The following is a 144,179-nucleotide window of genomic DNA, read 5'->3' as shown; positions in this document are numbered from 1 at the left end:
GAGAGCCAGGGGGACGGTAAATGACAGCTACTCTGAGGTTTACTGGTTGGAAGAGTCGTATAGCATGAACCTCAAATGTGGGGAATGTAAGGGATGGTTCAGAGGGTATTAGCTGGTATGAGTAACTGGTGGATAGAAGGACCCCAACTCCACCACCATGGCGACCCCCAGGCCGGGGGGTGTGGGAGAAGGCAAAGCCCCCAGAGGATAGAGCAGCAGGAGAAGTGGTGTCAGAGGGTGAAATCCAAGTTTCAGTGATGGCTAGGAGATTCAGAGAGTTGGAGATAAAAAGGTCATGGGTGGGGACCAGTTTATTACAGACTGACCTGGCGTTCCAGAGGGCACAGGATAGAGAGATAGCATTTGTGGGGGAGATGTGAATGAGATTGTCCGGGTTGCTGTAACGTGGAGGTGAGATTAATTTGGGGGACCGATATGAATAGAGTTTAGTGATGGTGCGGGCACCTGAGCTGGAAAGGGAATCAATAGGAGGTGGGCAGGGAGGGAGATGTGGATGGCAGTGGGGTGAAGTGACAGGGAGAGGAGTGTAGGAGGAGGGTTTGGTGGTGGGGTAGTAGGACAGAGGGGGGGTAGAACAGGAAGAAAGTGGAGTAATGGGTGAGGAGTGAAGAGTAGGCAGACAGAGGAGGGGGGAGAAGGGGAGGAGGAGGTGGAAGAGATAAGGGGGAAAGGATAAAGGTGGAAGCAGGGGGCAGAACAGAGGATTAGGTAGAGACAGAGGGAAGGAGGGAGTTGACGAAAACCTTGTCATGGTGTTTATAAGTAAACAAGAGGAAAGAAATTTGGAAATTTAAATGAGATATGAGTGCAAGAGATTTGTAGGAATGCAAGTAAGAAAACAGTGACGTATCAAAGAACAGTGTATCAATATGTATGCAGATTAACAAGATTGTTATAGGGAGAAATAAAAGTGGGGTTCTAAAGTGTGCAGAATGTGAAAAATAACGCAGATTGTAAGCAGACAGAGGATGTGAGGCTAGGCAAGAGAGCTGAGATAAAGGACAGTGTTTCAAAGTTGATAGATATAAACTGACATGGGGAAAACTACGATAAGCATTGAATTGTATGCTAGAATCAGTAGGCCAGCATTATGAATAGCATTAGAAGTGTTCTTGCCGTAATTGTACAGGGAGTCCAGTTGTAGTCTGAGTCTTTAGATTGTTGGGGTTTGTTGCGTGATATTAGTGGGAAGCATTTAATATTTTACGATGTGGGTAACATTTATAAAGCCAAAAAGTACATACTTTCCCAATAATAATAATAATAATAATAATAATAATAATAATAATAATAATAATAAAAAAAAGGTTAAACACCAATTAACAATTAATTCATATTGCCCCTGTAATATAATTAAAAAATAATGTTGCTCTTAATGAAATTAAAAAATGTTTTCCCAACTAATATATTAATAAATTAGTATTTTCCTCATAAGAGAATTATCAATGTTACAGTATCTGCCGCGGCCGCTGTCTTTTTGCTAATGCCACATCCGATTTTTAAACTGAGACGCCCAATCGCAGAGAGCATTTCCATCAATGTGCATATTTAGACATACCATCGGCGTGCTATCGGTCGCATTATCAAATAATGCTAATTCACAACGCCAAGGGAGGGCAGCGTCAACTCCGCATTAACAGAGCACTGCACATCACATAGATATAAATCACATTGGTTTTCTCATACCGGCTACTGAGCTCTATATATCCAAAAACATCCAAAAACATACAGGTAGGTTAATTGGCTTCTAACAAAAAAAAAAGATGACTCTAGTGTATATGTGTGTAGGGAATATAGATTGTAAGCTCCACCGGGGCAGGGACTGATGTTAATGACTAAAATATTCTGTAAAGCGCTGCATAATATATGTGCGCCCCATAAATAACTGTTAATAAATAAGGGCCTGATTCAGCACGGATCGCTATTCTGCTTATAGGCACACAACGCAGTTGCTAATATCAGCGGTGATATGTAAATGTTTGCATTCGCATTGCGATCGCAGCCTAACATAAGGACGCCCACTTCCTCTTACTCACATCCGTATTATTTGGCAACATAGCAAAATATTCCGTAACATCAAGTAACATCGGACCCATGCGCACAGTTAAGACAGATCAGACCTCATTCAGGAATTGCTTACTTCAACACAGTGGCTAATTTATGCACGCCCATGCAACGCCGTTGAAATGCACTGGCGTTCGCCCGCCCCCCCCGCCCCCGTTACCACCCACAAATGGCACTTCTGTCAATCACTCTGCAATGGGTCTGCGTGGTCACTGTGATTGTAGTCTCGATCGCAGCGTCTGGTTCGCGCACGTGCACTGCGCAACAATCGGCCGATTGTATACGTATAAGCAACTGCGATCTTTGCTGAATCTGGCCCTAAATAGATTTTTAAGGTACAAGGGCCAAATCATACGTAGTGTATGAGGCAAGGTTACATATGGAATTCAAGACATCAAATTCCAGTTAGAGTCTTTAGCATAGCTGGAAGGCACAATGTAAGCTGAACACAGTGTACAGTATGTCTGCTCTAAGGGTCATTAGTTTATAACAATAGAGGTTTAAGTACAGATTATCTTAAATAAACAATAGATTTACTAGTTTGTGGAACCTGACCAATATTATCTCTAGCTTAATAGTATAACAAATATATAGACAAACCAGTGGAGCAACTATTGAATACCCATCTTGGGACAGAGAAGGACTAAAGAACCTAATTTACACATGAAAAAGCAAACAGCACAGTATTAAATCGGTCTCCCGTCTGTATATATATGTACATGCATGTATACATTTTCAACTTGCAACTTGATAGTTTTGACAGAGTACAGAATTTATTTATTATGGCTGGAAAAGTATTATTTTTTTCCCCACCACGTGTGAGGAGCAAACAGGGTCGTCTTAAAATATGTAGGTTGTTTTTTATTAAATATCAACATTTAGAAATTAATTTACATCAAACCGACATGGAATTACTTACATTATCTTGCTATATATAAACTATTCACATATATTTTGTCTCTATTCAACCTGCTTAAAAAGCATATTTTTCTTTTATTCCTACCAATATTGATGCTCAGAGAAAGCACACTATAAGAGTACCTACTGTATAATTAAAAAAATAAGGCAATAATTTCCATACAGAAATATTGAAAACAATAAGCCAATAATATTTTCCATAGGGAAACTACTGTCATTTAAATCAATAAAACAATGACTTCCTATAGGGGACACTACTATAATCTTAGTCACATGGAGAAATAGACAGGACAAAAAAAAACAGTTCATTGAGTTGTTTAAAGTTTAAGGGGGGAATTCAATTACCCGTGGTAAAAATACTGTGGATAATAAATGGGAGTAGCCTTGGGCTTAAACGCTGGGGCTATTCAACATTCGCCCGATAACCTTGTTGACTCACGTTAAACATGTGCATTAACATGGGTTATCGATCGGGCGTAAACATAGAGGATCCATGAAAAGTTCACCAACCGGTGCGTTAACTGGCATTTATCCTCTGATAACTGCACAGTTAATGGGGATTTATTTTCCGGTTGCATTAGACACAAAAAGAAATCCCGAATAAGCGCGGCTAATTGTATACGGGCAGGGAGTTAATTAGCACCTGTTCGGTTAACGGGGCTATTTGAATCCCGCCCTAAATATCTTGTTCAATATTTTATTTTAATACGTTTTTTTTTTCAGTCACGCAGTATATTCCCATAAAAAATTTTTTTTTAAAGAATTTATTTTGTGCTATCCATTGATTCAGCGCTTGGCTCTATCTACTGAAAACTGTCTGTAAACCACCACAGAGGTTGCAAAGTCTGTTTATGCAGAACAACGCTGAGGAATGATTTCCACCGTTCACAAGTTGACGCTTTGAGCTGAGCATCGATCAGCACCAGCGGCGCTCCTCCTCCTTGATTCTTTTGCTCTAGTCGCGGACGTCATGTAACATTTGACAGCGACCCTGAGCTTGCTCGACTGAGGAGCCGGGAGACAGTGCGGTCGGGTGTACACACTGAGGACCTCATTCAGAGTCGGTCGTTGTGGCTGCACGGTCGTACGCCACCGATGTTCGCTATACTGTGCATGCGTAAAGTTCGCAATGCGCGTGCGCAAACTAGCCGCTACAATCAGAAATTTCTCTCTCCTTGAACACAGCCAGGTCGGTAGTTTGAGTGACAGATTGAGGCGTTTGTGGGTGGTAACAGGGGAAGGTGCTTGAAAACGGGGGAGTGGAGATCCGAACGCAGGCGTGCCTCATTTATGGGAGTGCATACGGATTATGGGAGTGCATAATTAACAAAGTAGCGTCATGGCACATGTGACATGGGAGGTTTTTACACTGACATGATCGTAGAGCTTAAGAGAGGGTATGGTCAACCTTAAGCTCTACGACCAGTGCCGATGGTTCCCGATGGTCTCGATTAATCCTTATATGCCCGGAGATGACGTGCAATGCGTACGAGAAGGGGGCGTATTTTTTTGTCTTCCGACCGCTTCCTTCCTTTGGTCGGCCAACTACCGATCCGAACTTAGGGGACGCAACTTGCGAGGGAATCATTTGAATATCTGGCCCCTTTTTCCGTACGACCGTGCGGCCGCTTCGACCGACTCTGAATGAGGTCCAGAGGACGGTAACAGCTAGATCCCCTTCCGTAGATTGATCATGACGTCTTCAGCAGTGTCCAACGTCATTCCCTACAATCCAAGTGGGCATAGAGGGGGAATATAACCATATGGCGAGTGTAGCGAGCCACCGTGCCCGAAGCGTGGCGAGCGAAGCGGGCCCGCGAGGGGTTAACTTTCTTTTTTTGGTGCACTGTGTGGGCAGGAAACTACACTTCCGCCCTCAGTGCACGTCACTTCCAGATACAATAACTGAAGTGGAACTAGTCTTTACCCACTGAGTACTGCCCGGCAGCTGTCACTGTAGGGAGTGGACTGGAGTCAGCGTAGCGGCTGTCACTGTGGGCAGTGGAACGGAGTCGGGAGAGCAGCAAACAGATAAGCAGTGGCTGAAAAACATTATAGTAAGTGCAAGCCCTATGGGGGTGGGGTAGGTGCTGGGGAGAGGGGGGACATTCCATATTCACATTTGAAGAAAGTGATATAGTTAAAGAGCATATTTGTTTATCACTCTATCATAGTGGCGTCTCAAGGGGGGTGCGGGCCGCACCCGGGTGTCACCCGCCAAGGGGTGACACCAAGGTGCAGACTGACACTCCACCACAGTGACTGGAACTGGGTGCTGCACTGTAGTATTAAGTGCAGCACTCGGCTCCTGACACTGTGAAGGAGTCGGCACTGCAACACAAGGCAGTCAGCACCCCCTGCACCCCTTCCCAGTGATATTAAAAAACGGGACAAGAGGGACCGGACCGCGAGGCCACGCCTCTGTCCCGTGAGGCCATGCCCCTTTGCACGAGGCCACACCCCGCTCACAACATCCCTCCCCGCAGCGGGTGACACCGCAGGGAGGGACGCCACTGCTCTGTCATGATAAATTCATGATAAATGTAAACAGCAAGATAGTGTAGAAATAGTGTAATAATAACATAGATCAGATACACCTGCAGTGCTACACATTATATATATACTGTATATATATAGATATATATATATATATATATATTTTTTTACCCGGTAGCACTTTTATATTTATGTGTGGGGGGAAAACCAACATTTATCTTGCCTCCAGGCAGCTGGGATGAAATTACGCCACTACCTCTACTTGTTGATTGCAATTATAGAAAGGGACCAAGAAATGCCATATGCTTGAAACATTGAGTAAAATAAGCAACAAAGTATCAATACATTTCCACAAATACTGCGAGTGTGTTACAATCCTCGGGTCAACGAATACACATCAGCAGTAATTACTCTTTCCAATTATAAAGCCCTTTATTAGACCTAACATTAAAAACACATTGTTGCTTCCTTTAATAGGGTACATAGTTTCCCCTAATTCAGGCATCAGGGTTACACTTCAGATGTAATTGTAACTGACAATTAGGTGGTAAATGAGAGGACGTGACCATGTGTGAAATGAAATGACTGACAATTACACTTTCCTGAGCCAACATTAACCTTTCAATCGGTGTATTTGGCACACGGACAAAAGTGCAGTGTTTCAGCTGGCAAAGCCGCCGATTGATGCTTTTCTATTGATAAAACCAAGAAATAATAGAACATTGATGAAAAGCTTTGGGATTGATACTGTAAACGTTTGGCTTACAGTATCACCCCCCTCTCATAGCTGGGGGCACATTTGACACTGGGTCTGATTCACGTTTGTACGCAAATGCTGATGTTTACGCAGGTTGAGCGATTGTTTGCCATTGCGCATGTGTATAATTCGAACACACGCGGCGATTGTATTGCGATTACATTCGTGCAGAGGACTCATTTGCAAAGTGAGTGACAGGTAGTCAGCGTTTGGGGGAGGTAACGGGGGCTGGCTAGAGAAACGCAGGATGTCTGACCATTTAAACACTGTTTTCTGGGTGTGTATAAATTAGCCACTGTGTCCTTGCCCGCAGCAGGAGAGCCCTCTGCCTGTCTGAAGACCCGCTGTGTCTGCGGCAGCTGAGACTTACCTAGTAGGCTGGTGGCCGCCTGATCTGTGTTCTATGTTTCCAGTTTTGTGCGGTTATGAGTCAGAATAGCTGTAGAACAGCAAAAAGTTCAGCAGGAGTCACATGACTACTGAGTATTGTATTTAATCACGATACAACTGTGACGTAGGCACCTGAAGATAACCCTAAAATATATTTGTCGAAATCATGTCGGCATTCATAACAATTATGTCAACATGCTTGGCACGTCGTCATTGACCACCAACATGTCGACACTGATAAAATCACTACACGATAAGAATGTTGACAAAATGTCCCGGGCTCAGCGGTCAGCTGATGAGGACTTCCGACTCCTGCGCAGCTTCCAGCGGTAACTATGACTAGCCCTAACCCTCCCCCTAGTTCTTAGCACTAACCTCCCCTCCCATAGCCTAGCCCTAACCCTCCCCCTAGTGCCTAGCCCTAACCTCCCCTCCCATAGCCAAATTACCGTAGGTGCAGGAGGTGCGGCTGCTATGGGGCCCGGACCGACCTGGGGCCCAGCCCTCCCACTGACTTACCTGCTCCGTGGACGTGGCCCCCCCTCCATGGTCACGTCCTCCCCCTCCCTGACTGATACTAGGAGGAGGCCTGCCCTGTAAGCAGGTAAGTCGAGGAGAGGGGAGTGAGGAGGGTGTGGGGTGGAAAGTGCAGAGGGGGGAACGCGGACCAAGTGGGGGCCGGAGACCTAGGGGAGTCTGTGAAAATGTTGCTATTGGGCCCCCCTAGGTCTAATTATGCCCCTGCTAACCTCCACTCCCGTAACCTAGCCCTAACCCTCCCCCTAGTGCCTAATCCTAACCTCCCCTCCAGTAGCATAGCCCTAATGCTCCCCCAGTGAATAGTCCTAACTGCCTCTCCCATAGCCTAGCCCTAACCCTCCCCTAGAGCCTAGCCCTAACCTCCCCTCCCATAGCCATAAGCACACGCAGGGGGGAGGTTCCGTCTGCCTGGAAACCCCCCTCCCCAGCCCACACCATGAATAGTAATAGAATGGAATTTTACTAGCGTTGCATGTTCTTCTCAGTATCATAAATGAAATAAATAACTCCACCTATGGATCTCTGAACATGTATCAGCCAGGAATAAATACACTTGTGCACCAATTAGGGGATTTGGAAAACATGCACCGTTAGGGATGCACTGCTATAGAGTCCAATATTTACATTTATGTCCAGGACAGTGCTAGGTTCTTCTGCTGCTCCCCCAGACTCCCGGACTTGCTCCCATGCCCTGGAATGGCGCCCACATCTAAAATAAAAACATTCAGCTCAGGATGGCCCTATTGCCGCATTTAATGGCTTACTGTGATCTCTGGTCCTGTATATGCTGGAATTATGACACACAATACACTTTGTATGATGAGTATTAAAGCTGGATAAGTGGTAATTATGCCCTCTTCATTCACTGGCCACACTCACTCTAAAATCAAGTATTTGGAAACCCCCATCTAGAATTCCTGCATTTGCCACTGATAGCCTAACCCTCCCCCTAGTACCTAGCCTTAACCTCCCCTCCATAGCCTAGCCCTAATCCTCCCCCTAGTATCTAGTACTATCCTCCCCCCATAGCCTAACCCTAACCCTCCCCCTAGTAACCTCTCCCCCTGTAGCCTAGTCCTAACCCTCCCCCTAGGGCCTAGCCTTAACCACTCCTCTCGTAGCCTAGTCCTAACCCTCCTCCCTAGTACCTAGCCCTAACCTCCCCCCCATAGCCTATCCCTAACCCTCCCCCTAGTACCTAGCCCTAACCTCTCGCCCTGTAGCCTAGTCCTAACCCTCCCCCTAGTGCCTAACCCTAACCTCCCCTCCAGTAGACTATCCCTAACCCCCCTAGTTCCTAGCCCTAACCTCCCCTTCCATAGCCTAGCCCTAACCCTCCCCCTAGTGCCTAACCCTAACCTCCCATCCCATAGCCTAACCCTCCTCCTTAGTACCTAGCCCTAACCTCCCCTTCCATAGCCTAGCCCTAACCCTCCCCCTAGTGCCTAACCCTAACCTCCCATCCCATAGCCTAACCCTCCTCCTTAGTACCTAGCCCTAACCTCCCCCATAGCCTAAACCTAACCCTCCCCTAGTGCCTAGCCCTAACCTCTCCCCCTGTAGGCTAGTCCTAACCCTTCCCCTAGGGCCTATACCTAACCACTCCTCCCGTAGACTAGTCCTAAACCCCCCCAGTCCCTAGCCCTAACCTCCCCTTCCGTAGCCTAGCCCTAACCCTCCCCCTAGTGTCTAGTCCTAACCACCCCCACTGAAACCTAGTCCTCACCCTCTCCCTAGTGCCAAACCCCTCCCCCTAGTGCCTAACCCTAACCTCCCCTCCTGTAGCCTAGCCCTAACCCCCCTAGTACCTAGCCCTAAACTCCCCTCCCAAAGTCTAGCCCTGACACCACTAGTGCCTAGCCCTAACCTCCCCTCCCATAGCCTAGCCCTAACCCCCCCTAGTGCCTAGCCCTAACCTCCCCCCTAGTGCTTAACCCTAAACCTTCCCCCTAGTGCCTAACCCTAACCTCCCCTCCCGTAACCTAGCCCTAACCCCCCCTAGTGCCTAGCCCTAACCCCCCCTAGTGCTTAAACGTAAACCTTCCCCCTAGTGCCTAACCCTAACCTCCCCTCCCGTAGCTTAACTCTGACCCTACATGCAGAATATCAACATTTCACATGTCGACATTGTGAACATGTTGACATTCTGCATATGTACAATGTCACCATTTCAACAATATTAACATCATAACTGCCGACACTGCAGAGCACTCCCTCTACCAGTCTGATGAATGATGCCAACTGCTCATGCTTCTAAGAAGTTAAAAAGTTGCACAGCGCTCGTATCCTACGGTATGTGAGCACAGAGTCGCAGTAGCAGCTGAGACGCACGATCTCAGAAATGTATTGGAAATGGTTGTGTCCGGGAGGTGGCAATTCAGACGCAGGGAGGTGCTCCGTCACATGGGCATGCTAAGGGAATGTCGCGGGCGTGTCACATGACTGTTTGCAAACTCAGATGCCCAATCACTCACATTACAGGCCATACTCTGACAGAGAATCTGCACCTTGCAGGGGGCAGGTGCAAGTTTTCATGGTACGACCGATGATTGCGTCTAAATAAGCACAAAGTGGGCGTCTCAGTCCTGGCACATTCAGACGCACTCTTGTACACCGGGGGGGGGGCTTATACTAGTATCAGCATAAAGTCTCAGGCATGACTGCAGCAAAAGATGCTAAAACTGTCGCAGCAGCATGCAACACAGAGTCAGCCTCCATGAGAGTCTTATCTTATTGGAACAATGAAACACACCTCCTTCGCTTGATTGGAGCTCTCTCACAGGGCCTGATTCAGAGAGTGGCGTAGTACGCACAGTAGATCCGTCTTTGTACACAGCGGCTGTGCAACAATATGCTAATGCTGCAGGAGGCGTCTCATGTAAATAGCTGCCTCCTGCCAGCTTCTGTGATTCGCAGCTGCTTCCGAGGACGCAGCAACGGATCATCTGCAAAAACATCTGCCATCTGACACTAATCATCCCTGCAGTGATCGGGCACACTATTCATCCCTGCAGTGATCGGGCACACTATTCATCCCTGCAGTGAGCTGGCTGCGGGCACACTATTCATCCTTGCAGTGATCGGGCACACTATTCATCCCTGCAGTGAGTGGGCTGTGGGCACACTATTCATCCCTGCAGTGATCGGCACACTATTCATCCCTACAGTGAGCAGGCTGCGGGCACACTTTTCATCCCTGCAGTGAGCCGGCACACTATTCATCCCTGCAGTGAGCGGGCACACTATTCATCCCTGTAGTGATCGGGCACACTATTGATCCCTGCAGTGAGCGGGCACACTATTCATCCTGGCAGTGAGTGGGCACACTATTCATCCCTCCAGTGAGCGGGCATACTATTCATCCCTGCAGTGAGCAGGCTGCGGGCACACTATTGATCCCTGCAGTGAGCGGGCACACTATTCGTCCCGGCAGTGAGCGGGCACACTATTGATCTCTGCAGGGAGCAGGCTGTGGGCACACTATTGATCCCTGCAGTGAGCGGGCACACTATTCATCCCAGCAGTGAGCGGGCACACTATTCATCCCTGCAGTGAGTGGACACACTATTCATCCCTGCAGTGAGCGGGCACACTATTCATCCCTGCAGTAAGCGGGCACACTATTCATCCCGGCAGTGAGCGGGCACACTATTCATCCCTGCAGTGAGTGGACACACTATTCATCCCTGCAGTGAGCGGACACACTATTCATCCCTGCAGTGAGCGGGCACACTATTCATTCCTGCAGTGAGCGGGCACACTATTCATCCCTGCAGTGAGTGGGCACACTATTCATCCTGGCAGTGAGCGGGCACACTACTCATCCCTGCAGTGATCAGGCACACTACTCATCCCTGCAGTGAGCGGGCACACTAATCATCCCTGCAGTGAGAGGGCACACTACTCATCCCTGTAGTGAGCGGGCACACTACTCATCCCTGTAGTGAGCGGGCACACTACTCATCCCTGCAGTGAGAGGGCACACTACTCATCCCTGCAGTGAGCGGGCACACTACTCATCCCTGCAGTGAGCGGGCACACTACTCATCCCTGGAGTGAGCGGGCACACTACTCATCCCTGTAGTGAGAGGGCACACTACTCATCCCTGTAGTGAGCGGGCACACTACTCATCCCGGCAGTGAGCGGGCACACTATTCATCCTGGCAGTGAGCGGGCACACAACTCATCCCTGCAGTGATCGGGTACACTACTCATTCCTGTAGTGAGCGGGCACACTACTCATCCCTGTAGTGAGCGGGCACACTACTCATCCCTGTAGTGAGCGGGCACACTACTCATCCCTGTAGTGAGCGGGCACACTACTCATCCCTGTAGTGAGAGGGCACACTAATCATCCTTGCAGTGAGCGGGCACACTATTCATCCCTGTAGTGAGCGGGCACACTACTCATCCCTGTAGTGAGCGGGCACACTACTCATCCCTGTAGTGAGAGGGCACACTACTCATCCCTGCAGTGAGCAGGCACACTAATCATCCCTGCAGTGAGCGGGCACACTACTTATCCCTGTAGTGAGCGGGCACACTACTCATCCCTGTAGTGAGAGGGCACACTACTCATCCCTGCAGTGAGCTGGCACACTAATCATCCCTGCAGTGAGCGGGCACACTACTTATCCCTGTAGTGAGCAGGCACACTACTCATCCCTGTAGTGAGAGGACACACTACTCATCCCTGCAGTGAGCGGGCACACTACTCATCCCTGTAGTGAGCGGGCACACTACTCATCCCTGCAGTGAGCGGGCACACTAATCATCCTTGCAGTGAGCGGGCACACTATTCATCCCTGTAGTGAGCGGGCACACTATTCATCCCTGCAGTGAGCGGGCACACTAATCATCCCTGCAGTGGACTCCCATTTACGGGTTTGGTACGTGAGTTCGATATTTAAAATGTTGACAATAAGAACAGGCACTGTGAGGTCACACCCGCCTTGGCGGCATGTGAATAATATAATTTAAACATTTTAATAGTGTAGACTTTAAACATGATGGTAAAGACCCAGAGGTTCCCAAACTTTTTTAAATCAAGGCGCCCTAGAGTATCAGCATTGTTTTCACGGCCCTAAGCCATAAGTTTGTTATTGAGACATTCAGAAAAAAATGTAGTAAAGTAGTAAAGTGAAGTAAATTGTGCTGACCTGTCAGCCTTAGGCTCAGTTATGTGGTGGTGACAGGTTTGTGCTTCTGTTTGTCCTCATATTTACATTACATTGACCATAGATAATTTGATTTGGTGCTGGACCACCAGTCCGAGGCACCCGTGCAAGTGTCCCGAGGCATCCCAGGGTACCACGGCACAAGGTTTGGGAACCACTGGGTAAAGCAGTAGAGTAATAGAATTGTATGGGATCCGGTCAATATCTCGGCATGCGGGATGCCGGTGCTTAGAAAACCGGCGCCAGAATCCCGACACCTGTCAGAATCCCGGCGCTGGCATCACGACCGCCAGCATCCCGAAGGTAAGTAGTGGGGTTAGGTGGAGCGTTAGCATTAGGGTTAGGCACTAGGGGGAGGATTAGGGTTAGGGACTAGGGGGAGGATTAGGGTTAGGCACTAGGGGGAGGGTTAGGGTTAGGCACTAGGGGTAGGATTAGGGTTAGGCACTAGTGGGAGGGTTAGGGTTAGGCACTAGGGGGAGGATTAGGGTTAGGCACTAGGGGGAGGGTTAGGGTTAGGCACTAGGGGGAGGGTTAGGGATAGGCACTAGGGGGAGGGTTAGGGTTAGGCACTAGGGGGAGGGTTAGGGTTAGGCACTAGGGGGAGGATTAGGGTTAGGCACTAGGGGGTGGGTTAGGGTTAGGCACTAGGGGGAAGGTTACGGTTAGGCACTAGGGGGAGGGTTAGGGTTAGGCACTTGGGGGAGGATTAGGGTTAGGCACTAGGGGGAGGATTAGGGCTAGGCACTAGGGGGAGGATTAGGGTTAGGCACTAGGGGGAGGGTTAGGGATAGGCACTAGGGGGAGGGTTAGGCACTAAGGGGGGGAGGGATAGCTTAGGGAGGGAGGGTTAGGGGTAGGGAGAGGGGGAGGGTTAGGATACCGGCCAACAAGAGTCGGTACCCTAATCCTGCCATGTTACAGGCTGTGGGCCTGATTCAGAGCCGCTCGTAAGCGGCCGCTCGTTCGCTCTGAGCGATGTTCGCACAACTGTGCATGCGTATGGGTTGTAATACGCATGCGCGAACCAGTCATTGCGGTCTAAAATTGTGTGCTCGCAAAATAGCGAATGCCTGCTAATTTGAGTGACAGAATGAGGCGTTTGTGGGTGGTAACAGGGGAAGGTGCTTGAAAACGGGGAGTGGAGATCCGAACGCAGGCGTGCCAAACGGTCAGAACGGGCGTTTTAAGGGTGTGCATAATTAACAAAGCAGCGTCATCGACCACGTCACTTGGTTGTCTTTTAGCCTGAACTGCTCGCATGATTGCGGTAGGAAAATGCTACCACAAGCACTGCGAGCAGTTCAGACGCCTTTTGATGTACTCGATTAATCTAATAAATAGCGGAGATGACGTAGGATGCGAGAGGCCAGGGGGCGTTTTTAAAAAAATAGCGAGCATATGTTTCGTTCGCTCATTCAGACATAGAGGCGTCAACAGACCGCAAAGAGCGAGCGCTCTATTTATATATCCGGCCCCTTTTTCTGAATGAGCGAGCGCAAATAGCGTCCGGCTCTGAATCAGGCCCAGTGTTTGAAAAATTTCAGTTAGGAGCTGATTGGTTGGTAGTTTGGGGCAGATGTACTAATCCTTGGAGAGTGATAAAGTGGAGAGAGATAAACTACCAACCAATCAGCTCCTGTCATTTTTCAAACACAGCCTGTGATATGGCAGTTGGGATCTGATTTGCTGGTACTTTATCTCTCTCCGAGGTTTAGTACATCTTCCTCTTAATCTCCATCCACTTTATCTCCCAGCAAAGGTTTAGTACATAGACCCCTTGGGGGTCTATTTATTAAGCAGTGTTAGGAGACAGAGTGAAAAGTGATAAGGTGCCAGCCAATCAGCTCTTAACTGTCATTCTTAAAACAGCCTGTGAGATGACAGTTGGGAGCTGATTGGATGGCACCTTATCACTTTTCACTCTGTCTCCTAACACTGCTTAGTAAATAGACCCCTGAGTGTCTTATGTCTGTATGGAGAAATATACAGTGGTGGCCAAAATTGTGGACACTTTTTGAAATTTGAATGTTTTTCAACTTCGAATGCTTATAAAAACTGTTACACTTCATGCAGTGCATATATCAAATTAAAGGAAATGTAATGCTGAATTCAACACAATAAACAAAAGTCAAATATTTGCATTACAAGGGAAGTTATGCAGTGAAAACAACACTTAGGGTGAAAATCCCTGTGTACTTATGATGTTACTGTCCTATCAGTATTTCGTTGGGTATCCTCTATTTTTCAAGACATCAGCACAGCGACGTGGCATTGAGCCAACCAATGTTTGGAGCTCTTCCTTCTTTTTTATGTGGTGCCATGAGACAATTATAGCCTCAATTTATTGTCTTTTATTGGATGGATGCCTCAGATGTACCAGTTTTTTCAAACTGAACCACAAATGTTCTTTGGGGTTCAGGTCTGGGCTGTTTCCTGGCCATCCCAGCACCTGTATGTCATTCTCCGTGAACCACTGTTTGCATATCTGTGCAGTGTGGCAGGGAGCTGAATCCTGCTGGAAAGAAAATGGGGCATTATCTGGGAAAAGATCCCTGATAGAAGGTAGAAGTTTTGGTTGTAGGATGATGTCAATGTACTTTCTGATGTTCAGTGTGCCATCTATGACATAACGGCGGCCTACAGCATCTGCTGTCATACATGCCCAGATCATAACACTTGTAGGATTCTTTGTTGTCGCTTGAATGCAATTTGGATGCACCTCTTCCCCGATGTGACGTCTCCGATATTCTCTCCCATCACTGCCTAATATCGATATCTTAGTTTCGTCACTCCATATCACTTGTTTCCACTGACCTTCTGTCCATGCAATGTGTTCTTTTGCCCACTGTATTCGTTTCTGCCGCTGCTTTTTTTTCAGCAATGGCTTTTTTCGGGGAATCCTACCTTTTAGGCCAAGCTCCGTTAGTCATCCATCTGTCCCTGATGCAAATCGTTTAATTCTCCTATCATCAATAGCTGTGCACTTTTTCTGACCATTTCCTTCTTTGTTTTGTATAGATTTTGTTTCCTGATGGCGTAAACAAAACTTTCGTACTCCCGATGTCACATTCCCACCAATTGCTGCATATGAAAGACCATTTTCACGTAACATCACAATCCTGGATCTCTTCCTGGGTGACCAGTCACCACTTTGCCTGGACGACATTGTTGTATTTATTTTTTACACCGTTGTTAGCACTAAACAATACACACAAACATCCAACCATAATTGCACTTCAGTAACCAACTTTATTCTGCAAAATGAAACAGCCAAACTGACCTTTCCCACCTTTGTACATGACCTTGCACCTGCTCATAAATGACAGCTGATTGGTCCTCAGAACGACGATTCCGATTGGCTGGTAGTAGCTGTTACTACAATCCGCTTCTTGAATCTAATGCATCTGTGCTTCTTTCTCTGACTGAAAGTAGCATAACTTCCCTCGTAATGCAAATATTTGATCTCTGTTTATTGTGTTGAATTCAGCATTAAATTTCCTTTCATTTGATATATGAATCATTGCACTGCGTGAAGTGAAACAGTTTTTATAAGCATTCGAAGTTGAAGAACATTCAAATATCAAAATGTGTCCGCAATTTTGGCCACCAGTGTAATTGTCCAGTGCACAGGTCATGTTGGGGGTGTAGCGTCCTATGTCTGTACATAGGGCCTGATTCAGAGATGTACGCTAACCCTATGGTTAGCGCACATCTCCGATGTATTGGGGTCTGCGCATGCAAAGGACCTGTTCTACACATGTGCAGAATGGACGCAGATTTCCTGGCCTCACAAGTGACCGGGTCCTGGCCAGGCCGCAGTAAGCTTCAGCTTCTGCAGCCTAGCAGAAGGAGCAACCATCGCGGCCGATCGCAGCGCTGGGATCGCAGATACAGCAAGATTGTATCTGTTTTCCTACAGACACCTCCTGCTGTATCAGCAGTTGAGATAGACGGAATTGCACAAGTCTCCTGGCTGACAGCCTACGTCCGCACCCCACCCCCCCGCACATTCCACCGATATCCCCTGCAGTGGTGGGGAGGCGTCATCGTGGACCCACCCTCTGCTTTACAATTCCAGTAATGTAATTATGTAGTGGGGGTGGGGCCACGATGATGCAAGTGCGCGGTCACACCCCCTCTGCCCCCAATGCCGTGTCAAGTCCCCTTACGCTGCGCCATGAACCCCCACTGTGCCAACCTGGAGGGGGCAGCCAGGATGTCGGCAAGTATGCCTATATCTGTATGAAAGTTTAATTTAGTTCTGTCATTTTAAAGAAAGATATTTAAGGACTGGAATATACTTATTTCCTCATTATGTTTAGTAAAGTAGTCGCTTCTGGTTGAAGGCTCAGTTGGAATCTAAATCCATATAAAGGACTTCAATGTCTCACGTTATCGACTTCTAAATACGATGCCACATAATGGTAGTCTACTGAGTTGGTTATAAATACCTTAACTTCAAAGTCCCTATGTACCTGTCTCTCTTATGTCTGCCTGCAAACCGCCATTTACAGTAACGGCTCCAGTATCGATTTTCACAATAATTATTCAAAATGAAATCTTTACACTCGGCGACATGGCTGATCAAAGGCATTCAGGGTAGATTGAGTGACGGGAGTGATGCGACACACAATATTGTGCCGTACAGAGGAAATACTGTATTTTATTAAACCCTTCAAATGAACACAGGCCCTTTGTAGAATATTTACAGTCCATGAACAAGTACTATAGAGTTAAAATACTTCCTCCAAAATTGGCGAGGGACATTGCGTCAGATCTCACAGGACGTTCTGAAAGGGAAGAAAATGACAAGAGATTAAAGGCTACATGAAACCTTTTGCGTAAAATGAACAGAAGTTGCAAATACAAAGTATTGGCCCCCATGGGGGTGTCCCGAAAGTCATCAGTATAATACGTGCACTGGGCAGACTGGTACAGATTTCATTATAGAATTTGCCCTTTTTTCTCCAAGTTCACCAACTAAAGGGGCCTATTTATCATGGTGGCAGCGGGCCCTGAAAAGTATCATTCCGTATCGCCGCAATAAGCACAGTTAGGCCCCCATTTATCAATGAAGGGTAACCCCTTTAGTAGCGCTCACTAACAAAATAGGCCCCCCGGGTATTAGGCAGAGTTGGGCAGAGAGGTGGATTATGCGGGTAGAACTACAGCAGGGGTTTTGCATCAATTGGTGGAAAAACCAGGGATGGCTAGGCATGGGGGAGGGGGTGGGAGATGGCACAGGGCAGGGAACACTGGACAAGGGGGGGCACTGGGCTGGGAAGGGTGGACTGGGGTGGCAAAGGGCAGGGAAGGCTGGTTGGTCTAGGTGTGCAAAGGGCAGTAGAGGAGGGCCAGAGAAGACAGGCAGGCTGGCTTTACATGGGGAGGGGGCGCAGGGAAGACAGGCTGACTGGCTGGACTAGGAGGGGGTACAGGGAAGGCTGGCTGGACTGGGGGAGGGGCAAGGCAGGCTGGCTGGTCTGGGGGGGTAGGGAAGGCTGGCTGGCTGGACTTAACAGACTGGCTGGATTGGGGAGGAGAGGGGCAAGACAAGGCAGGCTGGCTGAACTGGGGGGGCGCAGAAAATGCTGGGGGGACATGGGTAGGGGGCACAGGGAAGACAAGCTGGTTGGCTGGACTAGGAGGGGGGAACAAGGGAAGACTGACGGAACTGGGGGAGGGGCAATGCAGGGAAGGCAGGCTGGCTGGACGGGAGGGGCAAGTCAGGCAGGCTGGCTGAACATGGGGAGGGGGCACAGGTAAGACAGGCTGGTTGGCTGGACTAGAAGGGGGGTGCAGGGAAGACTAGCTGGACTGGGGGAGGAGCAAGGCAGGGAAGGGTGGCTGGCTGAACGGGGGGCTGGGCGCAGTAAAGACTGGCTGGATTGGACTGGGGGGAACAGCGTTGGCTGGCCAAGTGAATGGGGGGGCACAGGGCAGGGTCAACATACCTGCGTTCTCCTGTCCTGAGAGAGATTGGGCCCAGCTAGCTGTGGCGAGGAATGTACCGGGCGGCAGGCAGGGAGAAAGAAAGAGCATCAGCGCTGTGGAATTCAACTATGGAGTCAGACTGGAACCGTCTGCCAGCATTCGCGCCGCTGCAGCATTTGAACAACGCAGCCGGCCGCGAACCAATCACAGCTCGCGCAACGGCAGCCAATCAGGAATGGCCGCTCCTGATTGGCTGATAAGGAGCTGCTGCTCCTGATTGGCTGCCGTTCCGCGAGCCAATCACAGCTCACAGCTGGCTCCATTACGTACTACATAGTTGAAATGCCACAGCGCTGATGCTTTCTCCCTGGCCCCTGCCACCCGCTCGGTGCATTTTTTACCACTGTCAGTCGGGCCCCCTCTGTCTCTGGGCCCGGTACTACAGTCCCGGCAGTCGCCCCCTGATGACGGCCCTGGTGCCAGGAGAGCTGCAGGGGCTGCTACACATGCACAGCCGCCATTGCCAGAGAGGGTTCCGGAGGTACCCTCCGCTGGTTAATCCTGCGCAGTGTAGCCCATAGGCTACAGAGGCTAACGCCATCTTCAGATGGCATTCGCTGTGGGGGCCAATATCTGGAACGCATCGCATTCTGGATGTTGGTAAATTTGGCAGCATCACATCCCCCATAGAAACCTCTGCTGGCGGGAATGGATGGGGCACAGCAGATATCGGATCTGCGGTCCCTCCTTCATACATCTGGGGGAACTTAATATTTGTGGTTAAATCCCCGAAAAAGGCTGTTTTCTGGGATTATACCTCAAGTATACAATGAAAAATGGGCCCCTCAGAGTTATTGACATCACTGAGGCACTTTGTGCCTCGGGCCTCAATCACTGGTCCATGTTAAATGAAATATAAAATCCATTACTAAGCAGGTATAATTTAACTTTAATCAATGTATATTTAGCAAACCGACATTCATGAGCCCGTTCAGCTCTTCCTTTCCTAAACAATTGCTGTAGAGGCCCTAATTGAGAGCTTTTAGCGTGTTTTGTTGCAGGACAGTTACTATTTGAATAACTTTTTATCCCCCCAGAGAGTCGTTCATTTCTGCCATAATAAACATTTCCTCAACTTTCCATTTCTTTATCTCCAACAGGTTTCGGAGTCACTGACCATTCCCAGTTCATTAACTGATTGACCTCGGCGTTAACACTCCTCATCCAGGGTTGTCTTGGAAACAAAGCTTCCTGTGCGTAATCCAAGATTATCCAGGCCTTTATCCCGCATGTGACCCTTAATTACTTGCTAAATTAGAATGGTTTTCTGAAAATCACAAGAGGAGGTTAATGTGCTCTTCCAGATCTGGTCAAGCTAAGATGACACTGAATTTGCAGGGAATTCAAATGAACTGATCCCTGAAGGCGTCTGTTTTCAGCAAGAGGAAAGACCGCGCCAGTAGGAGCCAGTAGACCCTCACAAAGGGATTGCCGCTTACTCTCCGGTGGTCATTATCCATCTATTACCTAATCTCATCTACACCATTTGCTGTTGTGAATAGAGTTGGTCAATAATGAAGGGTTAGTTAGGATTGATTGCATAAATGAGGGAGGTGTATTGTGTGTATTGTGGGCGCTGTGCAAATACACAAACAAGACTGATGCCTCACACCTCTGTTAAAGTAATGTGTATATATATATATATATATATATATATATATATATATATATTAGGGATGTGCAGGCTCGGATAGGTTCGAGTTTGCACGTTGAGTTCGGATTTTTCCCTCCAAAAAAACGGAACTCAGAAAGAGGCAAAACGTCATCTTACATGGACGAACATCATCATTCCTGGACTTTTGTCCAGGAATGATGATGTTCGTCCATGTAAGATGACGTTTTGCCTCTTTCTGAGTTCCGTTTTTTTGGAGGGAAAAATCCGAACTCAACGTGCAAACTCGAACCTATCCGAGCCTGCACATCCCTAATATATATACATATACACAGGTTGAGTCTCCCAATATCCAAATATTCCGAAATAAGGAATATTCCCAAATACGGAATATTTTTAGCATGACTGAGAAAGTAAAACCTTTGCTTTCTGATGGCTCAATGTACACAAACTTTGTTTAAGGCACAAATTATTAAAAATATAGTATAAAATGACCTTTAGGCTATGTGTATAAGGTGTATAAAACACATACATTTATTTATTTATTAACAGTGTCTTATAAATGCATTCTATGTTTAGATTTGGGTCCCATTCCCAAGATATTTCATTATTTTATGCAAATATTCCAAAATACGGAATATTCCGATATCCAAAATACCCCTGGTCCCAAACATTTTGGATATGGGAGGCTCAACCTGTATATATATAATATATATCTATAAAAATTTCCAACAAATATTAGCCCTAACTTTAAGATGTTTTTTCTTTAACGCCTGTTTACGGGACACATATTGTGTGATGCTGTACTGCGCCTGCTCTAGAGCTGTCCGTGTGCAAGTACAGGGGATCCATCCAGAGTCGTAAAGACTTTGAACGCAAAAAAAAAAATACAGATGATGGTGCGTTTGAACTACATTTCATTTCATATTGAAAATGCGAGTTTTACATTTATTAATAACCGCCAAGGTGTTTTTTCATTCTGCGGAATTTCAGAACGCCATTAAATCACGCTCTAGATGAGCTCTAAGGCGAGCAGAAGCAGCACTTACAGCTGGAGAAATGATGCAAGCTAATTGCAATGTGAGTTTTTGCTGAAACAAGGCCCTTTAAATAAAGCTAGCTGTATTTGGGAAAGAAATATCAATGCAGCCACAGCAAAGGAATCTAAAAATCATAAAAATCCACGCCGCATAGATATTCAGAAAAAGTTTTAAACATACCCGAAACAGCGGCTCATAAAGGGGCTGAGAGTCATATTTTTGGAGCAGATTGTACACAAAAAAAATTCTTAAACATCCATCCATATGTAGGGGTACATTTACTAATGTTCGATTTTGATTTTACTGTGATTTCATATTCGATTTTCATTCGATTTTGCATTTGTAGATTCACTAAAGGCAAAATCGATTGTCAAATCGAACATAAAACCGAATTTCACTCAAATCCCACTCAAAATCGAACATTGGAATAACATCTGTACTTCTACAAAGACCAACACACAAACCCTTATTTACTAATATTCGATTTGAAATTAAACACAAAATTGAACTTCAAATCCCCAAATGAATAGACCTGCTTCATGCTTTCGATTTTAGCATGAGCAGGTCTGATTGACACAGATACATGCACAGATCATTGAGATCTGTGCATGCATTTGTGTGTAAAAAGCTTCAAAAATGCTAATTAAAAAAAAAATTACTTGGGGTCCCCCCCTAAAAGCACAACCATGCCCCTGACTTTTCAGATCCAGTCCTAGTTGTGTAAATACGGGGGTAAGAAGTTGTAGAGGTCCCTGGTATTTACCACAACCAGCACTGGGCTAAGCGAATCGATCCTGGTTTTGGAAATACAGGGGACAAAATGAGTAGTGGTTACCTGTAGTTACCATAACCAGCACCAGACTCTTTCTAGTGGAGGTGTAATGCCACAGCCAAGGGATCCCTCTCACTGGGTACCCGGCCAAAGCATTACACCTGACTGAGGAAAATGGATTTCAGCTGTCGGTAACACCTAAGCTACTAAAACCTGGCGCTAGACAACCACTGGCTATATACTTATATTTAGTGTAATATAGCTGTGTACAATAAACAGTCAATAGATTATATAATCATTACCGTGTGCTGCTTCTAATTTGGCCGTACATAGTAATTACTATAAAGAAAGGAAGAAAAAAAAACAACTGTGCTGCAATAGTGGGAAAAATATATATTAAGTAATGGTGCTAATGATATCAATAATATATTCCCAATGCTGCTGCCAATAATGGATAATAAGTTAGTAACAAATTCACAAACCTATGTAAATACAATGTATCCTATTAGGTGTATGGCTTATGCACTCATAGTGAACACTGGGCCTCATTCAGAGCCGGACGCGGCTTCACTATAGGGGGCATTACTACTGGGGCACTACTCAGGGGGCACTACTACTGGGGACATTACCCAGGGGGCACTACTACTAGGGGCATTACTCAGGGGACATTACTTTTGGGGGCATTACTCAGGGGGCACTACTACTGGGGGCATTACTCAGGGGGCACTATTACTGGGGGCATTACTATAGGGGGCATTATTTAGGGGACACAACTATTGGGGGCATTATTCAAGGTGCACTACTACTGGGGGCATTACTCAGGGGGCACTGCTACTGGGGGCATTACTCAGGGGCACTACTACTGGGGGCATTAATATTGGGGCATTACTCAGGTGGCACTACTACTGGGGGCATTAATATTGGGGCATTACTCAGGTGGCACTACTATTGGGGGCATTACTATTGGGAGCACTACTACATGGGGCATTACTACTAGGGGCACTACTATTGGGGGCACTATTACAGGAGGATTACTAATGGGGGCATTGCACAGGGGGCACTGCATAAGCGGCACCACTCCTGGGGGCTCTGCATAAGGGGCACCACTATTGTGGGCTCTGCATAAAGGGCACTACCACTACTGGGAGCACTGCATAAGGGGCACTACCACTACTGGGGGCACTGCATAAGGGGCAACACTACAGTGGGCATTATGTGTAAGGGGCACTACTGCTGTGGGCATTGTATAAGGGACACTACTACTGTAGGCATTGTGTATAAGGGGCACAAATGTGGGCATTGTGTAAAAGAGGCACTGCTGTGTGTCATACATGAATAAGGGACACTACTATGTGAATTGGAAATACTATTGTGTGACCCCACTTCTTTCTTTTGAGACCACACCCCTTTTTCCTGCGCGCGCCTGTGGCACGCGCTGTCCCTTTATTGAAAAAGCACAAAGGTGGGGCAGTGAGTTCCACCACTTCTCTAGGTCCACTTTAAGTACTGTTGTACATTATAACACAGATGCTTCCCCGTGACTGAGCAATACTATCCACATCGGAATCAGGCCGTCCGCCCGCATGTGTATGCCTGGTCTGGTGCATGCGCAGTTTTTAGATATCCGCGAGATCTGTCCGCATTTGAGTCCATCCTGTTGTCTACCGATTGTGCACTGAGGATCCTATTGCTGACACTGTCGTGACATATCTCCTGGTGGAAACGTTCTCTCCTTCTGTAAACCTGGCACATACGCTCTGGATGCCGTGCAGGTCACATCCTCAGAGGCATCCGCAGCAGCAGCTTCACAATTGTTTTCTTTTCTGCACCTGCGTTTTTTTTACTTAAAGTGCATTTAAGGGCCGTATTCAATTAAAAGCAAAAAGCCGAGATCCGCGAAAAGTATTGCCGATTGTGACTTTTCGGCTGTTGGAAAATGATCGGCGTATTCAATTCCATCCGCTTTTCGCATACGCGGAAAGTCAATGCAATGTAATAGGCGAAAAAGATTTGCCTCTGAATAGCAGGAGAAAAGAAGTGCAACATTTTTATTTTGGGGTGCAAAGGTGGGAAAACCAAAGCAAAGACGCTAATTAGAGGCAATTGTACCAACTTAAGTTCCCCAAACAGTTTTATTAGGACTAATCGGGCACTACTACATTGATCCTCAATGTTTCTGCATCTTTTTGTAGGGTTCAGGCTGATTTCCCCAATTCTAACACCACTTTCCGCCTGTTCTGACTTAGCGTGTCGCTGTTTTAGCGTCTTTTGGAATTGAATAGGGCGAATAGCGGGGCCATGCAAGTACGTTTCCGTGGCCAAAAGACACAATGTAGGTGAAACGTCCGGCAGGCGGAACTTCATCGCGGGTGCAAAACTAATTGAATACCGCCCTAAGGGCCTGATTCAGACCCGCTCACTAGTTGCGGCTGCTCTCTCCCAGCGTATGGCAGGTGATCGCACAGCAAGGCAAAAGCATGCCCACTATGTCTGGGCGAGCGATCACCTTTTGTTTCTAGACACCCGCCAGCCTGTCTTTAGCCGCCCACTTGCGCACATCATCTCCAGGAAGTATATACAACCATCGGTACATCGGGATCCATCAAATCTGACTGCAGCGCTTGCGGTTGTCTGTACCCTACCGCAAGCAATGGGAGCAGTTCAGTGTAAAAATCAACCGGGTGACATGAACTATGATGCTGCCTGTTAATTATGCACGCCCCAGAAACAGCGTAAAAACACTCTGGCACGCCTGCATTCGCAACTCCACTCCCCCGTTACTACTGGCCACCCACAAACGGCCTCTCCTGTCTCTCATTCCACTGGGCTGTCTTTGCTGGGCGAGCGAGAAATTTGTGATCGCTCGTACTAGTTTGCGCACGCGCACTGTGCACTACACGCATGCGCATATTAGTGAACATCGTCTGCAACGAGCGGCCGCTTGCTAGCGAGCGGCTCTGAATGAGCTCCTAAGTCTTACAGGTTTGCTGTTCCCTGCAGCTGCCCAGAAGACAGCAAAATACTCTGGCACAGTTTCACGATCTTTTCTATCTTCTACACAGCTCTATACTTCTAAAGGGAATGGGTATGAAATACCGGCAGTCGAGATGTCTTCTGTCAAAATGCCGACAGCTGCATCCGGATGCTCGGTATCCCGAAGGGGCCGGGTAGGAACGTTAACCCTCCCCCCTTCTACCCCTAACCCTCCCTTTTTGCACCGTAATCCTACCGTAACCATCCCCACCCCACACCCTAACCCACCCTGTTAGTGCCTAAACCTAACCCTCCTCCCTTCGTGCCTAAACCTAACCCTCCCCCCTTGGTGCCTAAATCTAACCGTCCCCCTTGGTGCCTAAACCTAACTCCCCCTCCCCCGTGGCTAACAGCTAAGGCTCTAGGCTATATTTACGATCGGGATTTCGGCTGTTGGGATTCCGGCGTCGGTTTCTAAACTGGCGTTGGCATTTCGACGCCTATGTTTAGTCCCGGGTCGGAATTTCGAAGTCAGGATTTCAAAAGCCGGCATCCCGTCTGCCGGCAAACTGACTGTATCCCCGGAAATATGGTTCCTGCAGCTGTAGGGTCAGACCCTGCTGCAGCTATAAACTGACTCCAGGGCCCATGTGCACCATACACCCTGTGCCCATTGTAGATGTTACTGTTTGATTGTGGATGTCACATGGGGATGTTGAGCCTGATTCAGGGATGGATGGATTAGCAGAGCCTCACACAAGCGTCATTGCAAATCCATCCATCTCTGATGCAGATGCAGAAGGAGGTGTCAGACAACTCCTTGCTGCATTTGTGATCCCAGCGCTGCAACTAGCGTCGGAGGCTGGGATTACAATCGCAACCATCGCTCCATTGGTCAGGCTACGGAAGCGTAAGCTTCCCGCAGCCTGGCCGGTGCCTGGCCACCAACACAGATCCTGGACTAGTCCCTCCCCAAAAATGGAGGCGACATGCCCCCATTTCCAGAAACGGCGCCCAGGTATGCCCCCCGCCCCGCCTCCCAAACGCTGCAGCAAACATGCTGCGGCTTGGGAGGTCTGCAAGAGAGACTGCAGGACCCGTTCTGTGCAGGCGCAGACCCCTAACCATCAGAGATACGCGCTCATTCTCAGATGAATGTACATCTCTGAATCAGGCCCTCAGTCAGGTTCCCAGTGGTCAGAACTCCAGCTTCAGAATCCTGACGGATGACACTGTCAGCACTGAATGTGACAAGAGAGGTGCAATCAATCTGTCTTATAATATCCAGCATCAGGCACAGTCCAAGCTCATTGACATCACACATCACTTTATCCGTACACCTGTGGAGAGTGGATCTGTCGCTGTGATCCACGTAGCATGTGATAAGAACCCTGTGATGTGCTCACTGCTCACTAAAGGGAATATGTCACAATCTCTAGTGTTGCTCCTGAAGGATTGTAGACTAGACTATACCTGAAAATCAGAGCCGTAACTAGACATTCTATTTTTAAAATAGGGACAAAACATGCGTTCCTAGAGAAAGGGGCGTGCCTCACGGGTAAGGGCCACGACAAATCTGGTGTTTCCCGTACGATGATGAAGGGGTTATCCTGGTGTCACTGCCAAATAAGGTGTGAATCCAATGACTGCAGAGAGGAAGGTGCCGGGATGATGGCACTTGGGAACCCAGTGGTCAAAATCCTGACAACGGCATCCCGACAGGGTTAGGAATTAGGATACTGACACCTGTCGGTAGGCATCCTAACCCTCCCCCTCTCCATACCCTAACCCTCCATCCCCGGTGCCTAAACCTAACCTCCCAGCACCCTAAACCTAACCCTCCCTCCCCTGTACCTAAACCTAACCTCTCTGCACCCTAAATCTAACCCTCCCTCCCCGGTGCCTAAACCGAACCTCCTCCTCTAGTGCCTAAACCTAACCCTCCCACCCCAGTGCCTAAACCTAACCCTCCCTCCCCGGTGCCTAAACCTAACCTCCCTTCACCCTAAACCTAACCCTCCCTCCCCTGTACCTAAACCTAACCTCCCTGCACGCTAAACCTAACCCTCCCTCCCCGGTGGCTAAACCTAACCTCCCCGTCTAGTGCGTAAACCTAACCTCCCCCTCCCTGCACCCTACCCTTCCCCCTAGTGCCTAACCCTAACACTCCCCCTAGTACCTAAGCCTAACCCTCCCGCCAACCCTGCTACTTACCTTCAGTTTCCGGGATTGAATGTATCCCCTTCAGTAATGATACACAATAATTATGCAGTATAACTAACCAGCTGTAGATGTAGGAGAGCACTGATAAAGCTGCAACTGCAGCAGGATTTGTCCATCAGAACAGCCGTGCACAGGCCTGGAACCGGCAGGGTAGTTCACTGACTGAAGGTACAGTAATAGCGCTACTTGTAGTGTATATGCAGCAAATATCAGTGCGGTGAGTGTATGTATCCTGCACCGGCAGTTGAACTCACCGGCAAGAGTACCTGAGGTGTGCTGGTAACATGGTGCCATCAGAAATTGTGGGGCAGAAAGCTCCATGTGTACTGCCATGACTGCCATTGTGAGATGTTATAGGTTCAAATCCTGGCAGGGGCATATCTATAATGGGTGCAGGCTGTGCGAGGAACACGGGCCCGGCACCACTGCCTGGAGCAAAACACGCCGACCAGCTCTAACATCAGTTCCGGTGGCCACCCTGCCTCTGGTTCCACATACTGCGGAGAGCTTCCAGCTACCTTCCCTGGGACACGGTTGTCTCAACAGTGTCATTTGGATTCCATCCACTTACCTGCTCCCGTGTCCATTTGGAGATAGCTGGCCAACACACTGTTGTACATCTCCAAGTTTTTTTGGCTACACTTGCGGTGTCCACCCACACTCAATTGGGGAAAGTGAGGCAACAAAAGCCGTCAGCAATATCCCCCCACCCCCGGCGGTCAAGTCCGGATACCCCCCGGTTGTAAGGTACCTTACTTAGTACACCACATGACAATTACCCGTGTTTATTCCTCATTGAGACTATTACAGTGAGAGGAACCCGGTCCACTTATTGAAGGTCCTGGGAGCTGCTACATTGCCAGTTAGTCAGTGCTGACTGCTATACACTATCCATCTCTCACAGACAGTGCCTGGGACTACATTTTGATTCACTGTAACATTCAGTGGTTATCTATTTCAAGTTTTATCTGTCAGACTGCAAGTTACATACCGTATATACTCGAGTATAAGCCGAGTTTTTCAGCACATTTTTTGTGCTGAAAAAGTACCCCCTCGGCTTATACTTGAGTGAAGTGTAGTGAAGTGTAGGGACCAGAAGCGGGAGTTTCAGGTAAATGATTTTTTTATTTTATTCTTATCACATCTCTTTCTACTGGGGGGGGGGGACTACAGGGGGCACTACCAGGGGGCGATTACTACAGGGGACACTACCAGGGGGCGATTACTACAGGGGGCACTACCAGGGGGGGATTACTACAGGGGGCACTAAAAGGGGGGATTACCAGGGGGGGATTACTACTGGAGGCACTGAAAGGGGGGATTACCACTGGGGGTACTACCAGGGGGGGATTACTACTGGAGGCACTGAAAGGGGGGATTACCACTGGGGGTACTACCAGGGGGGGATTACCACTGGAGGCACTGAAAGGGGGGATTACCACTGGGTGCACTACCAGGAGGGATTACTACTGGGGGCACAACCAGGGGGAATTACTACTGGGGGCACTACCAGCTGCTGCCATTTCCCACACTAGGCTTATACTCGAGTCAATAAGTTTTCCCAGTTTTTTGGGGTAAAAGTAGGTACCTCGGCTTATATTCGGTAGTATCTATATTACTCATACTGCATTTCCACAGTCTTCACAGTTATACTGTTATTTCCAATATTATTGTTTGTGTAGGGTTTTGACCCTTGGTTATTTCAGCTGTGTATGTTCATCTACCTATCTATTTTTTTCCTGAGTTGTTACCATATTATTATTATTTATTTTTAATAATTTTTTAATATTGTTGATAGGTGTCTGAACCTGACTCCATATGATCACCTATTTAATTTATATTATGAAGTATAAGTTACGGCTCTGCTGAAGATGTTGATATGTTCTTACTATAATCCTCATTTCTTTTCAGGTTGCTGCTATGTGATACTAAGATGCAGTTGTGTTATCTATATTGTTTTATTGCTGTGCTCGATTGTGATAAGATAGTAAATGCTAAGATAATGTTCCTAACATGATAATAGGATGGAATCCGAGATACGCACAAGCGCACAATTTATGTGAACATTAAAGATTATGCAATTAAAGATATTTTGCAACATTAATGTATAAGTCAGCGGTTCCCAAACTGTGTGATGTAGCACCCTGGGTTGCCACGAGGAACTTGCAGGGGTGCCATGTTGACCGTTTGTACCTGCCGACCTTCCTACATGTCATCATTTAGTGTGTCAACATTTTGTCCCTGTCGACCTTTTGTCCTTGTCGACCAATTGACTGTCTAACATTTGGTGTCTATCTAGACATTGTCTACCTTTGTACTGTAGATCTTTAGACCAGATCCCGCTGGGCTAGCCCCCAGCATGACGAAAACGGAGGCGTGACTTGCGGGTGTGGCCTTTCCCGTGAAGACACGCCCCTTGCTGATAGGCCACGTCCCCTATTTTCGACCATAACTGTCCCTCCTACCTGGAATGAAATGTTGAGAGGTATGCATACATACATACACACAACACATATATACACACAACACATACATACACACTAACACATGCTTGCCAACTCTCCCTCATTGTCAGGGAGACTCCCTGAAATAGTAGCAAATAGCAATCTCCCTGACACCCTGAAGAGTCCAGCAATCTCCCTGATTCCACCTTCTCTCCATTGTGAAGCTGTTATATTTAAAAAAACAGATATATACATTCAAATGGGAACATTAGTATAAATTCCCTCCATTGGTTATAAATTAATGCACAATGCAATGGCTACATGCATTTTCTGAAAAGTTATCATTGTATTTTCATCTACAAATAGATCTTACTGACTGCTTTTGGGCTCGTTTACATGTGGATGTAAGTCAGTTTTTAATGGCACACCTCTCAGATGTAGCAGTACTTTACCGCACGCTCATAGGTGTTGTTTTCACAATCTCCCTGAAATGCTTTTTCAAAAGTAGGTAAGTATGTACTAACACATACATACAGACAACACATACATATACATACTTATACACTAACATATACATACTGTGATAGGATCACTGGTAAAGTGGTCTGTGGCAGGTACATTTGTCCCAGATTCCTGTCTTTTGTGTTTTAAACCCCCAGGAGAAAGTCTGCAGTGTAGCAGGCTTGAGTTTCGGCTTTTTGAAAAGCCGGTTTGGGACCTGGGGGTTGTGGGTGAGAGGAGAGGGAGGGCTCCACCCATGACCACTCCAGGTTTTGGTTCTCGCAGCCTGGTAACAGGCTTGTTAGTTTTCCCCCTGAGAGTGGCCAATATGAGCCTAGTTTGTTTAGGGCTGATTGTCTCACCTGGGAGAGCAGACAGGGAGTTTGCTCAGAGACACTTGAAAACCTAACTGTAAGTGTTGTGCTGTGCCCTTGTTGCTGGTGAGGGCATTAGGCCCTGCCAGGTTCTGGTAGTGAGGGAACTACCTGTGAAGTTAGTGCCCCGACAGGGCTAGGATTTACGTTTATGTTTTCTTTGTGTTATTTCTGACATTGCACAATAAAGACTGGCGCCGACCAGCTTGTACTTGCATCCAGTCTGGCGTACTGTTTCCCAGCTGCTGTGTGTGAAAGGAAGGAGTCCTCTACCCAGAAGAGGGACCCCCTAACCTAACTGTGTCACAATATGGTGGAGAATGCGGGCAACCACACACACTAAAGTTGCAGCAAGAGGAAAACTTTCCATTTAAAAATTAAAGGGACAGACACCCAATTCGTGAGTGTGGAAATAACACTGTGTCCTTGGAGTCCCATAGAGGAGGCGTCAGCCAATGCTCAGAGAGGCAAGGTTCAGCTTCCAACCTACACCCCAGGACAAAATGGAGGACATTATTAAGGCCTTGCTCCAAGCTACAGCAGCTCAGCAGGAGACTAACAGACTTCAACAGGTCTCCATTGAGGAAACCCACCAGGCCTTAGCGGAAAACAGCCAGGCCATAAGAGAGGTGGTACAGCACCTGGTCGCCCGGCCCAGAGATGTTGCTACTGGTCCTCCCACCCCCACTCACTCCGTACGAGCCAGTCACTTCCTTCAAAAGATGACTTCGGGCGATGATGTGGAGGCCTATCTCGCCGCATTTGAAAGAACGGCCGAAAGGGAGAATTGTCTGGGGAGCCACAAAAAGCATATTTCGACTTATGCCTGGCTGATGCCAAGGACTATAAAAAACTAAAACAGGAGATCCTAACTCGCTTGGGAGTCACCACCTTTGTTCGTGCCCAATGGGTCCACCGCTGGGAGTTCCATAGGGACAAGCCTCCACGTTCACAGATGCATGACCTTGTCCATCTGTCCTCAAAATGGCTACAGCCCGAGACGCTGACGGGACCACAGATCGTGGAAAGGGTCGTGATGGACCGATACCTGCGATCATTACCTGTGACTCTGCGCAAGTGGGTGAGCCATGCAGACCCTAAGTCCGCAGACCAGTTGGTCGAGCTGGTGGAGAGGTACGTGGCGGCTGAAGAGCTGATGAGTATGCCCCACCGAGCCCCGATGGCGCACCGGCGACCTCCCACAGACACTGGTAAGATTGTTCCAGGGGAGAAGGGTGCTGGGCGGTGGAATGTACCTAAGACTGAGGGTGTAGAACCTGGAGACAGGCCTGCCAGGCCAGGAAGGTTCTTGCCCCGTAAATGACTAGACATTAATATGACTCAGTGTTTCCGATGTGGTGGCTTCGGCCATATTGCCGCTAATTGTTCACTTACAACTGAACCTAGGCAATGTGATACTGTTCATGTCTACCGCAGGGGGCCTTTCTTTGCACAGACAGCCTGTACGGCTGACCGGCAGGCTGAGACTGATAAGCACATGTGTGTACTCACTGTAGATGGCAACCGAGTAGAGGCACTGTTAGACTCTGGTAGCTTGGTGACACTTATAAAAGCTGAGCTGGTGAACCCCTTGAGGCATACAGGGAAAACTGTGGGTGTGACCTGCATACATGGGGATACTCGATATTATGTTATGGCCGAGGTGAACATCGAGACACCATGTGGCTCTGCTATAGTTTCTGTGGGTTTGGTGCATGGTCTGGTGTACGATGCAATATTGGGGAGAGACTTTGCTCACTTCTGGAAGTTGTGGGAAAGCCGTTTTGTTCCAGAGGTGAACAACCCCGATCCATTTGAGAAGGTTGTCGATGTAGTGGAGGAGGGAGGTTCTTCTGAGTCAGAGTTATTCCCTTTTTCTACTATGGTTGGTGAACTAGAGAATGCGGAACGTGACGGTGGCCCGCCAACTGATGTGCCTCCCATTGAGGTGGGAAGTGTTGTTGGGCCAAGTGATCGTCTGCCTGATTTAGAGGTCAGAAGAGAGGTCTTTGCCGTGGAGCAGTTGAATGACCCTACTTTGGTAAAAGCCAGGGAGAATGTAAAAGTAGTTGATGGTAAACCCGTAGACCCTCATAGTACTTTGTCCTATCCCCACATGGCAATGTGTCAGGATTTGTTATATCAGGTGACTAAGAAGGGGGAAGATATTGTGGAACAACTAATAGTTCCCAAAGCCTACAGAAGAACAGTGTTGGATCTGGCCCATGGTCATATAACGGCAGGCCATCTAGGGGTAGAGAAAACCACTGAGCGAATAATGCAGAGGTTTTTCTGGCCCGGGCTTCATAAAGAGGTGTCTGACTTTTGCACATCCTGCCCTGAGTGTCAGTATCATGCTCCCAGGCCACATTTTAAGGGTCCACTAGTTCCATTGCCTATTATAGAGGTGCCGTTTGAAAGAATAGCGATGGATTTGGTTGGACCCTTAATGAAGTCTGCCAGGGGACACCAGTATATTCTGGTCATAATGGATTACGCTACCAGGTACCCGGAAGCGATCCCGTTGCGCAATACGTCAACCAAGACCATTGCCAGAGAGCTAGTTCATGTCTTTAGCAGGCTGGGTATACCTAAGGAGATACTAACTGACCAGGGTACACCGTTTATGTCCAAAGTCATGAAAGTTTTATGCCGCCTGTTCAAAATCGAACAGTTAAGAACTTCGGTTTATCACCCCCAACCGATGGGCTGGTCGAGAGGTTTAACAAGACGTTAAAACACATGCTTAGGAAAGTGGTCGACAAGGATGGTAGGGATTGGGACTACTTATTGCCGTATTTATTGTTGGCCATAAGAGAAGTTCCCCAGTCCTCCACCGGGTTTTCACCCTTCGACTTGTTGTATGGGAGACACCCAAGGGGGTTACTAGACATTGCCAAAGAGACATGGGAGGGGCAGTCTAGTCCTTACAAAATGGTGATTGAGTATGTTTCTCAAATGCAGGAGAGAATTGCTGCGGTAGTGCCGATAGTGAGAGAGCACCTGGAACAGGCTCAACAGGCACAGCAGAGGGTATACAACCGCAATGCTCGGTTACGCAGCTTTGCTCCTGGGGACAGAGTGTTAGTATTGGTTCCCACTGTGGAAAATAAACTTTTGGCTAAATGACAAGGGCCCTTTGAAATCTTAGAAAGAGTGGGGCAGGTCAATTACAAAGTTTACCAGCCGGGGAAAAGCAAGCCGGAACAGATATACCATATAAATCTGTTAAAGCCCTGGAAAGATAGAACGGTACTGTCGGCTGTCCGAGACCCTCCAGTAAGTCCAGGGCCCTTAGTTCCCGAAGTGACAGTGGCAAAAATCCTGTCGGCAATTCAACAACAAGAGGTCAAGGAGTTTCTGATTAGAAATAGGGTGCTGTTCTCTGACGTACCTGGGAAAACCTCGGTCATTAAACATGACATCATCACTGACCCAGGGGTTAAAGTTAATCTAAAGCCCTATAGGTTACCAGAAGCACAAAGAGAATCGGTGTCGAAAGAAATTAAAAATATGCTAGAGTTAGGGGTTATTGAAGAATCACATAGTGAATGGTCAAGTCCCATTGTGTTGATTCCAAAGCCCGACGGGAGTGTGCGTTTCTGCAATGACTTCCGAAAGTTGAACAGTGTTTCAAAATTCGATGCCTACCCGATGCCAAGAGTGGATGAACTGATTGAGAGACTAGGGACGGCAAGGTATTTAACCACTCTTGACCTAACCAAAGGGTATTGGCAAGTACCGTTAACCGAGAGCGCCAAACAAAAGACAGCTTTTTCAGCGCCAGAGGGCTTGTTTCAGTACAAGATGTTGCCCTTCGGGCTACATGGGGCACCTGCTACCTTCCAAAGAATGATGGACAGGATTCTAAGGCCCCATAGACGGTATGCGGCTGCTCATCTGGATGACGTGGTCGTTCATAGTCCTGATTGGCAGACTCACTTACCCAGGGTACAAGCAGTGTTGGACTCCATCTATAAGGCAGGTTTGACAGCCAACCCAAAAAAGTGGCATGGAGGAAGTAAAATATCTGGGATACACCATTGGCAGAGGCCTGATAAAGCCTCAGCTCAATAAAGTTGATGCCATACAAAACTGGCCACGGCCTCTGAATAAGAAGCATGTGAGAGCCTTCTTGGGAATTACGGGGTACTTCAGGAGGTTTATATCCAACTTTGCCACCATGGCAGTCCCACTGACTGACCTGACCAAAGGCAAACAAAAAGTCATGGTAGAATGGAGTCCTGAGGCAGAGAAAGCTTTTCAGGAGTTGAAAGTAGCGTTGTGTTCCCAACCAGTCCTGATGACTCCTAATTTTGAAAGGGAATTCATAGTACAAACCGATGCATCAGAAGTAGGTATAGGAGCGGTTCTGTCCCAGAACAAGGAGGGTGAGGAACACCCTATTTTCTATCTTAGCAGAAAGTTGAATGTACATGAGAGAAACTATGCCACAGTGGAGAAGGAGACGTTGGCCATAAAGTGGGCGTTAGAGGCTCTCAGGTACTACTTGGTCGGAAGAAAGTTCAAATTGATCACTGACCATGCCCCTCTGAAGTGGATGTCTGAAAATAAGGACAGTAATGCGAGAATTACAAGATGGTTCTTGGCGTTTCAAACTTTTAAATTTTCAGTGGAACACAGGCCAGGAAGCCCGCTGGCCAATGCTGACGCGTTGTCACGCGTTCATTGTTTGGGGGCTTCAGTTGTTCCGCCCCACAGGTCGAAACAAAGGGGGGGGATATATGATAGGATCACTGGTAAAGTGGTCTGTGGCAGGTACATTTGTCCCAGATTCCTGTCTTTTGTGTTTTAAACCCCCAGGAGAAAGTCTGCAGTGTAGCAGGCTTGAGTTTCGGCTTTTTGAAAAGCCGGTTTGGGACCTGGGGGTTGTGGGTGAGAGGAGAGGGAGGGCTCCACCCATGACCACTCCAGGTTTTGGTTCTCGCAGCCTGGTAACAGGCTTGTTAGTTTTCCCCCTGAGAGTGGCCAATATAAGCCTAGTTTGTTTAGGGCTGATTGTCTCACCTGGGAGAGCAGACAGGGAGTTTGCTCAGAGACACTTGAAAACCTAACTGTAAGTGTTGTGCTGTGCACTTGTTGCTGGTGAGGGCATTAGGCCCTGCCAGGTTCTGGTAGTGAGGGAACTACCTGTGAAGTTAGTGCCCCGACAGGGCTAGGATTTACGTTTATGTTTTCTTTGTGTTATTTCTTACATTGCACAATAAAGACTGGCGCCGACCAGCTTGTACTTGCATCCAGTCTGGCGTACTGTTTCCCAGCTGCTGTGTGTGAAAGGAAGGAGTCCTCTACCCAGGAGAGGGACCCCCTAACCTAACTGTGTCACAATACTTATACACTAACACATACATACACACAACCAGGGGCGTATCTACCCATTGGCCAGGATGGCACTCGCCAGGGGCGCCGACCAAAGGGGGGGCGTCGCCCGGCAGTGCCACCAGTAGCCAAGGGGTGGACAAGTCCCCCGGCCCCACAAGTGTAGGGCAGACCCCAATGATAGCGGTCTGCCCTACACAGTTTACAAACACACATCTGCCAGCGGCAGCTGTGTGTTTGTAATAGCAGCCAGCTAATGAGAGTCAGACAGACTCTCATTTGCTGCTGCGTCATCCGCGGAGGGAGCCGGCTGGAGCTCACTAATGAGCTCCGTGTGCCGGCTCCCCCCGAGGCATGTGATGGGAGAGACGTCATACGTCATGACCTCTCTCCCATCCAGGAGCAGAGTGGGCCGGGACTCAGAGCGGACAGCGGCGGTCGCGTCAGGAGCGGGGATCAGGTAAGTTGAATTTTTTTTTGTTCCTTGTGTGTGTGCTTGTGTGTGTAAGCTTGGCACTACAAGGGGGGCCACTGAAATAGGAGGTGGCCGCTACTGGGGGCACTTTATGGGGGGGTGCCCGCTACTGTGGGGCACTGTATAGGAGTGGCCACTACTGGAGGCAATTTATGGGGGTGGCCACTACTGGGAGCACTGTATAGGGGTGGCCACTACTGTGGGCAAGTTAGGGGGTGAGTGGCCACTACTGGGGGCACTGTATAGGGAGGGACTACTACTGGGGGGCACTGTATGGGGGGACTAGAACTGGGGGCACTGTATAGGGGGGCTACTACTGGGGGCACTGTATTGGGGGGGCTATTACTAGGGGCGATGCAGCATAGGGGGGATTACTATTGGGGCACTACATGGGGGGGACACCAGTCCATTATATTGCCAGGGGCGCTTGGATCACTAGATACACCCCTGCACACAACACATACATATACATACTTATACACTAACACATACATACACACAATTCACAGTGATATGGGGAGGGGACAGGGCTGATATTGGCCCTGCCCCCTCTATGCAGCCAGTGGGAGGGGATACTGGTTTTTTTTTAGGTACTCAGAAACCCCCCCTAACCTTCCCCTCAAGCAACCTAACCTAAGCTTCTGCTCCTCAGCCTAAAGGCCCCACGCACGGTATGATTTGCAAACGATCCAATCTCGTTTGCGATTTCCCTTGAACTCCTAAACACTCACGGACAAACAATGTTGTGCCTACACATGGTACGACTGTACAAACGAGCAAACAATATAGGTGGATCGTTAACGACTGCAAATCGTTAATGATATATCATTTGCAGCAAACAACCTCACAATGCATCTGCTGGAACATTTAAAAGTAGTGGTGGGGAGTGGCCAGGATCAGTGACGACAAATCGTCCATCGTACGCACACACGGAATGATGTGTGCCAAATCGTGAAAGATAGGTCGATACCTTACTGCAGGTTCAACTGATCAGCGACCACGATCAGCGACATCAGGAGCGCTTCGGCAATCGTTTAAACGATTTGTCATTCCAATCGGTCAAAATTGTCCAAATTGTTTAATAAGCCATACCGTGTGTGGGGGCCTTAACCCTGATACTGGCATTCTGCATTGTGAACATGTCGTCATTGTGCAGATTTCGACATGTTTCATGTCGACATTGGGGTGTCAACATTATGGGGTAAATTTACTAAAGTGAGAGTTTTTAGAAATTAGTTTTAAAAGTGATGTTGCCCATAGCAACCAATCAGATTCTACTTAACATTTAACTAGCACCTTCTAGAAGATAATAGCTAGAATCTGATTGGTTGCTATTGGCAACATCACTTTTAAAACTCACTTCGAAAAACTCTCACTTTAGTAAATTTGCCCCTATGACTGTTGACAGGGTGATTGCATCCCCCTGCCTGCATCTACTTCTTTCCCATTTATAAATATGTTGTTTTTGTTTTTTTCCCCAAACCCCTTATGCCCTTATTGTGTATCATGGATGAGACAGGTTGGGGTTTAACCAGTTTTATTTGTGCAGAGCTGGAGCTTGGTTAGAAGTGGTTGCAGCAGTGTGAAGCAGGGTTTCCTCAGACAGCCTGGAGCTAAGAGTTTATCCTAGATAGGGAGTTATGTTACTGGAACCAGTCCAGAGCTGAAAGATATGAAGCACTGCCAACGCTAATCAGCTGTCTCTAATTTCCAGGGACATACTCAAATGTATCACTCAGAGTGCCCCCATTTTTTCTGCCCCCCTCCTAATTACCCAGTACAATTACTCTTATTTTGGATATTAAACCATACTTGCTGACTTTTAGCTCCCTCCTTCTGGGAGGAAACTGACAGGCTTCCACGGCGGGGGGCGTGTCACGGCAAAAGGTGGTGTGAGACGGCGATGACGCATCACTGGGGAAGGAGCATGGGCGTGACAGCGTGATCGCATCATCCGCATCGTGGTCCTGCCCCCGCTTCACAATTTCACAATGCCGGGGAGGGGGGGGGGGGGTAGTTTCGGACAGCTCGCCAGGAGGCTTGCCTGCCTTTCCAGCAGCCGGGAGCGGCACCCGATTTTCGGAAGGCTCCCGGCCGAATCGGGAGGGTAGGCAAGTATGTATTCAATGTATTTCTCAATTGCAATCATTATACAATTGGGGGCTAATACTAATGGTACATACACACGGTCAGATACTCAGGACGATATAAACGATAACTATATCGTTTATCATTCGATCGTTTACATTGTCCATTTTTTTAGCCCCTTTCAAAGACCAAACGATGGTCGATGCGCAGCGTACGGATGGTCGATATCGAACAGGTTAGCCTGGTTACTATAGGGACCCGCGATCGTTGGCCGTTATAGTAGTTTGGGGGTTGGTGCATGTGCTGGATGTTCGATAACGATCATCCAGCACATGCAGGACGCTCAGACGATATCTGGTCGTTGTCTGATCTGACCTCATGTATGCACCTTAAGTCGGACACAAAATGGCTGTGCTAACGTGATGCTGCAGAAGCCTCGTACTACCTTATGCTAACACAAAGATCCATGGCCCTAATTCAGAGCCGGACGCTCTGACCAGAGCGCTCGCTCTGAATCAGGGCCCACCTCCATAAATATGGAGCGTCCTCCTGGACGCTCGTATAGCTGTGGGTCACCACCCACAGCATATACGAGCGTGCAGGATGATGGTCGCGATGGTCTTGACCATCGCGACCATCGCCACTGCGAGCAGAAGCCTGCGGTTGAGTTTCTCAACCGCAAGGCCCGGAGTGATATTGGCTCTATCAGAGCCAAAATCACTCCCACTGACATCACTAGTGATGTCAGTGGGGCCGGCTTCTGACGGTAGGCGTTCCCTTGGGAACGCCTCCGTCTGGGAGGCACGCCCCGGCACGCCCACCAAAGAGGGCGTGCTGTCAATCAACATCGACAGCACGCCCCCTTTGATCAGACACTACGAGTGAAGGAAAGTCCTTCGCTCGTCGCGTCTCGCGCATGCGCACGACGGAGCTCCCTCCGTCGTGCACATGCGCAGTGCAGACCATCGACCCACTTGCGAGCGGACAGCCGCTCGCGAGTGGGTCTGAATCAGGCCCCATGTGGCTTCAATCTGAATCTGCTCTGTCCTATTTTTCAGACGCGGTTGCAACTGTTATGTAATCCCCATTTCACGGGCAGACCAAGCAAAATTCCATCTGACTCAGAACAGAACGGAGACAGAGACCTATCTATAATGGGTAGGATGGCCCACACGGCACACCCTGAACCCATATAGTGTTATACACATCTGTCCGTAGTAAATGGCGGGAAAATAGCGAAAATTACCATTTTCCTGGTGGCTTGTGCATGCGCAGCACTGATGGCCCCGGGAATAAGGCGCATGCGCCATTCTCCCGGAGACCTGCGCATGCGCAGTAGATTCTGGCACCAAGCCAGAATCTACTGTGCCGCAAGGGAGGAGGGGGGCCTGCACACGGGCCCTCTCTTCTCTTAAAACGCCCTTGAACGGAGATATGCACAAATTTGTAAATTCGCACCTGCGCATGTGCCATAAGCTGAGACTCGCCATTTGCGTCCGTACACAGAGATCCATCGAACGCAGAATCAGCCCCTGGGTGGTCTTTATAAATCATTAATTATGTAGTGGAAAATTACGTCATCCATTCTCCGCTGCTCAGGGGTGTGAGAGTGTTCTCCCCAACTTCACCTCACCCGCGAGACATCGCGGCCCACAGGTGGAACAGCGGGACAGTGCCTGTAAAACGGGACTGTCCCGCTGAAATCGGGACACTTGGTAGGTATGATGCCCGAATAACTGCGGGAGTATGGGAGTGGTCGGTGTTATTATAACACGATTCTATGAGAATGGTTCTGTTCCCACCACCATCCGCGGAGAGCAGTAAGTAAATATAGGTACCTCCTTTATGGATGGCTGCTGGCCATCCATCAAGTGTTAAAAGCTGACACCATCTTCAGATATCGTAAGACTCCGCAGTTGGAGTCCCTTTCCTTTGTAATGGTAGCATCTAGATGCCCTTCACCGAAAGGACCCTGACGTCATCAGTTACTATGCACGTGGACACAGACGGGGACTAGTAACCTGGGACGAGCGAAGCGAGCCTGCAAGGGTACAAATTTCCACTATCTGTGGCCAGATACTCCAGCCCAGACAAGATAACAGCGCTGTGAGGTCACGCAACCACACTTCCACCCTCACGTCACGGTCACACCCGCGTCCTTACAATGAAGGGGAAATATAATCGGGTAGGAGGCCCGGACCACAAAGTGTGATCCATTCGTATCCCTCCTCCTCTGCCCATTGGACAAGTTAGATATTTAATCAAGGGGTGGGGGTATCAGGGGCTTAATAATGAACAGGCTCCTTGATGATCTCATAGGTTGTTTTCTCATACATTACTATGTTGTTTTAAAACACAGATTCTGATTTTATATTCACACCAATAAGATTCCAGCTCTCATTTCTCTAGTACATAGTATAAAATGACAAAACAATCTGATTGGTTGCTATGAGCAACGCCACTTCCGCTTGCCCTCATTATGAGGCTGGTAAGTAGTACTGGCAAAAAGGACCTTGAAGGAAGTGGAAGACATAGTAAATACGAGCGCTGTCCACAGCGACCCCTGCGGCCGGAGGACCGCACTGCTACACGCAGCATGGAACTGACTCAGCAGCGCGGCTGGCCCCGCCCACCGTACCCATCGACCACCAATCAGCGAGCGCCCTGTTGGCTCTGCAGGATCTCCCCGCCTCCAGCTACATCAGCATCGTCCAAGATGGCGGCGTCCATTCACCGGGAGCATCTGCGGGCGCTGTGTTCGGTTCTGCTCATTTGTTCGCTGCGCGGTGCCCGGGCGGAGGAGGAGCAGAAGCCGGCTCACCGCAGGTTCGAGTATAAATACAGCTTCAAGGGCCCTTACCTGGTGCAGAGCGACGGCTCAGTACCGTTCTGGACTCACACGGGCAGTAAGTATGGGTCGCGGTGGCGGTAAACCCCCCCCCAGGGTGTATCACAGATATGGGTCAGCAGCCTGTGTGTCACATTGCTATACCCTATCCCCCTCACACACACAGCTGTCAGTGTGACACATGCTGCTGCCCTGACAGGACTGTTGGTACTTGTAGTTCCTTAACAGCAGGTGAGGGTTAAGGGGGAGGGGCGCAGTATGTCCCTACACCTGTCTCATGGACATCAATATGGTCCCAGCACCTGTACACGACCAAATCCCCCCCCCCCTTCCCCCTGATCAAGTTGCTTCTGCTTTTCCCACTTCTTATCTTCAACTGGAATGTGGGTCTGAGATATAAGTTTAAAATGCTCCTTTGATACATTGGTCCCTGATCTGGTTGGAAAAGCAGATGGGGAATGTGATCACACTACATCTAAGCTCTCTGTTAAGGCTGCTTCTGCTTTTCCAACTTGTTGCCCGTGTGCAGTGTCCTTGCTGAGCTAGTTATTTACCTATTAACAAAATCGCCTTTTAAACTATGCAGTCGTGTTCAGGTTGGAAAAGCCTCTGTGGGCTGCGATCGTACTGTGCCAAAGAGTCAGGTTGGCAGCTATGTGGCTCGGCACAGTTCTGTACACTGAATACCGGGAAAGTGCTGCTGGGGTGATAACTTGTCATAGTCTGTATTGACTTTATCTTTGCAGAACCTTCACTATAATAACTTGTGGACTGTGAAGTCTTATTTATGGGACAGGTTACTGTCTGCTCTTAGCCGAGCTGTATGCAGCCGGTGTTTACACAGTAGCCCTTTGTTTCAGGCAATAAGTAAATGGCTTACTGCGTGCTGGCTTCATCTAGTATTGTGCAACTAATCTGGCTCTTGTAAATTTGTGAACAGTTCCTTTCCTGCTATTTAATTATTGGTGGCATTTCCCTGCCCTGTCATTCTGTCACTAAGTACTGCTAGTGAGTTATTGGCACGCAGCCAGGCTACTTGGGTGGTTATTAGCGCAGAATTGCGTGCCATGAATTGCATAATACCGTGACCCATAATTGGGAGTCCATATGGAACTAGCTACGGTATAGCTGTTCCATAGACATCCGTGTGTCTGATTGCACGATTGTTATTAATTAACAATTATTTATATATCCTATAGATTGTAAGCTTGCGAGCAGGGCCTTCCTACCTATATATCTGTCTGTTATTACCCTGTTTTGTTCTATAAATGTTTCCAATTGTAAAGCGCAACGGAATATGCAGCGCTATATAAGAAACTGTTAATAAATAAGAAATAAATATAGCGCACACATCTTAAATGGTGCAGTACAGAGAGAATTTCAGTCTTTCACATCAGCCTCTATCCCAGTGGAGCTTACAGTCTGTATACCCTTATGGTGCATACACACGGGACTATCGTCAACGACATTGTTGAACGATCTCCCGGGTGTGCCGGATGATCGATATTTATCATCCAGCACACCACCAATGATCGCAGGTCCCTATAGTAACCTGGTCGATATCGACCAGGTTGGCCTGCATGCACGGGCGATGGACGATATCGTTATTGTCCATAGGTGCCCGCGCATCACAGGTCATTGGTGGGTTAGAGGCACAGAAAAATGTGCAATATGAATGATAGCTATATGATTGTTATCGTTCATATCGTGCATTTTAATCATACCGTGTGTACACCATTAGTGTTCATTCTAGCACCCTGCACCAGTTCTTCTTTCCTGCTTGGAGTGTCACTCTCTGGTTTGGTGTTCTAGTACACAAACTGCTGTATTTCAGGAGCTTATTGCATCAGCTGAGTGTGCTAGAAGCACCAGAGCAGAAAGCAACACCCCAGGCAGGATAGTGGAACTGCACGGGTTGTGACAGGTGCAGGGTGCTAGAATGAAGACTATAATCACATGGACACACACTGACTAGGGTTAATCTTTGGTCAGAAGCCAATTAACCCATCAGTATGTCTTTGGATTGTGGGGCTGGAAACACACGCAAACGATAATTTAATCCAGAAACTAACTTAAATTAACATCCTCTTTCCACCAAGTGGAACTTTGGTGGATCCATGCCAGTTACCCCTAGTCTGTACTTTACACGAACTCTCTCCCGCTGGCGGTGTGGCTGCTGTTTGTTCCCCTGTTCGCTGCAGTTCTGTTCAATCAGTGCTTGTTTGAGTTCTCCCAATTTACCAGTTCTGGTGGGGTCAGTTCTTCGTAACATGGCCGCTGAGACCGTGGGTGGGCCTGGGTAATAGGGGTGCATGACCACAGGTGGGGATGCAGCTAAACCTTGTCATGGAGCATTTTAATATTATTGATTAACAGTTACTTGTATAGTGTCAGCATATTCCGTTGTGCTTCACAAATGCATTTCGCTATGGCTTGCTATTGTTTGCCATTGTCGGTGGCCTTAGGGTTCCTAGGCTGGGACCCTTTAGTTTTGCTTAGGTCAGAGGTTCCCAAACTCTGCTCTGAAGGCACCCTAATGGAGGGTACACACGGTCAGACCCTCAGACAGCGATTGTTATCTGATCGTCCTGTATGTGCTGGATCGAACATCCAGCACGTGCAGCAACCCCCCAACTACTATAACTGGTCCCTATAGTAAACAGGCTCGATATCGACCATGTGGCCTGCATGCACGGACGATGGTCGATGCCCGCGCCTCGACCATCGTTTGGTCGTTAAAAGAGGTAATATTCCGGTCGATATGAACGATCAAACGATATCGTTTATACGCACCATTACTGTCCAGGTTTTAAGGATATCTATGCTTGTCTACAGGTGTCCTAATTAGTACCTCAGTCAATTTGATTTTTCCATCTGTGCTCAACCATGGATATCTCTAAAATCTTAAATGTTGGGGTTTCTTGAGGACCGTGTTTGGGAACCTCTGGCTTCGGGAATAACAGTTGAACGTTTTTTTGTGACATTATCCTTTTAATAATAATTAATGAGATTTAAAATAAATTCCGTAATTGTATTTTTACAATTTTCATGTGTGGAATCGGATTTCTCAAATCGTACATCGCAAAACCAACTTGTGTTGTCAAGCGCTATGCATCAAATCTGTTATGTCTTCCTGCCTAGCCTATTTGGTGTTTGTTTAAAATGCGTTAAGCTGTGTACACACTGGAGCGATGTCAGGCCGGCACGCTGTTTCGTAACGACATATCGCCTACATCGCTCTGTACGCTTGTTTGCGTGCTCCGGCAAAATCGCTAGCGGCCAGTGCATTGTTAACGAATGCCATAACTGATCGTTACGTCATTCATTAAAGTCGTCCAGTGTGGAAGCACAATCACTGCCGATGGGCATTTTCTTTCCCATGTCAGAACAAATGCCTGTCGCTCCAGTGTGTACCTAGCTTTAGTGTCAACTAATATTTTTGATTATGCATGTATATGTGGTTGGCTTGGGGAAAAAAAAAAATATATATATATATATTATTTAACACAATCATTGCCTGCATGTGTGTAAGAGTAGCCTTAGGTAGCGTAACCCAGTGACAGCACAGCTATTTGACACGTAGTAATTTCAGTTCCCCCTCCCATGACTGACAAACCAGCTAATGCTGATGTGTCCCTGCAGGTAATGCCCGGTGGCTTTGTCTAATATTTGCACTGTCTCTGAACTCTGAAAAACAGAAACTAGGAGCTACATTTAGCCTCTATGATTGTAACCTGTACATCTACATACATGTTACGTAAAATAAATATTTTCTTTTTGTTTTTTTTCTTTTTATACTTGTAATTCCAAAAGCAGAAAATTATTAGGACAAAAATTTTACCAATATGGAAAAAAAACAAATGTCAGTAAAATTTGATATACAGTAATGTATAATGGGTATAATTGATGAAGAATAAAAAACAAATGTCAGTAAATTTGATGTACAGTAATGTAGAATGGGTATAATTGATGAAGAGTAACGTGATCCCGAATATACATTTATTTTTATGAGCAAACAATTATGTTTCAATATTTAGTTTTTATGAAGCATTTTCAAATACTTGGATATGGGTAAGCAACTACAGACGTGATATGCGCACATTATGTTCCGATTGGTTTAATCACAAAACTAAAAAGAAGTAATTGCTTTAAAATTTTCATCTGATAATGTAAAAATACATATTTGGTGTATGTGCGATGTGGGACGGCTGTAAGGTTGTTGGCCTTCCAATCAACTTCATTGTGATCCTTTATGATGTAAAAGTCCTGTTGTGTGGGAAAACAAACCCTACAGATAAACAGAACAAGGACATGGGAGAGCAGGCAAGAGACAGACGGTAGAAAGTGCTCTGCGAGGAAGACCTTGACCACGACTAAATTCAAACAGGCAACTATTCAGGCCTAAGAAATGGCTGCAAATGCAGGGGCTTCTCTTATTGGCTGAATGTTCCTTTTGGTTTGTGACAATCTGTGCATTTTCCATCACTTAGTATCTGCGTGCATTCACTATGTTGCCGTTTAACAAGTTGACATTCACAATGTCAACATTGATGTCAACATTGGCAGAAAGTAGACATGGACAATGTCAACATCGTCATAATGTCGACATTTAGTGTTCATTCTAAGTGCGGGGTAAGTATAAAGAGCACTCACCTGTCCAAAAGGAGGTGAGACCACGAGAAAAGGGGCGTGTCTTTAAGACGCGCCACCTTTTCATCGCTCTTGAGGGCATGCCCAGCGCACAGACATGGCGGGCTGCCCCCCAGCTCTTACCTCACTGTGAATAGATGCCACATCTATTCACCAACGGTGAGCGGTGCACCTCAATCTTTCCCACCCGCAGGACACTGCTGTCTGCAGGGTAGGATGGCATCCGGCAGGTTGTTTAGGAGGATGCCGCCAATAGGCAGGGTGCATTCTGTCCTTTTGAAATCTGGCTGCGTGCGGCGCCCCGCTAAAACAGCCTAGTGGGAACGTTAATATTTCCAGGAGACATAGGGTTGCCGTTTGGGTCAGAATCAGTAGAAAAACAGAATGTTGACGATGTTCTGTGTCGACGTTACAACCATGTTGACATTCTGAATGTAGGGTTTATATGAACCCATAGTATCATATTAGCTAGTGTTCCTGCTAGGCTGCAGGAAGGTCAGAGCGCTGGGGGTGGGGTCCGGTAGGGAGCTTCTGCGAACGCCTTAGGTTTGCTGGCTGGGGAGGGGGTGTGACACGCCTCCAATTTGTCACACTTGAGGGCATGCCCAGCACTTATGGAGGATTCACCCGGCAGTGTTCGTGACCGCGGGTGTGGAAAGCCCAGGGCAGGCTGTTTTAGCGGGCCGCCCACGTAAGGGCAGGGCGCGTTTTGCCCTTTTAAAATGGGGTAGGGCATGACACCCCACTAAAACAGCCTAACGGGAACATTAATAATTGCACTAATACCTCTTTTGTTAACTCTATGCGTGTAATGGAAATTGCATGTAGATTTTGTGCATGTTTTTGGTTCTCAGCACATAGTGCAGTGGCAGCTATTTGTAGGCTGACCAAAAAAAACATTTAAATCTTTTTTTTTTTTTTTCACTAGAAACCAGTTTCTTCTGTAATGTCTGATTATTAGTGATACTCTTCATCCTCTTGTAGGTGCTATTCCCAGTGCCGATCAAATCCGGATAACCACATCCTTGAAGAGCCAGAGAGGGTCCGTCTGGACAAAATCAGCCCCAAGCTTTGAGAACTGGGAAGTGGAAGTGACGTTTCGGGTAACGGGCCGTGGCAGAATTGGTGCTGATGGGTTGGTATGTATCCTGGTTCACTTATTTTCCTCTGACTGCAAATCGTCTCCTCTAAAACCTAAACATTTTTGCAAGGTGTCTTTTTGTCATTGCATTGTGTAATTTTTCCAAAAAGGAATCTCAAACATTCATCAGTGTGTTTTTTTTTTTTTTTTATTTTAAATTTATTTTTTATTGTTTGTCCTTTTTATAGCGGCTAGTGCATATATAATTTGCTTTATTTTACACACAGGCTATATGGTACACGTCAGCCCAAGGCATGGACGGCGAGGTGTATGGAGCCGCAGACATGTGGAACGGTGTGGGGATTTTCTTCGACTCATTTGACAACGATGGGAAGGTTTGTTTGCTTTACTCTTGCACTTTGTTTGGCTTTTATCTTTTCATGTTCCAAGGTACACACAGAGATGGATTTGTTTAATCAGCTATTACTGGGTGCATTAGACCAGTTAATGGCAAATATTCTCATTACAGCGAAATCACCAACGCTTGGTATTGCCTGGAATATGGTGATAAGTTTACTTAACCGATAATTACTGAGTCTGTAGGGGAAGATGTATCAAATCTTTCAGAGAGTTAAAGTGGTGAATATACCCATAGCAGCCTATCCGCTTCTAATTGTCATTTATCTAGCCCAGTGTATGAAATGACCGTTAGAAGCTGGTTGCTATGGGCAACTTTTCCACTTTCTCTCTCAAAAGTTTGATACATATCCTCCTATAACAGATGACCCTTAAATTGTGACGTCCTGAATGCAGAGCCATATTGGGTGTCCAGACTAATAGACCCCAACAGGGCAAAAAGGTGTAGCTCTTCTCTATCTGCTACAAGAAAACAGTCTGAAAGGCTTCCATTGGATACATACAGTGCTCCCAGCCTGAGTGTGTCCCCAGATGCTGCAATAGTGCAATTTGGTTATGCAGGGGCCATTGATAGAGCAGGAATGAAATTGACAGCTCACTCTCGTGGGTTGTCTCTGAACTCTGTGATGTCTGAGCAATAGGAGAGAAGTTTAGTGACCCAATGATATCCGTGTTCCTCCCCTCCACCGTCTGTGGCTATCCTGATTTCATCCCTCCCGGACCTGTAGATCTTATCATCCGGTAAATACAAAATGCCGTACCACAACCCAAATACTAAATAGCCATACAAACTTTCCCCATAGCAAGTACAATTATTGCTTTAACACACCTAGATTGTAAACTCATTTAGGCAGGGGCATCTTCCCCTTTCGTTTCATGTATTTAATTTATTTATGTCCAGATTATTCGTCTCTTGATAACTATAAAACCCAATGAGGATATTAATTTAGTGTTCTACATTATTATTTTAACAATAAGTTTTATTACAGCTCAATAATTGTACATGTATTAAATTAGGGGCATACATAATTGTTCGCACGGCTTTGACCACAATAAACTATGCGGATCACGAAAACAAATTTGGACTAACGCGTGTATGCCCGCTCCCAATACCTGTGGTATCCAAAAAAAAAAAAGTCTGTCTTAAGTTGTTGTAAAAAAAAAAAAAAAAATCTATATATATACCCACTTGAAATTTGGAAAAAATGGGGAAATCGGCCTGTTCCCACTAAAAAATAAATAAAAAATAATAGATGTTAACAAAAACCAAACTTTTTTTTTTTTTTTTTTTTCATTTCGTACAAAAAAAGAAAAACCTAGAAAAAAAAGTTCATTTATTAGTAGCTTTAATAATAAAAAAATAAAATATTTCATTTTATAAAATAAACTTTCGTTTAGACTCAAATGCAAAAGAAAGTAGAAAAAAGTGAATAACTCCAATCCCCCCTCCCCCATCCCCATGAAGCAATTATTTTTTGTTTCAATTCGGGTGCATTAATTAATGAAAAGGTTAATTTTTGGGGTAATTATTGGTTTTGACAGCCAATAATGACATGTAGTAATAGAGCAAATTAAGCAATTGGAAACTTTTAATTGCATAATTAGTCAATAGGGGTTGTGTCTTAGGGGTTCTGAGGCAAGTCCCTACAATCTTTTATATATCTTGTATATAAAATTCATTAGTCTGTTTTGTTTTTCCGGTTATGCATTCGGACACCCCTGCACCGATTGGATGAAACCACTGCAAGATGGTCCAGTTGGATCCTGGCCAGGTTTTAGGGGGGTTAGGGTCCCAGGTGGGACCTCCTGTTGGTGTACACTGGGCAGAACTTTGACTCGGGGAGCCTGTTGTGGGCCTTCCCCTGTATGGATTTGGATTTCATCACATAATAAAACTTAATAACCTGAAGCTTTAAACCTTGTAGGAAAAACTAGACTGAAGGGGCGCAAAAAAAATAAATTGCAGGTACCCCAAAAAATTAATATCTCACGCTCAGTTGAAAATCCCCACGGCACAATGTTTTTGGAAAATTCGCTACCAATTGGATATGCTCTTCCTCTTCTGTTTTTTTCTTTTAGAAAAACAATCCTACCATTATGATTGTGGGCAATAATGGCAAGCTGCATTATGATCATCAAAGGTAAGTGTTTTTTATTTTATTTTTTAATTTCCTTCTGATTAAATGCTTTGTTCTAATTGAAGTGCTTTTTTTTTTTTTTTTTTTTTTGTTATTGGACGAAGCATAGCTCTATAACAGTCATCCTATCATGCGCAGTCACAGGGCTGATTATGCATCTTGTTTGGCTTGCTGTTAAACTGTGCCCCTGCTATAGCCCTATCCATAGTGTAGTATTGCTGCCCTTTAGTGACCTGAAGGAGAGACGTTCAGTAATGTCTGTCTGTGACACTGATACTAAGCACCAGCGTTTATCTAGGTTTCCTCCTGATTTTTGTTTTTCTGTATACTGACCATCTGGATAATGAGCACCTTACCCCAAACATGAATACAATTTGGCTGGTGTTTAAATAAAATTTAACTGGTCCTTCTTTTAGCTTAAATTGTATGAGAACGACCTCACTGCAGAGAACAGTCCAGTAAGATTGACAGGAGAGTAATGGGGAAGTGAAGTGAAGCCGTGGCCTCTTTTATGGTATGGCGAGCCGGGCAATATTTATGTGCATTCCACAGTTAACAGACATTTAGAGGTTAAATTAAAATAGTGTTATAGTCCCTTTAACTATAGCCCTAAAATGTATTTAATTTTTTTTTTTATGTGGGTTTGCGGTAACATAACTGTTTTTAATCCTTCTTTTCTTCAGTGATGGTTCAACACTAGCGCTGTCGTCCTGCCAGAGAGATTTCCGTAACAAGCCGTACCCCGTACGGGCAAAGATTACGTACTATCAGAAGATTCTAACCGTAAGTGTGTCACGCTGTTAATGGAAGCGACGTGCTGTTGGTATAGTTAGCACATCTCTGTATTGTCCTGCTTTCTGTGTTTCTAGGTGATGATTAACAATGGCTTCACGCCTGACAGGGATGACTACGAGTTCTGCGCCAAAGTGAATAACATGATTCTGCCCCAGCAAGGTTTCTTCGGGGTATCTGCTGCCACTGGAGGACTCGCAGGTTAAAGCCTCCTCTGTATTACGCTTTGTCTGTAGCCTCTGGTTGGGGCCTGGGGACCAACCAGTTTCCTTTATTTGTCTGCCTTATAACCCCTGACAGGTTTTACTAGTTTCTGTTCATGGGTTGCATCCCCAGCTTAGACCTTGTTGTGCCAGGAGCAATCTGTAGATAATTAGATTTACAGCAGTGTCCGGTATTTCAGGATTTAATAGAGCTTAATGTTTGGTGTCGCTGACTTGTACGTTCCTGTGATTGTTAGTGAGGACAGGGCTGCATGTGGCACGGATTGCGTCATGTTGTGAGGGTGGGCTGCATGTGATGGGGCAGTGACATGATGTGAGGAGGGGAATGGAGGCAGCAGGAAGTCACAGACTGAGCGTTATATAGTGGGAGGTGCAGGGTCCCCAGCAGCACAGAGTATATCAGGAGATGAGTGATGTGTTAGTGAGGGCAGGGCTGCATGTGACAGGGGCAGTGACATGATGTGAGGAGGGGAATGGAGGCAGCAGGAAGTTACACAGACAGAGTTATATAGTGGTGGAGCAGGTTGATCTGTTAGTGAGGATTGGGCACAGATAGCCCCATGTGAGGAGGGAAGGAGCAGAGTACCATTCTATCATTGAGATGACAGGAAATGTGCATATATAAGTATATTTGAAATGTTTTATTTCTGTTACAGATGACCACGATGTACTGTCTTTTCTTACTTTCCAACTGACTGAGCCTGGCAAAGATGAAGTGAGTAATTGGTAACAATCATGAATATACTCCTCAATATAAATGCACATCGAGCTCCTCGTCTGACCGCTGAACCCCCACAGATGTATGAGGACACATCTGTAGATACATCTAGCCTTAATACACCTTGCAGCGCGGCTTGCCTGGTGTGAGTGAGCCGCAAGGTACCATGTTACTAAGTGTGTGGTATCGTGTGGTTTTTTTTTTTTATATTTTCCCACAAAATCCTCTAAATCGCGATGCGACTAGGACGCACCAGCACACTGTGCTGAGTAATGTGATGTGTGACACCTGTATATCTGTGTGCTCCTGAGTGTCTATATGGGAGACTGTGCTGATTAATGTGATAGGTGACACCTGTATATCTGTGTGCTCCTGAGTCTGTATATAGGAGACGACTGCGCTGAGTAATGTGATATGTGACACCTGTGTATATGGAGACTGAACTGAGTAATGTGATATGTGACACCTGTATACCTGTGTGCTCCTGAGTCTGTATATGGGAGACTGCGCTGAGTAATGTGATATGTGACACCTGTATATCTGTGTATATGGAGACTGAACTGAGTAATGTGATAGGTGACACCTGTATATCTGTGTGCTCCTGAGTCTGTATATAGGAGACGACTGCGCTGAGTAATGTGATATGTGACACCTGTGTATATGGAGACTGAACTGAGTAATGTGATATGTGACACCTGTATATCTGTGTGCTCCTGAGTCTGTATATGGGAGACTGTGCTGATTAATGTGATATGTGACACCTGTATATCTGTGTGCTCCTGAGTCTGTATATAGGAGACGACTGAACTGAGTAATGTGATATGTGACACCTGTGTATATGGAGACTGAACTGAGTAATGTGATATGTGACACCTGTATATCTGTGTGCTCCTGAGTCTGTATATGGGAGACTGTGCTGATTAATGTGATATGTGACACCTGTATATCTGTGTGCTCCTGAGTCTGTATATAGGAGACGACTGAACTGAGTAATGTGATATGTGACACCTGTATACCTGTGTGCTCCTGAGTCTGTATATGGGAGACTGTGCTGATTAATGTGATGCGTGACACCTGTATATCTGTGTGCACCTCAGTCTGTATATGAAGCACAACGAAACTGGGAACAAAAAAAGCTGCGGCAGCTACAATGTAGCACCCCGTATACAGATTCAGGGACTCAGTCGCACACAGATATACAAGTGTTGCATTTCAAATGAATCATCGCAGTCTACTGGTGCATCCTAGTCGCATTGCAACTAAGGACACATCTGTAATAGTATAGCAAAAACCTGTAAAAAAAAAAATCATCTTTTTTTTATTCCTTGCCCTATGTAGAATAATTATCTTCCAAATGTTCAGCTGTTACAGATTTCTTTCAGTTGTTGCATACATGATGTATTAATTGGATAATGTCCCGTTCCTTTGTGTAAGTGCGATTCAGCGACCCTACAACTTACTTTTGTAGGTGTAATCAGCCGCGCACAGTAAGGAAAGTTACCCGCTGACCGGTATTGGTGATGTCAGAGACATCTGCTGAATACAGCCTATAAAGGGGTAGCTGTTACAGCCCACAGTAGATGAGAAATTCCCCATAAATGTGTGTTTTCGGCGCCTTGTAATCCATTTTGGTATCTTGCACGTTGCAGCAGAAGAGATTAGATTTTACGTTCTCCCAGTCGCTGGCTTCTTTCCCAGCTAAACTACTCACATTGCGCAAAAGCAGGGGCCTGATGTCACTGAGTGGCATTTGCACTGAAAACTAACTTCAATACAAGCCATTCTTTACATGACAGTTTAAAGCATATGTTATAACCTTAACGGATAGGCTAGCACATCTACCATCCATCTTATCCTCCCACCTTACGGGCTAGGAAGCATAAAGAGAGCTTTGAACATACGTTTTAACCTAAATTATCTGCATGAGAATGGCCTAGACTGTCGGAGCACTAATCCACTGGTAGCTACTCGTGTGTACACACTACGTGCATTGTATGGGGATGTAACACTGATGTCATTCAGCCCGCAGTAGATGGAGAGATTCCCAAGGAAGAAAAAGACAAGTACCAGGAGGAGTTTGACAACTTCCAACAAGAACTCGATAAGAGGAAAGACGATTACAATAAAGACCACCCAGAGCTGAAGGAACACCCAGGCATGTACATATAACAAGCAACGCTGCTATGCTTCAGTACCATTAATATATCAATGTTTGCTGGTACTCTACTGTAGTGCTTTATATCCTGACTGTAGTGTGTAACCGCTTTATAGACTTTCAAATGTTTTGGGATATTATGATCTCGTTTAAGTTACTTTTTGAATGTTCGAAGAATTTTGGGGGAAGGGGGGGGTCAACAGTATAGATGCCTTGTTCAATTCGGTGGTCGTGATGTTTTAATTTTTTTCCTTTTTTTATTTTGATCTCTTAATCTGTATACAGAAAGGGGGGTGGGTTACACAGACCAATGACTGTTATTCCTTTTAAAGTTCTCAATGTGTGCGTGTTTCAACAGACCCCTCCAAACTGTAATGGTGCAGGCAGGAGATAGGGTCTGCTGCAGGCCGCGCTTTGATGCGATCCATTACCAGACGTGACGCTGGTTCCTGCATGAAAGAGACCCGTGGGACGTCCAGTCCATATCTGACCTACACTTCTAGAAGTGCATTGGGACCGGGAGATTTCCGAGCTCCTCTTTCTGATAGTCCCTCCTGTCTCATGCAGATACCCGATACAGTATAGGTTGGGCACAGGTGTAAACTGTGCGGGTTCCACTGAAGTAATAGTCTGGGAGAATTTTGTGTGTGTTAAGTAATCAAACCCACAACCCTGTATGTATAAATCCCATTAATCATTCTCCAAGGCCTATTTGGTCGCCGATAGGTATATGTTGTAGCCATGAGCACTAGAAGAGGTAATCGCACCAAATTAATTACTGGTGTATTGGCAGAACAGGAATTTATCTCAGCATTCAGCTTCATCCTCTTTAGCGGGTGCTGAGATTACAGTTAAACGACAAGGTTTATGTCTGTAATGAATGCTGTAATCGCACATGGACCCTTAAAATCACACTTTATGGGATTGCAGCCGGAACACATGTAGGGTTCTATTTCCACATCTCTTGCACCTGTGTATGGTGTAGACCTGACACATTATGGAGGCTGTAGGAAGTCTCGCCCATACGTTCTGGCCATGTCCCATGTTCCAGGCTTTGAGCTCCCCGATTGATGAGTCCAGTAACGCCGCTTACCTGTAACTCTCTTCCTTGTTGCCTTAGTGGATGACCTATATGAGTCTGTAAATGAACGGGAGCTCAGGCAGATCTTTGAGGGTCAGAACCGCATCCACCTGGAGATCAAGCAGCTGAACAGGCAGCTGGACATGATCCTGGACGAGCAGCGGAGATACGTGAATGCAGTGACTGACGAGATGGCCAAGAGGGGAGGTGGCAACCAGGGGAACGAGGTACAGGCGTCTTTCCCGTGTCTTCCCGGTGACAGGGAATTCTGCATTTCACCTATTTGTCTGTATGAAGCTCTGTACTAGTAAACTGGGTCACGGCAAGCTCCTTTCCATATACACACTCATCATGGTTCCCAGTCTCCACGGTCTGTAGCATTTCTGCGCTAATTGCGGATCCTAAAAATGCAGCTGATCCGCTTCGGTCCAGAAACACACACTCAAACCTTTTCATTGTGGTGGCAGATATTTAAAGAAATCATTTGCTCGTGTTTTGCATTAATAGGTTATTGTTGGGATCGTCCAATGTTTCTTTTTACAATTTTTGCTTTTTAATGGCTGCATCAGCCGGAGGTTTATTCCCAGCATCTACTAATCTTTCAGCAGAATAATGTCTAACCTCTTCAGCCCCCTTCACCTCCATCTCCGGGATCTTTTATCTTTTTAAAGACTTCCATGGCGAAGCCCTTAATGTCCCTGTTTTCTCATGTTTCTCTTTCCGCTAATCTTTTTTATATGGCTGATGTGTGTAGACATCTTGGTGCTCTAGGCTCCAGCTTTCTATCCCCTCTGTCACTCATCCTCCTTTAGCACCGGTAGGCTTGCTCTCTCTTCCGGTCGTTGAGAGTCTGTGACAGTCTCCAAGACCTGGGTTCCTGTAGACCAGTCTGGTGCAGAGTATTTGCTCTGGTCTAACATCAGTTTCTTTCCTCCTCAGCCTTCCGCGCAGGAACTGGAAAAACTGTACAGTGGTCAGAGGGAAGTTTTCAAGTATGTTAGTGAAATGAGGTAAGTACGTTCCCTTCCTACTTCTGGTGTATCCAGTTCCCTGCACAGAAACCGCTTTTTACAATATTAATGACCATTCTGTCTTGGGTAATGCTGGGTACACACTGGGCGATATATCCTGGATGAGCCGGCGTTTGTGTACCACGATATGTCTTTGAACAACGTCATTCACTGACATATTGTGTCGGCTGTGCACTCGTTGCAGAGGCCGCCAGTAATCGACATCTGAACTGGGCAGGCACAAGTAAATGCCCACCCAGTTCTGGCATCAACCACGACGCATCGGGCCGGCGATTGGTAAGTGTGTATGCACTTACCAATCGTCAGATAGGGCGACTGATTGGCCGGATGGCCGATCAGTCGTTCTAATGTGTACCCAGCTTAAGAGCAATCACTGTGGCATGAGGAACAATTAAAACCATAAATCCTGTACGGTGGGGTTTCCCAAACTGTCCTCAATTCACCCTAGTAGTCCAGGTTTTAAATATATTCATGCTTGTGCATAGATGGTAAAATCAAACTGACTGACCTGTGTTTTAAGCATGGATAGCCTTTAAAACCTGGACTGTTGTGGAACGAGTTTGAGAACCTCTACTGTACAGGAAGTCCTGCTCCCCATATGGTATAAAAAACATTTCTAGTATCCAATGTATTATAATATACCAACAATGAGTATATGATAAGATCTAAATTTTATCGGGGAAACTATTAAAAATAAAGAAAATTTCCAAATGACATTTCAGTAAAATCATTAAACAAAAGACTTGGGGGTATATTTACTAAAGTGAGCGTTTTTAGAAGTGGAGATGTTGCCCATAGCAACCAATCAGATTCTAGATATTCACTTCTAGAAGGTGCTAGTTAAATATTAAGTAGAATCTGGTTGCTATGGGCAACATCTTCATTTCTAAAAACTCTCACTTTAGTAAATATACCCCCAAAAGCTGCATACACACACAACGATTTTGTTACCAACGATTTTATGAAAGATAATCTGACAGAAAATCGATCAGATTTTTGAAAGTGTAATGAACGATTTTTGTAACTTCCCTTAATGAAAATCGTTCAGTTGGTCAGTCAGAATAAACTACAAACTGGAACGCGCATGAACGATAATCGTTCATCGTTATAACTCAGAGACCGAACGATTTTTTTTTTTCAACGATAACGACGTCGTTGTAGCTAAATCGTTCAAAAAATCGTTACGTGTGTAATGTGTATGCACCTTGAGTGTTTAAAGAAAAAGACAAATGGGGCCGTATAAAGCTACACAGCAGTGTTAAAATAACAGGGTGCACATGGCAATGAGGTTCCTGATGATCCGACGCCGCCATTTCCCCCTTACATTGAATCTTTTAGTTCTGGCAAAATGGGAGACCAAACTATCCAGGGTCCTCTGCTAATAAGCCCCACAGAGGTTTATGACCAACTGGGCGGCTGCGATATCGATTGTAAACGGGTAAAATGCCTGATTCCAAGTCGCATGTAGATTCGTCTGCAGCCGCATCTAGCAAATATTAGCTAGCCGTAGTGATCATACAAATCTTTGCATGTTTCGGGTTGGACTACTCTCTGTTGTATCTCTGGAATGGGAGTTTGTGTGTCAGTTGTGCGCTACTTTGTGAATGCACGCAAGAGAACTGTCGTTGGTGTGTAGCCATAGTTCTGAGGCGTGCGTATGGCGAGGGGAAGCCAGTTTTAATGATTATCTTTTATCATTTCAAAATAGATCAATAGATGTTTTAGTTGTATATTTATGTCACATTGCCTAATATATTAGATTTGTAAAGTGCCACATGCTCTGCAGCGCTGGACGGTATCTGGTCAGAATTCTGAAACCAGAATGTCGACAGTACATTATTCTGTTATGTTTTTTTTTTTTTTTTTGCATATTTTAGCCTATGTCGACATGTTAAATGTTTGCTTGTCAACCTAATGCCTACGTCGACATTCTAAATGTCGACTTTTCATACTACACCCGCACTGGACAAGTATGTGGCAGGTGTTTTCTAGAATGCGGGTGGTTGCGGCAGGTGGATTTTTGAAGAATTTTTTTAAAAAGCATTTTAGGGACTAGTTATTTTTCCAAAACAATAAAGCTAAATGCTATTTTTCACCACTTCTTCAAATCAGGGGTACCCATAGTGATTACCCCCTTCATGTTAGACCATCTTTTTGGGGGGTGTAACAGGCTGATTTCCCCAAAAATGACTGGACTTTTCGATACTTAACTTTCCGCCGGGTCCCGTTTTTTCCGATTCCTAATTGAGTACGGGGATAAGCGGGCACGTGCCCAATACTTTATCGCTACAAAAACTGCGATGATGTCGAGAAGTCCGACCTTGGACTTTTCGCCTCTAAATGAGTATGGGCCTTAGGCTTTGCTGCAAGCAAATCTGGAATGGAAAAGGGTAATAGGGGAAGTTTGCCTTAAATTGGTAAATACCTGCGGCCTGTCTCCTTCACTACACACCTCATCCACAGTGCAATGTAACCTATAATACTCCCAGTCTGACCATTGGACAGTGCTGTATCTAAGTAGGTCATCTGTGCTCGGAAAAGATTATCATACTTTTTTTTGTTTGTTTTTCAGTCCAGCTTTTGCTTTAATATTCTTTCCAAATCTTGATTCCAAGTAAGCAAATTAGATTTACCAGTTAAAGTCTCAAGCGTTGGTTTTATTTAATATTTACTTAAACTCTGCTTAATGTGCCCTGGGCCAGATTAGAGCAGTGTTTCTGGGTGGTCTTAGAGAAATGAGCAGCTTCTTTCGTGCTATTTGTTGCTCATGTTCATCTTCCTGTAGAGAATTAAGTCATTTCCTTGCGCGGATTTGTGGATTTCTTCTGGAATCATCTGATTAGGAACTGCCTGTTTCTGATGTGTTGCTTAAGATTTAATAATAGCGGTTAATATCTAATATGCTTCTCTGAGGATTTGTGTCGTATGATTAAATCCTAGCATGAAGCCTATTGTTAGTTTCAGAGTGGAAATATTGTCTAAACCTTTTCTGGTTCCTTGTTTGTTTTTTACAATATGCTCTTTTTTTTTTATTTTGATGCTTATATAGACATTTATTATTTGAGAACCAGGCCACATTCTTGTAAATTAATAAAGCACGTTCTCAAATGAACTTCTGGAGACAAATCAATTAGGAGGGAATTGGATCGCGCAGATCAGAACCGCATCCATTTTTTATAATTTAATTAGAAACCCGTCATCACTTAACAAGGAAAAATGGCAATTTAAAAATAAAAAAATAAAAAAATTTGTGCACACCCTCCTGAGTGGGTGAAAAGTTAGGAAAAGTTCTTAGCTACCCAACTGGTGTGGTCACAGCCAGCAGTGCTTCAGCCACCATGATCTCATCCCATGCATCTGCGCCACCCCGTTGCGTCTCCAGGCTTATAAGGAGGACATCTGCTATTGGGCAGAATGGATTTTCTCCTCCTCGTCCATCCCCACTGCAGGGATGCAGCAGTCTACGTCCGCTGACATCACTGCTGGAATCGCGCCCCAGAATGCCAACTGCACGGCATTCTGGAGTGCATGCGGGACAAAAAATTGTGCAGCTGGGAACTTTGTGCCATTTCCCCCTCCTGAGCATCATGTGGCTGATCTATACAGAGATCAGCTGTTGCAGAGGTGGTGACTGACTACCCACAGCTCTAACGACCGCTAAGGGAGATGGTCAAGACCATCTGGGTTTACGACGAGACCCTAGGGTAGGGTCTCGTCAACCTTAAGCCCCAGGGAGCTTCCTGCTGTGTTTCAGCAGGAAGTTCCCCACTGACATTGCTGGTGATGTCAGTGGGGCCGCCCACAAAACGGTAGGCGTTCGTAAAGGAACACCTCCATTTTGGGAACCACCCCCCTGGCCCGCCTACCAAACGGGGGCAGCTGTCGATCAACATCGACAGCCGCCCCTTTGGTAGCGAGCTCCGGAGCGACAGAGTTACTCTGTCGCTCCGGGGCTTGCGCATGCGCAGTGCGGCTGCTGCGCGTGCGCAGGCCTAACCATCGAGTTGGTTACGAGCGCATTGGCGCTCGCGACCGACTCTGAATACGGTCCTTAGTGCAGTACCTCTGGTATATTCCTCTCTAATAATAATAATTAATAATGCACTTGGAGGTGTTTTTAAATAGTAAAATTTGGCCAATAAAGACGTCGTTTATCATGAGATTTTTTTTTTTTCTAAAAAGCTAAAAAAAAAATGGGTTGCGGATTGGAGTTGCAAGTGTTTTTTTCCAATATTTTATAAAATTGTATTTAAACACTTACAATCACCATTAGACATGTTAATGTACCCCAAATTACTGTAAACCAGTGGTTTTCAACCTCAACCCCCTAGGTCATGCTTTTAGGATTTCTGTCTGTGGAAGCAGGTGGGATAATTACTGACCCAGCAACATAGATTATCTCACATGACCTCTTGGTGGGACTTAAGGACTGGAGTTGAATTGCTGAAAACCATTTGCTGGCTATCATTTTTCCAAATTAAAAATCACCCATTTGGTACCTTCAGCAGCCTCCAATACATTACCCATGGCAATTACAGCCTTCTATACTGTTTTGCTCTCTTATTTACTTTTTTATTTTTTGAGGGTGGGGTTTCAGGCCGACTTCCCCACCTTTCATGCACTTCATCCAGGTTGCACAAAGTAGAAATAATGCACAACATTGCCGCAATGTCTGACTTGCTGTTTACTAATAAATTATTAAATTGGCATGAGTGCCCTTCAAGGGATTAAGCCCCCTATGTTAGTAAGCTGCAATTTTACATTTTGGTTAGGTTTTCTTGAGGTCATCTGCATAAAACCTAACTGGAATTTCCAAAGACCATGGGGTGGTGTTATCCCTATGACAGCTGTAAGACAGTCTGCTCCTGTTTGTAGTGTTCACTGTATGCTCTTGATCGGACAGGGCGCCAATCATGAGAGGGCAGTTCTGTGCACATGCGTGCCCGATAAGGGGGCATGGATTTGTGTCACTCTAGGGCGCATGCCCAACACTCATGGAAATGCTGATCTGCCCCCAAGCTTTCCCCGCACTGTGAGTAGATGCTGTGCAAGGCATCTATTCACCCTCCTACACAATGAGGCGGCATGATGAGAGGCTGGGTGCCCCAGGCCTGCCGACGTCCGGCCCAGGTCAGCGGAGGGCACGCTTCCCAATTTTTTTAAATTGGGCAGGGCACTGCGCCCCTCTGAAACGGCCTAGCAGGAACGCTCTTTGTTGTATATTACAGAGTGCAGCAAACTTGTGTTGTATTTTTGTGGGGGGGGTTTTACCTGGTGTCATTGGTATCAGTAGATTTTCCAGCCACCTACATTTAAAAAGATTTACACATAGCCGTCAAAATGAATATGACCAAATGGCTCTATTTTTATTTCAGACCCTCCCCGTAGCTGCTCCTGCTTTCTTCCTCAGTAATATTCAAAAAGCCCTTTATCCTCTTTATTTGGGACCACAAAACCCTGGGAAGGTCGGTTCCAGGGGTTGGTAGAGTTCTTCCTGACGTTAAACTCTCTACTATCTAGCCTTCCCGTTTCTCCCATATTATTGCTTCCTACTGTCCTCTGGGTTCTACCTCCCTGGCTTGACATCGAATTGTCTTCTGTTAAACGCCCAGATTTTACCCTCTTATGAGGTCTACCCTCCACACACCGACCCCCTGCATCCAAACTGCTCCCACTATAAAATTTAATACCAAACTGAGATTTCTACAGAAGATGAATCTTACCTCCTCAGCATCTCCCTTGACCCCTATTTGGCACAATCCTGTTACCTCGTGGATTCTCTACCACAAGGTTCCGTATATGGTCTCAGGTAGGTTCCGTAATTGGTCCCAGGGTCAGTGATTATCCCTGTCTGAACTACAACAAAAATCCCCATCCCAAATACTTAACCCCTTTAAAATCCCTCAAATTCGCCATTTTTTACACTACTTATCCTCACTCTCTGTTCTCTGAGCCCTTACCCCTTTTGAGAATCTGCGTAAACACTTCTCCTTGTCAATGGCTTTATTTCCCAGCTTTATACCCCCTTCCTAGACCTCACTCTTCCCTCTTTGAGGCCCCATAAAATTGCTTGGTTGCGGGACCTTGGAATTCCTCCTTATGATGAGGCCTGGGACGACATGAGACTGGGGATAGATAAAAGCTCTATCGCAACCAAAATAAGAGACTGCATACAAAGGGGGTGATTCAATTCAGTGCGCTGCTAGGCCAGTTAAAAGGATGTCTTTTCAGACACTCCTGAGGGTGTGAGCTGAAGTGCGACTAAAGTGCCGGCCGCGAGGCTGTCTTTCCATCTTAGCGCAGCGTTAACAGCCTCCCGGCCGGCACTTTATTCGGAGAATGGTGGCTTTAGGCGTGCTAACCGGCATTCTCAGACTTAAGTCGGACTTAATAGAGCGCTGAATTGGATAGCTTCGGGGATATTCACAGCAAGCTGAATTGAATCTCCCTCAATCTACTTTCGCTGGTATTCTTCTCCTGAGAGACTTAATAAAATGTTCCCGTCCTCCTCGCCTGATTGTTGGCGGGGTTGTGGCTGCACGGGTACTATGATCCATATTTGGTTGACTTAGCCGAAAATTGTCCTCTTCTGGGACTTGGTTCATGGTCTCCTAAATTCCCTCCTGGAGGCTCTGATACAGAAGAATCCTTGGATGTTTTTGTTGTGCTTCCGCCCCTTCCCCGGACATTGGCAAATTTTCCAGAAAATTGGCTGCACATGTTTTGGCGACGGCAAAATCCCTGATTGCTCTAAATTGGATAAGACCCAGATTTGGCAAGTTGCTGCCATTGAAGAGATAACTTATTACCTTCACAATCGAGGACATGGTTTTTACCCAAGTTTGGGCTCCAGGTTACTTGCTAAGCGTAGACCCACGTCTCCTTCCCTTTTGAGTTCTATAATCACACGTGGATTCATGGGCAGAGAATGACCTTTCCTCTTCACTGCTTTGTTTCCACCCTCTATGCTGTGTTTCTATGCTTATTTTTGGATGCTTGCTTGTATTTAACCTTTATCATACTGTTTTATGCCCCTCCCGTCCTCTTTCTCTTCCTTTTGCCCTAACCCACCGTACTTCCCTCTCCCCTCCATTACTCACCTGACTTTTTTTTTTTTTTTTTTCATCTTATCACTGTATTTCAAACTTGGTCTGTATTGGGCTGCTATTGCCTTCTTTTTTTTTTTTTTCCTGTATTTCTAGTTTGACTCTCCATTCAAAATAAAGAATTCATAAGAGATTTGCACATGGCCATTCATAGTAAGCCACTTTTGCATGTACAGATAAAGTTTGATCGGTAGACAGTAAAGGTTGACATTCTGAGTTTTGACAGTAAATAGGTCGACCATCATTCTTTAGACATGTATTTAGGTTGACACATTTTTTTTTTGGTCGGTGATGAAAAAGTTAAAATAAGAGTGTCAAAGGTTTAGTGTTGACATGTTAAATGTTGACCTTTTTTGACTGTTGACCTAATTACATGCCTACAGAATGATGATGAATGACCATGTCGAACTTTTTTCCATTCAGTAAGAGCAATGAAGATGGGGGGGGGGGGGGGGGCAGGGCATATTTCACACACCCACATTAAATTGGGTGGGGGGGGGGGGGGGGGGGGAGAGAGAGGGGAGAGGGGAGAGACTGCATTCCAGATGCAGGTACACATGCGTGGGGGAAAGTGTATTTCAGAGGAAGGCACGCATGGGGAGGTGGGGGGGGGGGGTGTTATAGCCAGATGAAGGCACACCAGGGGGAGGGGTTAGTATTTCAGATAAAGACACACTAGTGCCCTGCTGCTAAACACTTCATTAGCTACTGGGTTTGGATGTTCTGAAGATTCCATTCAGCGACATCCCATGTGTGCCCTGACAACGCCATCCTGGAGGCAGAATGAAGCAATGATGGACAGAAGCCTGAATGAGTGGAAGAGACCTAGAATGAGAAGGGTCTGGAGGAGCCTCAATGAGCGCTAGAGCCCAAGCATCTATGTGACAGTTACTAGAGTATTTGTCTTTCATGTCTCCTTTTTGAATGTGTATTCATCTAATCATCTGCTACATCTACTGTACCCTGGTACATGTAGGTCTCCCATATTTCTGGTGTGAGAATTGCCAAACCAGTACATTATTGTAAATGGCAAATAAAGTAACAACCCACGACTACTAGGCCTCAATATCCTGTGAATGTTAGAAGGGTGCTTTTGGATGGGAACTGCGCTGGAGCTCCTGCGTATTGTTTTGTTTTTCTGTGTTGTCTGCTTAGAAACACAGACCATCCGCAATTTGTAATGTTTCTGTCCCTTTTTTTTTTTTTTAATTATGAAGAATAAGCTCCTCAGCACTAAATTCCGTTACTGGGTCTAGTGTGTCATTGTGTCTTTTGCCAGAAGTAGAAAAGGGATTAAAATGCAAATGATAAATATTCCCGTTACAGACCTTTTAATCTTCTTTGCAGTAAAAAAAAAAGCCCCAGAACAGCGCGGCTAAGTGATCCAAGCATATTGATTAAGCAGCATGTACGTGTGTGCTTATCTGATCACGTTACAGATCTGTGTAAACGGCCTGCTACCTAAACACGGGCTATATTTTAATTTAGATTTTTCTATTGTAACGACCGAATGGGAAACAAAAGCCCCTCAGGCTGGAGCATTTGCGGCACTGCCAGGGCACATGTGGGAAATGAGTTTCTCTTATGTTAAATGTAATCTTGGACCTTAGCCCTAAATCTTTCCTTATCCTTAAGCCTCTTCATTTCTTGCACAACTGTAATAATTTCTGTTGGAAAGCTTTGCATTTCTGGATGGGGTATGACTCTCTATATAACAAACTTGACAAACCAGTTCCTTTTATTTTTTTTATCCAAATAAGATAGATATTTACTTCCATTGAGAGAGAGAGAATGAATATAAATAATAGAAATATTTTTATTTTATATATATTTTTGCCTTAGGAGACATTGGGGTGTAGGTGGGACCTGGAGGAGCGGTCACCAACAGCAAAGCTTTTCAATCCCAGGATGCTCCGGTCCTTCCCCCTATACCCAGCCCACAGCCTGAGGGCAACTCTGTTTTGTTGTTGTCTGGCAGGAGCCGGATCGCCGTTTTAACGGTGGGGCTGCTATTAAGCAGCACAAGCTTATTTTTAGTTTTCATTTATCTACTAGGAGCAGCAGCATGATTCAGTCCATGGGACGTCTGCACCGCTGCTCCATCACCCCTCCGCGGCGCTGTGACACCAGCCCTCGGCTAGGTACTCTCGGCGGGGATCTGAGGGGGACCTAGCTAGCAGAGGCTCCCTGAACCCAACTGCAGCTGGGAATCAAGGGGACAGGTAAGGCGGATCCCTGCTTGCGGGGATCCGCGTGTATGCGCAGTCTTACCTCCGGTCTTGGGAGACAGACCGGAGGAGCTGACGTGAACACCGGTTCATCCGGGACTCCACCAGGGCATTAATAGCACTGGTGCAGGGTGTTTTGTAAAGCCAGGGGGGCCTGGTGCTTGAAGTCAGCATAGGGGACAAGGTGCTCACCCTGTGGCCCCTCCCCTAGCTCAGGGCGCCATTCCACTGAGGTCGTCCTGCCTCCTGAGCTGCTTCTCCTTCACCGTCCGTCCCCTCTGAGACTTACAGCAGCCATTTTCTGCGTTCAGGTCTTTGGGAACGCTGGGTCCTGTCTCCCTGTATACCTCTCTTAAGGGCCAGGTTATATAGCGCTATAGCCTACCAGCCACTGCGGTCTGTATAGTTGATTTTAGTGCCCACTGCAGTTATATTGTATATACCCTCTTGTGCTTCTCCCTACTTTAGTTTCATCTACTTACTCACCACTAGGGCACATAACACTTGGTTGCTTATGCTCTGTTGCTTATCTGGGTGTTATGGTTGCTAATGTAATCCATGTCCTGTATTGTATTGTTCTGTAAGTCACCTTGTATACAATTTGTTTATGTACTTTGTAAGGCGCTGCGGAACACTTGTGGCGCCATATAAATGATAGTAATATTCTGCATTGTATGTGACTCATGCTAGCGCTGCTGTCTGTTTTCTTTTTCATATGACTGTCAGCTTATACCTTTCCCTTTCTTCCGATTATAACCCTGGCATACTAGGGTATAAAGGGGGTTCATTGTACCTCACATCTCCATATATTTGTGAGGGCTATCACATACTACATATCGCTGTTGCGCACAACACTGTGCCATATTGCGCATACATCTGGGTTGCTCGCTGCACTGTGTCAGATTGTGTGTTTCAGTATTTTTGCAGCCATGTCAGGCAGCGGCAAGAATGACAAGCCGCCCGCTCCCCCCACTTTGGTGAATTGAAAGTCTTGCTCAGCAGGCTTGACTCCAGAGAACCTCATTTAGGATGGTCTTTGTGCATCTGGTTATACTGCCCCAGGCCCATCAGCCCCGGTGTCCTCTCCCCAGGCCCCACCCTGGGCTACAGGTGCTGGCAAAAATTGCGGACCATCTGACGGTCCCTGTGGTGGCTCCCCCTATGGGATGGCCACAGCAGGTACTCCCATGGGTAGACATACTTTTCTACCTCAATGCAGAGCCTGGCGGATACCTCTACAGCCAATGCTGCAAAAAGAGAGACCCTTACCTAGTAAATCTACTAAGCATGCTGTGTTATCTTCCCAGTCCACCCAGCTATCAGATTCTGATTTATCATCTGGGAAGGCAGAGGATGCAGACCTCTCACTCTGACGCCCCTTTGGGAGATGAGGAAGCCCCCTTTAAATTATATATACCTGCACTTGTAAGAGCTGTAAAATCTATTCTTCAAATAGAAGAGACAACCTGCTCCTAAGGTAAAACAAGCCTCTTTTAAATGACAAAGTAATTTTGACAGAATTTCCTCTCTGATCAGCTATCTTATCACATAAGTGAGGCATGGAATATGCCCAGTAATAGACTTCAGCTTCCTAAGCGTTTAAGTTCCTTTTACCCTCTTCCCGCTACTGATTGCACTAAATGGGAGTTCCCCCAGCAGTGGATTCCCACGTGAGACGTTTAGTCAAGAATGCTACCTTGCATATCCATACTGAAACCTCATTGAAGGGGACTACGGATGGAAGCTTGTCTAAAGCCTATATATTCTTACAGGAGCTATTACTCGTCCTGCTAGGGCTTCGGCTTGGGTGGCTAAGGCCATTGAGAGTTTGGCAGAGGCCCTAGAAGAGTAATTTCCCTCTGATGCTTCGAGGGAATAGCTGTCTTGCATATCTCACATTAGAGATGCAGGTTCCTATTTGGGTGAAGCGGCTCTGGATATGGCTCTCCTAACCTCCAAGGCATCTGCCACTTCTGTAGTAGCCCACAGTATTGTTTGGCTCCGCTCATGGAAGGCTTTGGAGTCTCTGCTTTATTCACAAGATATCCTGTTTGGTCCAGAATTGGACAAAATTGTGACTTGCAGCCTCCATGACTGCTTTCCTGCCCTCTGCATATAAAGCAAAGCCTCGGACGTCATCTTTTTAGTTCTTTCGACCTCAAGGAAAAGCTAAAAGCCAGTTCTTTCAAGGCATCAGACATCACCTAAGGTTTCCAAGCCTAGGCCCAAGCAGACCTGGGCCACTAGATGTCCACCTACCAAATCTGAGGACAAGCCCTTAGTCTGACTGGGCGGGCCACTCCCAGGGTAGGAGGCCGACTTCTTCAATTCGCCCAGTTCTGGTGTCAGACTACAACAGACGCCTGGATAAGAGAAGTTGCCTCTCACGGATATGCCCTATTCTTCCTGAGGCAACCACAACCCCCCCCCCAGCAGTTCTTTTGCACAGGCCCTCCATCGGACCCAAGCAAGGCCCTGCTGATTCAAAAGGCCAGTCAGTCCTTGCTGCTCTCAGTAGTAATTATTCCGGTCCCCTCCGCACAGCGAGGAAGGGGCTATTATTCTACCCTTTTCTTAGTTCAAAAACTCAGCGGGTCTCATCGGCCTATTCTCAACCTCAAGTCTCTGAACAAGTTTATCAGGGTGCCCAGGTTTCGTATGGAAACCCTACGGTCTATTATTCTGGATATGGAGCTTTATGGGGTGTCTAAACATTCAGGACACTTGCCTACATGTACCCCCTTCAACACCTGATCCTCTCCAGGTAGAACTGGCTGCCTCATCTGATCAGATGAGTCTTCCCAGAGGTTTGCCTGTCTCTGGCCTGGTGGCTACAGGCACCCCTTTTGGATCCCGTACAGGGTATTCCTAACCACAGACGCAAGCCCTCCGAGGGTGTGGTGCGGTGACCGGCCAGCACTCCTTCCAGGGCCGCTGACCGAAGCGGTCTTACCAATCAACATCCTAGAACTCCGAGCCATCTACAGAGCTCTCACTCTGGCTCAGGATATCTTTCAGAGCAGGCCAGTACAAGTACAGTCTGACAACGCCACGACAGTGGCCTACCTCAATCACCAGGGAGGCACTCAAAGTCGAGTAGCAATGGCAGAAGTGTCCCGCATTCTCACATGGAACGAACGCCGTCTCCGCAGTGTTCATCCCAGGAGTTATCAATTGGGAAGCAAATTTCCTAAGCCGTCACGACATGCATGCGGGAGATTGGTCTCTACATCCAGAAGTCTTTCAGCTTCTGGTGGACAAATGGGGTCTACCAGATGTGGAACTCATGGCCTCAAGACACAACCACAAACTTCCAGTGTATGGAGCCAGGGCAAAGGACCCCAACGTGGCCTTCGTGGACGCATTATCTGTGAAGTGGACCTTCCATTTGGCGTACCTCTTCCCTCCAATATACCACCTTCCTCGAGTTCTTCGGAAGTTCAAACCGGAAGGGGGCACTGTCCTGTTGGTAGCTCTGGCTTGGCCCAGACGCCATTTGGTACTGCTGCTAAGTCTCTCCATAGACGTTCCTCTACAACTGCCTCTACGACCAGACCTGTTGTCTCAGGGTCCCTGTCTACACCCGAACCTGGCCCGGCTGTCTTTACCGGCTTTGTTCTTGAGACATCCCTCCTAAGGTCCAAGGGATTTCTAGTTATTTGGTCCAGACCATGATCAGAGCTTGTAAACCGGCCTCTGCCAGGATTTATTACCGAGTATGGCATTCATATTTCCAGTGGCGTGCCCCTAGAAATGATGACCCTCAAGTTTTTAAGGTTTCTAGAATACTTGCCTTTCTTCAGGATCTTGGATTCCACCTAGCATCTCTGAAAGTGTACGTCTATGCTTTTGTCCATCTTGTTGCAGCGCAGAATTGCTCTTTTACCGGATGTTCACACCTTCCTTCAGGGTGTTCTACGTATACAACCTCACTTTGTCCCTCCTTGTGGCTCTGTGGTATTTGTCAGTGGTTCTCCTTGCACTTCAGGAACCTCCATTTGAACCCTTGGAATCAGTGGATGTCAAGTGACTCACTGCAAAGACTTTCTACTGGCTATAGCATCTGCCCGTAGGCTATTGGATTTCATATCTCTCCCCCTTTTTAATTTTTCATCAGGACAGGGCTGTTCTTAGAATGCGCCCGAGCTTCCTTCCCAGAGTGGTTTCTCGTTTCCACATTAATGAGGAAATTGTGGTTTTGGCCTTTCAATCACCAGACCTCTCGGCAGGTGTGGCCTCTTTGGTTGTGGTCCGTGCTCTGAAGATCTACGTGGACCGCACTAGTTCCATCAGGAAATCAGACTCCCTCTTCATCTTATATGGATTCCATAAGGTATGGCCAGCTAACAAACACACTCTGGCCAGATGGATTTGCATGACTATTTCGCAGGCTTATAGGCAGACTGGCCTTCCCGTGCCAGCTACAATATCTGCTCATTCTACTCACTCTGAGTCCCTCGTGGGCAGCCCGGCGTGGTGCCTCTGCTGAACAACTATGCAAGGCGGCTACGTGGTCTTCTGTCCACACCTTTCTTAGGTTCTATGCCTTTGATACATTTGCCTCTCAGGATGCTTCCTTCGGGTGCAGTGTTCTCCTCTCGGCTCAGGAGTGTTCCTGCCCGTGAACAACTGCTTTGGGACATCTCCGTTGTCTCCACTGTGGAGTCCTATGGACCCTGAAGAAGAAAAGGAGAGTTCTGGTAAAACTTACCCTTGTCTATTTCTTCTAAATCCATAGGGTCCACAGGGCACCTACCCTGACACTCCTGGCTTCTAAGGGTTTCTTCCCTTGGTCACATGTTTCCTTCTCTGTGTGATTCTTCAGGGTAGCAGTCTTCCTTCTCTCCTATCCTGTTCCTGCCTTGGGCTTGTTGACAAAACTGAGTTGCCCTCAGGCTGTGGGCGGGGTATTGGGGGAAGGACCAGAGCATTCTGGGACTGAAAAGCTTTGTTGTTGGTGTCTGGTTCTCCGGGTCCCACGTACACCCCATTGTCTCCCCTGTGAACCCTATAGACTTCGAAGAAAGAGCGTAAACAAGTTGCAGCAGCTGTTTTGTGGGGCTGAACCAATATCCATAAGAATGCAGAACCAGTAGTATCACTGAGATATGATAGTTTCTGATCACTTATCTTTTGGGTTCCTTTTACGCTTATCTAATACCCTTTCACATCACAAAAATAACCCCGAATATTGTCGAGGTGCAGTGCGAACGCGCCACGAAACATATTCCCGGGTCGAGCAACCTGGCATTTCAACCCTGCAATCAGGGTTGAACACTGGAACAAGCTGGGTTGAAGTGCAGTTATCCAACCTGGGACTCGGCAAACACCACTGATTGGATGTTCCCGGGTCTCACTTGATGATGTCAGTAGCCAAACACACAGGCAGCACACTGCAGACAACAGCAGAGGCAGTATTCTGGTAATCTGAAGGGGGTTAATACTACTACTGTCAGTACGGGGTGATGGCTAATTGGAGTGATGAAGTGACCTGTACACTATGCTGCCAAAAGCTGCATCGTGCTCTCACAGGCTGAATCAAATAGCAGTAAAGCACAAATACTCATGAACTCGGGCTACACAGTGATAAGCCATCAGCCATGATTCCTGCAATGCTGTGAGCAGTCCCCACCCCTCCTTTTTGTTCCCTTTTGGTCTTATCTTTGTGAGGCTGAAAAAGGTCAATTTTTAATGACATCCATAGGGTTTTATGTGGCTGACCTGGGTTCAGTGTGAACAGGGCCAACCCGGGAATAACCCTGATCGACGGTGCAGTGTGAAAGGGGTCTGACCCGGGTCGTAGCTGGGTCAGACCCGTGTTCAAAATCCCGGGTCAGAGCCAAGTTTGCAATATAAAAGGGGTATTACTCCGCTACAGGTCAACTGGGGGGGGGTGAGGCTCTGAAACCTCATAAGTCCTCCTGTCATGTCCCTAACAGCGAAGAAGGCTGTGTTGAACCCAAAATTGGTTTGGTCCGTCCCACAGTCTGTGTACTTCTCGTTCTGTCTGGGGTAGTTCTTTACTTCAGTCCGTCAGAGAACTGTTGAAGGGTGGTTTCTTTAATGAGGTGAAGAGAATGGTGAAAACTGGGCAAGGTGACCATTCTAGTCACCCAGTTGCCCGCACCCCTCTTTCCATTCCCTAGAACAGCAGTTTAATGAGTAGAATAGGTTAGACAGGTGTAGCTGATGCAGTTTACTATAAATGACTTTGACTCATACAGAGGACGTTGCGGCCCTTTATTCTGGGATTGAAAAGCTTTGTTGGTCCTCCAGGTGCCACCTAACCATTAACCAAGTTAATGGATCGCTCCATGGCCAATTGCCCTATGCCTCAAATCTTGGTCAACAAACTGCCAAAATGGTCATTATCTACGATGCATTTGTCAGGCAAGGTCCTCTTTAGGTTGGAGCTGGAGATGACCATCTACGGGCGGGAGGAGTTTCGTCCCTCAGTGTAAATCTAATAGAGTTAACTTCAGCTGCAAGACCTCCTTTTACTTCCTGGGTGCCAGGAAGGACCAATCCTTGAGGTCCCAGGCTGCCTTTATGGGACAAAAAAGCCCAAAATGAAGTTATTCTGTTCTGGGTCGTCATAGGGGTCAGTGTTTTAACTTTTGATCCTTGTTGGTGTCCGGGCATTATGGTTTATTCCAGATTGTTTGAGATCAGAAGGCCTTAAACAAATTCAAGGGCAGTGTTTCTAGACCCCAGGCAATGGAAGGTTTTTATATTCTTACATATTGTGATACTTTTATTTATTAAGTTACTTATGTAGTGCCATAATGTTCTATTGCGTTTTGCAATTGGGAACAAATAAAGAGGTAAGAGGGCCCTGATTGCAAGCTTACACTCTATTGGGAAAACACTTCTGCTTATATCCTAATATGGAAAGGTCACTAGTGCTGCTTCCAATTTGCTATTCAGGGAGCTTGCCTCCAGTTTTGAGTGTACTTTTTTGGCTTGGTCAATCTTTCACTGACCATCAACTTTGATGACTCCCTCTTCACCATGACGTTCTGTCTCGGGTCCACGTCTTTCATCGGCCAGTCAGTATGTTCATTTAATGGCATGGTTCTGTAATCTTTTAAACAAATGGCCCTTGTTTGGTCCAGTAACTCAAATATGGGAAGAGGAGCACCATATTCACTACATGGTCTATCATAGGATTTAAATATCCTGAGTCAAGTAAACAGAGGAGCAGGCAATGTTCAGCTTTCAGCTAATTTCCCTTTTTTTTTTTTTTTTTCTTTTTTGTCTCTGGGCAAAAGAACCATGGCCCTGGTACTGTAGGTCCTGTAGCATGCTTCCTGTGAGTTCTGTTTCCTTGTGTCTGCTCCCCCAGATGTACATTCACATGACGGCCAGTGTCCTCCTCGCTTGTTGGTTCTCGTAGCTGATGGGATTTTTTTTTTTTTTATTTCTCCTAGATCTTCCATAAACACCGAACAACCCTTCATAAGGTTTCCTCCTTTTCCACTCATGTGTGTTTGGGGTTCTCACATTTACCAGAAGTTGCCGGTGCCAGTCTTCTACCTTTTTTACCCTTGTGAATTCTTGGAAACCTATGCTTTTACTACATGGACTTGTTATGAATACGCTTAAATCCATCAAGGATCTAGGTAGTCTATTGGGGCTTCTTAGTTCTTCCTCCCCAACCTATTTAGGGTTGGTTTTCCCAACATCTGAGTCTCTACTGTTTTCGAAAACAGAAGTCTCATACTTCCTACTAAATCCTTTTCACTGAGGCTGTAGGGGGAACCCAGACCAACCCACCCACGATAGTCACTCCTGTACTTTGCGGTCTGAGTGTAAGTGCAGTGAATTGTCATCTTTGTGTTTTTTAAATCATTTGAAATTAGGAAAAATAAAATGTAAACATTTTGAGACATTAAGGTGTAGGAAACGTAAACTGTATAGAGTACTAGCTAAATATGGTTGGTCATTTAATTTGGCCGCTTTCTTGTTGCTTAGGACTACGATGAGTGAGACTTTACGACTGGTGTCTGGGAAGGAACACTTGGGCTCCGCCGGCTATGAGACTACGCAGCACTTCAATGACATCAAAGAACATCTTCACGTGGTTAAGAGGGACATCGAGCATCTTGTGCAGAAGAACTTGGTAACGTTCTAGTTGCTTATTGCCACGTTGATAACATCACAGATGCACCTGACTTACTAAACCATTAGCTCTGCAGTAGCGACCTTTTCCAAATGTTTAAACTTACTGTACCGAATGCTTCCTATATTTAGCCAGTAATGTGTACAGTATATTAATGTTCCATGAATTTCTGGCATGCTAATGCTGGGCATACACTAGACCATTATCTGTCCAATCTGGCTGGTTGCAATGTAAATCTGGTAATGTATGGGAGCATATGACAATTGAACATTTGTTCACAAACACTGGAAAACATGGCAAAAAATGGACGTTCAGCCAAATTGGTTAAATAAAACAAATTTAACCAATTTGAACAATCGTTTTTGTCTGTTTTCCAGTGTTTGAAACCATATAATCAATTGTCATTTGCTCCCATACATTACCAGATCTTCATTCCAACCAGCCAGATTGGACAGATATCTGACAGATAATTGTATAGTGTATGCCCAGCATTGGCTATATATGAAAAAAAAGAAATAAAACCACCTAAGCTGGTTATATTGTCAAAGAGAAAAACTTTCTCCAGTTAATAGGATGGAATGAAAGTCATTGCTATATTCATTGCTCTTTTTATGGATGATAGATCCGCCTTCATATATGTGCAACTGCAGTATTGTCAAAGAACATTGTCCACCATCACTTTGGTCACACCTGCTGCAGTATCGGGGCAGCTGGCCCGATTGTGTTTATATTAAAAGTTATGATATTTGCTTCATGCTGATTAGAACATTTTGTTCTTTATTTTAGCCACATGAAAAACAGAAGTGTCCAGAATCTCCCACCCCTTCCTGCCTGTCTACAACACATTTTTTTATAATTGTAGCTGTGCAGAGCGTATTATTTATCGGTTACATGATGTACAGGTGAGTAATGCACAATCTCTCGCCTGTCAGCAGGACGTGGGGGGTCCCAGTTTAGATGGTGAGGTTGGATAAAATGGTCTAAAAAACAAAAACAGATTTCGTTCCAGCTCTATTAATGTTTTGGGCACTGTTTTATTATGTGACTTATCATATGGGTATTGGTTATTATGTGTGTGTCTCAAGCGTAGGCTGACATTAAATAGGCCAGAGCGTTTATTGCAGACACTGCCACATAACATACAGTAAGGCTACTGTACAGATACCTGTGTATTTTTCTTTCTTATAGTGCTACATCATGTGTAATATCTATACTGTCACTGTTTGTTTGGTTTGGTTTTGTTTTTTGTTTTGTATTAACTTTTCTGTTTTTGTTTTCTCAGAAGTCAGCAAGAAGCGGCAGCTAAAAAGTTCTTTTGATGATACGGCGTATAATGGACACCCCGCTATGCCTGGCAAATGTTTGTACCAGAGGGACTTTTTAAGTACTGCTTGGCTAGATTAAATTATTGAATTTCTGGAAAATGAGAGGACTTTTGGCGATGTATGGTCATACAGGCAAGAAAGGGACGAAGAGTGAAAATGTTTTTGTTCCTTTTTTTTTTTTTTTCCTTAACAATTCCATAAGAGGGCTCTATATCTTTACCTGGTTACCCAAATGTTTGCTTTCTTTATCCACATAATCCCATGTTACTCAGAGCAAGACACTGAGGAGGCCTATTTCACCCTAAATGTGGTCTGTTGATGTTCTTTTCTAATTTAATCTTGCGGATCTTTCTGATTGTGATAACATTTTGGCTGTAGAAAACCACTGAAAGATGTATTATAATCCAGTATTAGTAAAGGGAAGACCTTTTATTTAAAGAGTTATTCACCTTCAGATGGCTTTTTTGTTTGTTGACTTCTATATGCCCTTCTGTAATTTTAACAAAATATTTTGCTTAGATTCTGGCTTCATCATTTTACGCTTTGACCGTGACTATACGCCATTGTTTCTACGTGTCCTGGGACCTAACACCGCTTGATGGCGTATTACAGGGCAACCAATCTATACAATGGTGCCAGGTGACAGACGACACTGAAGCAAGCCAAAGGAATATTAAAAGGAAAATAGATGTATTTAGTAAAGGGTGTCGGAGGTCGTGCATAAGTTCAATATGTTGGTTATCTAAAGATGGAAGCCCACTATTACTAACGTGATGTAATTGGCAAAAAGCAAGCACAGATACCCAGCACAATCCCTGGCATGTTAGGGCTTCAGGTACGGTTATAAATGTGAATTTTTTAATGGAGAATAGTACACAATTTTTTGGCCCTTGCTATTAATTGATTTGCCCGATCCACGGACAGTTCTGTACATACCCTTTCTTCTTTGGTTGCTAGAAATACCAACCTGCGTTTCCCAAGTTGGACATCCGCACGTTTATACTGGGTTCTAGTACAGCGATGGAACAGCCATGAGCAGTTCTGTCCACTGCTTTATGGTTTCATAGCTGCAGTTTATGTAAGAGCTAGAACGTCTTATCAATTTGTTACACCATACTTTGTCACTCTGACAGTCCTTTTGCCACCTTAGGGCTCGATCCAATTAGGTGCGATGTGCCGTTGCAACAGAGTTAAAACGCCGGCAGTGGCCCGGCACATCTCAGCTGACGCCACTGATTTCGCCTGCTGCCCTATGGAGGCGAAACCGGGTGGCCATCAAGCACGGCCAATGTTGCGATGACTCGCACACGTGAGTACATCGCACTTAATTTGAACCGAGCCCTTAGTCCCCGACATCACACTCTTTTTAATTTGCTGCTTTTATGTCTTCTCCAACAAACTGCTGGTCATTCTATTATGCACATCAGCAGTAGACAGCCTGTGATCCGACATGCAGAGAGTTGTAGTTCTGTAACTTCGGAAGCTCAGTCACCCAAGATCGGTGCAGTGCCTGCATGCAGCTTTTTAAATAGCTCGCTGTGAACAGGCAGGAAAGGTCGTAGCAGAGGTCTGTGATCCCTGCGACAACTAAAGTCCTTTCGCCGGATCACGAGCTGTTTGCTTACGGCTGTTGTCCTGTGTCCAGAGCACTTCTACAATGTTGGCGTGGACAAGTTTTAAATAGTATGCATAGTAGTGCTCTTGCAATGTCTCTTACTGCTTGTGTGTCCTGTCTTCGTCTTTAATCCTCTCCAAGTGTCAGAAATTTTAATACGGAAATTTGGTTCAAATTGCTGCCTGTGGAAGCGTCGCATTTAGAGAAGGCTGAACCTTGTCTGTTTAACCAATCCTATTGCTGCCTTAATATACGTTTCATCTCCAGAACATATGGTTTAGAAATCCAACCTAACAAACATTTGTTTTATCAGAATATAGATTCAATTCTCTGATGGTTCGTTAACTGGAATCCCTATTGTATACATCCAGACAATTCTGGGTTTATGAATAACGATATTCAAGAGGTTTATACTTCGTCATACGTCAGTGCAGTCACCTGGCCAGGATTTAAGTCATCCAAAGAAGCTACAATAATGTGAAAACTTGTGCGCAATCTGTGTTTGTAAAATGGTGTCTAATTGCCTATGTGCCAGATATGACCTGTATTGTTATACGAGAGAAGACTACAGTTGAACTGTATAAATTGAATGTTTGAAACCAGTCGGCCAAAAACAATAAAAAACAGTATTTCCTATTATAGATACACTATAATTATTTTTTTTTTTTGTTTGTTTGAATTGTTCAATTGAAAATCTACTGTAATTTAGAAGGATTTTCCTGCTTGTGAATGTTTGGCATCGAAAAAAATGCAACCAGTGTTATAGAGTGGTACAGCATCATTGCCCAATTTATCACCGTAAAGAAGGTAATTTTTAGTTTTGTTTGTTTTTTGTTTCTTTGTTTTTAACCAAAAATACATTGAATAAAATTTTGTTTCTGGGTTTAACTATTGGACATAAGAAATGTGAGTTATTTATCAACAACAGTGTAATCGGGAGACAGTGATGAAGAAATGTTTAAGATGTGAAGTTTCATACCTGCTGAAAGCCCAAAGGTTGCTGAGTGTTACCATACTGGATAATTCATTGTGGTGGGCCACTTTTGTACAGATCTAAAATTCCGTATTTATTTATAATTTCTTCTTCAGGGTCCATAGGGATCCACAGGGAGACCTTGGGGTGTAGGTGATGGTTGAGGACCAGGCAGTTAAATCTTTCAGCTTCCAGGATGCACTGGTCCAACCCCCTATACCCCGCCCCCGAGCCAGAGGCACCTCAGTTTCATCGGTGCCCGGTCACCATTATGCAGTGGGCTGCTTCAGCAGCCCAAAGCTTTTTTTATTTTTATGATTTTATTTATTTTTAGTACTTTAGCTGATGAGCGAGCAGCAGCAGACTGTCCACAGGACGTCTGCGCTACTGCTCAGTCACCCATCCGGGCGCTGCAACGCCAGTTTTGGCGGACAACCCGGGGTCCTTGCTAGCTGGCCCTGCGTAAGGACCCAGACTGCGGCCTGGACACAAGGGGGCAGGTAAGGCGGGTCCTCGCTCGCGGTGACCCGTGGATTGGCTGTCCGGGGACAGACCGGAGGAGCTGAGAGTGAACATAGGCTTTGTCCACAGTGATCCACTAGACCACCAGGGTACATATGGAGCGGGAACCCAGCGTCCCAGTAGTTAAATAATCAGCATGGGGAGGTCGGCTTTCCCCATTAAAGCGGCTCCTCGGCTCAGGGTGCCATTCCTTTTGAGGTCTTGCTTCCCTGAGCTGCTATCCTCCTCCGACCACGCCCCCTCAGAGTTCTCCGGCAGCCATTTTCTCCTAGGCACAGCTACAACTCTTTCAGGGTAACGCAGGGTCCGGTCCCACTACATTCCTCTCCCTGGAGTCAGTGTATGCAGTATTATAGCCTACCAGTCACTGAGTCTATGTAGTTGATTGTAGTGCCATATTGCAGTTATATGTTATTTCTGCTTTGTTTGTGACTTATGCTAGCACTGCCTGTCTGTTTATCTCTATATACTGTCACCATATATCTCTCCTTTTTTTTTCCTGACTCTGCCCTAATATACAGGTGTATTCAGGGTTTTTCCTGTGCCTCACACCTATAAAACAAAGTATTTGTGAAGCTTGTTATATACAGTTAGTTATTGTACTGTGCCATATGCTCCTGCAGCTTGCCCAAGCATAAGATGGGACCAATCTATTGCATTTCCACTAATATCCTACATACACAGTGGTTGCATTATATCCAGTACCATATTGAGTGCTATACTACTCTGCAGCTATGTCTAGCAAAGGCAAGAGTAGCAAGCATCTGCACATATACTGTTATCATGCAAGTTATGTGCTGGAGGATTTGATACAAGATGGGTTGTGTATTAAGTGTTCTACTCCACCAGGCCCATCAGACCACCCCCCAGCGCCTGTACAAAATGCCCCCCTGGGCTTCTTTTTCTTAGGTGCTGGCTACTATTGCGGACGCCTAGTGGTTCCGGCTGTAATCAACCCTATGGGGTTAGCGCAGCAGGCCGTAATTCCCCCTCTGGGGTTGCTGCAACTGGTTCAGGCGATACAGGTATGCTCCTGTGACCCCACCATGGGCAGATGTACTCTCTAACTCTGTACAGAGTTTTGTAGCTACCTCTACTGCCTTTCAAACTACGTTGCAAGCCCCTACCCAGTAAGCCTTTTAAGCGTCCTGTGTTATCACCACAGTCCACGCAATTCTCAGATTCTGAAGTATCATCTGAGGAGGCAGAAGATGGTGATCTCTCTAACACTAAAGTTGGCCACACACTAGACCAACTTGCATCCAACCAGCCAACTTGTTGATTGGTTGGAATGAAAATCTGGTAAGGAATGAAAGCAAATGACAATCAGCAATTTGCTCCCAATCGCTGGAAAATGGACTAAAAACTGTTGTTTAAACAAATTGTTTAGATCAAACATTTAACAAACTTGTCTGACGACCATTTTCATCTGTTTTCTGGCATTTAGGAGCAAATTGCTGATCATCAGTTACTCCCATACGTTACCAGATTTTCATTCCAACCAATCAACTAGTTGGCTGGTTGGATGTAAGTTGGTCTAGTGTGTGGCCAGCTTGACTCCTGGAGGAGGATGAGAGTCGGTCAAAAATTAATATTCCTACCTAGGTGCAAGCTGTCAGATCCAGAAGATGATGAGCCAGCCCCTAAATCCATGCACCCCATGTTTAAATGACACATGGCTGCAGCCTGGCAGATGCCTGGTAAGCGGTTTCAGCCACAAAAACGTCTGACCTCCTTTTACCCATTTCCTGTGGCCCATTGTTCAAAATGGGAGCCCTCCCCTGCGCTGGATTCACATGTTATGCGTTTAATTATAAGCGCTACGTTGCCTATCCCTACAGTAACCTCTTTTTGAAGGATCCTGAGGATAGAAAGGTGGAATCTTGCCTGAAATAGATATACGCTCTTTCAGGGGCTGTTGCCTGGCCGACCATGGCTATTGCATAGGTGGCTAAAGCTATAGAGAGCTGGGCTGATGCACTTTAAGACTTTTTCCTCAGATGCTTCTAGGGATCAGATATCTTTTGTTGCTCACATTTGACATGCAGTTTCCTATATTGGAGAAGCGACATTGGATGCCAGTTTCCTAACCTCCAGAGCCTCGGCCGTGGCTGTGTTTGCCTGAGATACCCTAGTGCTACGTTCATGGAAGGCAGATGCAGATTCCAAGAAGGGCCTACAAGGGTTACCCTACAATGGGGAGATCTTGTTTGGTCCAGACCTTGACAAGATTGTAACCATGTTGGCAGCATCAAAAACTGCATTTCTGCCTTCAGCAACTACTACTACTACAACTACAAGGCCTCGGACTACATCCTTTAAGTCCTTTCGCCCTCAGGGAAAGCCTAAAGGTCAGTCCTTTCCTAGGCAGTCGGCTTCCACTAGGGCCGCCAAACCCAGGAACAAGCAGACCTGGAACACGAGACGACCTGCTTCAAAATCTGAGGATAAGCCCTCAGTCTGACGGGACGGGTCTCCCTCTGTGCCAGTGGTAATTGTGCCAGTCCCGCTATCTCAGCGTGGGACTGGTTGTTCTCTCTTTCTGGTTCAGAAGCCGAATGGGTCTCATTTGCCTATCCTCAACCTCAAATCCCTGAACAAATTCCTCAGGGTACCCAGGTTCAGGATGGAAACCCTATGCTCTATCATCCTAACTGTGGAGCCTGGGGACCTTATGGTATCTCTGGACATTCAGGACGCCTACCTTTAGCGCCCTCTCATCAGCGATATCTCCAGTTTGCTATACTATAGCAACACTTCCAATTTCAGGCTCTGCCCTTTGGACTATCCACAGCTCCTCTGGTGTTTCCCAAAATTATAGCGGCCCACCTGTGTGTGGTCAGGGTGTCGATTGCTACCATATCTGGACGACCTCCTGCTCTTAGCAGGATCCCCAGAAGTGCTGCACCGCCATCTGCGGCTAACCATTACTTTCCTTCACAAGCACGGATGGTTAATCAACTGGAAAAATTCCTCCCTGAATCCCTCATAGAATGATTCATCTGGGAGCCCTGCTGGATTCTCAGGATCAGAGAATCTTTCCAACATCAGACAAGATCTCCACACTTCAACTACGAGTGCGCAAATGTCTCCACAGTCGCCGCATCGAACCACACAGCAATGCAGGTTCTGGGATCCATTGTGTCCACCTTTTGACATGGTGGAGTATGCTCAGTTCCATTCCAGGCCTTTGCAAAGGCTGATCCTCTTCAGGTGGAACGGGTTATCCCATCAGATCAAAGCTCAGACGATGGTGCTCTCTGCAGAGGTGCATCTGTCCCTCTCTTGGTGGCGAACATATGGTTTTTAGAGCTTGCACAGGATAAATAGAAAATGTGCCATCTCAGAATTGTCAACAGAGACTAAAGAATGGAGATGGTTGAAAAAAATGCTAAAGGACCAACTTAATCAGGTATTGACGCAGGGTATCGCGTACATTTGGATATGTTGGTGGTGCTCCCCAGAGACAGAAAAAGGTACTACATTGGTGGTGAAAGACTTCGCTGGGGGCACTCTTATCAGAAAGTGAAGGATTCTGAAGTATATTAAAATTTAACTTTGAATCTTATATCTTTAAAATAAGGGGGTATCACAAATCCTATGACATACACACAAATAATATGCAATACTTGGTTTGTGTTGTATATTGTGTAAGTGAGTATGCAGACTAGTATTATGAGTGAAAAATTCACTTATATCAAAAAAGAAAGAAGATAAATGAATTTCTCGTTCCGAGTTAGTTATAGGAGGAAAGATGTCCTCACTGGGTGAGCAATAATGATTTTTTTTGGCGAATTATATAAATACTTAAAAAATGATGCACCCATATCTTTTGAGTCCTATGGGTATAGGTACAAGAATGACACGATTAATAATTTTCATGGGTGCTAAACATCGTTAACCCAATGACGTCCACACTGTATCATATCTCCCATGCAATATCTGAACAGCATCCTGTATGAATCCAGGCGTGTCCAAGATAGTTTGGAGTATACAAATATTCAACAATTAATGAACAAAAGTATTGCAAGAACAGGTATGTGGTATTGCCAGTGCACTAATGCAAGTTCAAAAGAGAGGAGTATATAAATTATATGCACATTCTTAATCTTCTAGTAGAATGATTGTAACAGATCTTAGACAGGTTTCACCCCTCTGTGATGGGGATATTGTCAAATGTTTACCATATGCTATTACAGGATATAAATGGTGTACTTTAAATAGGAGACATCTGGATAATATATATCATAGTAATTGTAACTGAAAGAGTATCCTAATTGACAGACAGCATGAATTGCAAGGATACACTCATATAGTCCCTTGAATCAAAATGTAAATGTATTCTACAGTGACACCTAGAGAAAATATAATTAATGCAAAGGTGTCACAAACAAAAGGAGTATGTGACAATGAAAAGATATATGGAAAAAGGTGCCCAGACGTAGTCCTCCCCGCTTCTGCTGTCTCTCTGTCATACTAAAAGTAGAGGACAAAGGATGAGAGAGCGGAAAAAACAGCTGGTGGGAAGAAAGTAAAGACTCAATTCTGCTGTCAAACCGCACAGAGGCCCTGATTCAGAGCCGGACGCTCTGACAGAGTGCTCGCTCTGAATCAGGGCCGTCCTTCATTTTTAGAGCGGCCTCCTGGCCGCTCGTATAGCTGTGGGTGACCACCCACAGCTATAGCGAGCGGCCAGGAAGATGGTTGCGATGGTCAAGACCATCGGGCTTGCGACGAGACCCTTGTGGTAGGGTCTCGTTGCCGCAAGCCCTGGAGTGCTTTCGGCTCTATCAGGGCCGAAGGCACTCACTGACATCACTTGGGAACGCCTCTGTCTGGTCAGGCACGCCCCCGGCACGTCCACCAAAGGGGGCGTGCTATCACTCAACATCGACAGCACGCCCCCTTTGGTGCGAGACCCGGAGCGACAGTTTGCCCGTCGCTATCCGGGTCTCGCGCATGCGCACGACGGAGCCACCTCCGTCATGCGCACTGGGCCAACATCGACCCGCTTGCGAGCGCTCATTACCACCCACAGCTCTAGCAACCGACCAGGGTGATGGTCGCGATGGTCATCACCATCGGGGCTTATGACCAGACCCTAAGATTGGGTCTGGGCTCTCATAAGCCCCAGGGAACTTCCTGCTCTGTTTGAGCAGGAAGTTCCCTACTGACATCATCAATGATGTTAGTGGGGCCGCCCCCAAATGGCAAGCGTTCCGGCTGGAATGCCTCCGTTTGCCCGGGCATGCCCCCGGCCTGCCCAGCAAACAGGGTGAGCTGTCACTCAACATCGACAGCTTGCCCCATCTGCTACGAGACCCCTAGCGACGGAACGCCCATCGCTAGCCGGGTCTCGCGCATGTGCACGACGGAGCCGGCTCTGTCGTGCGCATGCTCTGTGGGGACCATCGACCTGGTTGCGAGTGCATCGGCGCTTGCGATCGGGTCTGAATGAGACCCAGAGTGTGTCTGTCCTGGTGTCAGGTGACAGAGCAGAGCATAAATGGCAGGCCGATGAGAGAGTGCTGAAAGATTTACCTGAGGTAAATGGGGTTTTGAGTCATATAGTGCAAACTGCTGTAAGAAATGGCAAATTGTTCGGTATATACAAAGACTCATTTAGGCAGAGAGGAAAGAGGATACTTGCAGTGTCCTGGTCCCATACATGTGAGGGACAGAGCGTCTGGGTGGACGGTGGGTGGCTTAGATGCAGGGCTGTAATCACCGGCTTAGAGCTGTGCGAGGGTTCCAGAATACAGTCTAAAGTGGATGGTGCCCGGCCGGCTGCATCACATGTCCCTGTGTGATGACGTACGTTTCGCCTGGGAGGGAGGCTTGTTCACATCTCTTGGTGGCTGCAGACATCTCATCTAACCAAGGGTCGCCCGTTTTTGATCCCGGACTGGGTAATCTTAACAACGGACGCCAGTCTCCGAGGCTGGGGTGCAGTGATCGGTCCACACTGCTTTCAGGGCTGTTGGACATCGGTCAAATCAACCCTGCCAATCAACATATTGGAACTTTGAGCTGTCTACAGGGCCCTCAAACTGGCCCAGAACATGCTTCACGGAAAACCTGTACAGGTTCAGTCCGACAATGCCACAACAGTGGCTTACATCAATCATCAGGGAGGCACTCGAAGTCTGGCAGCAATTACAGAAGTGTCACGCATGCTGACATGGGCCGAGGGTCACCTCCCGGCCATCTCTGCAGTGTTCATTCCGGGAGTTCTCAATTGGGAAGCAGACTTGCTCAGCCGTCACGACTTGCATCCCGGGGAATGGTCTCTTCACCAAGAGCTATTTCAACACCTAGTGAGCAGATGGGGTTTCCCAGAGGTGGACCTCATGGCCTCCCAACACAATTACAAACTGCCAGTGTATGGGTCCAGAACAAGGGATGCCGAAGCAACCTTCATAGACGCATTGGGCAAAATTTACTATGCGGCGGGTTCTAAACCCTACGGTTTGGTGGCGGTTTCTAAATGACAGCCCTGTTCTGTTAGTTTTCACGGCAGTTTTGCAGCGGTTTTGGCCTTCGTAAATCTGCAGATAGCAAATCCGTCGTCAAAACACATTTTAGAATAGAATAGAACAGAGCTGTCATTTAGAAACCGCTGCAAAACTGCCACCAAACCCCCGGGGTTTAGAACAGAATAGAACCCGCCGTCAAACCGCCGCGGTTTAGAACCCGCCGCTTAGTAAATTTTGACCATTGTCCGTGAAGTGGACCTTCCAGTTTGTGTACCTGTTTCCCCCCGTCTCCCTTCTTTTTCGAGTTCTTCAGAAGTTCAAACAAGACTGAGGCACTGTCCTGCTGGTGGCTCCAGCTTGGCCCAGACGTCACTGGTACTCAGATCTTCGGAGTCTCTCCATCGACACTTTGTTCCTGCTGCCTCAACGTCCGGACCTGTGGTCTCAGGGTCCTTGCCTTTACCCGGACCTGGGACATCTGTCTTTGACGACGTGGCTCTTGAGACATCCCTCCTGAGGTCCAAAGGATTCTCCAGCTCTGTAGTCCAAGCTATGCTCAGAGCGCATAAGCCAGGCTCTACTCGGATTTACCACAGAGTGTTGCATACATATTTCCAATGGTGTCATGCCAGAAGCTACGATCCTCAAGTATTTAGGATTTCCAGAGTCCTGGCCTTCCTTCAAGCTGGATTGAACCTTGGACTCCGCCTTGTCTCACTGAAAGTGCATGTCTCTGCTCTATCCATTTGGTTCCAGCGTAGACTTGCTCCACTACCGGATGTCCACACCTTCCTCCAGGGTGTATTCCATATTCAACCTCCCTTTGTCCTAACAGTGGCTCCATGGGATTTCAGTAGTGCTTCGTGCCCTCCAGGGTCCTCCATTTGAACCCCTGGATTCTGTGGAACTCAAGTGGATCACAGCGAAGGCTCTTTTTCTTCGGGCTATGGTGTCCACCAGAAGGGTGTCAGATTTAGAGGCCCTCTCCTGTTGCTCCCCATTTCTAGTATTCCATCAGGACAGGGCTGTGCTTCGGACTCGCCATGGTTTAATTCCAAAAGTTGTTACAGGTTGAGTCTCCCATATCCAAAATGCTTGGGAACAGGGGTGTTCTGGACATTCCGTATTGTGGAATAGTTGCATACCATAATGAAATATCTTGGGAATGGGACCCAAATATACACACAGAATGCATTTATGTGTTATATACACCTTATACACACAGCCTGCAGGTCATTTTATACAATATTTTCAATAATTTTCTGACTCAAGCAAAGTTTGTGTACAGAAATGAAATTCATTTATGTTTCATATACACCTTATACACACAGCCTAAAGGTAATTTTATACAATATTTTTAATAATTTGTGCCTTAGACAAAGTTTTTGTGTACTTTGAACCATCAAAAATCAAAGATTTCATTTTCTCAGTCATGCCAAAATAATTCTGCATTTTGGAATATTTGGATATGGGAGACTCAACCTGTACTAGTTTCCACATTGAGGAAATTGTAGTCCCAGCCTTTCAATCTGCAGACCTCTCGGCAGGTGAGGTCTCCATGGATGTGGTTCGTGCCCTCAGGATATATGTGGACCGTTCCAGTTCCCTTTGGAAATCAGACTCCTTATTTGTGCTCTATGGTTTTCACAAGAAGGGATGGCCAGCCAACAAGCAAACTGTGAGGTTCTGTTTTTGTTGTGGACCCGGGGTGGTGATAGGAGCGCAGACACAGAAACAGATTTAAATGAAAAAGTGGCGTTTTTAATAAGTGGCTTAGAAGACATGGGAATGGCAAACGAAAAAGTCCAGGTATAACTGTAGTTGGGGTAAATGGGAGAATGTCCAGATAGTGACAGGCAGGAACAGTCCAGTATACAGGTATGGTGAGCTGTAACAGAATGCAGGTATGGTGAGCTGTAACAGAATGCAGGCAGAGGTAATGAAGTCCAGCTGGGAGTGAATGGAGGCAAGGGGCAGGGAAACAGCAGGTTCAGGTACGCAGGCAGGTGATAAGGTAGATGGAGGGTGCAGGGTAAGTCCAGCAGGTTGGAGCAGGCAAGGTTCAAGCTAGTAGCGCTTCCAAGGAGGCAGGTAAGGCACAGGTACTCTCTCTCAGCCGCAGCTGAGAAACACATTGCACTGGCAAAGGAAGGAAGGCTCTGGACCTTCCTAAATACTCAGTGCCGCGCTGTGACTGGCTGGAATGAACACATGACCTACCAGGATTGGACAGCTAGAATCACATGGCTGCAGGCAAGATGACAGTGCCCATGCCAACGGAACAGAAACACCGCCAGACCACACCAGGCCTAGTGACAATGTGCCCGCACAGAACCATGCACAGCCAATGCTCTCGCCAAACACCAGCACCGCTGCCAGAGACCCCCCACCACAACGACCTCACAGGTAATACCCGGTGACCACCATGCTGAGAAACCCTGGCTGTGACTGTACCCCCGCTGCTTATGGGTGGCCTCAGGACACTCATCAGGCTTCTCTGGATGGGCAGCATGGAACCTCTTGATGAGTGCAGGAGCATGGATATCTTGGGCATTGGTTCAACAAAGTTCCTCTGGGCCGTAGCCCCTCCAATCCAACAGGTACTGCAAATGTCCTCTGCGGAGATGAGAATCCAAGACCTGGGAGACCTGAAACTCCACGCCGCTTTCAGTCTGGACACAGGGAGAAGCAGGCAGGACTCTGTGGAATTTGTTCAGCACCAGGGGTTTTAGCAGGGAGACATGAAAGGAATTGGGAATTTTCAGATAAGGGGGTAACTGAAGGCGATAATCCACAGGGTTAATGATTTCTATGATGGAGAAGGGCCCTATGAAGCATGGAGCAAATTTCATAGATGGTACTCTAAGCCGTAGGTTCCGGGTGGACAACCAGACTTGGTCTCCAACTTGCATACGTGGTACTTTCCTATGCTTCTTATCAGCTTGAAATTTGTAACGGGAGGACGCCTTCTCCAGGTCAGTACGAACTTGAGACCAAATTGAAGCAAATTTCCGTACAGTGTCTTCTACAACTGGGACATCAAATACGGGCAGACTTTGAAATTCAGGGACCCGAGGATGAAGTCCATAGACCACTTGGAATGGAGTTTGGTTCGTGGAAGAGTGGTAGGAGGCATTATGTGCAAATTCAGCCCATGGCAGCAATACAGACCAATTGTCTTGGGAAGATGTCATAAAAATCCTCAGGAAGGTCTCAAGGTCTTGATTAACCCTCTCAGTGGAACCATTGCTTTGTGGGTAATAAGCCGTAGAAAAATTTAGCTTCACTTGCAATACAGAACATAAGGCTCTCCAAAATTTTGCTGTGAACTGAACACCACGGTAAGAGACTATCTCAGCAGGAAGACCATGGAGACGGAAAATATGTTGAACGAATAAGCGAGTCAAGTCAGGAGCAGAAGGCAATTTCTTTAGTGGTATGTAATGGACCATTTTAGAGAATCGGTCTACTATGACCCAGATGGTAGTGAACCCTTGAGAATTCGGCAGATCCGTGACGAAGTCCATGGAGAGATGCGTCCATGGACGTGATGGAATAGGTAGTGGCAACAACTCACCAGCCGGAGCCTGACGTGAAGATTTATGCTGGGCACACGAAGAACATGAAGAGATGAACTCCGACACGTCTGCTTTCATGGATGGCCACCAATAGCCTCTCTCTAAATATTCCAAGGTCTTCCGGGTACCTGAGTGACCTGCAAAGCGAGAGGAATGAGCCCAGGTGAGGAGCTGCTTCCTTACCTCCGGGGCCACAAAGGACTTCCCAATAGGGGGCTGTAACTGTAAGGTGGCGAACACTCTTGACTCCAAAACGGGTATTTTGTTGATTCTCCGATTTGTCATCACAGAGGAGAGATCTGGACAGAGCATCTGCCCTTTGATTAAGGGCTCCAGACCGGAAGGTCAGGGTGAACTGGAACCGAGCAAAAAATATTGCCCATCGGGCCAAACGAGGACTCATGCACTGAAGATTCTTGAGGAAGAGGAGATTTCTATGGTCCGTGAAGACAGTGAAGGGAAACTTGGCCCCTTCCAGCAGGTATCTACATTCTTTTAATGCCAACTTTACTGCCAAGAGTTCTTGTTCACCAATAGCATAATTTCTTTCGGCAGGAGAAAATTTCTTGGAGAAAAACCCACAGGGATGAACTCTATTATCCTCATAATGCTGGGAAAGAACTGCACCCACGGCCTCTGATGACGCATCCACTTCCAATAGAAACGGCCTATCCAGATCTGGTTGTCGTAAAACTGGAGCAGAAATAAACGCCTGTTTTAAAAGTTGGAAGGCAGTCTCTGCCTCAGGTGACCTTAGGGCAGGATTAGCGTCTTTTTGGGTCAACGCGGTAATGGGAGCCAATAATTATGAAAATCCTTTAATAAAATGTCTATTGTAGTTGGCGAACCCAAGCAATCTTTGGATGGCTTTCAAAGTTTGAGGACAGGACCAATCCAAAATCACCTGCACCTTCTTGGGGTCCATTTCTAGACTGGAGCCAGAGATGATGTAACCAAGGAATGGCACACTGGGTAACCCAAAGACACATTTCTCCAGTTTGCAGTAAAGGTAGTTCTTTTTCAGACGGGACAATACTTCCTTCACATGTTCGTGATGTTTTGCTACAGAAGACGAAAAAATCAATATATCGTCCAGGTAAACAACAACTGAGACGTACAACAAGTCCCGGAAAATCTCATTAACAAAGCCCTGAAACAGCGCAGGGGCATTGCACAACCCAAAGGGCATCACAAGGTATTCAAAGTGTCCATCTCTAATATTAAAGGCGGTCTTCCATTCATCACCAGGGCAAATACGGATGAGATTATAAGCCCCTCTCAGATCCAACTTTGAGAATATGATGGACCCCTTGACTCTGTCGAACAACTCTGTGATCAGGGGAAGCGGATATCGATTCTTAATCATTATATCATTAAGGCCCTGGTAATCTATACAAGGTCTTTGGCCACCGTCTTTCTTGCCGACGAAAAAGAAGCCAGCTCCGGCAGGAGAGGTGGAAGGACGAATAAACCCTTTCGCTAGGTTGTCCTGGATGTATTCAGACATTGCTTGAGTCCCAGGCACGGATAGACGATAGGTGCGACCACGAGGTGGCATCTTGTCAGGCATCAGCTCGATTGGACAGTCCCATTCTCTGTGGGGAGGTAAGACATTCGCCTGTTGTTCGGAAAAAACATCAGAGAACATCTGGTACTCCTTGGGAATAGCTGGAGATGTTAACGAAGCTGTCTTTCTTACAGGTCGTATCTTGGGAAGACAGGATTTCTGACAGTTGGCCATGAAAGAATCTGCATTGAACACCAGTCTATCCTGGGATTATGCTGGCGTAACCAGGGTAGTCCTAAAATGATTTCTTGAGAAGCCTCTGGTATCACTAGGAACTTTAAAGAGTGAAGTGCCCCAACACAAACTAATACTGGTTGAGTTTCCTTGGTGACCACTCCTTTAGCTAGAGGCCATCCATCTACAGAAGTCAGGGAAATCGCGTGATTGAAAGATGAACAAGAAATCTGTAGTTTATCAACTAGGCTGGAAGTCATGAAGTTTCCGGCTGCTCCAGAGTCTAATAGAGCAGAGACGAAGACAGGGTTAGGTTTGAGATCCAAAGCTAAGGAAATTTTGAAATCTTTAGTATTTGGGGACGGGCTCATAACTCCTAACTTGATGTCCCCAGGGTCAGTTAGGAATGGGCGTTTCCCGATTTACGGGAGCAGGAGGCCACTAGGTGACCCGAATCTCCGCAGTATAGACAGAGGTTTTTTAGCATCCTCTGACGTTCCTCTTTGGAGAGATGGGTTTGGTTCACCTGCATAGGCTCCTCATCTATAGGAGGATGGGGTGGACGGGTAGGCAAGGGAGGCGTAAATGACCTTTGCCGGTCAGTTCTATGCTTTTCAGCCTGAAGTTCTCTGAAGCGTACGTCAATTTTGTTGCAGAGTGAGAGCATATCATTTAAATTAGTGGGAAGCTCACGGGTGATCAGATAATCTTTTAATCGGTCAGAAAGGCCATGCCAAAAGGCTGAGGTGAGTGCCTCCTCATTCCACGTAAGCTCTGATGCCAAGATTTGAAACTGTACGGCATATTGGCTGACAGGACGGATTCCTTGTCTCAGGGTCATGCTGGACGATGCTGACATAGTTATCCAACGCTCCCAGAGTGGGGAGGCCCAATCCAAAGCCGAGCCGGTCAACAAAGACACGATGTATGCCACTGTAGTTCTAGCGGTGGGAAAGTTATCAGGCTGTAATGTAAAGTGTATATCACACTGATTTAAGAAACCACGACAGAGCTTAGGATTGCCGTCAAATTTGCTTGGCAAAGGAAGATGTAGACGAGGGGATACCCTGGTCCCTGTATTACCAGGCACAGGAGGAGGTGTGGTTAATGAGGTTTGCAGATTATCTTGGCGTTTAGACATCTCCTGTAGAAACTGAGCCATTTGATGCTGCATAGCTTCCAGGTTTTCTAAACGGCCAGCAATACAACAAAATAAATACACTCCAGACTGCTGTTCCGTGGCTGGATCCATGGGGTCAGTGCAAACTGTGAGGTTCTGATTTTGTTGTGGACCCGGGGTGGTGATAGGAGCAGACACAGAAGCAGATTTAAATGAAAAAGTGGAGTTTTTAATAAGTGGCTTAGAAAAAAGGTCCAGGTATAGCACTAAAGTGCACTTGATAACTGTAGTGGGGGTAAATGGGAGAATGTCCAGATAGTGACAGGCAGGAACAGTCCAGTATACAGGTATGGTGAGCTGTAACAGAATGCAGGCAGAGGTAATGAAGTCCAGTTGGGAGTGAATGGAGGCAAGGTGCAGGGAAACAGCAGGTTCAGGTACGCAGGCAGGTGAAAAGGTAGATGGAGGGTGCAGGGTAACTCCAGCAGGTTAGAGCAGGCAAGGTTCACGCTAGTAGCGCTTCCAATGAGGCAGGTAAGGCACAGGTACTCTCAGCCGCAGCTGAGAAACACGTTGCACTGGCAAAGGAAGGAAGGCTCTGGACCTTCCTAAATACTCAGTGCTGCGCTGTGACTGGCTGGAATGAAGACATGACCTACCAGGATTGGACAACTAGAATCACATGGCCGCAGGCAAGATGGCAGCGCCCATGCCAACGGAACGGAAACACCGCCAGACCTCACCAGGCCTAGTGACAATGCCCGCACAGAACCATGCGCAGTCAATGCCCCTCGCCAAACACCAGCACCGCTGCCAGAGACCCCCCACCACAACGACCTCACAGTTAATACCTGGTGACCACCATGCCGAGAAACCCTGGCCGTGACACAACATTGGCTAGATGGCTTCACATGACTATCTCACAGGCTTACACGCAGGCAGGCCTTCCTGTACCAGCTACTGTTACTGCTCATTCTACTTGCTCTGTGGGTCTTTCGTGGGCAGCTCCTCGTGGTGCCTCAGCTAAACAGCTTTGTAAGGCGGCCACGTGGTCCTTTGTCCATACATTTCTGAGGTTTTATGCATTTGATACATTTACGTCTCAGGATGCTTCATTTGGGCACCTCTCAGCTCAGGAGTGTCCCCATCCTTAAATGACTGCTTTGGGAAATCCCCAAGGTCTCCCTGTGGAGCCCTATGGACCCTGAAGAAGAAATTAAGAGTTATGGTAAAACTTACCTTTTGTTAACTCTTTTTTCCAAGTGCATAGGGTCCACAGGGCACCTTGCCCTGACGCACCTGGCTTCATATGGGCTATGTTTCTGGTCACCGGTTTTCCGTCTCCTCCGTGAGAGTGTGATTCTTGTGTGTACCGGTCTTCCCTTTCTCTTCTCCTCCTCCTCCGGCCTTTGGCTTGTCACAAACTGATGGACCGATGCATCCTGGGAGCTGAAAGCTTCAACTGCGTGGTGCCCGGTCCTCAACCACCACCTACACCCCAAGGTCTCTCTGTGGACCCTATGCAGAAAGAGAGTTAACAAAGGTAAGTTTTACCATAACTAATTTTTTCTGTTCATGCCAGGATTTCTGAGTTTGTTTGCAAATGAGCGCACACAATCCTCACCAGGGTTGTTTCTCAATGTGCTGAGCAGGGTAACATCCATTTGAAATAATAGAAAATATCGTGTTAGAAGAGAATTGGAAAAGGCGTTCTACATTAAAGGCAGCGCAGGACAATAAACTGCTAATAGCGCCTTTAGTGGGCTCATAGAAATTATTCCTGTTCTTTTTTATGCAGTTTCCATATATTTAAATTCAAGAATACTTGATGAAATTGTATTTTGCCCCTGTGTTTGTGTGGTTGCCTCTTTCAGACTAGTAACCAATTGCAGTAATAACCCCTCTTGCTTTTGGAAGTAGCTCATATTTCCTGTTGCAGTTTTACGGAAGTATCACGTAAGTCATTTTAAAGACTGCTAGATAAAAGACAGAAGCTGATTGGTTGCTATGGGTAACATCTCCACATTATCTCTCCAAGGCCCCCATTTATTAATGATCGCTATTGCAATATGCCATTATAGCGCCCGGATGTATCATCCGGCACATGCAGGGACAGGGGCTCTGAAAGAAGCCCGTCCCTGTGATGCGCCAGGAGAGCTGCCAGGCTGCTGCACATGCACTGCCGCCTTTGCCGGAGAGGGTTTCGTAGGAACCCTTCGCCGGCTAATTATGCGCAATGTAGCCCGTAGGCTACAGCGGCTTATGCCATCTTCAGATGACATTAGCTGCGGGGGCCAATATATGGACTGCATCGCTTTCCGGACGTTGGTAAATTTGGCTGCATCGCATCACCCATAGAAAACCTATGGGGGATGTGGCTGCCTGCGGGAATGGAGGCATCACGGCAGAGATTCCTGCTGCGGTCCCTCCTTCATACATCCTGGGGAAACGTAATATTTGTGGTTAACCCCCGAAAACGGTTTTTTTTGGGGATTATACCTAAAATATACAATGATAAATGGACCCTAAGTCTTGATGCATACCCCCATTAGAATTCTGCAACTGAAGAATTCCCGGAAAAATGCAAAAAAAAAAAAAAAAACCATTCCATGTAATTAAGGCAGTGTTGTCAATCTATCTCCATTTTACGTCCACTTAAAGGAAAATAAAAAAATATATATGTAGAATATAAAACTGATTACCCGGTGACAATGATGTAATGTATCATGTAACGACTAGCGTATATGCTACATAGCCAAGAGTACATTTACAACTGACCATCCCACGAATATTCACTTGTACACTGCATATCAAAAACCAAATGAATCAATATGGATTTAGGCTTCCTACTAGATTTTGGGACATGGCTGCAGGGATTCACATCCATTCAGCTGTGAGAGCATGAGTAAGGCCTGGATCACTGTTAGCGTTGCAGTTCTTTCCAAAGATGTTTGATGGGGTTGAGAGATTGAGATGGGGGGCTGGGTTTAAACGGGAAGCCAACGGACAAAATCCCGACCGCCGGCTTCCCGACTGTAATCCCGGCAAGTGTCTAATGACCTACGCCGGGATCCCGACACCCGGCTTACCGATCAAAGGTAAGCCAGGCGCGGACAGCTGTGGGGGGGGAGGGGGGAGGATTAGGTTAGGGGCTCCTGGGGGGGACTTAGGGTTAGGCACCCCCCCCGGGGGGTTAGGGTTAGGCTAGGGGAAGGGGGGGTTAGGGTTAGGCACCCCCGGGGAGACTTAGTTAGGATGGGGGGGTTAGGGGATAGTCACCCCTAAGTGAGGGTTAGGGGGGCGGAGGTTAGTTAATAGAAAATATACTTACCTGTCGGGATCTTCACTGCCGGATTCCGCTGTCAGGAAATCATACCGATCCTGTTTAAACATCATTTTCTCACCTACTTGATCCTGTAAGAAAACTGGCCATGCAAAGGACATTGAGAATAAAAAGGCAGGTAGCTTTAGCCAGCATGGCAGTGTCCTCTTCCAATCACACAAGTGTACAGTATATGTGGCTTTCTCATACATGATCAGAACACAACTCATGAAATACTCTGTGCTGCTGTCTGGCTATAGGCTGTTTCATCCCCTACTCATAAATGAGAATATATGAATAGGTTGAAATGAAAGCTGATATCAAATAGTTTCTGTGACTTTAATGTTTTATAGCCACTATCGTATTATCAGCTATGAGAGACATAATCTATTATTCATAATATTCCATAGAGTAATAAATTATGATGCACATAGCGGATAAATAAGATAACGGCCCCTTCGTATGTTTTAATTGACTGTCCCAGGTGTATGTTTAGGAATGATTCTGGCTTGCAGAAGTGAGGCTGACACATGGTATTTATGCGGTTCTGCAGTCTGTAATCCTGTTTTATTACAAGAAAATTGTATGACATGATATCAAGTCTCCATTACAGGTTTAAAGCCATGAATTAATAAATTCCCATTCACAATGAAATCTCTTTAAAAAGTGTTTTCATAAGGAAAGTTAATTTATTTGAAATGACTACAGATGATCTAGGATTACAGAATATCCTCAACTCTCTGGGAACGGGGAGTAATTTAATTAGAGAGCAACTAATGCAAATGATGGTATTAACTCATCCAAGTGCCGGCTCTAAAAATAGGGCAGGTTTTGCTAGAAATCTGTGATTAAGCTGATTGCAATGCTGGTCTAGCACATGGCGCGTCTCTGATTTTCTGCAGCCAAACAGTTACCTTATTGTTCTGTCTTGCCTACATGGAAGATGTGACATGCAGATAGATGGCTGTAGGACAACCAATCATTGGGTTTATTCTAAACTTAAAATTAGAGTTGATGTAGTACAGGCCTGGCCAACCTGTGGCTCTCCAGCTCTTGTGAAACAACAAATCCCAGTATTCGTTACAAGCTGATTGTTGCGAGGGTATGTTGGGACTTGTAGTTACACAACAGCTTGAGAGCCACAAGTTGGCCGGGCCTGGGATCTAACACGAAAACACAGTGATAGATAGATAAATAGATTAGATAAATGCGTGTGTATATGTAGAAAAAAAATGGAGGGTCTCCCCATTGACAGCATATTGTCCAAAAATATTTTTTCATTGTTACATATCACCCGACAATGTGTTTAGATACAGCATAACTGGGAAGATGGCACCCCCAATTGAGCCCCCCCGTGTTCACCGCACAAGCTGGACCAATTATAAATATGCCTATGTACTATTGTCATAGGTTAAAATATATCTACATGAGCCAACTAACAATGTGGAGGTGTCCCTAAATTTGTATACATGTCACAATTTGTAAAATGCTTGAATAAGTGTGTTGTATTTTGCTGCTACTGTTATCATACGATGCATAAGGCATTATAGCGTCCTTTTTGTTTTTTCAAAAATGTGTTTCTTGAAGTCATCAAATAAATCATGATACGCAAGCAAATATATCACAAAGGTATGTCACAGTCATAACATAAAGAATACAAATCATTTGTGGTTTTGAGAAAATTACTTTGCCACAATTTTCTCATTTTACAAGTCCATAGAAAAATAATCAAGAGATTATTGTAGTGACTTCAAGAAAGAAAGAGGGGATAAGATGGGAGGGGGGATATGAGTCATGCACTCCCGGCCCAGTTTCTCTCTGCCCTGCCTTCCTTAATCACTTTTTTTTTTTAAGCATCATTTATTGGGGGCTCTTGTAGGAGCAGTCTTGCAGTCTAGTTTCGTACCATTGTGTTGATTTGAAACATTGTTGTATTTGTCTTTTAATCTCAGGATTGAAAGTATCAATAAAGCTCTCCCAAATTAAGAAGAACTGTTCTGTTTTCTTTTCCTTATTGAGAGAGGAGCCCACCCAATCCATTTTGAAGATCTAGAATAGTTTCTCTTTGAACATATTTAATGAAGGAGGGGTAGGAGCAATCCATTGTTGCAGGATATATTTTTTAGCTACAGACGAAATAATGAATAATAGTTTTCTACATCCCTTAGAAACTCTAGTTATTCCTGGAATATATCCCAACACTGCCCATCCTGGTGTTAATGGAAGATAGTTAATTAGGTCCGCAAGCACATATTGCTTCCCTTCCAGCCAAAATTTCTTACTGACCTTTCAGTCCCATAGGCAATGATACAAAGATGTCTCTAATTGGGCATATTTTAGACACGCAGAGGAGGTTGCGATACCGATAAGATGACAACGTGTAGTAGAAAGATATCCCCTATAAAAAAAGCCTGTAAAACATTTCTCTATAGGTTGTAGCTGTCAATGTGCGGAGGGAATACTGTAAAGTGCGTAAAATATTAGCTTCCGTTAGATTTGGAAAGCAGGCCTGCCACTTAGTGATATCCGTGGAGAATGTTCCCGTAAAGTAAGGAACTCTTAATAGGCTGTAGAAAAGTGATATAGTTTTATACGGATCTCCAGTGGACAAAAAGCCAGCATCTAGCTTATTATACAAATCAAAGGGAGATAAAAAGGATAAAACTCTACTGGTATAATGTTGTGCCTGTAAAAAGAAGCCAAGTTACAGGACTGAAGAAAATCGTATTGTGCGTGTGCCTGTTCATATGTTAAGGGGAGCTTAATCGAAGAATTCGTGCACTGTATGACTGTGCGGAGGCCCAGTGAATCCCACCTGGGTATGCGGCAGACCCGTTCTGAAAGTCATTGTTTCCCAGCAGAGGGAGATGTAATGAGTAAGAGGCATGGAGTTTAAATTTGTTACGTATGGAGTGCCATGTTGACCACGCTGACATCAGGAGTGGGTTACCGAGCAAAGATGATGGTATATCATGTTTGGGCATATGTAATAAGTAGACCAAGTCCAAACCAGGTAGGAACTGTCTCTCTAAATCATAATGAGCAAAATTGTAGAATCCAGTCTTGGATGTATCCACAGATAGCAGCTTGATTATAAAGGAAAGTATGGGGAAAGTTAATTCCTCCCTTTTCCTTAGTGCGTTGAATTATTTTCAAACTTAGCTTTGTTTTTTTTTGTTATTCCAGCTGAATTTCCGAAATGCGGCATCTATCTTTTTAATGTCAGTTAAAGTGAGAAGTATCGGGAGGACCTGTAGAGGGTACAGCAATTTTGGGAAAATTATAATTTTTATTAAATTGGCCCTTCCTAATTATGAAAGCTGAAAATGCTGCTAGCTTTCCATTTCCGCAAATACTTTATTCATTATCGATGCAGGGGCAGAACTATGGGAGACAGTGGAGGCGCCTGCCGCTGGGCTCCAGCTCTGAAGGGGCACCTCCTCAATTGTCCACAACATATTCACCCCACTTAGGGCTGTAATTATATACCTGGAGTGTACCGTCACGGCCGCCCAATTCATGGCACCCATTCTCGGCACCTGAGAAGCCACTATACACTAGTGGAGAGCTCCATGTCAGACCATCAGCTGCCGCCTTCGTCTATCTATAGCCTGTCTGCATGCGAATTGCTACATTACAGTGTCAGCGGCTGTGATGGGTAGTGTGGGGGGGTGGCAACAAATTATAACTTGCCTCCGGGTGGCTGGGATGAACTTACGCCACTGTATCGAAGTACTGTTCAAAGCATATAAATTATAAATATTTTTGGGTAATTGTATACCCAAATAAGGTATGCTAGATAACGCCCACCTCAAGCCTCCTAAATTGTCTCTAGGTCTATTACCCAAAGCTAATGCCGTAGATTTGGTAAAGTTGATTGTAAATCCAGAAATATGGACAAATTGTTCCAATTTTTCGAATAAGGGGGTCAGACTAATCTCCGGATTTGATATAAAAAGGAGAAGGTCATCCGCAAAACAGATGAGCTTTAATTCGGATTCTCCAATGAAAGCGACCAACTCTGAAGAGCACGAATCAACGGGTCAAGTGCTAGATTAAGTAAGAGGGGTGAGAGCAGACATCCCTGTCTTGTACCTCTAAACATATATATTGTGTTACCGAGAAGGCCATTGACAAGTAACCTAGTGCGCAGATTCAAATAAAGATATTTGATCATATTTATAAACGATGTCCCAAATTCCCTGGAGTCCAGGACTAGGAGTAGATATTCCCACAAAATTTTGTCAAAGGCCTTCTCGGCATCCAAACTCAACAGAATAGTGGAGGATCTCTGATACGTTGGGGAGGAGGTCAAAACTCCAACCGCTGAGCAAATAGCCAATATAGGATGTCGACCTTTTGTGAACCCATGTTGATGTGGGGTAAGGAGTGTCTGCATCATATTATGTAGCCTGATCGACGTAATTTTTGCCAAGATTTTGTAATCTTGATTAAGCAAAGTGATGGGTCTATATGAAGATAACTTGAAGGTGTCCCTATCTGGTTTGGGTATCAAGATTGTCATTGCCTCGTTAAATGAAGGATAAGCAAATGTTTTAGTGTCCTTTTTAAAGAAGAGCAGTTGTAATAACACAACCTCATGCATATAGTCACTGTCATTTGGATGGGTAATTATGAAAACATTCCTTTGTTTGGTTCTTTAAACTCTTTGGCTTCGTACTTTTGAGCTGACAAAGTTTCAGCACTTCCTTGGGATTATTGACATTGAAGCTACTGGAGGGAAAGGTCCGGCTGACGGGGCTAACCTCTCCATCCAGGGTTTATCACATTTGCCTGATACATTTTTTTCTGGCATTCTTTTCCCTGGCTGTTTACACTGTGCAGTTTCAGAGGACGCGTCTGCTGTCACTGTATCGACCGCATTGGGCTATTCTCTAGTGTAACTATTTGAGCTTCCCATAACTTCCAAAAGTGGAGAAAATATTCGCCTAGAGTAGCATCAAGCATTGAGGAAGAAGCTAATCTCAAAGTAGTGACCGTGTAACTAACTACAGTTTTTGTGTTTTGCGGGGTTCACTTCGGCTTATAGAATACCAAGTGGGCTGCCTGAATCTTGCAAAGCTACACGTTCACCCTCCACAGTAATTATACAAATTTGTCTTCTGCTCTGGCTTTGGCTAAGATCAGCTGCAGATGCCCTTTTACAATGTGGGGCATAAAGGTGACCCAAATAGGCGATGGGGTTCCTGAACAGTCACTGGTGAATGGGAACGACAATGCAGTTAATAAGGCACTTCGCAAAACACTTTTTTTTTTTTTTTATAAAGAACACTTTTTATGCCTTTGTGCTGGCCTTATGGCCGAGCAAGAGATATTATAATAATGGCTGTTATATTAGGGCCTTTGGGCACTTTATTGAGTTCATTTATTGACATCAGTGCTTTTTTTTTTCTATTTTTTTTTTGTGTGTGTATTTTTCATTTTGTTTATGGGGTTTGTGCGTGTCCCCTATAAGCCGCTCCCCTTGTCATCGGAGGCTGCCTCCTTTTTGGGGGTAAGCTGAAGATTAAGGGCCTGATTCATACCCGGACGTTAAGCCATGGACGCACGCTATGGGCGATTGTCGCCCATCTGCGTATGCTGCAAAATACGCATGCACGAACCAGTCACTGCGTCCAGGAATTGTGTGCTCGTGGTACATAGAATGGACACTACTTTGAGTGACAGCGCCATTTGTGGGTGGTAACGAGAAGGTGCTTGTGAACGGGGAAGTGGTGCTGCGAACGCAGGCGTGTCTGGGCGCCAAAACTGAGTTTTATGGGTGTGCATAATAAGCATGGAAGCGTCATTGTACCCGTCACTTGGATGTATTTCAGCCTGCAGTAATCGCAGTACTTGCGGTGGGGAAGGGTCTACCTCAAGCGCTGCGTGCTGCTCCGATGGCTCTCGATGGTTCTGAATAATCATACACTTCCTGGAGATGACGTTTGTTAAGAAAGAAAAGTGGGCGTCTTTAGACCGGCGTTCGCTCTGCCGTCGCTCTCTAAGACATAGAGGGCGTCCTTACACCAGTCAGTGCGTTCGCGGAATTTGCATACCCGGACCCTTTTGGCTGCGAGAGAGCGCAGCTTAGCGTCCGGGTCTGATTCGCCCCCTAAGTTCCTTGAGGAAAGCTTCAGAAGATGTCGTAAAGAGTGTATGGTAGAGGTTCCCAACTGTCCTCAAGGCTCCCCAACAGGTCAGGTTTTAGAGATATCCATGGTTAAGCACAGGTGGTTAAATCAAATTGCCTGAGGTACTAATTAAATCACCTGTGCTCAACCATGGATGTCTCTAAAACCTGACCTGTTTGGCAGCCTTGAGGACTGTGATTGGGAAAATCTGCTGTATGGGGAAAAAAAAGTAATGGTACACATTTGTTTGTCCAACTTAGCCAGTTGCAGTATAGTACAGACTATCTAGCCAAATAAAGAAACCATCTGCTATTTACATAAGCAGCGTACCGTTGCATGGGTTCATCAGTCACTGACAATTAGCTGACATCTGGAACACTTAATCATGAGATTGCCAAGCCCTTTATCAGGTGAGGACCTTCCTTTCTGGTTTGGCTGGCCAGCCTACAGGTCCAGAGCCAACAGTCTCTCTGTTTAAAAGACCATTTAATCGTCCAGCACTCTTGTCCTATTGTGGCAGTAGGGAGTACTGTGTCATGCTCAACAGTTCCTTCCTCGGCTGTCATATATTCCTCCCCTCCTTCTCCAAGGGCTGGCCTGCTCTTTTAGGGTCTTTTTATGGCTCATCCTTTGAGCAGATCAGGAGGCAGGGATCTCTGCTATCAGTACATGGTGGCCCTTTACTCTGGTCCAGTGAGAATATCTGGCAAGTAGATACACTTGAGGCACCCAGTAGTGCAGGCTTTCTCGCAAACAAATCAAGGTTTTCATTTTAGAATTGCCATAGCCCAGAGCATTCACAAAGCTCAAGTCAAAATACCCCTCTCTTTTCTCTTCAGAAAGTATCTGTGCCAAAAGGCCTCGCATAGATCTTTACACCAGGCTTCTCTCTAGGCTGATCTCGCAGATGATATAAGATACTCCTCACTCTCTCGCCTTTTGTAGAAAATGACAGGGTGGTATAGAGCTCGAGTTGGCCGTGACTCCCATGGAGACACTTCCACCTCTTTTAAAGTGATCTCAGTGCTCTTCTCACAGGTTCCCCCATCCCACCCCCGATGGCCAATCGCTGCACCCTGGTGGTCTCCTGCTGGGCGCTGCAGCCTACCGCAAGGTCTTAATCGTATACTCCATCTTGGTGCACCACAACACACAGTCTTTTCCCAAAATGAAAAAAAAATAAACAATTGTCTTGCCTGGCTCCTGGGAGGACGACGGCGCTTTGCAGCTCAGCAGGCATTATATATAACACAAAGGACCGCCAGTCTGGCGCAACTAGCTGCAGACAGTTTTTTTTAGGCAAGAAAGTGACTAATACAATAACAATCCTGGACAGGCCACCTCTTACTAGCAAATATTCCCCCATGAGACACAGGCACCCACTGCTGGTCAACCGTGACTAACCACATTCACAGGTAAAGCAGAGTTAAGTTAGATCACAGTGGCGCAAACAGCTTTGTTATGGTGATATTTACTAAAAAAAAAACAAAAAAAAACACTCTAGTATGATAATGATAAACCATCCATTCAATCAGCATACTGTACTGTGCAATATACCAGGGATAAACTCAAAGCAATTAATCTACCATCCACAGTTTAAAATATATATGACAAGCAGCCCGGATCTTATTAAACAGAAGCCCACCAGCAGGTAAGATATCACCTAAAATCAACTTCTTATGAGAAGTGTTCGTTGGGGATCATTAGTCAGTTACATCTTAATTTATAATACGGAAGAAGTCTTGTTCTGCAATAGGGACATTGACTGGGAAATTAGCTTAAGGTATTATTATGGAAAGTAGGCAGCTGCATCTAATGATTTTTGAAGTAATCTGAACCATCTGCCTCGGTATACAGGGCCGTTCACCCCGCTAATCCAGATTATGGCTGACAAACCATTTTTGGCATATAGTCTCCGGTAACAGTTTGCCCTTGACAAGCTGATAGGGCTGCAGGCATTTTCCCCAGGCTGACTTTTTGTTCTTGATGGTCCTTTAATTTTACATTTTTTGCTAGTGTTTTATGTGTGGGTAGATGGTGACATGGCCTTCTTGCTTAAGGGAATGGTGAGCAGTCGTTTGAAGAGTTTTGGTTTCGGGGAATCGAGTGAAGAGAAGCAGGAAGGTGGAGATGGATCCGACCCGGCTGCAGCTCAGGGGATGACCCGAGAGGAGTACGAGGAGTATCAGAGGCAGCTGGTGGAGGAGCAGTGAGTATGCAGCACTCCTACATAAGATTGCCGATGTCAAACTACTAATAGTTTCTTATTTTCTTAATGTACAACTATATACGTCCGTGGTCATCGTAATTTGCTGTAGACATGTTTTTGTTTCTTCTTTTAAAGATCACGCAGTAGTAGCTGTAACGTAACTGATTTGCAAGTTGTCTTGTAAACCCGCCTAAATGTATTAAGAGGCTCTTGGGGGTCATTGGCTTTGTGCTGTAGATGTGGCTAAAGTTAGACTTTAACTCAGAAAATTCTCAAAATGTTCTTCCACTGCGCCAAGAGAAGAGACAAATATTTAGGAAACTTTTTGAAAACGTACAAAGGAGCTGCGCGGTAGTAATGTGTAGTGAGATATAAATCCAACCACACATTTACATCGACTACATTAGAATTCACTAAAGCAACATATTAATATAATGCACAACGTTGTACTGTACCGTTATGTGCAATGCAATTGAATTTCTTGTAGCAAAGACGTAAAAGGAATTTGCTGTCCGTCGTGTTTAGAATATTCAAAAATTTGTCTTTGTATTCACCACCGTGACTGTGTTACGCAATTCATTATGTTGAGGCTGTTGTATTAATCATCACTTAATGATGGCAGAGGGGTTTGTGTCCATAGCAGATGGGACCTAACTAGGCATGGCACCCAGTGTGTGGGGCATCCATCTGACTGTGCCCATTCCCCCAACCCTTGCTACTAACCTGCACTGGGGTGGTAAAGACTGGTGTTCATGTATTTCCAAAACTAGTTGAAATATAAATCAGTTATACATATTATAGCCCTGCTGTTCCATGCCTGGGTGGAATAGTTCATATGCATGCAATCATGAGCTTCATTATTTATCATATTATATCTCTTATATGGCATTACAGCCTACCGCTGTGGTGTAAGTTATTGCCCTTAATTGCTGGCTTAGGGCCTAATTCGGAGATGTGCGTAAATATCAAATGTACATACATCTCCCATGTTTGCAGATTGCTTGCAGTACCCCAAAAACCGCTGCATGGTTGACATGATGCTGACGTTTGGGGTCCATGATGGGCAGCGTTTCCAGAAAATGGTGGCGTGTCTGCAGTAATGTGTAGTAGCATCACTGGCTCCCTATAGTTTTATTTCACTGGACATCCTGCACAACCTTCGTGTTATGCAGACGTCCGATGTTCACGCATGAGCCGATGCTGTGCCTTTAGCGCCCATCTCTGAATCAGTCCCTTAGTTGGTGACTTATTAGGGGCCTATTTAATCAAATGGAGGAGGACCCTAAATCTGGCAATATTGGCTGTTGTCACCAGGTTTTAGATATTCTCCCTATTTACATATGCTCGTAGGATGCAATGGCCATCGCCAGGTATCACCAGTGATAACGGGTGCTCTCCTGTGCTATAGCCGGGACCGGGCTCTAGGCGCAATACCCGCGTTTGTGACTGGGCAATGTTGGGTCACGTAAGCTAAGAAAGGTCCCGACTAATCAGCAATGCTGTAAATGACTGTTTATGACTGTTGGTCAGTATCTCACCCAAAAAAATATTGGTGGGATAGATGTTTGATGAATTGAACCTTTAATCAATTGGATCAGTAAAATATTATCATACTTTACTATAGCAGGCTATGAATACTTTACTATAGCAGGCAGGTGCTGGCCGGCAACTTTTAGCCTGGGGGGCAAATGCATGCAGGCGGCCCTGGCAGAGGAGTAGCATGTAGCCAGGGTGCCCGAAAGAACGTGCGTGCTACGGCGCCCCCCCCCCTCAAGTGTTCTAGGGAGGAGGCGGGTCCATATGGGATTAATGTAAGGTAAAAATAAAGATTAGGGGCAGCCCCCTGTCGTAGTGCCCATATGCAGTGCCACCCTGTGCCACAGGAGGACACCCTTATGCAGGCCTCGAGTAGTGCCCCCAGTAGTGGTCCCCCCTATGCAGTGCCCCTTGTGCCCCCAGTAGTAAGCCCCTTATATAGTGCCCCCAGTAGTGGTAACCCTTATGCAGTGCCCCTTAAATAGTGGCCCCTTAAATAGTTCCCCCTATGCAGTACCCCCACTATTGCCCTTTATATAGAGCCCCCAGCAGTGGTCCCTCGATGCAGTGCCCCCAGTGGTAGTCCCCTCCCCCCTATGTAGTGCCCCTAGTAGTAGTCCCCTCCCCTTGTAGTGCCCCTAGTAGTAGTCCCCCTCCCTTGTAGTGCCCCCAGTAGTAGTCCCCCCTTGTAGTGCCCCCAGTAGTAGTATTCCCCCCCTTGTAGTGCCCCCAGTAGTAGTATTCCCCCCCTTGTAGTGCCCCCAGTAGTATTCCCCCCCTGTAGTGCTCCCAGTAGTCCCCCCTTGTAGTGCCCCCAGTAGTATTCCCCCCTGTAGTGCTCCCAATAGTCCCCCCCCTTTGTAGTGCCCCCAGTAGTCCCCCCTTTGTAGTGCCCCCAGTAGTATTCCCCCCCCCCTGTAGTGCTCCCAGTAGTCCCCCCCCTTATAGTGCTCCCAGGAGTCCCCCCCTTGTAGTGCCCCCAGTAGTATTCCCCCCCTGTAGTGCTCCCAGTAGTCCCTCCCCCTTGTAGTGCTCCCAGGAGTCCCCCCCTTGTAGTGCCCCCAGTAGTATTCCCCCCCTGTAGTGCTCCCAGTAGTCCCCCCCTTGTAGTGCTCCCAGTAGTCCCAGTCCCCCCCCCCCGCAGCAGAGACATAATAAAATTTTTTTAAAAAACCACACACTTACCTGACACCCGCTCCTGCTCCTGGTCCTGCCGCCGAGATCAGCTCCTCTGTCCGCCGCTTTGCATTATGGGAGTGACGCGTCATGTGACGCGTCACTCCCATTACCCACTGCGGGAGCCGGAAGATGTCCGGCTCTGGCAGTGGGAGCAGCAGCCGATGAGAGTCTGTCTGACTCTCATCAGCTGCTAAAGCAAAAACACAGCTGCCGGCTTCGTCGGCTGTGTGTTTGTGCTGTGTAGCGCTGACCGAACTCCGTCCGGTCAGCGCTACACACGCGGTGCAGTCTGTGTCACAGTGACACAGACTGCACCGCGGCCCGCATGACGCTGCGGCCCGTGGGGCACATGGCACCCTGCCCCCCGACCCAGCCCGCCACTAATAGCAGGCTATGAATACTTTACTATAGCGGGCTATGAACACTTTACTATAGCAGGCTATGAATACTTTACTATAGCGGGCTATGAACACTTTACTATAGCAGGCTATGAATATTTTACTATAGCAAGCTATGAACACTTTACTGTAGCAGGCTATGAATACTTTACTATAGCAGGCTATGAATACTTTACTATAGCGGGCTATGAACACTTTACTATAGCAGGCTATGAAAATTTTACTATAGCAAGCTATGAACACTTTACTGTAGCAGGCTATGAATACTTTACTATAGCAGGCTATGAATATTTTACTATAGCAAGCTATGAACACTTTACTGTAGCAGGCTATAAATACTTTACTATAGCGGGCTATGAATACTTTACTGTAGCGGGCTATGAACACTTTACTATAGCAGGCTATGAACACTTTACTATAGCAGGCTATGAATACTTTACTATAGCAGGCTGTAGTGAATGAATACTTTACTATAGCAGGCTATGAATACTTTACTGTAGCGGGCTATGAACACTTTACTATAGTAGGCTATGAATATTTTACTATAGCAGGTTATGAACACTTTACTATAGCAGGCTATGAACACTTTACTATTGCAGGCTATGAACACTTTACTATAGCAGGCTATGAACACTTTACTATAGCAGGCTATGTACACTTTACTATAGCAGGCTATGAATACATTACTATAGCAGGCTATGGATACTTTACTATAACAGGCTATGTACAGTTTACTATAGCAGGCTATGAACACTTTACTATAGCAGGCTATGTACAATTTACTATAGCAGGCTATGAATACTTTACTATAGCAGGCTATGTACACTTTCCTATAGCAGGCTATGTACACTTTCCTATAGCAGGCTATGGGCCTGATTCAGACCCACTCGCGAGCGGCTGTCCGCTCGCAAGTGGGTCGATGGTGTGCACTGCGCATGCGCACGACGGAGGGGGCTCCGTCGTGCGCATGCGCGAGACGTGACGAGCGAAGGACTTTCCTTCGCTCGTTGTGTCTGATCAAAGGGGGCGTGCTGTCGATGTTGATTGACAGCACGCCCCCTTTGGTGGGCATGCCGGGGGCGTGCCTGCCAGACGGAGGCGTTCCCAAGGGAACGCCTACCGTCTGAAGCCGGCCCCACTGACATCACTAGTGATGTCAGTAGGAGTGATTTTGGCTCTGATAGAGCCAAAATCACTCCGGGCCTTGCGGTTGAGAAACTCAACCGCAGGCTTCGGCTCGCAGTGGCGATGGTCGCGATGGTCAAGACCATCGCGACCATCATCCTGCACGCTCGTATATGCTGTGGGTGGTGACCCACAGCTATACGAGCGTCCAGGAGGACGCTCCATAGTTATGGAGGTGGGCCCTGATTCAGAGCGAGCGCTCTGGTCAGAGCGTCCGGCTCTGAATCAGGGCCTATGTACACTTTCCTATAGCAGGCTATGAATACTTTCCTATAGCAGGCTATGTACACTTTACTATAGCAGGCTATGTACACTTTACACTTTACACTTTATGTACACTTTACTATAGCAGGCTATGTACACTTTACTATAGCAGGCTATGAACACATTACTATAGCAGGCTATGTACACTTTCCTATAGCAGGCTATGAACACATTACTATAGCAGGCTATGAATACTTTACTATAGCAGGCTGTAGTGAATGAATACTTTACTATAGCAGGCTATGAATACTTTACTGTAGCGGGCTATGAACACTTTACTATAGTAGGCTATGAATATTTTACTATAGCAGGCTATGAACACTTTACTATAGCAGGCTATGAACACTTTACTATTGCAGGCTATGAACACTTTACTATAGCAGGCTATGAATACTTTACTATAGCAGGCTGTAGTGAATGAATACTTTACTATAGCAGGCTATGAATACTTTACTGTAGCGGGCTATGAACACTTTACTATAGTAGGCTATGAATATTTTACTATAGCAGGCTATGAACACTTTACTATAGCAGGCTATGAACACTTTACTATTGCAGGCTATGAACACTTTCCTATAGCAGGCTATGAACACTTTACTATAGCAGGCTATGTACACTTTACTATAGCAGGCTATGAATACATTACTATAGCAGGCTATGGATACTTTACTATAACAGGCTATGTACAGTTTACTATAGCAGGCTATGAACACTTTACTATAGCAGGCTATGTACAATTTACTATAGCAGGCTATGAATACTTTACTATAGCAGGCTATGTACACTTTCCTATAGCAGGCTATGTACACTTTCCTATAGCAGGCTATGGGCCTGATTCAGACCCACTCGCGAGCGGCTGTCCGCTCGCAAGTGGGTCGATGGTGTGCACTGCGCATGCGCACGACGGAGGGGGCTCCGTCGTGCGCATGCGCGAGACGCGACGAGCGAAGGACTTTCCTTCGCTCGTTGTGTCTGATCAAAGGGGGCGTGCTGTCGATGTTGATTGACAGCACGCCCCCTTTGGTGGGCATGCCGGGGGCGTGCCTGCCAGACGGAGGCGTTCCCAAGGGAACGCCTACCGTCTGAAGCCGGCCCCACTGACATCACTAGTGATGTCAGTAGGAGTGATTTTGGCTCTGATAGAGCCAAAATCACTCCGGGCCTTGCGGTTGAGAAACTCAACCGCAGGCTTCGGCTCGCAGTGGCGATGGTCGCGATGGTCAAGACCATCGCGACCATCATCCTGCACGCTCGTATATGCTGTGGGTGGTGACCCACAGCTATACGAGCGTCCAGGAGGACGCTCCATAGTTATGGAGGTGGGCCCTGATTCAGAGCGAGCGCTCTGGTCAGAGCGTCCGGCTCTGAATCAGGGCCTATGTACACTTTCCTATAGCAGGCTATGAATACTTTCCTATAGCAGGCTATGTACACTTTACTATAGCAGGCTATGTACACTTTACACTTTACACTTTATGTACACTTTACTATAGCAGGCTATGTACACTTTACTATAGCAGGCTATGAACACATTACTATTGCAGGCTATGTACACTTTCCTATAGCAGGCTATGAACACATTACTATAGCAGGCTATGAATACATTACTATAGCAGGCTATGAATACATTACTATAGCAGGCTATGAATACATTACTATAGCAGGCTATGAATACATTACTACAGCAGGCTATGAATACATTACTATAGCAGGCTATGAATACATTACTATAGCAGGCTATGAATACATTACTACAGCAGGCTATGAATACATTACTATAGCAGGCTATGAACAATGACACCACTTGCAGTTAGCTAGAAGACACAATGTTTATCCCCCAGCCCCCACTTACATGATATTTATAGAACACTCTGTGATCTGCTTTACCACCGTGTGACTGGATCAGCAAAATGGATCTTGTTCCTGATATGATTGTTCTGTACTTAGATCTATTGCGTTTACTCTGTAGATCACTTACCCTGAGCCCTAATCTGCTCTCCCCTGATCACTACGTCCTATGACCTCTGTTAGTTCTGTTGTAAATCCTGCCCAGACATCATTATTTCCTATGTAATCAGTTCTTTCCATAATTACACCCTCCGACATGCTGCCTACAGAATGACAGTACCGGTGTGCAGCAGTCTTATATCCTACTGAGACCAAGGCTTAGCCTGGCATCAAGCACAAGTATATACTGTACAGCAGGTGATACTGACATTATATATATAAAACACAATAAAGGCTCTTAGGCTCCTGTTTAGTAAACTAGATGTCCCCAGTGCTGCCTGGTCTGTCTGTCTGTCTGTCTCTCTCTCTCGCCCTCTCTCTCGCCCTCTCCAAAAAAAACTGCTAAATACTATTCTTCACCACACGCAAAGATGCTATATAGAGGCAATTGAAAGTACTTAAGTATCACAAATAGCTTCAGGGGGGCTAATCGGGGACATCTATACTGATCCCCAATGTTAGTGCATATTTTGGGGGGTGTCAGGCTGATTTCCCCAAAACTGACAGCACTTTTCGCCTGTTTGAGTTTTGCCGGGACGTGTTTTCGCGTCCTTTGGCACTGAATAAGGCAAATAGAGACGGGGCACACAATAAGTTTCAGCGGCTAAAGCACGCGAAGTCGGCGAAAAGTGCGGCATGCGAAAAGTTTGGGACTTTTTGCCATTAATTGAATATGCCCCACAGTCGGGGAGAAGGCGCAAACGCACAACAGAGCAAAGACTCTGGCACAGTGTCTTTGCTTTCACTGAGGGGCGCCATGTTCCCGAAGATGACACTGGGAAGATGGTACCGCAGTGGAGGAGGGACTTGCTTTTCCGCTCAAGGTAAATACATACTCCACTTAACATTTGAAAGATCCTGGTTGGGGCCACTTCCATGCGCTCGAAAGGGGACGTGGCCTTGTGTCCGTGAGGTTACACCACCTAAAGTACGCCTCTTAATGAACGCCGCAGGTCACGCCCCATTTTTCTCATGGTGCAGGCTTGCACAGCTCTCTGGGAGTTGGTGGACAATCCACAGCCTCTAACAGCACAGTCCGTCATCCTTTCACCACTTACTATGTGTAGTTAACTAGATTTTAAATGTCGACATTTTGACTTGGTCTATAAAATGGGTTGGGTACGGGATGCCGGCTGTTAGAATCTCGACATCGGCATCCCGACAGGGCTAGCATACCGACACTTGTTGTTCGGTATCCTAACCCTCCACCTCTCCCTACCCTAACTCTCCCTCTTTGGTGCCTAACCCTAACCTCCCCCCTAGTGCCTGAACCTAACCTCTCCCTCCCCGCACCCTAAACCTAACCCTCCCCCTAGTACCTGACCCTAACCCTCCCCCCCCAGTGCCTGAACCTAAACTCCCCGCACCCTAAACCTAACCCTCCCCCTAGTGCCTAACCCTAACACCCCCCCCCTCCCCCCCTAGTGCCGGAACCTAACCTCTTCCTCCCCGCACCCTAAACCTAACCCTCCCCCCTTAGTGCCTAACCCCCTCCCCCACCCTGCTAATTACCTTCGGTATCCCGGTGGTCGGGATGCCGGCGTCAGTATTGTGAGAGGCGTTGGGATTCCGGCACCGGTAATATCAGTCAGTATCCCCTATAAAATATAGACCTCTACGTACAATGGGCCTGATTTAGAGGTGGGCGTACATGTCATCGCCGCTGTATCTTTGTATGCGAAAATAGGCAAAGCCGCAGGAGGAGTCTTGTATAAAAAGATCCCCACTGCCGGCTTCTGTGACCTAAAGACGCAACATTGCATCAACATCGCAACCATCGGACCTTTGAGCAACCTTTGGCAACTACGCTGCCGGGGCCAGTGAAACTCGCCCCTGTTTTCTGGAATGCTCTCCATCGCTGCCTCAAGACACCTGCTGCTATGGATAACGGGACAGCGCACGGTCCCAAAAACATCAGTCAACTGCGACCGATTTGGGACTGCTTTCGGGGATAAATCAGCCTTGATATATTGTCAACGTTCAAATGTCCATAGTTGTATTAGATGAAAGGCTAATTATGATACTAGTATTCAATAAAATAGCGCTATAAAAAGGCACAATTGGATAAAAAAAAAAATACTTTTATTTAAAACATTTTAACATATCAATGTTTTTATAGCTTTTTTTAAGACAGGTTAGTAGGTATGGGGTGGTTCAAATGAAAAAGGCAGATGTAAATCTAGTCAACGTTGCCGGGGATATGTGTCCACAGATCATTACATTGCCCTCACTGTCCCTACCTGGTCCTTTGGTGAGTTGGTGGTCTTCAGTCCCTTCGCTCCGGCCTGTAACTTCTGCAGCCAGAGCCGGCACATACGCCCGCGGCGGCAAGTGACGACGTCACTTAGAGGAGTGGTATAAAAGAGCTACATTAAAAAAAAAAAGGAGAGACAAGGTCTAGATAGACCCTACATGGTAGACTGTCAGTAGGTAGACAGAGACAAAAGGTCGACAGGGACAAAAAAATCAACACAATTTTTTTTTCTAACCCTAATCTTCACCCCGAACCCTCCCTTCTGGTGCCTAACCCTAACTTTTGGGATAAGTGCTGTCGAACTGAATAATTGGCTGAGACAAGTTCAGTTTAAAATTTAATCGCGACGATGCCATCTTGCGACTGGCCGCAAGATGCCATATTGCAAATGAGATCGCAAGACGCCATTTTGCGAATGGCCGCCTAAGCACCATTTTAGATAAACTCACATTTTAGTACATGTGGTGATGATTCTATTAGCACCATGCGATTGCATTTTTCACCATTTCTCATACACACATTAATACGCACAATTGCGCTGTTAACTAGTCGCATATTAGCGAATGCATAGGACTTTGTATGAAACCGCTGTTTTATTAGCTTTATGCGCAAGCATCTTCCCCAAGTTAACTAGCGTCCTTATAGCAAACCCTGAATACCCACACATTACATATTCACACATAAGGTTCAATAAGCTTTAAAGTGTATGATTTAAGTTGGTTCAGCTAGTTTAAATGCTGAGAAATAAAGGTATTTGATAACTAAGGTACTATACATGCTAAACAAGTCGTGTTTGGTCTTGTACTGATGCGTACTCTTTTTACAGTATTCCGGTGTTATCGGTGGGGAGGTCGCATCATGCAAACTCAAGTTATGGATCGCAGAGCCTACAAGCAACAAAATGTATATTTCATGAACAACTGTTAGAATGTTGCAGGGGGCGTGAAGAGGAAGATCCCCAGCTGTTAGAGGCAGGGAGAGTCTATTTGAACCAGCCTGTTAAATGTAACAGATGCTTCTCCCCTGGGAACCAATGACATCAGTAACAAACTGCCTATTGTCCTGTTTATTCTGGGGGGGTATAAATATGTGTGCACAAACGCTGGTTCTCAGTCTTCGTGCTGAACGCTGTATGACTAGGGGTCTCTTGCTGATGCCTATCTTCGGGTCCGGAAGCGCCTGCGTATGTTTACTGTACTTAGGTGTGTATAATTTTCCTTTTACGCCTAAATTGTGTCTAGATCAATTGCGTGTAACTGTCTGAACTTTTACCTGAATAACACTTGTGCTTTGGAACCACAGATTCCACGTCTAAGTCTTTATTTATGGTATGACTGCATACGCAAATTAGCGTCCTCCTTAGAAGGTATAGGCAGGATATTAGATGGTATAGGCAGGACATTAGAAGGTATAGGAAGGTTATAGAGGTTCTGATCCAGTATCGTTAGTTGGGTGCTCGTAGTGAAGTCACTTACCTGCTCACACGGTACATACGTCTATCGATATTTCAGCAAAGGGTGGAGTGGCCACATGCAGGGTTTGCCTGCAACCGCTTTGTGCTGAAAGATCGCTATCCATCTCCGTGTGAATCAAGGAAGCTGACTAGAATCCAGGGACAAGAGAGGAAAAAGTTTGTTTTCCTCTGCTGATAGAACCTTACGTTTAAAGGGGTGTCGCAATGCTGAGTACGCGGCTAAGTCGCAGGTTTGCCCATAGCAAAGATGCACTTTTGCGTACGCAGTTAAAAAGCCATTATACGGTTGTGTGGTAGTAGCATTATTGTGTATGCGACTGGTCGCACAATAGCGTATACGTACTTCCGGTTGTGCTGCCACGTGTTTGAACAAAGCCATTGAGGTTTACATTTTTTTCTATTACCAATATCTGGGTTAATGTGTATTTTTCTGCGCAGGAAAAAAGTGTGTATCAGTGAATATTTGTTGAACAAAGTTAATGATATCGTATGATCCTTAAGGGCTAGGTGCAAGGGTTAGTCTAGCCGCTCGGTAAGCAGCTTTACCGTTCTATACAAAGTAGCAGGTGTACATGTTGTCTTTGTTGTAGAGAGGTACGTGAGAGTAGCTGACATATAAACTCTCATAGGTGTGGAAGTTGCCTTACTAAATCTTATCCGGGTGTGGAAGTTGCCTTTTTCAAATCTTATCCAGGTGTGGAAGTTGCCTTACTAAATCATATCCAGGTGTGTGGGCGCCGCCGACTTAAATCATCCACAGGTAAGTGAAAGTGTCTTGATTGTCTTTCACCTGTTTAAATCTTTATTGAAAAGCATAGGAGTTATCTCAGAATGGGAGCCACGCAAACAGTAGAGATGTTAGGCAATGATGTGCTGCCAATGGAGGCGCCGATCGGATCGGCCCATCGTATCATGCATACCAAGTACGGTACTTATGCAATAAGGTATTGTGATTCATGGTTTAATATGATGAGGAAGAGTGTTAGACCGTTTCCCAGAATTTAGTAGTTTTGATAAAAATGTGTTAGACAATGTCCCGGATCACATCAGTCTGATGCGCTCCCGAGAGAAAAAGGTTAAATATTTTGAATGTTTAAAACTGTGGCAGCATGAAGGGGATGCGTGGCTTAAAAATCTGCAAACGACGCGAACTAGCGTCGTGAGCACATTGCCAGAAAATACATCCGTGACGCTGAACTGCAATACGGGCGAGCCGCAAAATGGCGTGCACGTGCGGCAAGGTGGCGACGTGGAGAGTATTGCCAGCAGTTCACGCTCACCTCCCCCACCTTATGTGGATGGAGGTGCAAGTACAGTTACCAAAAATACCCATAAAAATGTAACAAGCAACTTGTACCCTCTCTTAAGAAACTATAAAGAAAATGTTCATGATACGGATGATGAGACTATTGTAATGTCTGCCATTTCCCATGCTGTGCAGATGATAGATGCTGCATCACCACAATCACGAGTGGTGCCTCCATCTCCATCGGTAACAGCAAGGTAAGTGTTAATGCCCTCTGCACCCGTAGAGGAAGTTGTTCATACCATACGTAGCAGCAGCAGACTAAACCCCCAGCCAGGTAATCAGGTCAAAGGTAGCAGCGCTACTGGTCTGCATCCCATTCGGACAATAACTGTTCCAAATGGAAATGCAGACGCAAACGGTAAAGTGCCCACGAGGGAAGTAGTAATGCATTGTCCTTGGACAAGAGCAGAACTAAATTCCATCATAAATGATTTCCCCGATCCCAAAAAGGAATTAGCCAAATGTCAAAGATTTTTGAGAAAATTTGGGTAGTTCACATGAACCCACTAATAAAGATTGGCTTGTGGTGTTAAGGGCCTGTCTGCCACGCAATACCGACGTGACAAAATTTATCACGGATTGTGTATTGGATGGTGACGTTCCCTTAACAGACCAAGTAAACCAAGGTAACATTTCCTGCATTGTAACTCAATTGGGTATATATTTTCCAGTAGTAGTTAACTGGAACAAAATTTTCACCATTAAGCAGAAAGAAAGTGAGACTGCAGAAGATTATTGCGATCGGGCTCTGCAAACTATCACCCAGTACACTGGGATAGAGGATATTAAAGATAGCACTCACCACCGGGGGATGATAGTCACAGTACTTGTGGACGGTCTGAAAGAGAGTTTAAAAACTCGGGTACAGACCTCACAGCCTGGCTGGCGGGGACTCACAATAGATACCCTCATAGAAACCACCATTGAACATGATGAAAACATCTCCAAAAAGAGAGAAGCCCAGAGTGAAAAACTAATGGCTGTCAGTATACAAGCTCTGGAGGGAATGACGGTAACATCACAGCCAACAGACACAATTGCACTTGCACACACACTCACGTCTGAACAAGTATGTGCTCTCACTAACCCCACTCAACAACAAACACAACTCTATCCCACTAACCCGATGCAACCACAGGTCCCAGTACAAACAATGGGTGTAACAGGTAAAGTGGAACATTATCCTTTAACAAAGTCCACAGAGGTTACTATTGGGCCATTGCATACCAGGCATTCTTTTCTCCTGGCTGCTGCGGCTCCTACTAACCTACTGGGCAGAGACTTGTTATGTAAGATGGGATGTGTTATATATTGCACCCCTGATGGTGTATTTTTAGATATCCCAGAGAGAATGGTATACGAGGTGCGGGATATGTTAGACACTCATCAAAGGATAATGTATCACTCTACAGTTTTAAAAGAAACTCCATCACAGGTAGATGAAATGTTGTCCCGAATTCCATATTCCCTTTGGACTAAAGATGGACAGGACACTGGATTAATGGCAAACGTAAGCCCAGTAATGGTAAATTTAAAAAAACGGAAGGCAAGCTCCAAAAATTCCCCAGTACCCACTAAAACAGGAGGTAGAATTAGGGGTTTTTCCAATAATTGAATGATTGTTACAACAGGGAATTTTAGTCCGTACAGCTAGTGTAGCCAACAGTCCCATCTTCCCAGTAAAGAAGAGTGGTGGGAGGGGTTATAGGCTGGTACAAGACCTTAGAGGTGTTAATAAGGTAGTAGAGAGCCAATTCCCTGTAGTGCCAAATCCAGCTGTCATTTTGATGCAGATCCCACCAAATGCAACCCATTTCACTGTCATTGACCTCTGTTCTGCTTTCTTCTCTGTGCCTCTCCATCCCGACTGTCAGTCCCTATTCGCATTTACATACAGAGGTTTACAATACACATGGACACGATTACCCCAAGGTTTCATAGACAGCCCCCATATCTTCTCCCAGGCATTGCACGACTGTTTACAATCTTTTCAACCTGCCAATGGATCTGTTCTAATACAATATGTGAACGATTTATTGCTATGTTCTGACTCGTTTATGTCATGTTTGAATTATACTAAACTTTTGTTACTTCATTTCTCACAAACAGGACACAAGGTGGCTAAGGACAAACTACAGCCGTGCCAATCCAGAGTAAAATATTTGGGACACTGCATAACCCAGGGGTTACGACACCTCACAACAGATAGAATCCAGGCAATACAAAACATGACACTGCCGCAGAATCAACAGCAAATTCGTAGCTTCTTGGGAATGTGTGGATATTGTAGAATGTGGATACCAGGTTTTTCTATTTTGCCCTTACCTTTACAGGAATTAGTCTCTTCCTCAAAGCCCGATCGTGTCATACACACAGGAATCAGAACAGGCTTTCCTTAATCTTAAGGATAGTCTGACAAGAGCTCCTGCATTGGGAATACCTGATTATGAAAACCTTTTGATTTGTATTGTACGGAAGCCGATGGTTGTGCTGCAGGTGTCCTTACACAAAAACATGGTGATGCCAGTAGGCCCGTAGCATACTACAGTGCCCAATTGGACACGGTAGCAAGATCACTCCTCACCTGTTTGAGAAGTGTAGCAGCTACTGCTCTATTGGTGAGTAAAAGTGAGGACGTAGTATTGGGTCATGATATGATTGTCTACACTCCCCATGCTGTATCTGCTCTGTTGAACTCAACTCAAACCAGGCACGTCTCCTCGGCTAGGTTCACCAAATGGGAACTAGCTCTAATCGCTCCTGCAAATATTACTGTTAAATGTTGCAGTACGCTGAATCCAGCAACATACCTACCATATATACAACATGATGTACAAAGGGTGGAAGGAGAGGAGTTGCTTGCGGGAGGTGAGTTCGGCAGACATAATGATACGCACGATTGTATGACATATCTGAATCAGACCTTTACTGCTAGACCTGACATACATGACACACCTTTAGAGAATGTGGATGTAACTTTTTATACGGATGGGAGTTGTCATAGACAAACAGACACAGGTGAATTATGTACAGGTTATGCTGTTGTAAATGACACAGACATCATAGAAGCTAAACCTCTCGGTCCTCCTCACTCAGCCCAGGTTGCAGAGTTAGTAGCACTGACTAGAGCATGTGAACTGGCAGCAGGCAAATCTGCTAACATTTACACTGATTCGAGGTACGCGTTCGGGGTGGTGCACGATTTTGGGGCTCTATGGCGTCTGAGAAATTTTGACAGCAGCAGACACACCAGTTGCACATTCCCGACACATAAAACATCTTTTAGAAGCAATCCAACTGCCCAAAGCAGTGGCAGTAATTAAATGCAAAGCCCACACATGTGAGGATGACCCGGTGTCACTGGGCAACAACAGAGCTGATGAAGCTGCAAAATGGGCAGCAGGGTTAAAAATGTTTTCTCCAACTGAAACAATTATGTCATTCCAAACTATTGATATGCTGAAATTAATTGAGATGCAAAATTTGTGTTCAATTCAGGAAAAATCCATTTGGAAGTCCAAGGGATGTGGGCAAGAGTCCTCTGGGCTCTGGAGGGACAGACATGGTAAGCCAGTAGCCCCCAAGGCATATTACCCCAGCCTGGCTGAGGCAGCACACGGTCTGACTCATCTGGGTAAACAGGGTATGTGCAAGTTGGTGAGTGCATACTGGTGCGCACCAGGTTTTTCTTCACAAGCAGAGAAGATAGCAATGTCCTGTCTGTCCTGCTTGAGAAAGAACATAGGGAAAGCGATCCCTACCAAACTGTCCCACATTCCACCGACTGATGGACCTTTCCAGGTGATACAAATTGATTTCATCCAAATACCACCCAGCAGGAACCTTAAGTATGTATTAGTGTGCACAGACGTATTTTCTAACTGGGTTGAGACCTACCCAGCGGCCAGTAATACTGCTGCGTTTACTGCCAAGAAAATAGTTCAGGAATTTGTATGCAGGTACGGTATCCCTAAAATCATCGAGAGTGATAGGGGTACCCATTTCACAGGTGATGTTTTTCAAAATATGTGTAAGCTGATGGGTATGAATAGCCGACTTCACACCCCCTACCGACCGCAAGCCAGTGCAAAGGTAGAGAGGATGAACGGGACTATTAAAAATAAGCTAAGTAAAATCATGACTGAGACTGGACTAGGATGGCCAGAAGCGTTACCTTTGGTCCTACATAGCATAAGGACCACTCCTAGACCTCCTCTGAATCTGTCCCCATTTGAAATATTGTTCGGTAGACAACCTCATTTGATTATAAGTCCACAGGAAGATCTAAAGGGTAACAACGAGGTAACTGTGAAGTATCTTATATCAATGAGTAAGCAGTTAAAGCAACAGCTGCAGAAACTGAAATTGTTGTCTAATGATATGCCTGAAATGAACTGTCATCATGTTGAAGCAGGAGAATATGTAATGATCAGAAATTTCTTGCGTTCAGGTTGTTTGACTGATCAGTGGGAAGGTCCGTACCAGGTGCTGCTGACGAGTACTACATCTTTGAAGGTGGCCGAGAGAGATACCTGGGTCCATTCCACTCACTGCAAAAAGGTCAATCAACTGGTGGAGAAACAAGTCGGAGACAAAGCTGATAGCGTGGACCTGTCACTCGCGAGCTTGTTCCGGGAGGATTGAAAAGGTCGTAGTAAGATACCTGAACTGAGAGAAATTAGCAGGTCTTGTTGTGACAATGGACGGGCCTGCTGTGTTCATTTTCATATTCTCTTTTAGAGTGTTCACCATCCTGGTCAGTCCGGGGATATCCAGTGTCTGTGATGGGGGACCGATTGAGGAAACGGGAGCTGATGGCAGTGCTGATGGAGTGGAATCAGGAGGAGTGCAATGCCATTCCGGGGAGTGTCTAATCTTAGTACTGTTATTGTTAAGAGAACTGTCATTCCGGATACTCGGGGAAGGTGTGGAGGTTTATCGTCTGAAGATTCCTGTATTTGTGAGCTTTGTGGGTCCCTAGTTGATAAGAACTGTATCCAACGGTGCCAACCTAAATATAATCCGCACTGGGGTGGGTATTCTCTAGAGGATTATCATTGCATGGTAGGCAAGGTGTTAAATCAAACCGATTGCTGGGTGTGTTCACATGTGCCACAGGGACAGCATAATGTAGGGTTGGTGCCATTTCCGCTGAATATCACGGAAATTTTAGAATTACAAAAAGGGAAAACATTGGATGGAAAATTCCTCTCATCCAAACCACCTCATTTCAAACTCCATCAATTCCAAGTAGATAGATCACTTTTGTGTCTAAACATAACCAACCCCAATAAACCCGGGAGTTGGGAAGTGATGGGGAATAATCAGACAATGACCTTCTCACAAAGAGCTGATAATGAGTCCATAGACCATGACCTGCTTCGCTCCATTAAGTCTGGTGGGAAACATTTTAGGTATCAGTATACATTGAGTTCCACCAAATAAACTATTGGTAAGGTGCCAAATGGTTATTGTGCTAAAATAATACAGCCAGAAACTTGCATGTATCAGATGGAAGAACCAGAAATAGGATTGTTTGCAAGGGAAATGTGCTTAATGATAATGATGCATACCATTCCTTATGTTCTCCCTGATAATGCATATTTCATCTGTGGAAGAAAAGCATATAAATGTCTCTCCCTGAGTTCCGAAGGTTTGTGTTACCTGGGAAGAATAGTCCCAGAAGTTATGACCCTCACACATGTTGAAATGCTGGGTATACATAAAAACACACCGTCACCATATCTTCACACACAATATGAACACAGAGGCAAAAGAAATATGGTACCTGGTGATATACATAAAGCCACTCAGTTAATCAGTGAGACAACTGGCTTTCAAGTTCTGGTCGCATTGGACCCCACCAGGATCACTCGGGGTACATTAAATTTTAGATATATCCAGGAACTTGCCAAATTGATAGACAATATCACCAAGATGTACGATGACACATTCAGGTATACAGGGAGAGAATTGCAAGCGTACAAGAAAGAACTGGTGCAACACAGGCTAGTGTTGAATTATTTAACTGCTGTTACTGGAGGGTATTGCATAACATTGGCCACCCAATTTGGAGTAAAATGTTGCACCTATGTCACCAATGATACCAGCGACCCTAAGGAGGTGATAGACCGGAAGATGGATGAAATTCTGCAGCTAAAATGGGAATTTCGTAAGAACCATAATGCTTCAGTGGCTGAAGCAGGGGAAAAGATAGAAGTATGGGTGTCATGGCTGAACCCAGTGAAATGGTTCTCAGGTCTAGGGGAATGGGTCCAGGAAGTGATCACCAGCATAGGCAAATTCTTAATCCTTATACTAATTGTCATCATAGTAATTGGCATATGTGTCCGGTGTGTTCCTATTGTGTTGAAGTGTGGAAAATGTAAAAATAGAGTAAAACGAAAGAATGAAATCATGATGGTGGCCAGTATGAATACCGAGGTAAATACAGAACTGCATTACAACCCTGAGCTAGGAAACACCATTATTTAATGTATTATATTTAGACAGGCATAGAATGTATTATTGAAATGTTATTCAAAGAACACCTCAGATAATGTAAAGTCTCAATTCCCCTTCAAGACTGCTTTTATAAGACTGGTGCATTCCCACACCTTTCACATGATCTTCCAAGATCCGCGGTGTGCGTATAATAGTAGTTTTATGTCCCACTCAGAGACACATTATTGATGGATTAAGAACCACCTTGTGCCATCCCTTAATAACACCAAATAATATGTAAATGTAAGCCTAAATTAAATTCTAATAGCAGATTGTGATAGCATGTTGTTTGCTATCAAAGGGTGGACTGTTGAAGCTGAATAATTGGCTGAGACAAGTTCAGTTTAAAATTTATTCGCGACGACGCCATCTTGCGACTGGCTGCAAGACGCCATCTTGAAAATGAGATCGCAAGACGCCATTTTGCGAATGGCCGCCTAAGCACCATTTTAGATAAACTCACATTTTAGTACATTTGGCGATGATACTATTAGCACCAATGCGATTGAATTTTTCACCATTTCTCATACACACATTAATACGCACAATTGCGCTGTTAACTAGTAGCATATTAGCGAATGCATAGGACTTTGTATGAAACCGCTGTTTTATTAGCTTTATGCGCACGCATCTGCCCCAGGTTAACTAGCATCTTTATATCAAACCCTGAATACCCACACATTACATATTCACACATAAGGTTCAATAAGCTTTAAAGTGTATGATTTAAGTTGGTTCAGTTAGTTTAAATGCTGAGAAATAAAGGTATTTGATAACTAAGGTACTATACATGCTAAACAAGTCGTGTTTGGTCTTGTACTGATGCGTACTCTTTTTACAGTATTCCGGTGTTATCGGTGGGGAGGTCGCATCATGCAAACTCAAGTTATGGATCGCAGAGCCTACAAGCAACAAAATGTATATTTCATGAACAACTGTTAGAATGTTTTGCAGGGGGCGTGAAGAGGAAGATCCCCAGCTGTTAGAGACAGGGAGAGTCTATTTGAACCAGCCTGTTAAATGTGCTGTAACAGATGCTTCTCCCCTGGGAACCAATGACATCAGCAACAAACTGCCTATTGTCCTGTTTATTCTGGGGGGGTATAATTATGTGTGCACGAATGCTGGTTCTCAGTCTTCGTGCTGAACGCTGTATGACTAGGGGTCTCTTGCTGATGCCTATCTCCGGGTCCGGAAGTGCCTGCGTATGTATACTGTACTTGGGTCTGTATAATTTTCCTGTTGCGCCTAAATTGTGTCTAGATCAATTGCGTGTAACTGTCTGAATAACACTTGTGCTTTGGAACCACAGATTCCACGTCTAAGTCTTTATTTATGGTATGACTGCGTACGCAAATTAGCATCCTCCTTAGAAGGTATAGGCAGGATATTAGAGGATATAGGCAGGACATTAGAAGGTATAGGAAGGTTCTGATCCAGTATCGTTAGTGACTATCCTTAAATGTCCCTCCTAGTGCCTAACCCTAATCCTCCAGTAATTGCCTAGCCATCGGGGTAAGTGTCCTCCCCTAACTGTCCCTCCTAGAGCCTAACCCTAAAAAAAAAAAAATGTCAAGCTTATCACCCTGTTGATCTTTTGTAGCTGTCTATATTCATCCATGGCAGCCTTTTGTGTGTCAACCTTTTGTCCCAGTCTATCTACTGACTGTTTACCATGTGGTGTCTATCTAGACATTGTCGACCTATTTAATGTAGATCTCTTGACTGGAACCCGTCACTCCGAACACCAGATGGTCCCGGCTGTTTTCCTGCTGTATCGCGCTTGTCCTCGTATTCTACTGGGTGATCTCGCCTTAAAGTTGACTGAGCGAACCATAGGTATTAGTCTCTCAGTTAACTTTAAGGCAAGATCACCCAGTAAAATATTGTGGCACTTGGCACAAGCTATAATTTTTATTTCAACAAGTTGAGAAGAAAGTTAATAAACACATCCTAGGTACTGTACACTTATTGGATTTCACACAAACTTTGGGTTAATGAGCTCCAGTAGAAATCTATCACTTTTATCCATAGTGGTGTGTCCATAATGGGTGCAGGGTGTGTGGTTGCCCTGGGTCCAGGGGGGCCCACATAACACACTGTACACCCATGCACCCAAGGGCGTATCTAGAATGGGTGCAGAGCACACGGGCCCCCGGGTCCAGGGGGGCACCGCATCGCACACCCTGCACCTATATAATTTAAACCTCACCTGTCCGTGGTCCCGCGTCGGGTGTCAGCGCTGTACAGAACACCGGAAAATGGCCACCACGACTATTTTTCCGGCATTCTGTGCATGCGCAGTAGACTCCAGGCACACTCTAGTGCCCAGAGTCTACTGCTTCTGCGGTGGCCGGCCATCCGCATTAGTCGGCTGCTGGCCGCCGGGGAGAGAGGAGGGGGCCCTGCTCAGAGAATGCACACGGGCCCCCTCCTCTCTTAAGACGCCCCTGCATGCACCTCATACATGCATAATCTCCTGGAAGTCGTGGGAGGTGCCTGATTTTTTGGGTAACCCCCGGTAGACTAGGCACTTCTCCCGCATTCCTGCCCACTTCCTAGTGAAGTGGGCAGAATTGGGAAGAATTTCAATGGCAAACGAGGGTCTCCGAGTCAGGGGTGGGGCTTAATGATGCAATTTCGCAAGAATTGCGTAATTTGGCCCTGCCCCCTATTTCAATATGTAGCAATTTGCTTAATGGCGCGACACATCAGGCCCCGCCCCCCAGCAGCGCCCAATATGATGCATCCATGTAATATACTTACCTCTCCGGAGTCGCACATCGGTGGCCCTGGGAAATGTGGCTGCGGCCAGTAGAAGAATCACCGGGAACATGACACCCATGCCATGTTTCCGGAGACCAGCGCATGTGCAGTAGAGTCTGGCGTAGTGCCAGTCTACTCACCTGCGCCGCCGGATCGAGAGGAGAGGGCCGGCACAGTGACTGCACACGGGCCCCTTCCTCTCTTAAGCCGCCCCTGCGGAGAAACCAGTATAAACTGGGCCTTTTCCTAAATGGTGATGATATACTGTATAATACATAGGACCTGATGCAGTGTTAAACACAAATTGCTCCTGCATTATTTGCACTGATATAAATGGCTATAATCTTCCGTATTCAGTTGTACACATCTTACAGTCCAATCCATATGCTTAGTTTAGTACTCATCTCCATCATCAGGGCACATTTCATTTAATACCAGCCTAGGTGCCGGGAAACTGGTGACTTGTGGAGCAGAGGGGGGGACAGGTGCTGTTTACCAAAGCTCGGCCTTGTTGGTGGGGCTTGGCAGGGGCCCAGGCCAGTTGTCCCCCTTTGCAGTGCTGCTGTGGTCTGGTGGTTAAGCATATTTATAAAAAATATTTGCAGTATATGCCCCGAAAAAACACTGTTTTTTTTTTTTTAATTATTAAGTACAAACCCAGATGTTTGTACGTGGGACCGCAGCTGATATCTGCTGTGGTTCTCTATTTTCGACTGCAAAAGGTGAGTGGAGCCCGTTTCCTTGATTCGTCCTTTCTTTGGTAGGTCAGGGAGACACTGACACAGGAAGTCACCACTTCAGGTTGCAATTAGAGTTACAATTTATTGCAGAAAGCTAATAAATGTTTTACAATGCTATAATAATATACAATGTTACCATTAATATCTACACTAGTAAATGACACTTTCAAAAAAAATTATATTTTATTATACTGGAACAGCTTTATACTCTTTTGGGGTGATTCAAATGTTTTAACCGGCACCATTTTTTCTTTAAGATGCCCGACGTAGCAATTAAATTGTCAGAGCGCAATAGCCGCTGGCATCGGCATTTCTGCTCTTACCCTCTGGAGGATGCGAGCAGAAATGTACGGTTAGGGTGCGCTAAGCGCAGTTAGCGTGCCCTAACCAAAACTTTAGACCGGTTTAGCCGGGGTGAAGAGGGCGATAATTAGTGAGTGCGCAGAACAATTGAATTGCAACCTTGTGTCTGAGGGAACAGCAAACAACAAACGCTGTTGCTTCCAATGGATTACCTCAATACATATACCAACACTTCAGGGACCAAATAACGCTTAATTTGTAAAAGTTGTAAATTTCCTAAGAAATTTTGTAATCTATAATAACATATATTCTCACTAAGAAATGCCCTGACGTGTCCCTACCACTTATACTAGTACTTAATAAGACATATTACTATAATAATTATTTCCCAATGATGCTTTACATTATCTGGCCAGATACCCTTGCATTGGTGCACATATGGATGGTTTATGCTTTCTTGGTGTATAGCTGAAGGCACAAGGTCATTATAATGATCCTGCGGCTCGATGCGTTGCTGTAAATGACACTTGATGCAAAGGTTTGTTGTTTATGAAGAACTGGGCGATAATTGCTGCACTTCACAATGAAACTGTCCATTATTTGATAAGGGAATGTCAGCTGCCCTGGACTAAGCCTGGTTTTGTGCAAAGGTCTGTGCACTACAGGGAATGGGTATGGATGCATTCCGATCTGCAAAATTCCGACAGGGGCTGGTAAGTACACTTGCCCTCCCCTATGCCCCCCCTAACACTTCCCCAGTGGGGCGTAACCCTAACCTACCCCTGGTGGTGCCTAACCCTACCCCCCCCCATGGTGCCTATCCCTAACCCCCCTCCCTGCAGACTAAATCTAACCTTCCTGGGGTGGTCCCTAAACCTAACCCCCTCCCCCTCCATCCCCAGGCTAACACTAAGCCTAAGCCACATACTAACCTTTGGATTGCCGGTGGTTCGGATGTCGATGTCGATATCTTCCTCTTCGGCATAGCAGCATCGGCATCTTGATCGTGTTTGGGATTCCGGCGTTGGTATATCGACATCCGGCATCCCATCTCACAGGGATGGAAAGAAATCAGCTGCTGCTGGGCTACCAAAGAATGTGCCTATAGCAATAGCTGAATGGTGTGTGCTGATGTAAGCTGTATGCTGTCAGACCTGTTCCTCATGGGCAGGAATCTGCGCTCAGCACCAGCAGAAGCTCAGACAGCTCTCCCTCCTCAGTGCAGTGTCTCAGCTGTCACTCAGCAGGGCAGGGGCGGCACCAGAGCTCTCCTCCAACAGAGCTCACTGACTGCTCCTCCTGCTGCACAATACAGGGGGTCCTGGTCTCCTTCCGCAGGGTGTTGGCTTCCCTTCAGGGCACACACACTGGCACTGGTGCCCCCTGACAAGATATGGCTGCCTCAGTAAGTCAGCCTTGGCACAGCGCTGGCCTCCCAGGCTGTTACCTCCAGAGACTCAGCCTTAGGGCTATTTCACACCTGCCTACGTGAAAGGAACTGATTGCCGGCAAAAAAAAGTCCGGCTTTGGACAGCTTTTGACGGCCGGTGAAAACCGGCTAGTGTGAAATAGCCCTATCTGTCAGTCCAGGGGCCAGATGTACTAAGCTCTGGGAAGTGATAAACTGGAGAGTGATAAACCACCAGCCAATCATCTCCCAACTGTCATTTTTCAAACACAGCCTGTAACATGACAGTTGGGAGCTGATTGGCTGGTGGCTTATCACTCTGCACTTTATCACTTTTCAGAGCTTAGTACATCTCCCCCCAGGTGTCCTATTTATACCCTGTAGTCACATGCCGGTCAGTTTCCTGCTGACTGCACATGCTGCTATAACTGACAGCTGCCCTCTGCACAGACAGGACTCCCCAATCTTATCAGAGATGGGAGAGTCCCTGCAGCGAGCCCCAGCAGGTCTTCACATTCCCAGCTGGCTGGAATATACCAACCTCAGCTCTGTGAGGGGTTTCACATACATGCATAAACGTACTAGCAATATGTATGTATACCTAACACATTTGTATACCTATAAGCTATGTAAATAAATACATTTTTAACACATCCAACAGTTGTATAGCATATCTAGAGTGATGACACACATCTATATACATACATACATACATATGTAGCGACACTCATAAGGGCACATTTGGGCTATAGCGGGGTATCACAAAAGCAGCCCCTGCTAAAATGCTGAATTTACCAAGCTCCAAAAAGCAAAGCATTAGCCATTGTAGATTATGGGCTAACGTCCGCAGATTTTTCCCGCACAACGGACGATCGCACATTGGCAGTCTGATGACCACGCATGTACAGTTGCGCAGCCGGGTCCCGAACCTGGAATTATAGTGATCACATTACTTTTACACATAGCAGGGACGGGCTTCTGTCTGATCCCTTGTCTCAGCAAATGTTTAATGGTACATTGGGTATTCAATAAACATAACTATAATAATAATAATGTTATTTATACAGCACTTTTCTCCTAATAGGACTCAAAATGCTTTACATTTGCCTTTACATCATAAAATACAAAACAAGCTTAACAAGGGACATTAGTAAAATGCTGGGTGAATAGTTGAGTCTATTTTTGAAGGACTCTAGACTGGAGGCTTCTCGAACTGTGCGGGGAAGCAAGTTCCATAGAGTCGGAGACACAAAGCTGAAACCTCGACCCACAAATTAATTCCAGGAGATCCTAGGTACTAATAGTCCTTCGTCTACGGCAGGGGTGTATCTAGGGGTCCAAGCGCCCCTGGCAATGTAATGGATTGGCGTCTCCCCCCATAATTTCTGAATAATTACACTATACAATAAGTAAGTACTTATAATGTCTCCCCAGCAAGGCCCCCTTCTGTCTCGCCAGCCAGCCCGCCCACGTTTCATCAGCCAGCACCTCCGTCTGTCTCTCCAGCCAACCCCCTTCTGTCTCCCCAGTTACCCCCCTTCTGTCTCCCCAGCTACAGAAGGGGGTTCTGTCTCCCAAGCCAGCCACCTTTTGTCTCAATGTCTCTCCAGTCCCTGGCCACTCGCGTACAGCCCCCACACACACTAACCAGGCATATCTTCAGGGTTGTGCATAGATCCCCTGCAGTCTGCGGCCTGCTCCTCAGTGAAGCAATGCGGTGTGCGTGTATAAAAAACAAAAACCTTTATTCATTAAATGTACTTGCTAGGCAGCCACTGGCAAGTGCTAGCGGTTACCCGCCCCGGGACATCTGGTCCAGGTAGGAGCCAGGGGCATACCAGGGACTGCAGTCCTGGTAGTCCCGGCCTGATTCTACCACTTGGCCATGGGTGGCACCACCGGACGGCGCCCTCCTTGGCCGTTGTCACTGGTGAGTGCCATCCTGACCAATGGGTAGATACGTCCCTGGTCAACGGATCATAGTAGTTGAGTAGGGCAGTAAGGAATCAGAGGCTGCTTCAGGTACGTTGGGCCCTGGTCAAGTAGAAAGTTAGTAAGCCAATTTGGAAAATGATTCTCCATCTTACAGGCAGCCAGTGAAGAGAGTAGAGAATGGGTGTTATGTGGCTGGAATGGGTCTGGTTGGTTAATAGCCTGGCAGCTGCGTTTTGTACCATCTGCAAGCGGTGCAATTCTTTTGCTGGGAGACCAAGGTAGAGGGCATTGATGATGTAAATGCATGTATGACTTTAGGCAGATCTTCAGAGGGAATTAAGTGCTTGATTCTGGCTATGTTCCTCAGATGAAAGAATGAGGATTTGATTGTGGCTGATACCTGATGTTTAAGTGTCAAGCCACTATCCAGGACAACACCAAGATTCCATACATGTTCAGTGTTTTGTAGTTCTGAACCCCCAAGCAAGTCCTCTTGGTTGCCTATGCTGTAGCCTTGTCCTTTGATTGTGAGGACCTCTGATATATCAGGGTTCAGACGCAGCCAACTGGCACTCATCCACTCCTGGAGCTCAGCTAGACAGCCATTTAGGGTTGTTATTGAGTTCTCAGTACCTGGTGCAAAGGACAAGTACAGTTGTGTATCATCTGCATAGCAGTGGTAGCCCAGACCATGACGTCTGATTATTTCACCCAGCATGTATACTGCAAAGAGCATGGGAGATAGTATAGAACCCTGTGGGACACCGCATGGAAGTGGCACTGCTAACAGTTTACTCCAGAAGAAACTCTCTGTAACCTGCCAGCGAGAAATGATTTGAACCAGCTCAGGACTGTCATTCAGTCCACAGAAATTTTTCAGGCACTCAATTAGAATCCCATGGTCCACAGTATCAAATGCTGCTGAGAGATCCAGAAGGTTTAAGATTGAGTAGGCACCTCTGTCTCTTGCCATCAGAAGATCATTAAGCACACATACCAGGGCTGTTTCAGTGCTACATACATTGTCATTCAATGCTCCTCCCGTTCTCTGTATTCTCTTTATAGTGACCCCTTTGTCTGTATTCTCAATTTAGTGCCACCATTGTCTATACTCCCCTCATAGTGCCTCTCTCTCCCTCTCCCTCCCTCCTCCCTATTGGCTATAACAATACATCTGTATTTTCAGAGTACAGATCCTTGGTAAGTAAGAACATACTAGTTTTGTGGCTGCTGGTTGAAAACTACGCCTATAATAATATGAAATGTCAATGCCTGTACAAACACTGTACTATAATTATCACTATTACAGCGCATAACTAAAGTCAACCATTTATGTTTGGTTGGCAGGATGGAGAGGGATGCCAAGTTTACGCAAAAGAAAGCAGAAAGAGCTACTCTGCGGGTACATTTAAGAGAGAAGTACAGGCTACCTCAGGTACGTAGCGCGGTCCTCGTATGTACATCACAGCAGAAGCTGCGTGGCTTTCTGAGATTTTTTTACATTTAGTTTGGCATGTAGGTATATATGTACAGGGCCGTAGAGAGCCCAGCTGGCCCTGGTAAAAGAGGGGGCGCGGCCTAATCGTTGGAGGTGTGGCCACGTCCCCTTGACAAAAATTAATAAAGAAGTAATCACTTTTGCAGCGTGTGAGGGGGGCGCTGTAAGCCCCCCAGCCCGGTGCTAAGCAGGGGGTGCGGCGCAATCAGTGTGATCGCTCCCCCCCCCACAGCCATAGGAGACTGCTCCGGCTGGTGCAGCTGTGCAGCAGCCGCGAGCAGGCTCGCACTGCAGCCCAGCACAAGCTGTGTGCTGAGCTACTGTGAGGGAGGGTGGGGCCACGCCCCCCCTCTCGGCGCCCATGTATATGTATCATGTATGTATGTATGTGCTCCTACCCCTCTTCTAAGCTGATAGACTCTGTGCTGCAGTGCAGCAGGTCAGAAACTGACACTGTATCTCAATATTATACTTTCTCCAAGTTGCATCCATATGATCCAGACTTTAACCATCAACCACCCTCTTTAACACTTCCCTCGATGATATAGGGATAGAGGCACTTCTCTATGGTCACCCTGGTGCCAAATGTAATAGGCTATGATTTGCTGGTCCCAATTCTGGTGTTATAGGGGCCTATTCATCAACACTAAATTAACGTTTTGAAGGACATTTTCCTTAATTACCGTTATTTTAGTATTCATGAAGACACTTAACACAGGAGATCTCTGCCTGTGTTCATTTCCACACTCCCCATACATTAGTATTTTGATATGGAAATTAGGCTATTCATCAAATTCTGAAAAATATGGATTTTCGGAATTTGATGAAGGTACTATCCGCCACTGTGCGGTGGCGTATAGTAGGTGACACCTGTGTCAGCGTGGGCAGGTCCTCTGCCGGCTCCCTCCTGCGCTCCCTGGTCTCTCCTCTGGCTCTGGTGGCTGTTCTGACGTGTTCTCCAGGCAGAACATAGTAAACTTTTACTGTGTTCTGCCTGGAGAATATGTGTCAGAACAGCAGATGGAGCCGGAGGCGGCTGCAGCGGGCAGGGGGGAGGTGAGCGGAGGGGGGAGGGGGTTGGGGGGGGTACACAGAATTACCGCAGCTGTAGGCAGTGCTGCACACGCGCTGCTTTTATGAATGTAACAGCGCATGCGCAGCACTGATTACAGCTGCGGTAAGGTAGAGCAGGCAGGGAAAACTATTTCCTGAAAAGCTGTCATCGCAACAATGACAGCTTTTGGGAATAGATAGTTATGGGGAGGAAGAATGATGAATTCCTCCGGTAATTAGGTAGATCCTCCAGAGAAATTTTAGTTATGATGAATAGGCCCCTTAACCATTAGATTTAAAGAGACAATTAGTTTTAAAGCAAGACCAGATTGTTTTTCCCTTGAAACTAAATCACCGGAGTTGCACCCAGACCAACAAATCAGAGCCGATTACATTTGGGGCCTCGTCTGGGTAGGTCTCATACACAGACAGGAGGAAGTTAATATAGTATTGGGGTATGGGGGGGGCTCTAGACTGCACACCCTAATAATAATGAAAGGTGCTGTCATGCTATAATAAATTATATACACAGGAAAAAGAAATTGCAGATGCACTATGCGATCATTACAGTTTAAATTTAAATGTATTTTGTCATTCGATATAATTTCAGAGGTAGTTAGCATATCAGTGGCCAATGATACGGGCCTGCCCACCAGCGTCCAGGTCACCTCATCGAGCAGGTCCCTAACACTCTGGGCACCCCAAAAGACAGCCCAGCCAAAGACCTCCCCAGGGCATCACAGTGAAGTGTTATAAAGTATCAGGTGTGTGAAGGCAGCACCGTATCTGGACGGCAGTGCGCCCTCTGCAGCACTGCCGCCCAGGGCCGGATTAAGGTCTGTGGGGGCCCCTGGGCAACAAACGTGTGGGGGCCCCTATCACTAAAAGTGTTTTTTTTTTCTATACTATATATATATATATATATATGTGTATATATATATATATATATATATATATATATAGCAGACCAATGGACCGGCACTCTGCAAAACAATGAGGAAGTTGCTCCTGTGCCGGTAAACATATGTATAAACGTACTGGAAAAACAACGGCACTAGGAGACTATCAAAAAGGTTTAATTGTGATCCTTCACAATATTGTGAAGGATCACAATTAAACCGCTTTGATAGTCTCCTAGTGCCGTTGTTTTTCCAGTACGTTTATAATATAAATATATATATATATATATTAGAAAAGTAATACATAGTATAGATGATATACAATATATCATATGTATGAGATATCCGAGTATATCAGAGTGTGTGTGTATAGAAAAAAATAAAAAAGAATCATATATATTTATATATATATATATATATATATATAAAATCTCATCTCACCTGTGGACGCTAGCAGCCTGGCATTGAAGCAGCTGGGCAGTGGGTGCAGGGATCCCTGGTGCAGTGTGAGGGAATGAGATAGATCCCCTTCCGTTTGTGAGGCTTCTATGGCCGGGTAAAGGCGGAGCCATCAGGCTGGAGACGTGCCGAGGAGGATCTGGAGGCGGAGCCATCAGTGTGACTGACTGCTCCATGCTCCGCAAAAGCTTATGGGAGGAGCAGCTGCGGCTGGGCATGCGCAGCAGCTCCCCCGTCGGCCATGTTTTTTTTAACTAGCTGCCCGATCAGAGCTTAATCTCCGATCGCGGCAGCGGAAGCCCGGGGAGGGGTGGGGGGGTCGGTAAATGAAAGGCAGGCTGTGTGGACACCGGCCACCAAAGGCACATGCCCAGCGGGAACTGGCCCGGGGTCTTGGCGGCTCCGTCAAGAAAAAAAAAAGTTGATGTAGTTGTGGACAGTGTGTGGGGGGCCCCTTATGTGTGGGGGCCCCGGGACGATCGCCCCTGTCGTCCCGCCTATAATCCGGCCCTGCTGCAGCCCCTCGCGCTCTGTCTCCTCCTCCCCCTGAGCACTTACCTTTCCTTCCAGGGGGTGAAGGGCGGGCTCGATCCTGTGCCAACATTCTTGTGCGCCGTGCACCACTGCCGGAGGTCTCTTTCTGCAGACCTCCGGCACCGAAAAGTGTGTACGGCCGGTGGCGCTGGAGGATTCCGCCCTGTGCGGTGGCACTGGCCGCACCACCCTCCCTACGGCCCTGTGTGAAGGTAGCTAATAAGTGTTGGAAATAATAATAAAGGTAAAAACTATATGTAAAAAAATACATGAATAATAAACAAACATGAAGGTGATATACAAAGTGACTGTGTATTAAGTGGTGATGCCCTGAAGAGGCCCAGTCAGAACAGCTCAGGGGGCCCAAGCCCAAATGCTCACCTCAAATAAACTGACACTATATAAATATAAATAGGACCTACTTTGGATTATGCCTGTTACCTGGTGCAGTCAAATGCTAGGTCCCTGTTCAAAAACATATATGGGGAGGTGGGCAGGTAAGTCGGGGGGGGGGGCCACATCATTGGCCACTGATATGCTAACTACCTCTGAAATTATATCTACTTACAAATACATTTAAATTTAAACTGTAACGATCGCATAGTCCCTCTGCAATTTATTTTCTTGTGTATATAGCATTGGGTTATCAATCATTGCCTGGTTCCTCCTAATATTTATTGCGGAACGTTGGTGGCATGTTGTCCAAGAAAGTGTAGAAGCATGGTTTTTTTTTATTTATTTGCCCAAGTTTGTCTGGATTTTTTTTTTTTAAACAAAAGTTTTTTTTTTATTGGGGATGACTAATCAAAATAATACAAACATGGTCAGCAGAACAACAGTATGATACAAAAGTAATGGGTAAAATGATCATACAGTACTTCAAAATATCAATATACTGTATACGAAAAATATATTGAGTAACAAGTAGAAAACCTTATCGGAGAGATCGTTAACATGTAAAAAAAAGACCACCATTGAAATAAAATAGAGATTAAACAACTAAAAGGTTATCCCATTTTTATTGTTTTCATTCAAATAAGAATAAAAAACAGAACAAAAAAAAATACTGTACATAGTAAAATGAAAAAAGAAAAGGGGTGGGGAAAAAAACAATTAATAATAATGAAAAGAAAAGAGAGATGATGTAAATAAAGATATCAGCAGAGTCCGGGTATAGTTAAGGATTATGCGAGATACCAAGGGGGCCAAGTATCATGAAATTTAGCAACCTTGTTGTTTGTAGGCTAGTAACATATTTCATAGATTTTTTAGACCAAGGCTGCTCTCGTGGGGGGGATGCAACCAGGGCCGTAGCTAGGGTAGTGCGGCCGGTGCCACCGCAAAGGGCACCACAGGTCAGGGGGCGCTGTTTGGGCCTGTCAAATTTCTATTTATTATCATTCTTGCTTGTAGCTTTCTCTTATTTCATCCCCAGCTTCTCCTGGCCTCTCCTTTCTATTCCCTGGCCCTGCCCCATGAAGCCTTGGCCCTTTTTTGGGTGCATTATGTCCCTTTGAAAAATGAGGGGATCACCAATGCTCTTTCTGGAACAGGGCACCAAAAAGTCTAGTTACGGCTCTGGAGGCAACATTTCCATTATTTAACAATAAGGGATTTAGCAGCATTGCAAATATGGGTAATTAATTTGTCCTGAGGCTTAGATAACCCAAGGATCAGGATGCATAACATTGCCACCGCAGGTTCAAGATTAATACCAGGGCCCAGAGTTCTTGTAATCAGATTACAAACTAAGGGCCCGATTCAGAGCCGCTCACAAGCGCTGTGCACTCGCAAGTGGCTCGATGTTAATGAATTGCGCATGCGCAAGCCCACTGAGCGACTGAAGTTCAGTCGCTACGGGGCTGGCAACAAGATGGGGCGGCTGTTGATGGTGATTGACAGTTCGCCTAGTTTTGTGGGCGGGTAGGGGGGTGGCTGCACTTTGCGAGCGGCCGGAGAAAAAAAAACTAAAAAAAACATACGCCCACGTTCCCTGCGAGCGGCCGCCAGTAGCGAGCAGCTCTGAATCGGGCCCTAAGTTCCAAAAAGAACAAATGAGAGGACATGTCCACCATATGTGATAGAAGGTCCCCTCTTCCCCACACAGTCTCCAACGTTGATTAGATGTCACAGGAAACATAACGTGTAGTCTAGTGGGAACCAGATACCACCAGATATAAATCTTATAACAGGTTTCTTTGATTGCCACGCAAATAGAAACTTTAGCTATACGTATTCTAATCTGTTCCCAAAGCTCAACATCTAAAGACTTAGAAAGATCTAGTTCCCATGCTTGTCTGTGGGGTTCGCGCAAAGAGGGATCAGGGTCGAGAACTGAATTATAAATCGTTGAAATGTTCCCTCTCCTTCCAATTGAATACAAACACATACGCTTAAATGAGGTAGGCAATCGTAGTTGAGAGGATTTAAGTTGGGAGTGGAGAAAACTATTCATTTGAGTGTATTGATATTGACACGAGGAGGGAACGCCAAAACGCTCCTGAAATTCACTAGATGAAGGAGGAGCGAAACTCCCTTTGATGTGAAGAGTCATACCACGCTTACACCACAGTGCAGCCATTGAATGCATGCAACCTGGAGAAAAATCAGGATGATTCCAACTTTGAGACAAGGGTGATGGATAGGAGGAGAGGTTGTAAGTAGTACATGTTTTGTTCCACAGATTGAGAGTAAAATTGACAGTGGGAATCGAGTAGGCAGAGGTTGGTCTACGTCGTCTGGGAAGCCAAATCAGGGAGTCAAGTAGATCACCTCGAAGCAAAGAATTATCAATATCTACCCATTTTTTCACCTCCTGGAGGTGAATACCAAGAAACAATATGGTTAAGTTGACATGTAGTGTAGTATGATTGTAACATAGGGAGACCCAAACCACCCATAGTTGCACTTTTACTTAGAATCATACGTTTGACCCGGGGTTTAACATTCGCCCAAATAAATTTGTGACAATGTTACTGTATGGAAGCTAGAGTGCTGCACGGAACTGCCACAGGTACCGTTTGGAATAGGTATAGTAAGCGAAGAAGGAAATTAATTTCGAGAACATTAATTTTGCCTATCCATGAAACATAAAGGTGGCTCCATCTAGCCAGATCGTGTGTGAGTGAATTTAACATAGGAATATAATTAGCACGATAAAGAGCAGAATAGGATTTGGAAATAAAAATCCCTAACTATTTAATGGCCGAAGGTCTCCATAAAAATGAAAATTTAGACGTTAAAGTTGAGTAAACATTATAAGGGATGTTTAACGCCAGAGCTTCGGATTTAGAGGGGTTAACCTTATACCCTGAAAGAGAGCCATAGAAAAGAAGTTCCTTTTGTAAGTTGGGTAGGGATATTAAAGGATTAGAAAACGTTAGGAGGACATCATCCGTGAACAAAGATAGTTTATATTGTTTGCGTTCCACAGAGATCCCTCCAATATTGACGTTGGATCTAATACGGGCTGCCAGGGGTTCTATACATAAAGCAAAAATTAAAGGGGATAACGGACAGCCTTGATGGGTGCCGTTATTTAAATTAAATCAAGGGGATCAAAGACCATTAGTCATTACCATAGATGTGGGGCGGGAATAGAGAGCCTTAATAGCTGTAACAAAATTACCTTGGAAACCAAAAGAGGACAACGTGGAAAATGAGAATGGACAAGAAATGCGATCAAATGCCTTCTCTGCATCTAATGCAATAACTACTGAGGGTATAATAGTGGTGTCGATATGGTGAATTAAATTGATGGTACGTCTAGTGTTATCTTAGGCTTGATGCTGTGGGATAAATCCCACCTGGTCAGAGTCAATCAACGAGGCTAGGACTGTATTTAGCCTGGTGGCCAAGACCTTGGCAAAAAGCTTAAGGTCCGTATTCAGCAGGGAAGTAGGTCTATAGTTGGTGCACAGGGTGGAGTCTTTACCAGATTTAGGTATAACTATTATATTGGAGGTCGTTGAGTCTGGGTGAAAAGGAGCGCCATGAATAATTTTGTTAAATAAATGGGCCATGTGTGGGATAAGTTGTGGAGCAAATGTTTTGTAGTATACCACTGGGTAGCCATCCGGACCTGGTGCCTTCGAGAGTTTCTGGGGTTTAAGAGCCATCTCTAATTCCTCTGGTGAGATATCATCATTCAGGAAGGAATGAGAGGCTTCATCAAGTCGAGGCAGTTGAGATACTGCTGACTGTCATGAGCCAAAACTGAGGGGTCACAAGGGGAGCCTAAATTGTATAATGCTTTGTAATAGTCGGAGAAGATATTGTTAATTGATTTAGGATCATAAATTGATTGGCCAGTTGGATCCTTGATCAAATAAATGGCTTGCATGGCCCGCTTAGTGCGAAGTTTATTTGCTGACAGGGTATGAGCTTTATTGCTTTTATCATAAAACCTTTGGTTGGTCCAACGTAATGAGAGTTCAACTTTTTCAGCTAAGAGAGATTATAACTCGGTTCTTGCTTTAGAGAGGCATGCAAGAACCTTTCTAGAGTGGGTACATTAGTGTTCTCTATCTAGATCTGCTATAAGATGGGTCAACATATCAGCGCGTTGATCTTGCTCTCTTTTTCTACGCAATGCATATTGAATGATAACTCCCGAATTACCACTTTATGGGCTTCCCAAACCATAGACTCACTACATTCATCTTGGGAGTTGAGAATGAAATAGTCCTGAAGTTTAGTTTTAATTAATTCCTGAAAATGAGGGCTCTTCAACAGAGTTTCATTAAGCCTCCAAGATAGTCTTCCTCCCATCGCTTCAATTTCAAAAGATGCCATCAGTACTGAATGGTCTGACCAAGTTATCGGGACTATCGAGGACTGGCATGCGACTTGTGAAAAGGAGGCACAACATAAAAATAGGTCTATCCGAGAATAGACATCATGCGGGTAGAAAGTGTAGTCACAGACACTAGGAGTAAGAAAACGCCAAAGTCAAATAACCTGCCTCGGCCATGTATTTACGCAGAGAAGCCGAGTTTGGGAGTTCTCCCGGTCGAGAGGGGCCTGATTTATCCATGTGAGTAAGTACCATATTAAAGTCGCCACCTATCAACTTTGAGGCAAAGTTCATGAAAAAAATAGGTATTGACCTGTGTTAGCAGCTTAAAGGTTGGCCACCATAACCTCCTCGTGTCCAATTTTGCCTCATATCATGATATATCTGCCTTCATTGTCAGATGTAGAATCTAAAAATTGGAAGGGGAGGGAACCTCTAATAAGAATGGCCACACCATAGTACCAAACTGAAGGAAAAAGTTTAGAGGACAGAGACTAATGTGAATCCCCTCTCAGGTGGGTTTCCTGCAAAAAGATCACATCACCTTTGAATTTTTTGAGGGACCTATAGAGATGCGAGCACTTCTGTGGGGTGTTGAGACCCTTGGCGTTAATAGACAAACAGGTGAGTGGCATAATACAGAATTCTAGAAATTACGTTGTCCAGACAGAAAAAGGAAGAGAACTCCAGACTCTGCTGAGAATTTTTTTTTTTTAAATAATTAAAAAAATAAATGACTGGAAATACTCTGAAAACCGAGTAAACGCTTCAAGAGTTGAACTCTATAACAAGAGCTCGAGTGCGGAATACAAATCAAATGTACCCAATAATCCCTAAGATTTGGGGGAAAAGTGGCTGGCTGGGAGAACCATTCCACCATCCAGAGCTAACAAAGCTATGACATGTAACTAGTTTGTATAGACCTATGACATCAATATTGGAAAGAATATGACTCGAACCAGAAATGAGCAATCTCATAACCTGAGTGTAAAATAAGCCACGGGAGTAAACTGGAGAAAACATAGATACACACAACTGAATAGCAGGACATTTCAGATATATATAAGTAATGTAAAGTAGTAAATACAATACAATCATTGATTGTGGAGACTAACAGAGCACTTTGGGCCTGCTTCAGACCCGCTTGCAAGGGCCGGCCGCTCGCAGGTAATGTGGGCGTGTTTTTTTTTTGTCTCCTGCCGCTCGCAAAGTTGTGGAAGCCCACCCACAGCTTGGGCGAGCGGCAAGGAGCCCTTCGCGATAATCGCGACCATCGGAATGCGGTGAGACCCTGTGGTAGGGTCTCCGCAGCTGCAAGGCCGAGTGGACTTCCTGCTCTAATAGAGCAGGAAGTCCACTACTGATATCAGTTGTGATGTCAGTAGGTCCTCCCTCAAGCGCCAGGCGTTCCTAAGGGAACACCTGCGTTTGGTCAACCCCCCCCCCTACCCGCCTACAAAACAGGGCGAGCTGTCACCATCGACAGCCGCCCCTTCTTGTAGCGAGCCCTGTAGTGATTGAAGTTCAGTTGCTCGGCGGGGCTTGCGCTTGCACATGCCGGTCGCGGCGCATGTGCAGATCACAAACATCGAGCCGCTTGTGAGAGTAAAGACTTGTAAAGACAGTAAAGACAGTGTAAAGACTTGCACATTCATAAAATTACAAGAAAACAAATATCCATTCACTAGTGCAGTAAACTTTTCATGAAATCAAACCCGGTCTAGGAGTAATGGGCCCTATACATCAGAGATGGAGTGCCGCAATCCCGCCATGCTGCAACCCGGCATCGCAAGATCGCAGAAATCCAACATGTAGGATTTCGCCGATTTAACGATCGCGATCAAAAAATTATTGCAGTTGTCAAATCGCGGACATTTAACATGTCAAATGTCTGCGATCTGGCGACGATCGCAGAACATCGATGGTGGGCGATCGGTAATTTCCGATGGCGAATGGAAATTTCCGATCGCAGCCTTGCATCGTGGCGATCCGTCGCAGATGTATGGGCACCTTAAGTCAGGTTGGAGAAGACGCACCTGATCTAGCTGGATCAGGACCAGAAGTGGGGCCCAGATGAAGTTTGCAAAGCAGCTGGGTTCCTTCATCCACAGATCGAATGGAGTGGAAACGGCCTTCAACGTCCACCAGGAGCCGGAATGGAAATCCCCGATATTTATAACCATTGTCCCAAAGCGTTGTAGTGATTATACGGAGATCACGTCTCTTAGCAATAGTGGCCCGGGGCCAGATTTTGGAATATTTGTATCCGAGAACCCTCAAACAAAAATGAGGTGGTATTCCTGCTAGCCATGGTGATACTGTTCTTAAACGAAAGCAGTCTAAGAATTACGTCTCGAGTGGGGGTTGGAATCTTTAGGTTTAGGGCTCAGGGCGCGGTGTGCTCTTTCTATTTGAATTGCCGTCTCAGACAACGATGGGACCAAAAACACAAATAGTCTCTTGAGATAAGGTTCCAGGTCTGAGGCAGGGATTGATTCAGGAATATTGCGAAGACGTAGGTTGTTCCTCCTCTCGTGGTTTTCAAGATTCCCCGTTTTGTCTCTGAGGAATTCTAGTTCATTGTCTGAATAGGACATATCACTCCCTATGTGATTCTGAAAGTCCTGGTATTTATCCGCATGTGAATCCAGGGCAGACGTGCGTGTATCCAGAGCCGCTATGTCCGATTTAAGTTCCCCTATAGCAGACTGAAATGCAGTAGTAAATGAAGTTTTAAGATCTAGTATCATCTTTTGAAGGGATTGTATATTCTCTTTAGTTGAGGGGGCAGACTTAGGATCCATCGTAATTTGAGTTGTAGAAGATGTCGGTGGTGAATCTGAAGCTTGTTTCTCAAGCCGGGAGAAGTGATGAGAAATATCCTGAGAGGCTCCTTTTATGGGCTCTGGTGCCCGCTCTACTCATAATATCTTGTTAGGAAGATGTGGCGGGTTAAAGATAGGGTAAGGCAAAATATCAGTAGGCCATATTCATAGCTCTGGGGAACAGAGTCGTAAAGCGTACATCACTATATAATCTAAGACATCAGCAAAATATATATAGTTAGTTATTTCAAAAGGTAGTAGTATTAATTTTATAGTTAGCGTTTGCTGGAGTAGTAGTTTCACAGGTGGTAATTTGCAGGAAACCATTCAGGGTTTATATAATGGTAACCCAGGAATTTATATATACAGCAGAAACCCAGAAAATAATGCTTTGTAAGAAATGTTACAGGATACCGTATAATGAAAATGATGAGGGATGTGCACAATCCGGAAGATTAACTTGAGCTAATTATGAACAGTCAAATGTAAAATCCTTGTGGGCTGGAGACCAGATACCTGGCTGGGTATCCCAGCACCAGTGTAATGCAGGTATACAAATTTTCCCCTTGAGCACAGCGTAACTGATCGGGGAGGAGCTGTAACTCTATGAGGGGTATTCAATATGAAACGTTAACTTCACGTTTCATATCGGAGTTTTTTCCTGTGTTAAAGTTTGGTGCGCGCTCCCGCTTATCCCCGTATTCAATATAAAATTAACGAAAACGGGAAACTCCGAAGTTGGATTTGCGTAAAGTTACGAATTTTTCCTTAAAATAATTGTAAAGTTGTAAAAACATGGGGGAACACTATGGGTATCCCCGTTTTAGGCTTTAATTGAAAGTCGGGGATTTAAATAGTCGCAGCAGGTGCTTTTTTCCTAAAATTGAAGAAGTGATGCAGAAGAGCACTTGGGTTATTTTTTTCATTTTTTTAAGTGGTCCCATCAAATTTGGGGTACATGAAAATGGGTACTAGCATATTTTGGTGTCCCTAAAGTAATTTTTTAAAAAATCTGCATTTGTGCACCTGCCGCTATAATTCTATTCTAGAAAACACCTGCCGCATACTTGCAGAATAGCCCTGAACCTATTTCCCTATTGTTAAACAATTTTTTCCCTTTTTTTTTTTTTCACCCCAATTTTTTTATTAATTTTTTGGGGTGTCCCTATTTTTTATTTTTTTATTTTTTTTGACACAGTTCTTTTTTAAATGTCATTCCCAGGGGTGCAGGCTATTTTTTTAAGCCTGCACCCCTAAACCCCAATTCTGCACTTTTTTTCGACACCTAGTCAATGGTGAAAAGTTATCACCGTTTTTTATCAAAGACTTTTCAAAACTGCGATGAGTCTTTGAAATTGAATATGGTGTAAAAGTAAAACCTGCGATAATGACGTCATAATTGCGATATTAACGCAAAAACGATGTTATCACACCCATATTGAATACCCCTGTATATATCAGCTCCACTACAGGCTGGGGGAAACATGTGAGGCAAAACCCCCCCCCCACAGCAAATACTTCTGGTGTGCCGGGTGCAGAAGTGTTCCTGAGGCAGCCGGCCCCCAGTGTGGGACAAACGCTCAGTGCGGGTAGCCACGGCAATATCAGAGCACTATCAGCGGAAGTCCCGGGCAGCACCTGCAAATCGAGGCTGGGACTGTTCAGGTGCGGGCAGGCCTCAGTTCAGGAGACCGTCAGGGGAGCCACGAGCTGCCGCGAGATGAGCCACCAGTGGTCAGGAAGGGGGTAAGTGCCCGAAGCTCTGGGAAATAGGCAGCAGAGAGGGCTATAAGGAGACAAAGCTGGGGTTCACGTGCAGGATTTAAAGTTGACTTTTACATGGCCTGACTTAGGCCCTGGTGCATCGGCCTTCATAGATGACGTTGACGGCCTTGCATTGTCATCATGACTGCTGAGAGTCATGACGTTTTGCCTCGTTTTCAGATCCAGGTCAGGTGGGAAAACCTGAGCCGACTCGGATCTGCCTCGAATCCCCGTAGTTCGGGTGGGTTCGGATCTCTGAGATCCAAACCTGCTCATCCCTATTCTGTATAATGCTGGCCCTGTAACTAGAGGGGGAGCAGAGAGAGGCAGACCTATGAGGGGAGAGTCTGTATTATGCATTCCTGGCCACCCAGAGAAGTGGGAAAGTCTCCAGGCCCGCCACCTACCTCTGGAACCCCCAGTAACCCCTACACCCCCTCGTGGAAGGGGGGGGGGCGGTGACACTATTCGCGCTGAATTTCGTCATCATGGCCTGCCTCCTGATTTACAATGCCGGTAATCTTGGCATTGTATAGAAGGGGTGGAGCCATGATGCAATCTTGTGGTCACCCCCCTGCTTCTCCCTTAATGCCAGGTAACGTGCCCAGCATTGTCGCACCACGCCCCCCTACCACTATGCTGACCTGGCTGCCCCGTCTTGGGGGGGGAAGGGATAGCCAGTATGTCAGCAAATATGGTATAATGCTGGCCCTATAACTAGAGGGGGAGCAGAGAGGCAGACCTCCAGATGTTAAACAGCAGAGAGGCAGACCCTTGCGTGTGAAGCAGCCCCTCTAGTCGTGCCTTTGAAGGAATTGAACCAAAAGCAAACATGATCTTTTGTCTACTCTTATATACACAATAAAGAAAAACTTTGTGGTCCTTGTTTCGCCAATATACCACCTTAAAAAATAGTAAAAAGCAGAATTCTATGTCTGTGTGTTAGGTGAGGTTTTACAAAAAACAAAATCTTGCTGTCTCAATTTAAATTAATGTGTAGGAAGAATATGATACCTCCCGTTTTGAAAGCTAGACCACCTACTCTATTAAATGAGGGATCACTTTTTATTTGACACGAGATGGGGGAGATAGAGGATTTAGAACCCCCCCTCCCATTTCTGTGGAAAACACATTTTACATTTAACCTAACCTCAATACTTACCTTTGTGATGCTGACAGGTGTCGGGATTGCAGCACCGGTATTCTAAGTGCCGGCATCACCTTTGCCGGGATATTGACCATATCCCCTTTATAGATATCCTTTATTCTGTATATGCTTTGTTCTTCCCTATATGCCCGTCTGTACTGGAGAAGGAGGCCGATTCTGTAACATCACTGGAGACATCATTAACAATTTCACCCATAATCTATATACTGGGGCACCCAACGTAACATGACACTAATACTTCATTTATAATACACAATCCTTTTTAGGTGCCACATGCAGTGACTGGAGCCTAACTGCACTATCTGTTTCCTATCAGGAATCTCAGTTTATTAAAATAAATATTATACATGAAAATACCCCCAAGCAACTATAGATTTTGCTGCACAAGTCATACTTCTGGCTGCAAAAGTGGGTGAACTCTACCGGAATGGAGCACATTACTGCTAATCTGGGGTATAACCAGGTGAGACAAAGGTGTGGGCCAATGGTCCCAGTAGAAGTTTCCCAATACAGCCCTTCATGGTGTACTGAGGTTCTCATTAGATGGGTCACTTTAATGGCCAGATTACTGATCCAATTTCACACCCTGCTTATTCTCTTCCCCTCTTTTGTCTGTCTAGAAAACGAAGCCACGTTTTCCCAAAAATACTGTTACGAACAGTTGGGAATCAGTAGGTGTGAATGGCCATACTATTGATCATGGTTGTGGACAGAAGTACAGTGGACGGAGCAGATACTCACATTAGCGTAGGGTAGTGACTCTGCCACGGCCATATGCGCTTGCGGCCTCTCTACATGCAATTCAGAATCCAGCCCTCATTCTGTAACAGAATCCCCCGCCGTAGTATCTGACTGCTCCTACATCACTTGCCTCTGCCTCCCCCCCCCCCTCAATGCCTCACGTTTGACCCTGTAACTCACCGGTTTTCTATTTCCGTAGAGTGAAAAGGATGAAAATCAAATACAAATGGCCGGAGACGATGTGGAACTGCCAGAGGATCTCCAAAAAATGGTGGTCGAAGACCAAGACGAAGAGGAAGAGAAGAACTCAATCATTGGACATTTCCAGAACATCCAGAATATGGATATCGATACAATCAAAGAAAAGGCAACGTCCACATTCACCGAAATGAAGCAGGCGGCCGAAGAGAAATGTCAGCTCATGTAGGCGAAGATAATCTACGTACACACTGGTGTCCAAGAGCTGCTTTTTCAATGCGTTTCCATTGCAAGTGAACTGCACATGAGCAGACGCGGAAATATAATTCATTGTACCAAATTGGACTGTACATATCTGCACGCTACCAGCATTTAACTTGCATTGCGCTGTTTTATCTAAAAAAAAAAAAAAAAATGGTTCTTGTCCCACTTCAGCGCGTCAGACACACGTCATGCAGTCGGGACCCTGCAGTCATCTCAATGTGCGTTGTAAGCGCTGCGCAACAATGGGCAGTCAATAAACGCTTACAAGCAGACTGAACACAATAGCAACTTCCTGTTTTGACGCAGCCACACGCTAATAAAAAAAACTCAGACTAAACGCATTTAAAATGTCAGATAACGTACTTATATTCAACTATGCAATAATAGACACATGCCAAATGCCAGTGTGTACGTAGCCATAGTGAGGGGAAGTCTGCCTATATAATGCTCATTACCGTTGAGCGCAGAGAGTCGGCGGCTGCAGAATCTTATCGCACCAAGTGGCCGTGACACAGTTAGATTGTGTGATCATGATGACGGTGATAACAGTGGAGAAAAAAAACTGCTTGGAAAACAGAAAAAAAAAAAATCTTTAAAATGCATCATATAAAAGTTAATTCGTTACCAGATTTTAAACGCAATATCACGTGCGAGCAATACTTTGTGTGTACTACAGTGTAATCCTTTTAAATAAAAGATGAATTAAACTTTTCTTGCATAACTGATATGGGTGTGGTAGGTATAGCACCGGCTGCATGGCCGACGGTTCAATTCCCGACAGCGGCAGCCCGGCAGGGGTGAAGATCCCGATCATTAAAAAGGTAAAAATCGCTAACCCTATTTTCCCCCTAACCCTCCCTTAGGGGTGCCTAACCCTAACCTCCCCCCAACTGCCTAACGCTAACCCACC

At 45.8% G+C, this 144,179-nt stretch overlaps 2 protein-coding genes across 2 annotated transcripts; both read left to right on the top strand.

Moving 5' to 3' along the window:
• The first annotated feature begins 40,871 nt into the window (after positions 1–40,871).
• LMAN1 (lectin, mannose binding 1) lies at positions 40,872–76,622 on the top strand. The gene is made up of 13 exons (XM_088476479.1): positions 40,872–41,109; positions 46,686–46,840; positions 47,070–47,177; positions 49,279–49,340; positions 50,021–50,120; positions 50,207–50,330; positions 51,010–51,068; positions 53,094–53,226; positions 54,347–54,534; positions 55,247–55,317; positions 72,647–72,794; positions 73,581–73,696; positions 74,077–76,622. The coding sequence occupies exons 1-13, from the start codon at positions 40,920–40,922 to the stop codon at positions 74,111–74,113; spliced, it is 1,491 nt and encodes a 496-aa protein (XP_088332605.1). The 5' UTR covers positions 40,872–40,919; the 3' UTR covers positions 74,114–76,622.
• A 24,920-nt stretch (positions 76,623–101,542) lies between these two features.
• Positions 101,543–143,941, top strand: CPLX4 (complexin 4). The gene is made up of 3 exons (XM_088476534.1): positions 101,543–101,809; positions 128,419–128,506; positions 143,007–143,941. Exons 1-3 carry the CDS (start codon positions 101,643–101,645, stop codon positions 143,232–143,234), a joined length of 483 nt encoding a protein of 160 aa, XP_088332660.1. The 5' UTR covers positions 101,543–101,642; the 3' UTR covers positions 143,235–143,941.
• The last annotated feature ends 238 nt before the right edge of the window (positions 143,942–144,179 follow it).

This window comes from Taudactylus pleione, unplaced genomic scaffold, assembly GCF_031769625.1.
Source record: "Taudactylus pleione unplaced genomic scaffold, aTauple2 ptg000189l, whole genome shotgun sequence".
Lineage (NCBI taxonomy): Eukaryota > Metazoa > Chordata > Amphibia > Anura > Myobatrachidae > Taudactylus > Taudactylus pleione.
This window is presented reverse-complemented; position numbering and strand designations above follow the sequence as displayed.

Bases quoted from the DNA above. Each gene is read 5' to 3' on its own strand.
- CPLX4 (XM_088476534.1), top strand. From the start codon at position 101,643: ATGGCCTTCTTGCTTAAGGGAATGGTGAGCAGTCGTTTGAAGAGTTTT. The intron at 101,810-128,418 runs GTGAGTATGCAG...TTTGGTTGGCAG, and splicing joins AGGCAGCTGGTGGAGGAGCA to GATGGAGAGGGATGCCAAGT. The intron at 128,507-143,006 runs GTACGTAGCGCG...CTATTTCCGTAG, and splicing joins AGAAGTACAGGCTACCTCAG to AGTGAAAAGGATGAAAATCA.
- LMAN1 (XM_088476479.1), top strand. From the start codon at position 40,920: ATGGCGGCGTCCATTCACCGGGAGCATCTGCGGGCGCTGTGTTCGGTT. The intron at 54,535-55,246 runs GTACAGGCGTCT...TTTCCTCCTCAG, and splicing joins GTGGCAACCAGGGGAACGAG to CCTTCCGCGCAGGAACTGGA. The intron at 55,318-72,646 runs GTAAGTACGTTC...CTTGTTGCTTAG, and splicing joins AAGTATGTTAGTGAAATGAG to GACTACGATGAGTGAGACTT.